Source organism: Macaca mulatta, chromosome 7, assembly GCF_049350105.2.
Source record: "Macaca mulatta isolate MMU2019108-1 chromosome 7, T2T-MMU8v2.0, whole genome shotgun sequence".
NCBI lineage: Eukaryota > Metazoa > Chordata > Mammalia > Primates > Cercopithecidae > Macaca > Macaca mulatta.
Window position 1 is genome coordinate 170,096,374 of NC_133412.1, and position 144,179 is coordinate 170,240,552.

The 144,179-nt window shown below is 39.6% G+C and overlaps 1 protein-coding gene across 6 annotated transcripts; it reads left to right on the top strand.

The window, feature by feature from the left end:
- The first annotated feature begins 9,518 nt into the window (after nt 1–9,518).
- Nucleotides 9,519–95,034, top strand: VRK1 (VRK serine/threonine kinase 1). Of its 6 annotated transcripts, none has more exons than XM_015144442.3 (13): nt 9,519–9,621; nt 45,861–46,025; nt 50,158–50,213; nt 58,891–58,960; nt 60,045–60,132; nt 65,557–65,665; nt 65,799–65,891; nt 67,949–68,081; nt 68,870–68,990; nt 69,273–69,331; nt 73,302–73,480; nt 89,456–89,543; nt 94,605–95,034. In XM_015144442.3, exons 2-13 carry the CDS (start codon nt 45,866–45,868, stop codon nt 94,634–94,636), a joined length of 1,188 nt encoding a protein of 395 aa, XP_014999928.1. In that variant the 5' UTR covers nt 9,519–9,621; nt 45,861–45,865; the 3' UTR covers nt 94,637–95,034.
- Nucleotides 95,035–144,179: the final 49,145 nt, after the last annotated feature.

Consider the following 144,179-nt stretch of genomic DNA (forward strand, 5'->3'; position numbering starts at 1 on the left):
ATTCAATGTGGAACATAGTTTCATTCCTGTCCCATTCTGCTATTTTCCTAGGAATTCTGTCAATCTATTTAACATTTAAAAGTAGTTGCATCAACATCTCTCTCTCTCTCTCTTTCTCTCTCTCTCTTTCTTTCTCTCTCTCTCTCTCTCTCTGTCTCTCTCTCTCGGTTCATGCTCTGGCCTCTTAGAAGTTTCCCTCTAATCTGAGTGACAGAAGAAGAAAGGACTCCTGATGGAACTCACACATAGGTGGCTGCAAGATGCTGGTGCAAGATAGAAATGGAGCACTGAGCCCGGAGCCACAGCCCAGACCTCAGGAGGGGCAGGGGGAGCCAACCTCTGGGGTGCGGGGATTGGCCCAGATCAGAGCCGCGCAGCTCTGCAGCTCTGTGGTCGTGTGTTAGTATGCTAGGGCAGTCATAGCAAAATACCAGACAATGAGTGACTTGAACAAGAGAAGCTTATTTTCTCACAGTTTACTCCTGTTCTCACAGTCCAACACCAAGGTGTTAGTAGAATTGGTTTCTCCTGAGGCCCCTCACAGAGTGTGGACGGCCGTCTTCTCCTTGCATCTTCAGAGTCTTCCCTCTTCATGTCTCTGGGTCTGAATTTCCTCTTTGTATAAGGACACCAGTGAGACTGCATGAAGGCCCACCCCAATGACCTCATTTTTGAGTGATCACCTTTTTATAGGCCCTGTCTCCAAATGCAGTCACATTCTGACGTTTTAGGGGTTAGGACTTCAGCACAGGAATGAGAGGGGATGGAGTTTAGCCTGTAACACCACCAAATCAGTGCCTGAGGGAGAGAGTCCAGGACACAGGTGAGACCTGATGCTCTGAGACCCATCAAATGCATCCCATGTGAGATTCTACCTCCTCCACTGTCTGGGATTTGGTCTTGGGGCAAGCTACAGAGAGGGCCCTTCTCAAAGACACCTTGGCAATGATACCCTTTCTCCCTTCCTTCTTCTCTCTGTTCCTCATTTTAGGAAGCATATCCACTGTTGCACTGGAAAAAGGTTTTCTGAAACTTCTGCTATGTTCTGGCCTTTCCTCCAAGGCCTTGACGTTTGATACTCCAAAGCACACATTTCTGAAACTCTGAAAATCTTCTCTGAAATACACTGCTTCTACCATGAGTTTCAAGACTGTATTTTAAAATTTGGAAGCCAAGAATTGCCATAATCTTTGTTCCCTTTCTTGTGGCATTCCTTGAGGCATGGGGCTGGAAAGCCCTTGTTGCCTGAGCAAGGAGGAAACCACGAGGTCAGAGAAATTGGTCGGGGAGCAGAGAAGGGGACATGATAATTCAAATAAATAGACTATAGCCTCTGAACTTTGTCTTCTCGAAGAACCCTGGCTCACTAAGATTTCTGTGACACCTCAACTGCTGGGACAGCTGCTAGTGTGCCAGTCACTTGACATTTATCTTGATAATCAGATTACAGATTTCTGAGGACCAGGGACATGTACCCGTCTTTGCTGTGCAATCCCATATTCCCTTTGACACAGAGGAGGAACATAATCATTGACATCATACAGCTGCATTCAAATCCTGACTCTACCTCTTTTTAGCTATATGACTTTGAGCAAGTTGCCTAAGTTCTCCAAGGCTTAATTTCCTCACCTGTCAAATGTGCTAATAATGATACCTATCTCTGGGAAGAGCTGCTGAGAAGACTGAATGAAATATGAGATATAAAATACTTAGGACCATGGTTGGCACATGGTAACTGCCAAAATATGTTAGTCATTATTATTTAAAATATTTGTAGATAGATTAATTGATAGGGTGTGGGTTTAGCTACAGCACAGTGGTGGCAATGGTGATGATGTGGGGAAAAAGGGGAAAAATGCATTTTCCATGCAGTAACTATATTTGGCAACAAGTCTTTCCAATTCTCTGTAATAAAAGGATTTTGTTTTGCTCAGAGCCCCCTTTGAGTCTCATAATAATGCTTATATATAGTGCCTTTTGTCCCAGGATCTTGGAGCAGCCCTGAAATCAAAACACGACAAGAGTTGGATGGTTGCAAAAATAAAAGCAACAATTCGCTTTTGTTTTTGATAAAACTCTCCTTCCTTTCCCAGTTTGCAAGTTGGCGACTGGATATGAACATGTATGTATATTTGACTTGAGTCTATGTCTAGCCACGGACAATAAATGATAACAGCTGCTTGCAGCTTGGCTCTGGCACATGGAGTGATACGAGAGGCAGACCTCATGATGTTCAGAAGGAGAGCAATAAGAGAAGGATGAGCAGAAGGAGGAGGGAAAGCCCTTACTGAGTGCCTACTAGGGCCAAGAATTGTATAGAGGCTATCTCATTTAATGCCAACAGCCACCGTCATTCATAGATGAAAAGGAGGCTCAGCAAGATTAATAATTTATACAAGGTCACACAGCAATTAAGTGGTAGAGGAAAGTTTCAGATTCAGGCCTCTCTCAATCATGAAACCCACGTCCTATTGCCTTAACACATTGCTTCTCTCTTTCTCTAACGGTATTTGTCTTCACTGTCAAAGAGTGTGAAGTGAAAGAAAGGAGGAAATCCACGCCCGTGGGTTTGGGGGCATTGGATCCAGTGTGCAATGTGAGAAGTAAAATGAAGAGCAGAATTGATCTGGAGAGACTTTCTGATGAAGCAAACACCAAGTATCCTAGAATTTCAACAAATCTAAGACTCCGTCAAGCGTTAGATACCCCATTATTTTATGTATTATTAATAAAGAAAAAAACACTGCCAATTATAATTGGCATTGATTGAAACATACATCCAGATTTCAGAGGTATTCAAATAGGAAAAGCATGCATCATAGAATTGATGATAGATTGCACTTATTGGTGTCTCTTTTCTCTCCTGTATTAGTCAATGTTTAACACAGGACATAGTTAACTTTATCCTGTTAACCTGCTAGATGTTTAAAGCACAAAGGGACTTAACATAGGGATTAAAATATTGAAGGGCCAGGCTGGTAGGCACTAGCTCAAGCACTGCAGAACTGCCTTGTCAGGGGGAGCCACCAGCTCTGTAACAATCTAAAGGGGAAGAATGAAGAGGCTGCCACTGGCGCTAGAGAGTTTAAGAACTCTGCAGGAGTTTTAGCCAACTGTACTGTTGGAGAGAATATAACGCATAAGACTTTCCTCACTTCTGAAATTAATTGCAAAATTTGAGGGGCTCCCTAAACCTTCTTCAGTTTGGATAATTTGCTAGAAAGATTCCTAGAACTCATTAAAAGCTGTTATACTGGCCGGGCGCGGTGGCTCAAGCCTGTAATCCCAGCACTTTGGGAGGCCGAGACGGGTGGATCACGAGGTCAGGAGATCGAGACCATCCTGGCTAACACGGTGAAACCCCGTCTCCACTAAAAATACAAAAAAAAAAAACTAGCCGGGCGAGGTGGCGGGCGCCTGTAGTCCCAGCTATTCGGGAGGCTGAGGCAGGAGAATGGCGTGAACCCGGGAGGCGGAGCTTGCAGTGAGCTGAGATCCGGCCACTGCACTTCAGCCTGGGCGACAGAGCGAGACTCCGTCTCAAAAAAAACAAAAAACAAACAAACAAACAAAAAGCTGTTATACTTATGGGTATGGTTTATTACAGGGAAAGGTTACAGGTTAAAATTAGCCAAGAGAAGCAGCAGAGGCTACAGAGGGTTCCAAATTCACAGTTGTGTGGTCTTCTTTTCATGGAGTTAGGATGGCGTTTCTTCCCACTATCACTTTGCGAAAATACACATGGAGTGCTGTGGACCAGGGAGGCACATCCAAGTCTTGGTGCCCAGAGTTTTTACTGGGGCTCTGTCACCAAGGTATGGTTGTCCATATGACTGATCTCAGTCTCTGGTCCCTATGGACCACACTGACACAGTGTGACCCAAAGCACTCACCCTAAATTGCATTGCTGGTGTTTCTGGCATGAGCAACCAGCATCCTAAGACCATCTGGTGTGACCAGCCCCCACCCTAAATTATATTCAGGCTATCTGATGACCCAAGGCCCCCAGGCAAACAAAGACACTTCTATCAAGCATGATATTCCAAGGGCTTCCAACTGCGGAGAATGAAGTCCAGACCTCTCTTTGGGCAAGGTCCATATCTCTACTACATAAACTCACAACTATATCAGGAAGCTGATACCGCTACCAACCCAACATATGAGCGTCTTCTGAGTCACTACATTAGGGACAAGGCAGTGGAACACGGCTGTGGAAGAATCCCAAGACAACACCATGACCATGTTGCCACCTCACCCTGCCCTCCAAATCTTCTTTGAGGACTCTAACTGGTGGAACTTTTTGCATCCAGAGCCCTAAGTACTAGGGTTTCTGGGAAGTGCAATTTTAGTTTTGCAGCCTGTGCAGTAGGAAGGTACAGAAGAAGGCAGTAGAAATAGATGCTGAGTGTTGACAGATCATATTGAGCACACCTCCCAACAAGAAGGCAGAAACCAACCCACCTGCAGGCAGCTTACATCATCCTCAGCTCAGAGAATTTCACCAGGGCACTGTGAAACAATTCAGTCATTCTTGGAGGCCCACACATTTTATTTCCCTCTATTATTAATTGCTCAAGATTTCAGGACGATAAAATAGTCATGGCATTTTGAAAACCATTTCAGAAGATATAAGCATATCAAATGGTGAGTGTTTGGTGAACCCCACGGTAGAATGGTTAAGCATTTGGTCTTCTGAGTCAGTAGAAACTTTGGCTTAAAGCCCAACTGCATCATTTACTAACTGTGTGACCTTCGGCAAGTGACTTACCTTGTCTGAGCTCCGATATCCTTATCTCTACACTGGGGGTAAAGTTACCAACCTCCTAAAATATTGTGAAGATTTCTGGAAATGGTGTTCATAAAGTATTAGTGTGGTTCCTGGCAAATGCTTCAAACTCAATAAATGGAAGCTGCCATCGTCAGTGTCATCATCATCATCGTTACCATCATCACCACCACTGATGTCATTATCAGGAGGAAGAAAAGAAGAAGGAAACATTTTGTAGGCTTTTAAAACTTCTTTCATCCATTTCTGACCTCAGAATAATTACAATAATCTATTACTGTGTCATAATATCTAAAAGAACCTATCTGTACCATTGTGGGAGGAACCATATTAATTCAGCAGAGTAACTGGGTTCATGCTGCCTTCTCTACCTTCTCAGGCTTCTCTGTGAGGCCTAGTAGAACACTTTCTTCTTCTTCCTGCATTCTCACTGTGTGGAGTCTGTGTACCTCCAGTTAGCTCTTTCCTCATTACCCTTTCCTGTGTCAATAGCTGTGACTGATATCAGGATGGATTCAAAGTCAGGCAGCTTTATTGGCCACCAGCAGTGTGACCTTGAGCAAATCAGTTAATTTCACTGGGGCTTTGTCTCTTCATCTGGACACTGGGGTCATATTACCCACCTCACAAGGTTACATGAGATGGTTTTCCCAGCATGTAATAGGTTCGCATAAACATCATAGTTACTAGAATTCATGGACATGTCTGGTTCTCCCACTGTATTATAAATGTGTTAAGGACTATATTAGTCTGCTCTTACGCTGCTGATAAAGACGTACCTGAGACTGGATAATTTATAAAGGAAGGAGATTTAATTGACTCACAATTCAGAATGGCTGGGGAGGCCTCAGGAAACTTACAGTCATGGCAGAAGGGGAAGCAAAGATGTCCTTCTTCACAGGGCGGCAACAAGGAGAAGTATGAGTGAGAGGGGGAAAAGCCCCTTATAAAACCATCAGATCTTATGAGAACTCACTCCTACCCATGACACGTGGGGATTATGGGAACTATAATTCAAGATGAGATTTGGGTGGGGACACAGCCAATCCATATCAGACACTCTGCCTGACACACAGTAGATCCTCAAAAGTCCTTGCTAAAAGGGAAATAAGGGTTCTGGGCACTTGGGATGAGATAAAGCATCAAGAGCCGGTGGGGGAGTACAAACCAGGGTCAGGGTACTCAGCAGACCCTGATCACATTCTGCCCCTCACTCCTCTCTCTTTTCCTTTCTCCCAGGAAGTGATATTTCCTTGGGCTTTTCCTAGGCCATTTACACTGAGTAAGGACACCCTAGTGACTTTGTTCTGGATAGATCAAAGCCCTTTTCAAACATTACCTCATCTGCCTCCCATCAGCCTGGGGTGGCAGAGAGCTGGTTGGCCCAGAATGATTGTTCCCATTCTACAGGTGAAAACAACAAGGACAAGGATGCATACACTGACTCACAAGTTGAGTCAGTGCCTGCTGGGCAGCCCGCCAGGACAGTGTTGCTTCCTAATGACTATGGCGTTTGTTTGAAGTTTATAGATTGAGTTTCTGCCACGGTGGAGCCAAGACCAACCTCCTCACACTTTCCCAGAGTGCCTGGATTATTTTTATTTCTCTATACCTTTGTGTTAGGGATCCCATAGATGAAAAAAAAAAGAAAAAAGGAACTCTGGGGTCTGACTATGTAGCAAATCAATACAGATCCCATGTATAAATTTTTAGTTGGTTTGCCTTTACTGGGAAGCTGGAAAATTTTTATTCATGAAGTCACCCTGCTTCATCCATGATGACGCCTTAACCAGGAATCTCAGTACTAGCCTATGACAGCATTCTGTACAAGTCTTCACTACTGTGCTACAGTTATTTCTTTATAAGAACTGTCCTCATGTATTGATGCTGGGCATAAAGGGGCAGTAAAAAGAACATTTGGAAGTAGATTCAGGGGACCAAGAATCATCGTCTAAATTCTTTGAGATTTTTTTCCCCTCTAAGAATTGGGGAAGTAATGTGTGTGAAAAATCACAGTGCCTGACAAATAGTAGGGACTCGTTAAACATTAGTTCAACCAGAATCCCTGGAATTTGGTTCAATCCCTGGCTCACAGTAAGTGCTCTGTAAACATTTGTTTGGACTGTATAGGTATTTGAATATATGGCAGGATTATTTTTATGAGCATTTTCTGCCTAGTTTAATTCTTAATTTTTTTTTTTTTTTTTAATGTGAGACAGAGTCTCACTCTGTCACCAGGCTGGAGTGCAGTGGCACGATCGCGGCTCACTGCAACCTCTGCCTCCTGGGTTCAAGAGGTTCTCCTGCCTCAGCCTCCTGAGTAGCTGGGATTACAGGTGCCACCATGCCCAGCTAATATTTTGTATCTTTAGTAGAGACAGGGTTTCACTAGGTTGACCAGGTTGGTCTCAAACTCCTGACCTCGTGATCTGCCAGCCTCAGCCTCCCCAAGTGCTGGGATTACAGGCATGAGCCATCAATTCTTAATTTCTAAAGCCCACCAATGGCAAGTCCTCACTGGTCAATCTTATATATGACCCTGATCTTGATACCAAGCTATCAACTCATAAAAATGTATCGAGGGTCTCCTAGCTTCGAGAGTTGTATCCCCATCTACAGCATTTCAGACGTGTTGTTTCTGTGACAGCAGCTTGGACTGGTGTCCTGCCACGCTCTGCACTGGGAAGACATCTCAGCATGTGTGGATGATGTTGTAGGTGCTGGCAACTGCCTTGGAACATGGTTGCACGTAAGGAGTGTTTAACAGTGAGCCGTCAGATGAAGGGTGCCAGGGCCAAGAGCTCCAGAATAAATACATTCCATTCTAACCTTACACTGTTGCTGATTTAACTGTGCTTTAAGGCCAGCCAATTGTCAACCCAGCGTGGAAGCAGGGACATTTCTTCACATGTCTATTGTGAGGTTAGGGGAATACGGTCACACTGTGACAGATAAGTCCTGTTCCAAGTTTTCTTAGCATGTATGTGTTTGTATGTGTGTGTGTGTGGGTGTGTGTGTCTTTCTCTCAGTGGATCCTGGCCACAGAGTCTTGCTGGGGGATTCCACACCCATGAGATGTGCAAATCTTGAGACTTTTTTGCCGACAAATTTTATCAAGTGTTCACCTTGCCCATGTGTTTCTGTTAGGGACTCAACAGGAAGCAGATGACATAATTCAAAATAGGATAATCTGAGGAAGGTTATTTGCAATGAGACTATTTACAATGGTGTTGGGGGTAGGAACCACGACAGAGGGAGCAGTAACTTGTGGGTCAGCAGCAGCCGTGATGTTATCACTTCCAGACCTGAGGCACAAAGGAAGGGCTATTACCGCAAACTGGAGGGAGGGCCAGGGAGCAGTGACCTTCAGCTGAGGGACCTGCCAACTGGAGGTGACCTTGCCAGTAAGGATCCAGGGGCCTAACCTACTCTAACCGACCTTTCTTTTTCCTCCAGTCTTCTGTGGGGTTCTCCACTGAGCACACCCTAAAGCCAGGGAGCCCAGGGAGCCCAGGGAGCCCTGGGAGCGTGAAGCAATTTGTAGAGGTCAGCCTCCCGGGGCAGAGGGCAGGCAGGAGAAGTATTTGGAGCATACGCAGATGAGGGTATCTGGAGGGGAAAATGTAAGACATCAGGCACTATACTGAACTGTCTAATGGACAGAGTGATTTCAGGTTTTGTAGGGACTGAAGTTCACGTAATTTTGGAGGATCTACTTTAAGAAAAATCAGCTGGGTGTGGCGGCTCATGCCTGTAACTCTAGTGCTTTGGGAGGCCGAGGTGGGGTGGATTGCTTGAGCTCAGGAGGGCAAGACCAGCCTGGGCAACATGGTCAAACCCTGTGTCTACAAAAAATACAAAAATTAGCCAGGAGTGGTGGCCTGTGCCTGTAATCCCAGCTACTTGGGGGGTTGAGGTGGGAGGATTGCTTGAGCCCAGGGGGTCGCGGCTGCAGTGAACGGAGATTGCGCCAAAGCACTGCAGCCTGGGTGACAAAGTGAGATTCTATCTTAAGAAAAAAAAAAAAAGAAAAGTAAAATTGACAAATAAAAAGCAAAAAGCTATGTAAACTCATTGAAGGACCTGCGCAAGTGAGGTCCTGAAGCTTACGCTTCATTGGCTTCATTGTTAATCTCCCTCTGCCTGTGACTTCAGTGATTTTGACCTAGAACAGTGACCCAGTGCCCAATAAGCTTTCAGTCTCATGGATGATGGAGACTTAGCTGAGTATAATAAACACAATGCAAACTGTGGCATACGTTGATTACAGGTGAAACACTGCAGAGGATTAGGTAGACATTGAGATAGGCTTTGAAATAGGCTTCGAAAAACAGTAGGATTTAGACACATGTCAATGATTGGGCAGAATAATACTAATACTATCTGCTATTTATTGAGCACCAACTAAGTTTAAAGTACTGTCTATAGATTATTTCATTTAATCCTAACAGAAACAGGAAACTTATTTTACATCCAACTCTCTGCCAACACAATAAATCAAGCTACTAAGAACAGGGCTGTAAACCATATTTCCTAGAATGCTAGGGAGCAGAAGGACGGGGATCTCCCTTTGCCGCTAAGAGACTCCAACTCCCAGGATGCCTTGGGAGCGCTGGACCACAGCTCCCGGCATTCCCGGGGAGGCGCGGGGCTAGCGTAGCCTCCGTCCCGCCCCGCCGCGTTCCCGCTCGTCCCGCCCCTCCCGTCGCCTCCGAGCCAATGGGAAGGCTCCATACTGCAGGGTGCCAAGGGGCCGGCGCCGCTGCCGAGTTGCGAGTCGGCGAAAGCGGCGGGAAGTTCGTACTGGGCGGAAGGTGACGGCTCTGCGACTTAGGGTAGGGAGGCCGCAGGCGACACTGCTCGAGGACTCGCGCGCCTAGCTGGGGGCGCGGAGGAGGGCGGCCGGGGGCTGGGCCGGCACTGGGCCTTCCGGGCGGTCTGTGGGTCCGCCGGGGTGCGGAAGGCGCCGTCAGCCCTGGCTGCCCCGCGGGACCGCGCTCCGCCGCGTGGCTTCCGCCTGCGCGGGCGTTCACTCTTTGCTTGTCTCGCTCAGGCCCCGCTGGCGATCCCGGGGATTCCTGGACTGGCCAGGCCGGCCCCCATCTGAGCTCCACGTTCTGGACGCGCGTGGTGTCGCGGCCGAGCTCGCAAACGCCGCCTCGGGCGTCGCCGGGAAGCTGGGTCTGTCAGGCGGGGCCCCTGCCCCGCGGAGCTCGCTGTCTACTAGGGAAACAACACACGCAGCTGCGATGCTTTGCGGATACGGACATGCTTTCTTAGAAACGGGACAGGCAGTTGCGGGCTAGAGGAATGGGCGCGAGGCTCTTTAGGTTAGGTGATCCGGAAGGTCATCTCAGAGGATGTGACCTTTGACTTGAAACCTGAGAGGGAAGAGAGAGGCTGACCCCTGAGGATAGCAGCCAGGCCTGGGGACCGCGAGGCCGCCCGTTATTTCCCTGTCACGTCGCGGGGAGGCCCCGTGGTCTTGTACTTGAGGGTCTGTCTGGTGCAAGGCAGTTAGAGCCGCTTGTGGGTTTTGCAAAGGACTTTCGTATCCCGTTTGACAGTTCCTCCTCTGTTCTGTCCCTACCTGGCAGGGTGGCATCCTTTACTGTTGCAGCTCCTTTCAAGGGCAACGCATAGTTTTTCCTGCCACCGAAATAGTATTTTGGTTCTCGTCTCAAAACTCTTAGGTGATTGAATTAAATTCGACAGACAGCAGCGGAGTCAGACACTACAGGTTCCTGTTGAGGCCACCCATTTTTCTGATGTCCTTTCTTTCAAGTCACCCATTTTTGTTTTCCTTTGTATAGGCTCTTGCCTTCCCTCTTCTGTGTCCCTTTCTTGGAACAACTTGGAAACACCAGTTTTGCTATTGGGAGGATGTTTTAGGGAACTGTTGAAGAACCTCATTAATTACTGTGTGTGTGTTTTTCTTTTCTTTTCTTTTCTTTTTTTTTTTTTAAATTGGAATTGCCCATCTGTTGAATCTGAAATTCAAAAGAGTAAAAAAAATGTAGGGCAGCATTTATTTTCAAGAGTTCGCAATAAAGGCACCTTTCTTTATGACATGCTGAGCATGATACTTTGGGGGAGAATTTAATCTAGAATTTTGAAGCATTTTCAGAAGGAAGCAAGGGTTCTTTATATAGTCTTTATGTAGGTTACGTTTATGTTCTTCAAAATGGCATGTAGTGATTGGAATTACATTTCTGGGTGGATATTATTATGTTCATCTGTTACCTATAGAAAGGAATATAACTTAGTCACTTAATAATAGCTTTCTCTGTTGATGCTACCACAGATGGTATTCTCTACATCTCAACATTGCTGATCAGATTCTGTGTTAATACAGTAACACAACTTGAATTTAATAACAATAAACTTGTGTTAGGCGTTACTGTCAATTTAGTTCTGGTATCTAGTACAAATACCAGCTTTATAGTGCAATGGCTTCTTGTTATGCTCAGTGCTGCAAAAATTATGAGAGGATATTTGTTAAACAAATGAGATAATGGAGTAATGTGTTAAGCATAGAGCCTGGCATATAGTAAGTTAGTAAGTGCCCAGGAAATGGTTATATGGAAAGCTTATGCTAAGTTTTATTCCAGTATGCAAGTGTATATTTTAAAAATAACAGTAATGCATTCAAAATGTTGACAGACCCTAAAATTAAATTTCTTAAAGGAAATAGGCCAGCTTTTTTTTTTTTTTTAACTTTGAGAACTAATGTGAAATAATAATAAATATATAAGTGAAATGTCCCAGATGTCTAGAAATGAAAAAACAAGATTTTAATTTTGACAGCTATATTTTTTTTTCTTAAAAGCATCCCTAATAAGATATAATGTACTATGATTAGGATTATGATTTGAAAAATAAAACTTTAAAAATATTTTTGATTTGAAAAATAAAACTTATTTGGAAATGAAGCGAAGCTTTAAGATTTACCTTATATCAAATGAAGGATGTCTCCTGAATTTATGCAAATGTGCAAATGCTTATATCTCCATAGATCAGGCAGTGAGCCTAATGGGAATTAAATGCTCCCTCTTTGTGCGTGTGAGTGAGGCTTTCATGAAAATTGCTCTTGATGGGTTCTGAGAATGGATTGGTAACTGAATAGGACTGGAGAATATTTTTCAGACTGGTAGGATATTTTACATGCTTGCCAGGGTTATTTTTCGGAGAAGAAATGGACTCATTTATTCACCAGAGATCACGTGCCCCCTATTTGCAAGGAATTGTGCTAGGTGCAAAGTCTGTTCTTGCTATTGTAGTGTTTTGCCAAAGCAAGTTTTCTTTGTTTTAAATTAATGTGTGTCTGTTTTGTTTTTTTTTTTTAAACTTTATCTAGCATCCAGCACAGAATAATCCAATAAATGTGTAGAGCACATTTGAAAAACTGTACTATTAATGTTAAAATGTAGAAAATGTTTAATAAAGGTGCAAGATTAATTTAAAAGGGTGATAGAACCCTAATAAAACATTTAGGTAGGTGTTGTAACCAAGATGTAATTTTACTGTAGGATAAGTTTGGCTCCTTTGATCAAAATTCCTGTGAATCTATTTCTCATTGCCATTATAAAGATGCAGAGGGCTGTGTCCTTTGAATTTTTTTCCCTTTGGTGCTTGAATGATATTTAAGCATCCAGCATTCCGAAGTTGCTATTTTGAAGTAATTTCATGCACTTTCCCAATTACTCCTGCTCCATCTCTCCCAATGTTGTCTTAAATCTTTGCACTCAAATTCAAGCACATCCTACTATTCTTGTTCTGAGTGACATATGGGCAACACTTTGAAAAAGAAAAGCTCTCTAGAAAATCTAGAGAGGTATAAGCAGGGGCCCTTCTCCCATATTAGGAGTTAGATTTTTAGTATTCATCAATAAATACTAATGAGAAGAAACTGCTCTACTTTTACCAACATTCTTCGGGAAATTTATTAAGAATTTTATTAGCTACAGCATCTTTGTCAGCTTGGAAAAATATATGTTTGTGAATCATGTTTATTTAGTCTTTAGGTAAGTACAGGATTTTGATGATTCTTTGCAGTTACTCCTCTCTCTCTATGGGTCTCTTGCCCATAGGATGGGAACCAGTGCTCTAGGATTTGAAAATTAAGGTAGATACTGTTCACACTGGCAAATATTGAAGATGAATATTAAACTTGTATACTAAAATGTTTATTGGTAAGTCTTATTCATTAAATGGGAAGATATACTAGACGAAGTAATAATTAAATTGCAAGGTAATTTGAGATTTGGGAATGTTCTGTCATACACTTTTAAAGCAAATACTATATTGATAATGGAAGGACACATGTCTTGTGGAGCTCAGTATCAGGAACAATATAGTTGGTCCTCTAGGGGACTAAACATGAGAACTGAAAGTCATTAGGAACACCAGCAGCCCCATTCTACTGTTTCGAGGACCTTATAATTTCTTTCTGTGTATTTTCTTTTCTTTTTGAGGACCGTCTGTCTGACTGTTTGTATGTCGGCAGATATGTCTGCTCTAGACTTCGATACTTGCTTTAAGAATGCAAAAGAGATTGCATTATCTAATTGTCATTTGTATCTAAAACAAACCATGACTTTAGACATAGCTGAGATAACCATAGCTTTATTTCAGGTTAATTGCTTTTCTTAAACTGTTTATCAAGTAACAGCTAAAGAAAAGTCATCATTTGATGACACTAAGTATTAATGCATTCTGATTGCATTTCACAATATTAAGTGTTAGAACTGTTAGACCTTAAGTCTTTATAGATTGTGTCTGGAAAACATAGGGAAAGAAATGTTTACTGTTTCTACTGTAGTCTTTAGAGTTGCTTTTTTCACACTTTATTGCAGTTTACTATATAATTTGGCAACAGCTATCAACATAGAGATTATATGTAATTACAGTGTACCCTTGAACAACTCAGGGCTTGGAAGTGCTGACCCCCACGCAGTTGAAAATCCAGGTATAAGCTTTGACTCCTCAAAAGCATAACCACTCAGCCTGTTGACCAGAAGCCCTATCAATAGCATAAACAATTGATTAACACATATTTGTATGTTATAGATACTATATGCTATATTCTTACAATACAATAAGCTAGAGAAAAGAAAATGTTATTAAGAAAACCCTAAGAAAGAGAAAATATATTTCTGGTTGATGAAGCGGAAGTGGGCCATCTTAAAGGTCTTCATCGTCATTGTCTTGGTGTTGAGTAAGTTCAGGAGGAAGAACAAGAGGAGAAGTTGGTCTTACTGTCTTGGAATGGCAGAGGCAGAAGAAAATCTGTATAAGTGGACCTGCACAGTTCACACTCATGTTTTTCAAGGGTCAGCTGTATACATTTTTTTCTTAGAGGTAATAAAACAAATCTGTTATTTGGGAATCAGGAAAAAAGTTCTAAGATTCATTTTTTAAAAATAAGTTCAGATTGTAACATTTAAGAAGTTTAATCTTGTTTTTTCAGACTTGCAGAAAATACTTTAGAAATGCTGATTGTAAAATTTATCTTTCATATGTTGCTGGTAGGAATCTAAAATGATTGCTGGAAATTAGTTTGGCAATTTCTCGAAAAGTTAAACATACACTTGACACACAATCCAGCAGTTGCACTCCTGAGCCTTTATCCTAGAGAAATGAAAACTTACATTCACAAAAAAACCTGTACATGAATGCTCGTAGCAGCCTTGTTTATAGTAGCCAAAAAGCAGAAACAACTCACATGTCCTTCAGTGGGTGAATGGTTAAGTAAAATGTGATAGTCTTGCAGTAGAACACCACCATCAAAAAAAGAAACAAACTGTTGGTACATGCGACAACTTGGATGGAGTTTAAGGGCATTGTATTGAGTGAAAAAAGCCAGTCTCAGAGGTTGTATGATTCCATTTATATAGCATGCTCAAAATGACAGAATTACAGAAATGGAGAACAGACCAGTTTTGCTGGGGTTAGGGCTGACTTTCTTTGAGATGATACAACAGTTCAGTGTCTTGTTTGTGGTGATGGTTACATGAATCTGTACACATGACACAATGTCCTAGAATTAGACACACAAAAGAATGTAAAAGTTGACATTTCAATAAGTAGTTCAATGATGAATATTGTATTAGTGTCACTTTCCTGCTTTTGATAATTGTACAGTGCTTGTCCATTTTTTTGACTGTATCACGTTTAACCATTTACCCATGGAAGGCCATGTGGGTTGTTTCTGGTTTTTGGTGATTACAGATAAAGCTGCTATGAACATTAATGTACAGGTTTGTGTGTGACTGTAAGTTTTAATTGTTCTAGAATAAATGCCGAGAAGTGCAACTGTTGGGTCATATAATGATGAAATCTTGAGCCCTCTTATTCTGTCCCAGGTGGGATGTGAATCATCCCTTTGTCCATCGTATCCACACTGTATACACCACCCACCAGCTAGTCAGTCACTCTTGGTTATCAGATTGACTGTCTGGTATCTTGGTGCTTGTGTTCAAGAATCTCTTATTTTACTTAGTAATGACCTGAAGTGCAAGACTAGTGATGCTGGCATTTTTTTTTTTTTTTTTTTTGAGACAAGTCTTGATCTTGTCCCCCAGGCTGGAGTGCAATGGTGTAATCTCAGCTCACTGCAACCTCCGCCTCCCAGGCTCAAGCGATTCTCTTGCCTCAGCCTTCCTAGTAACTGGGATCACAGGCGCCTGCTGCCATGCCCGGCTAATTTTTGTATTTTTAGGAGAGACAGGGTTTCACCATGTTGGCCAGGCTAGTCTCGAACTCCTGACCTTGGGTGATCCGCCTGCCTCGGCCTCCCAAAGTGCTAGGATTGCAGGAGTGAGCCACCGTGCCCGGCTGCTGGCCTATTGTTATAATTACTTTAAGTATTGTTGTCAATCTCTTAACTGCCTCTAGTTTGTAAATTAAACTTTATCGTATGTATATCTAATGTATATATAGGAAAAAGCATATTTATGTAGGATTTGATACTCTCCATACTCTCCATCGTTTAAGGTATCCACTGAGGGCTTTGGAATGTATCCCTCACAGATGAAGCGGGGGCTGCTGTATTTGAGAGAGAGTTTCTCCACATCCTAACTACCATTTGGTATTGGTGATATTTTTTGTGTGTACTGGTATCTCCTCATGGCTTTAATTTTCATCCTAATGGCTGATGATTTCATGTGCTTATTTGCCATTCATTTTTTTTTTTTTTTTTGGTGATTTGTCTGTTCAAATCTTTTACCTGTTTTGTGATTGGTTTGTTATTGATTTTAGAGCACTCTATATGTTGTGTATACAAATCCTTTGCCAAGTATATGATTTGTAAATATATTCTCTCGGTCTCTGGCTTGTCTTTTCATTTTCTTCTAGTGTCTTTAGCATCTAAAAAGTTTTAAATTTTGATAAAGTCCAACTTCTCAATATATGGATCGTGTTTTTAGTGCCTTTCTTAGAACTCTCTGCCTAACTCTAGGTCAGGAGGATGTTCTCATTTTTTCTTCTAAGTGTTTTACCCGTATATGTCTTACATTTAGATCCTTTTTGGTTTCATTTTTGCACAGGATGTGAGATTTAGATCTTGGTACATTTTTCTTTTCCTTTTTGTCTATGGATGTCCAGTTGTTCCAAAACCATTTGTTGAAAAGCCTACCCTTTCTCCATTGAATAAGTTTTAAAAATCAAAAATCACTTGGCCATATACTGTAAATTAGATATGAAAACAAAGACTGGAAGAAATGAATGAGCAATTAAGTATGAATAAATACAGGTTTATTGAAGGCATAACATGGCTGGAGTCTGGAAAAAGTGGGAAAACATTTTAGAGAATAACATGGGCAAAGATCTGTTCTAGAGAAAATAAGTAAGAACTGGCCGTTTTGGGGAGTTATGCAAGTGAAGGGAAGTAGAGAAGTAAAGGAAGAATCATTGGTTCATGAAAAAGAAAGAGTATATAAACTGGCTAGATTGAAGCATTTGTAGTCAGTTTCATTGGCCATTAGGAAGGTGCTGTATATTCTTAAGCAGGAAAATGGTATGATAGAAATTGTATTAAAGAGAAGTTGTTTTAGGACGATTTTTGGCAGTGGTACGTTGGTAGGAAGAACGGGATATAATCATGACCTTTGACTTACTACTTTGTAATACAAATATCTGCCAGAAAGCTAAAAAAGTGGTGTTATTTCAGAATGTTATAAATTCCTAGTATTTTGTAGAAGGCAGTGGTAGATTTCAAAGTTTGCTACTGTCCTCAGTGATGGAGTTGGAGAAGTCTGCAGGACTTCCAAACTGTTTCATATTTATGCTACTGTTATTAAGTTATACATGTGGGAAAAAGAGTAGTTTTCATTGGCTTATTGTTGATGTGGGTGACATTTCTTACCAGGCCTGAAAAGAGTCCAAGAGTTGAGCAACTGAAATGATAAAAACATAAAGAGTTCATAAATCGGTCCAATGAGGAAAAGTTATTGGGATCATATTTATTTATCATGGCAAAGAGGAGACTCAGGGGTTATTAGATCAGTATGTCCTGATGCTTGTATGTGAAGAACTATACAGAAAATGATGATGACCAGCTGTTCTTCAAAATCCTGAGGACTGTATAAGAACAAGTGGCTCAAATTGCAGCTTTAAGGTTTTGGTCTTAGGGAACAATTTCCAGACAGTAAGGACATTATGTATTTCATGTGAGATATCAAAGGATACACTAGAAACCTAGATGTAGTATAGGAACATTTTACTTATAGTCGGGGGGATGTGAAAGATATCTGTGTTTTGGCCCTTGAGTCCTGTTAAATTCATGAGCGAAAGTACTCACTTTCCATTTTGTTAGTGCCTACTTCAGTTCTTGGTTTCTCCAGGCAAATTATACCCTTCCCCTCCCCCACCATTTATCTGTGGGGATCTCATTTGGTTTCTGCTTTCTTTTGTGCATTTAAAAGATTATCATGGCTGTAGATTGGACTTAAGTCATTTAAAAAATAATCAGTCAACAAATAGAACCTGTATAGTGTCGAACTACTAGAAATCAATGCCTTTCTGTTCCTATTTAGAACATGGAAAAATGTATCATCCCATTAAGAAAAAAATCATTGCTGACTTGTTGGGCCAAGGATTTTACAGTATAAGAGGTTACCATTGACACATGTTAATGAAAGAAGGGCAATATTAAAAGCTTTCATGCAACAACTCAAATGTTTTTAAAGTACCTTTTGTGTTTGATTTAACTTCCTTAGTCTGATTCTTTTCTACTTGTCTAGATCTTTTTTTCCACTGAAATGTTGAGATTGACCAAGAATATTTCACTTGTGATTGCAGCCCTTCAGTATTATCACCGAGATTTTTTTTTTTTTCTGCAGAAGAGCAAGCTCTTACAGTGCTGTGCAAGCTGCCCATTTAAAACTATCATTGCTTGGCACCTATGCCCTAGTGACAGTTTGACCAACATGTGAGCAGGCATACTGCCATCCTGACAGATGGGCGTGAGTATAGGCAGCCAAGAAACCATGTATCTGCATCTAGTGTATTTGTTAAGGGCAGGATTCCCAGTCGGGGATGTTCAAACGTCTGTCCATCCTGAGCTTTCACGCCTGTGGATAAAGGGATGTCATCATTAATCCCAGCTTCCATGGGTATATAAGAGCTTCTTGGCTCTTACAGAAGTAGGCAATTGGGGACAATCAGGATAATTGTTCTCTTCTTCATCACAGGACTACTTCAAATAATCCTTTCCTCTTTCTCCTAGCCAGCTAGGTTTACAGTGAGTACAAACCTGTTCAGACATTATACTGATACTTGTGGAGTATGTGCTTGCTCATTTCTTTTCCAGAGTTTGAAAGCTTTGAAAGTCATTTGATGTTTATGCTTTGGACAGTGACATATAAAATTGGATCAGGTAGATCTAGTTCAAATATTGACTGCTGTGTGACATTCGAGCAATTCAATTTAGCATCAAATCAAGGTAAAGTAATACTTAGAGTTGTTGAGAGAATTAACTGCAAAATGTATACATGAGTCATTTGGTGTAATGTCTGGCCCACAGTAAGTGTTCAATAAATGTTTGTCATCATCATCATTTTCACTTTGATATACCTGAAGATGTTTTTCTCTGGAGAGGTATCTGAAACAAAACTTTTTTCAATTCACTCTCACTTCCCATCATTCTCCTTCCTTCCTTCCCTCCTTCCCTCCCTCCCTCCTTCCTTCCTTCCCTCCCTCCCTCCCTCCTTCCTTCCTTCCCTCCCTCCCTCCCTCCCTCCCTCCTTCCTTCCTTCCTTCCTTCCTTCCTCGCTCTGTCAACCAGGCTGGAGTGCAGTGGTGTGATCATAGCTCACTGCCACCTTGATTTCCTGGGTGCAAATGATCCTCCTCCTGAGTAGCTGGAATGACAAGCCACCATTTCTGGCCCACCATTCTTGTGACATCATCACATGGTCTGGTCTATGATGAAATGCTTCCAATGACAGAGAACTCACTACGTAGCTCTAGGGTAGAATTTCTCATCTATGGGACTATTGACATTTTACATGGGTCATTGTTTGTTCTCTGCACTGTGGGATGTTTAGTAGCATCTCTGGCTACAGAGACAGAATCATCTCTGGTTGAGAACCACTGCTCTAGAGACAGCCTATCCTATTTTTATTAAAGTACTGACCGTTAGAAGGTTCTTTCTTACACTGAGTGGAAGTCTACTTGTTTCTTCTACTCACTTCTGCCTTTTGGAGAAATGTAGAACAGGCTGAATCCCTCTTCCACGTCACATCCTTTCAAATATGTGAAAATAGTCATCAAGTATTCTCAGTCTTTTTGATTTGAAACATCTCCAGTTCATTAGCTATTCCTTACATGGCATGGTTTCATGTCAGTTTACCACATTGGTGGCTTTCCTCTTTTTAAAGAAATTTCATTTTAAACTGTAGTGCTTTGAATTGAGTTCTGTGCTCCAGACATGGCTTGATACATGAGAAATAGAGTTGTATCTCTTGTTCTAGATATAACACTTTTCTTCTGTGGGTTAAGGGAAGATATCACCTTCCTTCTACATACTATATTTTTATTAATATTGGCTATATCATTTTGTGACCACATCATACATTGAACATAAAGTTGAATAAAATCCCTGCATCTGTCTGAGCTATGTCTTTTCATCCTGTTTGTATGCATTAGTTTTGGGGTCCAACCATGGGAGCTTATGTTTGTCTCATTAAATTTTATTGAATTTAGCTAACTGCAACTTTTAAAGATATTTTGCAATCCTAATTCTTGGTTTAATTGGAAGCTTCTAGCCTAAAAGAACATGTATGTGATGATGCTATGCACTGAGACTGGAAATACAAGAGAAAGAAGTCATTTCTCTCTCTCTCTCTCTATCTCTCTCTCTCTCTCTCTCCCCCCCCCACCCTCCCCCTCTCTCCCTCCCGCTCTCTCTCCCTCCATCCATCTCTCTCTCTCTCTCTCTCTCCCCCTCCCCCCCACCCTCCCCCTCTCTCGCTCCCTCCCGCTCTCTCTCCCTCCATCCATCTCTCTCTCTCTCTCTCTCTCTCTGTGTGTGTGTGTGTGTGTGTGTGTGTGATTGAAAAGAGATTGAGTATGGAAACCTGGGTAATACCAATATTAAGAGGCAGCCGGGCAGAAAGGAAGTAAGAAAGGAGACCAAGAAGTGGTGTTCAAAAAGTTAGGATGAAAATAGTAGGAGTGTCTTGTAATGCTGGAGTGACTCTGTGTTAGGTACTGTGGTAGATACTTGAATAAAAAATAAATGGGACATGGTCCCTGCTTTCTGCCCTGTTTTTGTTTAATTGTTCAGTTTGCGTAACTGCCTGGTCAGTCATTCCTCGAGACTTGGAAGTCATCCTTTATTTCTCCCTCATACCCTTGCCTCTTTGGGTTACCAAGTTCCACTGATTAAAAAAATTTTTTTGAAGTGTAACAAAAAGGTGCACAAGCATGAAGCTCAATGATTTTTAAAGTTTTACAAAGTGAACACCCTGTAATCACCACTACCCAGATCAAGGTATTCATTTTCTAGCACCCCAGAAGCCCAGATTATGTGGGGATATCTTGCAGACAGTAGTTACTCCCACCCAAGGTAACCACGATTCTGACTTACATAACTATAGTTTTACCTGGTTTTGAAATCATATGTAAATGGAATAATGCCCTCTGGACTTTTTTTTTTTTTTTTGCCTGACTTCTTTTACTCAATGTTGTGTCTGAGATTCATTCATGTTGTTGCATATAGTTTGTTATATTTAAAAATAGCTCTATAGTTGTGGTTATCCATCCCTACATAATACACTAGTTTTGATTATTGGTTATTGCATAACACACCACTCCAAACTTAGTGGTATAAAATAACAACCATTTTATTATGCTCATGGATTCTGTGGATTGGGAATTTGGTGGTTATGGCTTATCACTGCCCTACAATGGTTGGGGTCTAGAATCATTTAGAGGCTTCTCCACTCACGTGTATGTACCTTGACTAGAAAGTCTAGAAGGCTAGGATCATCTGATACTATTGACCAAACCTACATGTGGGGTCAGGAGGTTTTGGATTTTCACAGCATGTTGGCTGTGTGTCCAGAGGAAGCTTCCTGAGAGTAGCTTATCTTCAGAAGTCATATAATCTCACCTCCACCATATTCTATTGGTTGACAAAGACACAGCCTGCCTGGATTGAAGGGGAGGGGACATAGACCTCATATCTTTATGAGAGGTGTGTCAAAGAATTTGTGGTCATTTTTTAAAACTACCACACATTACATAGCAAAATTCATTTATTCATTCTATTTTAGGTATTTGAGTAGTTTCTGTTTTGAGGCAATTATGAACGTTGCTATAATCATATACATATGTATATGTATGTATCCTTTGGCATACTTGTATATTCATTTTGGTTGGGTATATATGTAGGAGTAGAATTCCTGGTCAAAATGTATATGCATCTAGCTTTATTTCTTTTTCTTTTTCTGAAATGAAGTCTCACTTTGTCACCCAGGCTGGAGTGCAGTGGTGTGATCTTGGCTCACTGCAGCCTCTGCCTCCCAGGTTCAAGTGATTCTCCTGCCTCAGTCTCACGAATAGCTGGAATTACAGGTGCCTGCCACCAGGCCTGGCTCATTTTTGTACTTTTAGTAGAGATGGGGTTTCTCCATGTTGGCCAGACTGGTCTCCAACTCCTGACCTCAAGTGATCCACCTACTTTGGCCTCCCTAAGTGCTGGGGTTACAGGCCTAAACCACTGCACCCAACCACGTGTCTGATTTTAATAGACACTGCCAAACTGTTTTTCATCCTTGTCGTACCTATTTATACTTTTACCAACATATGAAAGTTCCAGTTACTCTGCAGCCTTGCTTCCCTTGATATTGTCAGTTAAATATTACAAAAAATTAATCACTAGTGGCTGTATAGAAGATCTCAGTGTGGTTTTCATGGGCATTTCTCTAATGACTGATAATTTGAGTACTTCTTCATATGCTTGTTGGCCATTTGGATACCCTCTGTTATAAAGTTCCTCTTCAAGTCTTTTGTCCATTTTAAACAGATTGGATTGTCTTTTTTCTTATTGAAATGTGGAGTTTATAAGGTATCTGGATTTGAATCCTTTGTCGAATATGTGAATTATAAAAATATCTTCCTGTCTTATGGCTTGTCATTTCACTCTCGTAATGTGTTTTTGATGAACTGGAATTCTAAATTTTAATCAATTCCAGTGTATCCGTCTTTTCCTTTATGGGTAGTGTTTTTTTGTGTTTAAGAAGTTTTTGCTACTCCAGGGCGATGAAGCTATTTTCTTGTGTTATCTTCTGGAAGCTTTAGTATTTTGCCTTTCAGATTTAGGTCAAAGTCCCCAGGAATTTGTTTGTGTGTTGTGAGGTAGGGATCAAGGCTTCTTTTTCTTTTTTCATATGGTAATCTATACAAGTAGTAGCCGGTGGCATTGGGTCTGGTGGGCACGAGCCTGGGAGTTAGGATTCCACTATTCTCCACCTTAGATTATCTTTAATGAGCCTTCTGCACTTGGGCATATTCTTAAATCCCTCTTGACTCAGCTTCATTTGTGAAATGAAGGATTTGAATGGAATGTTTTCTGATTTTCATTCTAACTATGGTTTGCTAGATCTCTGCCTACTGTTGTAGTTGTATTGAGGCTTGTTAGAATCTTTTTATATCTGGATTCTGTTATCTAAAATATTAATAACATCTCCCAGCTTTATGTTGTCCCCAGTTCGAATATGCCGTCTAGAGCTTAGCTGCTGATGAAAGATAGTTTTGTTGATCAGATAGGCAAGTCCAAGATAACCTGTTCTTCTGATTTTAGTTTTTATTTTTTTTGAGATGGAGTCTCACTCTGTTGCCCAGGCTGGAGTGCAGTGGCGCTATCTCAGCTCACTGCAACCTCTGCCTCCTGGGTTCAAGCAGTTCTCCCACCTCAGCCTCCCAAGTAGCTGGGATTACAGGCGCATGTCACCACGCCCAACTAATTTTTTGTATTTTTAGTAGAGATGGGGTCTCATCATGTTGGCCAGGCTGGTCTTGAACTCCTGACCTCATGTGATCCACACACCTTGGCCTCCCAAAGTGCTGGGATTACAGGCGTGAGCCACCGTGCCCAGCCTCTGATCTTACTAGTATAGTATACTCTGTCCCTTGCCAGGAGCTCATCATGCTTTCTTTAGTAAGTCATGGTACAGGGCACCAATTCCATTTAAAAAAAAATTAGCTATCTCCTACAGAAAGGATCAAATTCCATTTTTGAAAGTCATCTGCACATACTATTCATCTTACTTGTCCCTTCAGTTTCGTACTTGAACTTTTAAGAATCACATACACAGCATAGAGTTTCATGAATCAGCAGAAGTCATTCAAGATCAGTGAGTTGTAGTCTTGGCAAATTCTGTCTTCCATCTTGGAAAGTGGCATACATTCCAAATTACTATATCAGGTTTATGTAATATGTTTGTGTCTCTAAGAAAAGTGAGTCAGGAACTACCCTGGATGACAGAACAGAAAATCTATCATTTGCTGGTTTCTTTGTGTTCTTAGTGGCCTGCTTTGAGGTGTTTTTAACCCTTCTTTGAAAAGATCTAGTTTGGTTTCCACAGAATGCTATAATCAATTGTAGCTATTCTTTGTTATCCTTGCTATCACATTGTTCCTCTCATTAACCCCCTTTTTAAAAATCAAACAGCTTTAGTGAGATGTAATTTACGTACCATACAATTCATTCATTAAAAGGTATAATTCAGTAGTTTTTAGTGTATGCACAGGACTGTAACCATCACCATAATCTAATTTTAGAATGCTTTCATCAGTGCTAAAAGAACCCCCTACTCATTAACAGTCATTCTCCATTCCCTACTCGATTCCTAAGAAACCACGAATCGTTTTGTCTATAAATTGATCAATTCTGGAAATTTTACATAATTGGAATCATACAATATGTAGTCTTTTGTGACTGGTTTCTTAACATATGTTCAGGGTTCATCCCTGTTGTACGTGTGTTAATACTTTATTTCTTTTTATTGCTGGATAATATTCCGTTGTGTAGATGTACCAAATTTGATTTATCCATTCATCAGTTGAAGGACTTTGGGGTTGCTTTTACTCTTTGACTGTTATGAATAGTGCTGCTATGGACATTTATGTACAAGTTGTGTGAATATGTGTTTTCATTTATCTTAAGTTTGCCTAGGTAATTCTTTAAGTTTTTTAGGGACTACCAAACTTTCCCAAAGTGGCTGTACTGTTTTATGTTCTTAGTAACAATATGTAAGGATTCAGATCTCTAGATCCTACCAAAACTTGTTACTGTCTTTTTGTTTATATCGTCCTAGTGGGTAGGAAGTGGTATCTCGTTGTGGTCTTGACTTTCATTTCCCTAACAGCTAATGATGTTGCACATCTTTTTGTTTGCTTGTTGGCCATTTGTTTATCTGTTTTGGAGAAATGTCTGACCAAATCCTTTACCCATTTTTAAATTGACTTAGTTGTCTTTTTGAGTTCATTAACCTTTTAATGTTCACTGTGATTTACTTTTAACTCAAAATGTTTTTTCTTTTTCTTCCATTTTGTTCAGAGACTCTTCCTTCTGTATTAAGCAGGATGGTTAAGAGGGTTTTCAAGCCCTTTTACATTTTCTTGGCAACAGGTTCCATTAGCAGCATACATACATGTGGATTACCTTAGACTGGAAAATGTACATCTACTGGTTATTGGAATAGATCATTTGTGGTTCATACTGGTTATATTAATAAACTGAACTCTGCTCTTTTCCCTACAAACCAGGGGGTAAAATGCCTGGCTTTGACTTTAATCCAAGCCTTTCATTTTACAGGTAAGGGAAAAGAAAAACCTGGAGAAGTTAGGTCTCAAGGTCTTAAGTTCCCAACAGGTAGACCTGGACCATGACTTTAATTCAGCCCATTCTTAAGAACTATCAGTTGGTTTCACATCATGTGGCAGATATGTCAGAATGAAGGGATACCATGGTAAGACAGGGTCCCTGATTTGGAGATCCTCACAAACTGTGTCACAAGAGATTGACATATACACAACTAATGGTTATACAGTATCACAATTGCTGTGAGTTGTGTACAAGGATGTATAGTCAGTCCAGTGCTCTTAACAGTGCTCGGTGCTGACTGGGATTTTTACCTTACTTTCTTTTGCATATAGGCAGAATTAGATTCTTGAGTAGTTGATTTTGTTTGGGTCATTTAGTAAGAAATGATAACACAAATGCCATCATTCAAACCCTGAGATTACAGAAGAAACAGACTTTAGAATCTTCAGGGTTTTGGACTAGAATCTAGAAGATAGTCTCATTAAGTGCACCATTATTATATATGTATTATTTTCTTAGCTTTTTTCATATATTCTTCAGTGGCTTATACATCAAGTTTTTTTCAACTGAATTTGTGTTAGTATATTAAAAAAAACAAAACTTTTCTGAAGACGTTTTATTTACATCAGTGATTTATTTCATTACTTTTGTCCTTTGGATTTTTGGAAGTCATATTTCTTTTCACTTGACAGAGTTAGGCCATGGGATATGTATTTATAGTAAGATGTAAGTATGTTTCGGTTTGATCTTTTATACTATTTTCATGGCATTTGTATTTATGGCTATGTTATTAGTCATTAAAGCAAATGTTTTTCCCCCTTAAGACTTCTTGTTTTGCACATGAGTTATTCTGCAGTATGTGCTCTCTTTTAATTAGCAAAAAGGCATTTTTACAAAAATTACACTTTCCTTGCAACTTACTGGTTGTAAGGCCATGGACAAATTATTTAATTTCCCTTATCCTTGGTTTCCTTATGTAATGATACAGTCAATATCATTACACCTTTGTTTTATGGTTATCGTAAGAATTAGAGATGATGTGTTTAAATTACCCAGCATATAGCTTGCCACATAGATGCTTGAATATTGATGGTATTAATTGTAATATATTAGTTCATTTATACATAAGAGCTATAAATTCTAGTTAATGGTTAATTGATTCTTCGTGGTATGGATTACTCATTTAGGATTAATTGAGCAAAAATAAGTGATCATATTAATGTAAGAACTTGATGTCAATATTCATTTTCAGTTAGTTGTCTTTTAGAGACTGTAGTACGTTAAAGACTAGAGACTATTGCTGTTTAACCTATCTTTATCTTTAAAACATGAAGGTATGATCCTGTCTGCAGATTACGGTATTGAGAGTTATTTTTCTATGTAGTCAATTGCAGTGTTTTAACTTGTGGCAGTTGATAGGGCTGACTGTGTTGATCCTGATGCTTTAGAAGCACTGGTAAATTCCAGACTAATATTGGAAAGAATTACTTGGCATTTTATTTACTAAAGTTCTTTTTGTTATTCATGAAGAATTCTTAAAAAATACCTCAATTGAAAAATTAATACATGTACACAACAATAAATTTAAACGGTATAAAAGAGCCAAGAATGAAAATTAAGCTTCACACCCTTAAGGCATCCTCTGCTACTAATTGATTATATAGCCTTCTAGTAATGTGCTGTATGTACACGCTTGGGGATACATTGTTGCACAGCTCCCAGGGGTGTGGTCATACATATTCAAGCGTATATGCAGCATATATATAATGGTCCTTTTATATAAATAGGAATGTTCTAATACAAAGTTCTTTCCTTGTATTTTTCACTTAATGATATGTCTTGGTGAATATTCCATGCCAATGTATGTAGATCTACCTTATTTTTAAAACTACATAATATTCCATTCTGTGTGTATGCCATGCTTCATTTAATATTATGTTGGTGCAAAAGTAATTGCGGTCTAACCTAAAAGTCCCCTCTTGATGGTAATTAAGGATCTTTCTAGTCTTTTATTGTATATAATGCTGCAGTAACTGTCCATGTATATTTGACAGTATGTGAGTACACCTACATGATAAATTACTGGAAGTGCACTTTGTGAGCAAAAGGGAGTACGCATTTAAAATTTTGGTAATGCCAAATTGTTACGCCTTTTTCCTCATACTCTTACCAACCCAGTGCATTTTCTTGTTTTTTGAATTTGACTAATATGATAACTAAAAAGTCATTTTAATTGTAGATTAATTCTCATTGTAATTTTAATTTGCATTTTATTAATGAATGAAGCTGAGTCTATTTGTTATTGATTTCCAGGATATATTGTTAGTGAAAGAAATCATGGTGAAGAACGAGCTGTATAATATTCTCTCTCTCATCTGTCTCTTATCTGAAATGAGGGATGCAGATAAATGTATTTTATTTGTTATTTAAAAGGAGAAAACAGGAAGGATAACCCCAAAACGAATGAAACCAGTTATTTGAGGGGAAAAATAATAAAGAGGGAGGGATAGAATCTAGGATTCTCTGAAAATACCTTATATTGTTGGGCTTTGGAAATGTAAATGTTTTATACATTTAAAAAAGTTAAAGAGGAAAATATATCAGTTAAATATTTAGGTTGACATTGTTAGGAACCAAGGTTTTTAACAAATGAGAAAAACCAGGTGCAGTGGTTCGTGCCTTAATCCCAACGCTTTGGGAGGCTGAGGTGGGAGGATCACTTGAGCTCAGGAGTTTGAGACCAACCTGGGCAACATAGCCAGACCTCGCTATACCAGAAAAAAGAACAGAATAAAACAAATTAGTGGGCATGGTGGCACTGGTCTGTAGTCCCAGCTGCTTGGAAGGTTGAGGTGGGAGGATCGCTTAGGGCCGAAGCTGCAGTGAGCGGTGATTCTGCTATTGCACTCAGCCTGGGTGACAGAGTGAGACCCTGTCTGAAAAGAAAGAAAAAAAAAATCTTGTTGCTCTGTCCACTCAAAAAACCTAGAAATAATATCTTAGAGCCCAGATTTTGGTCTCTGAATACCATTTTCAACTAAAAGGGAATAATAGGGCCCCTTGTAGAAGTGGCTGATTATAGGCTTGGGACAGGAAAATGTACAGAAGGAACCTGGAACATTTTGTACTAGGAAAGCAAGGAAAAGCTCCACGACTGGTAGGGTTGTATCAGGAAACAGTGGCCAAATTGAAGGGGCGCCCATTGTCCAGTGGGAAAGAAAAAAATGAGCAGCCCCTGACGTTCAGAAGCCTCACGGCTAGGCCATGTTCTCCTACTAAACATGAGCGGTCTCACAGAATACTTTCAATAAAGTTTCTCCGAGATCATGATAAAATGAGGCAAAGCACAGACAAAAACCAAGGCCACTGTGCCACTTGTGAAATACTTAGCCAAAATGAATGACTGCTGCTTCTTTACCCATTACAGTTTTATCTTCATTCTCAGCTCCCCTCCCTTAGGTAAGATTTATTGAGATACATAACCACAGAATTACCCTACTTCCTCACAGCATCCAATGTAGAGAAACTCCTCCTTTCTCTACATTGGATGTAGAGGGGAATTTGGGGGAAGACCGTCCCCCAAATTACCAAACTGAGGGCCAAAGTGTGAAATAGATTTTAACAGTTTCTAACTGAGATGCCCCATGGTGCCCTGTGGTGTGTGTTCTCACTCACTGCAATGAGTAATACGCCTGTCTTGTTTAATTATAGGTATATTCATGGTGGTCTTGGCTGAAGGTCATTGATAATAGGTAGAGTAATTTGAGCAACAATATCAGTAACAAAAAATACAAGGGAACAGATTAAGTGACAGTATAGGGTCAATCAGTAAAATTCAAAATGGGAAATTTTACAGGACAGATGACAAGAGGAAGGACAAAAAAGAGGACAGTGGCACTCAAAGAGACTCAAAGACATATCAGCCAGATGCATTGACTAGTATTTGGGTCCTGAATCAAAGTAAACTGTAGGAAGACATCCTTTGAGACAATTGGATAAATTTGAACACTTCTTATTGGATGACATTAAGGAATTACGGTTAATTTTGTTAGGTGTGGCAATAATGTGTAGTGGCTTTATTTTTAAAAAGTACCTGTTAAAAGTATTTACATATGAAATGATGTGTTGTCTGAGGCTTGCTTTAAAATAATCTTGGAAGGGGTTAGTAGAAACAAACAAATTGGCCATGTGTTGTTGATAGTTGTTGAAAATAGCTGATGTTTCGGTGGGCACTCATTATATCGCTTCTCTACTTTGTATGTATTTGAAAATTCTTCTAAGGAGAAGTTTTTTTCTTTAAAGTCATATTTCTTTCTTTTTCTGTGAGTGTGCCTCTTCCTTTTCTTCCATTTTTCTGTTGGGCTTCAGTCTTATAATTTAAAGGGTTCTTTAAAGACTAAGAAGATTTGCCTTTAGTCATATGTTTTGCAGATAATTTTAATTTGTCTTTTGAACTTGTGTTTGGCTTTTTTTTTAACCTGTGGAGAATTTCTATTTTTATTTTGTTAAATTTATCGGTTTTCTTTATGGCTTGAGTGTTTTGTGTGTTGTTTGGAAAAATTTTCTTGCCTCTGAGATTCTGAAAAGCTCTTTCATGTTTCCATGAAGTTTTTAAATGACCACAGTACATTTCTGTTATACTTTATTTAGTCACCTTAATTTCCTCTTAGAGTATTTGGAAATATTCTCCCATAGAGCCCTGCCCCAAGACTATATAGGGAAAAATGTTGTTCAGTAGCTGTTCTATCAGATCTATTGATAGATTATTTATATAGTGAACATCCAGATAATTAATTGTAAAAGTTTGCTCATTAATTTTGTTCCCTAAATAGAATGAATGAGAAATCTATTTACCAAATTTTGAAAATATGCTAAGTGTTATGTAAAAGTATTAGCTATATAGTTCACAGTTTCTAATTTTAGAAGAGTTTCAGTGTTTGCTTTATATAAAGAAGCATTCATTTGAGCTCTTCTCATAGGCCATAGGGTCAAGAAGCCAGGTGTCACCCGTCTTTGAAGTTGACATCTTTTGGCTTGCTCCTCTCCTAGGTCTGACTCTTGGATAGGCAGAACAGTGATTCTGTTTTCTAATCTCTGTAGGAATGGATGTTACTGTAGTGTCTTCATCACTTTTGGTTCTGGGAGACCTGTTGAGACCCAGGAATGGATCCTTCCACCTACTGTCTCAAAAGTCAGAAACAGAAATACAGCTAAGGCTTCATGGAATCCTTCCCTTGTAGGGGAAAGTGGTAGCAGTGAGGTATCTTGGGCTTGTGTTTGCAAATGTACCACACTGTGCATTCTCAGTTGAAAACTAACTCTCCAGTTAGTGTTTCTCTTTTTTTAAGGAATAAAAGTTGAGAAAGTGCATTTGATACTATATTTTAAGCATTTTACTCACTATACCAAAACGTTTTATAACCTAACATTAATCGCTTTTCTAATACAAGTAAAAAAATTTCTGACTGGGAAGAAATTTTTTCTTCTCTGAAGATAGCCACTTTCTTTTTCAGAGTTAGAAACGTGAGTCTTCACCTAGTTCTTTCCAGCTTAGGTGTGAAAACATGACTAGTGTGACAATTGCTGCTAAAGATTGTATCACAGTTTGAGTTTAGCTTAACGTTTTTCAGGGATAAATCTATGAATTTATGGGATCATTATCTCTGGAGGTTCACTTCTATATTCTCATGGTTTGTTGTGTTATATTTTGACACTTACTTTTTTTTAATGTTATAAAGGCACCATATAGCCATGAATTTTTTTTATACTTTTATTGATATGCATAATTCTCCTCTGAGTGAAACCTGGGGACTGATTGGGTGTTCCTAACAGGAACCCGGGGCAGTGTCCATAGGTTTTTTATGTTTAGTGGTTTTGGTCATAAGTGAATTTTAATATCTAATGAATATCCTTACAGTTCTGTCTCAATCATAGGATTTGTGGGATCAAAATGAAGAAAATGTATGAGGACCCTCCGTGTCACTGGGAAGCGGCTTTATAAACTCAAGATTCTGTATTTTATTTTTCAGATGATTTCTTAGCACTAATCAAATGCATTAATCAACTTCTGATTAGCTGGCTCATTTATAAGAGGATTGTCTTTAGATGTATTGCTTTCAAATTGTTCCTGATGTAATTTAGCAAAGGAGGTGATGGAGTTCTTTGTTGACCGATTATCTTTCGTTTGATTTTACTCTGACTTACTGTAGTTTGGCAGGAGGCCAGTTATACCAAAATATGTAATTACTTCTTAATTCCAAATAAGTTTGAAATATAAAGAGTCATTTTGTCTCAGGGATATGATGAGATGGGAAAAAAGCGGTGTTTTTGGCTCCTCCTGAGTCACTCATGAATTTATTTTTTACCCAGCTTCTAAAATGACCTGGAAAGGTCTTTTATTAAAATCCTCAAATATAATAGACTTGTATGTAATAGAGCAATTAAAGTAAAAATGAATGACTTAAGAAGAAAGTAAGATGTACCAGAATATCTAGGTCAGTGGGTCAGTCTGTGCATCACAGTACCCCGTGTAGCATGAGAATATAAAGGTGCTGGGGCTGTTGCGGAGTAGGGCCTTTATTGTTCCGAAGTTCCACTGATAATTAGCTTGGTACAGAAATAATTGCAGTTTTGGACTATGAATTTTAAATCATTATAACTAGGCTCAAACACATCTTTATTTATCAAAAATAGGAACCATTACAATCAACACATTTTGCCAGTGAGAAATAAGTTAGTTTATTCCTGTAGTGTAAAAATCCATGTTTTGGGATTTGATGAACTCTTGGAAAGCATTTTCTGCATCCTGCTGGTTGTGCAAGTGTTTTCCCTGCAAAAAGTTGTTGATATGCTTGAAGAAGTGGTAGTTGGCTGGTGAGAGGTCAGGTGAATATAGCGAATGAGACAAAACTTTGTAGCCCAATTCATTCAACTTTTGGAGTGTTGGTTGTGTGACGTGGTCAGGCGTTGTCCTGGAGAAGAATTAGGCCCTTTCTGTTGACAAATGCTGGCTGCAGGTGTTGCAGTGTTTGGTGCATCTCATTGATTTGCTGAGCATACTTCTCCGATGTAATGGTTTCACCAGCATTCACAAAGCTGTACCAGATTAGACTGGCAGCAGACCATCAAACAGTGACCATGACTTTTTGGTGCAAGTTTGGCTTTGGGAAGTGCTTTGGACCGTCTTCTCAGTCCAGCCACTAAGCTTGTTGTCACTGATTGTTGTATAAAATTCACTCTTCATCACTCTGTGATCGAGAAATGGTTCATTGTTTGTAGAATAAGACAGGATGACACTTCAAAATGATGATTTTTTTATTGATTTTTGCTCAGCTTATGAGGCATCCACTTTTGGAGCTTTTTCACCTTTCCAATTTGCTTCAAATGCTGAATGACTGTAGAATGGTCAATGTTGAGTTCTTCCACAACTTCTCATGTAGTTGTAAGAGGATCAGCATCGATGATTGCTCTCAATTGATCATTGTCAACTTCCAATGGCCAGCCACTACACTCCTCATCTTCATGCCTCTCATTTCCTTTGAAAAACTTCTTGAACCACACTGCACTGTATGTTCGTTACCAGTTCCTGGGCCAAATGTGTTGTTGATGTTGTGAGGTCTCTCCGCTGCTTTACAACCCGTTTTGGACTCATTTGTCTAACATCATTTCCATTGTCTAAAATAAACAGCAAGCAATAAGTCATTAGCCAAAAAACATAAAGCGAGAAATGCCCATTAAAAGAGTGTATAACATAACTACGTTTGTTTAAGAATGTATTCCAATATCAAACAGCAAATTCCAACAATGCAAAAACCATAATTATTTTTGCACTAACCTAATAATTTTAATGTATAGTTAAGATAGATGTTACTGCCTTAGATGATGGAGCGTTATGCATTTGGCTTTATAATTTTGTTCTGAACTTCCTGGCATTCATTGCAAAAGAGGTAACGGGAGTTTCATAGCTCTTGATATCTTAAACACTTGCATCATTGGAAGAGACTTTTTTCCCTACCATGAACCTGAGAGGGTTTGATTTTGTAGATGTCTACAACTGTTCACTATCTTTAATAAATACTTTTATTAAAGGCTTCAGAAACATTCTTTCTCTGGGAAGTTTTTTATTGATCCTTGTTTGAAACTGATATATCATAACTGTGTGATGCTCTTTCTGCATATAGGTGAATGCAGCTTTTTGAGACTAAAGGTTTGAATTTCCAGCCCCTAGCACAGTTCCTGGCACATATTTTGGAGGTATTTTACAAATGTCTTTGGAAAAAAGGAGTTCAAGTGTTTAATTTCCTGGTAAACTAAATTGCTATAAAGAGAGAGCTTAGAAAGTCTAGAGTAAGAGATGATTAGCCTGCTTCCTAGACCATCTGTCACTAATACCAATTGTTTCTACTTGGCACTGCAGACGTGTTTTTTGAGGGGGAGGGCAGCTTGTGTAAAGTTAAAAACAAAACAAAACAAAGTACCAGAACCCTTAGGTTATTCTGTACCCCTCTGTTTAGTGGCTAAAAAGTCATTGCTGTCTTCTAAAACACATTGACATTCTTATTATTCAGTAAAGATAAATGCAATTATTGCTTTTTCCAATAGCAATACAATTGTAACTGGTAGCTGTTTCTGCCTTGCCCCCTTACAATCTATTCTTGATGCATCAACTGGAGTGATCCATTCAAAGTGCAAGTCAGAACATGTCACTCCTCTGCTCAAGACCTTCCAAGATTTCCCCACTCAGAGTTGAAGTCGAAGTCCTTACAATAGCCTGAGTGTTGGACATGTTCTTCACCTCTGTGCTGCTTTACATCTGACCCCAGCCATTGCTCTCCCCTGGCTAATTCTTCCTTAGCTGCACCAGTCCCCTTGCTGTTTCTAGAACAAGCTGGGCATGTTCTTGCCTTAACACCTTTGTAGTCGCTCCTCCCTCCATGTGGGATGCTCTTCCTATAGAGCATGTGTGTGGCTAGGTTCTCTCACTTTTTTTTTTTTTTTTTTTAAACAAGTTTTTGCTTAAATGTCACTTTCTTGTGAGGCTTTACCAGACCATCTTTTTAAATTTCATTCCCTTCCGCCCCCAACTCCCTGTCCCTGCTTTTTTTTTTTTTTTTGTCCTTAGCCCTTATACCATTGGACATATGACATGTTTTAATTTTTTAAAAATTATTTTTCTCTACTGAATAAAATATAAGCTCCATGAAGGCAGGAGTTTTTGTCTGCTTTGTTCACTCTTTATTCTTGTCTTGTAGAACAGTTCCTGCACAGAGTATGCAGTCAATAATTATTTGTTGAGTAAACAAATTAAGCAGGCAGTATATGTTGTAACAATGTAAATTCCAATGGTACTCAGTATTGTTTTTATTTTAAACTTTAAGAAGGGTGTAGCATGGTAAAAGTTTTTATATCATCAAAAATTTTTTTTTGCAAACCATTCACTCTAATAGCACTACTAAATTACTGATATTTACATTAAAGGGAGAGTAGGGTCTAGTCCTATTCTCTACTTTTTAGAAACAGAATTTGATTCATTGCAAAACCATTCCTATCTTGAGGTGACTTGTGACAGAGGCACTACAGAAGCACTTAACATTTTGGATTTGTATCAAGCTTATATAGTTTATAGATGGAATGTATTTTAAGAATGGACTTAGCAAAAGTATATTAGCAAAAAATATAACAAATGTAAAAACTTTGGTGAGAATTAAGTCAGCAGGAGAATTTTTCTTGACTCAGGTATTCAGCGTATGATTTTTAATTTGGTTGAAGTGTTGTGAATTACAATGCAAATATACAGCAAGTTCCAAATGTTGTAGAAATACGTTTACCCTGTGGTGAAATTCAGAGTCCTGACAGTGGCCTTCAGGACCCTACTTGATCTCTTGCTCCTGTGCTAACTTTTGGGACTTGATCTCCTGCTTCCCCCTTACTCACGCCACACCAGCCACACTGGCATTCTTACTCTTTGGTTGCCAGGTATGCTCTTACCTGAGGGTCTTTGCACAACTCATCCCTCCGCTTATACTCTCTGCCCAGATACTCACATGGTCCTCTCCCTCAACTCCTTCAAGTCCTTGTTCCCATGAGCAAAGTCCTTTCAGAGGAGGCTGAACATGACCACTCTGTTTAACACTGCAAGCTTTCCCCTTCCACCTTCTACTCGCTATCCTCTATCTCCCTTTACCTGCTTTATGTTTTTAAAACATGACTGCATTTTCTGAAATATTAGGTAACATGCATTATTTGTTCTTTTTATCTGTCTCTTCCTGAAATAATGTGTCAAAAGAGCAGGACTTTTGTTTTGTTCCTTGAGGTATAGCAAGTGCCTAGAACAGTGCTTGGCACATTGTAGATTATCAGTGACTATTTGTAGAGTGAATGAATGAACAGACTATGTCATTACCCTTCTTCATGAATTTACATGATCCACAGTTAACATTTATTGCTGTGATAACTAGTACATTTATGTAATTAGCATCTATAAGAATAACCTCTGAAAAAAATACCAATTGTAATGCTTTTCCAATTGTGTGTGTATGGGAGGAGGAATGACTCTGTAGTCACCAGGAACATGTTGGTATTATCTTGATTCAACTTAATTTCTGCCTTTTTTATCTGCTGCATCTAGAAACTGTGTTTTAAAAAATTGTGATAAGAAACAGAAGATTTCCCATCTTAACCATTTTTAAGTAAGTGTATACAGTTCAGTAGTGTTAAGTGTATTCATATTGTTGTGAAGCAGATCTCCAGAACTTAATTTTGCAAGTTCGAAACTCTATATACCACTAAACAACAACTCTCATTTCTCCCTCCCTCCAGCCTCTGGCACCCATTCTACCTTCTGTTTCTGTGAATTGCACTACTTTAGGTACTTTGTATAAATGGAATCATACAGTATTTCTCTTTTTGTGCCTGGCTTATTTCACTTAGCATAACTGTCCTCAAGATTCATCTGCGGTGTAGTGCGTGTCAGAATTTACTTCTGTTTTTCAAGACTGAATAATGTTCCATTGTATATACATGCCACATTTATTCATTCATCTGTTAATGGACACTCAGGTTGCTTCCACCTCTTGCTATTATTGTGAATAGTGCTGCTGTGCACATGGGTGTACAGATACCTCTTTGAGACTACAGACTTTTTCCTAGAGATCTGTTAACTTAAAGGAATAAACATCAATTATTTTTTCAAATAAATGTCCTGAATTTCCAAAGATCTGAATTTTATTTAGTAGCACATTTTTAAATATATAATTTATTTTCACATCATACAATTTGTATTTTGGTGTAAGCTGTGGAAATGTAGGTGGTCTGCTTTTGTAACATGATAAAACCCTGGAAAACTGTATATGATAAAGTGGAACAAGCTGCCTGAACGAAAAAGCTCATTTCATCTTGAAAGAAGAATTTACTGTATTCCTCAAATTGCCTAGGACTGTGAGTAACCTAAATGGTAGGCTGGAATCCAGGATACTACTATATTTTGAAAGCAAAGGGAAGAGAACGTTTCAAGAAAGAAAGAATGAACAGTGTTGAGTACTTCTGGGCAGGCAAATGAGATGATTCAGTGTCAGCTAGATTTCATAACATGGAGATCACTGGTGACCTTAGCAAGGGTTAGAGAGGAATCATGAAGGCGGATCTCAGATGGAGTGAGTTGGATGAGTAGGAGAAGGGAGGTATTGGCACGTACAGACGATTATTGAAACATTTAGCATTGAAAGGGAAAAGAAAGGATGATAGCAGAGGGGGATTAAAAACATTAATTTTTTAAAATGACAGAGCCATAAGCATTTTTAAAAGCTGATGGGAAAGATCTAGTTGACGGAGACATTGAATATATGAGAGAAGGATTAATGAATAGCGTAAGTCTTGACAAGGTTTTAGGGGATGGGATCCAAAGCAAAGGTGAAGGGCTTGATGTTTGATGGGAGGAGGATAATTTCTTTCAATGTGATGGGAGATAAGGAAGCTAGGATTGGCTTGAAGTGGGTGCAGGTGGTTTGTAGGAGTGACTCTTAGAAAGATAGGGAATTCCCATCTGAAGTTTCTGTTTTCTGTCTAAACTGGAGTAGGTCATCTGTTGATAATTATGGCTGAGGATGGGGAATTAGAGTTTTGAGGAAGAATAGAGTTCGACATAGTCATTGTAGAGGGTGGTTGCTGGACTTTTGAGGAATGACATTGTCCTTTGCAGTTGGGTGATGTGTATTAAGCATAAAGTTAGACATCCAGTAGTAGGGGAAAAAATACTAACTTAACTTTTTTGCTGTTTAATTTTATGAATTTAGTGAATTCCTAACTACAGTGTATTGTGACTAAGACATTTCTCATATACCAGGAGCTGATAAGCTTATAGGGAACAGTTATTTATCACATTCAATAAGAGGTACAAACAGTACTAAAACTTCAGAGGTCATATTTGACTTCAGAAGAGATAGGTCTTTAGGTATGGGGAAACTGTCAATCAGTGTATAAGGAGAGGTTATATGAGAGAAAAGGCTTTGTGCTGGGAAGAATAGAGATAAAAATATGTTGGTTCTATATTAATGGAATGGTGAGGTCCAGTTTGTCCAGAATTATCCTTGAATCAGAATGTCTCTATACAATATAAAATATATTAAAGAAGTTTATGACTTTAAAGAAAATTTCATAAAAATATATGACCCCCTAAAGGAGTTTACATGCATAACTATTTTAGGGAAAATTTATGAGTAGTCATTCAGTGTATAACGAGCTTTATTCAGCATTGTAATTTTCCAGTTTGGGTATGATAAATTCATAGAGCTCATTAAGTGTAAGTGTCATTGTTGTGATTCATTCAAGCCTTTTTCCTCTCTTCAGCAGAAGGGTAAAAAAAAAATTCCAAATTTGAATCCAGGACTTGAAGAATGCCAGTTGTCTAAATACAGTACCATATTGTGATAAATATAGCTATTGAAATTTTAAAAAATCTATTCACAAAACTTTGTTTTAATATTCATAGCAGAACTTTTTTTGGAATGTTATCTGAAAAACAGAGGACCATTTTATCATCAGAGCTGACTATTAATTAGGGTATTGTTGCAGATATAAAAGTTGATCTGCCACTGAAATTCTATTTGAATATGTATAGTTCCAAGCTTGCTTTGTGTATTTAATAACTTTAGTACCATAATTACTCTGTTTACAATTAAATTTTGGTGAATATGCTAATATGGAATATACCAATGAGTGATTTCAGCAAAGGGCAGTATTGATTTGCATCTTGATGTGCTTTTCAGTTGCATCTGCATTTCATTTAATATCAAAGGAAAAGAAGTGGTCAGATTATGTAATGCTAAACTTTTTTTTTCTTTGAAACCTCTCTGTTGCATTGGCTACTATAAAAGTAGATTTGCATAGAGTCAGAGGGGCTGAAATTATGTGGGAAGATTTAATTTTGTTAAAGTTTGTGCCTTTCAATGTATTCATTAATAGAAACCTTAATGCAAGCATTGGTTTCATTATTAGAAGAAACCTATAATGTACTAAAGCAATTGTTTAATTCGAATTAGTATTTTAAGTTCTTCAGAAAACTCACTAACTTACTGAAGCAAATACTTGTGATTATGTTATTATCTTTGAGCAGGGACTTCTGGTTTTAAATAATTCCTCTTCTTTTAAGAAATTGCCCGAAAGCAACAGGGAGATTGAAACACAGTGATTTCATATTCTCAGAAACTGAGAAGCTTCTGTAGCCCTTAACCAGAAAATAAGGAGCTGCCAAATGCAGTGAAGGTCAAATAGGGTATGGGAGGATGCTGAAAGGGAACCTGAGACACAGATGTCAGAAAAGCTGGCAGAATTGTGTTCTCGAAAGAAAGTGGCACACCCTGAGAGGCACGTTAATAAGCCTTTGTCTGGGAGAACAGGAATAGGTGTTGGCAGGCAGGGGCACTAGGGAACTTTATGGTGTGATGAAAATGTTCTCTGTCTGGTGGTCGCACAAGTGTATGTACATTTGTAAAATTTTATCATTTTACACTTGTGCAAGTTAGTAATTTATTGCCTCTCACCTCCAAATTCACCCCTTTTTTTCTCTGTTTATATACTTGAGCTAGATCTTTTAAATATTTTTTCTTTTCCTGGACAGTGTTAGATTTTGTCAGTAGAAGGTGAGGAAGGGATACTGCAACACTTAGCAGAGGAAGGGCTTCTCTTGTTGCAGTGTGCTTGTTTTTTTGTTCATTTGTTTGTTTTTCTTACTCTCTTAAGGTGTGGCTGTCAGCTCTGCTTACTCTCCTGTAAGCTTCATTAGCACCCTGGTAGGCAGCTTGTTGCTCCTAACAGTATCTCGTGGGCAGCAGATTCCTGTGGATCAGCTCTAGCCCACTGGCCCTGCAGAGAACTACCCTACCACGCAGTGGGTCACTGCCACTGTCTGTCCAGGAAGTTTTCCTTTCTTGGGGACTCTCCCTTAACCTTGGAGACAGTAACTGCTCCCTACATTTGCTAGTTCCATATTCCTTCAAGTTTTCTTTTACGTCTGTTAGCACTTGACAACTTTTTACAGATTAATAATTTTTTATGTTACATTTTCTTATTTTAATTGATTGTGTGTTTTCTAGCTCCTGAATGGACACTATTATAACACACTTGTGATTTGTGTACCTTACTGTTTTAATTTTACATAAATAAACAGGATGAAATAATAAGTATACTTCTTGATTACTTTCTATAACATGAACCAATTGTTTAAAACACCAAGATTGGGATATAGAATGCTACCAGATCCCTAGGAACCTTCTACCTCCAGCCATTTCTTCTGACTCTTAGTCCCCAAAGTGATATCTGCTGTTTGACTTTTATCACTATTGATTTGTTTTATTATTGAAATTCATATAAATGGAATATAGTATGTACTCTTCTGTCTGGTGCTGCTTTTTCTTAACACAGTGTTTGGTATGTTCATCCGTCTTACTATATTCATTTTCCTGTTGATGGACATACAGGTTTCCAGTTTGTGGCTGTTGTGAATAAAGCTGTTACTATCATTCTTGTACCTGTCTTTGGGTGGACATGTACATGCATAGAAGTTGAATTGCTGGATCAGTTAGCAGGTACTGCCAAACGAATTTTCAAAATGATTGAAACAGTATACAGTGTAGAATTCTGCTTATTCCACCTCCTTACCAGCACTTTGTAGTGTCAGACTTTCACAGTTGAAGTCTTCAAAACCTTAAGGAATAGATCAAATGCTGGTTAAACTCCTTAGATTGTGGTAAAGGAAGAAAAGCTTCCAAAATCTTGTTATGAAGTGAGCATAATATTGATACTAAAACAGATAAATGTAGCAGAAAAAGTAAACTACACACCAGTCTTATTAATATCAGTCTTGTCTACAGCTATACCACCCTGAATGTGCCCAATCTCATCTGAATATGAGTCTTGTTCCTAAATAAAATATCAAATAGAATTCAGCAGCACACTAAAAAAATTATAACTGCCACCAAGTATAATTTTTTTTTTCTAGGAAGGTTGCGTTAAATAGCTCTATATGAGTATGTGGTATACCAGCTGTATTTAAGTCTTTTGTGTTTCTCAAGATGTTAAAAGATAAGTGTTGAACAAATATTTATTAATACACTACCATTGGCCCTGCTTATACCTGACTGAAGCAGCCCCCGAGGACTGACAGGGCCATTGGTTGCCTGAGGCCACCTGAGATTATAGGGGCCAGCAAGAGCAAGAGGGAATCCTTCACATCTTTTTCCATTAGAAGTCACAGGAGGGAGTTTCATTTAGATACATTTTGAAGAAGTATTTCTGTCATAGTGGCATCGTGCAGAGCAACTGAATATATTTTAGTGACTTCTTAACGTTTATGCGGAGATTTAGATGTGAGGGAAGTTTTAAGCTAAGCACAAAGTTAGTTTCAAATGCTAGTTCATAAATCTGATTTTTTTTCTATTTTTCTTTTTTGCAAAGAAACTGGTAATCTAGAATGTACGTGTGAACAACTTTATATGAATATTTTTTGTACTTGGTTTAGTTGAGTTGGTATGATGTATTATATTTAAGTTCTTTAAACACTGGATTTCTTTAATGTATATTGACTGAGGAAAAGAAAGAAAACAAAGCTGGATATCCATTTGGAAAAAGCTGGACTTCTCCTTCATATCTTATACCAAAATAGTTGTAAACAGATCAAAATGTTAACCAGCAAAATATGAACCGTAAAATAACCCAAAGAAAACATGGGATATTAAAAAAATAGAATTTGACTGGAGGAGGTCTTTCTAAGGGTAACATGAAATCCAAAGCAAAAAATAAACAGTGCCCCAAAATAAATAGTTACTAATATATATATTGGGAAGACTCTTTGCAAGACACAGAGGTACTCTATTTAATATGCAACATATAAGATGTGCCTGGAAATAAAAAGCAAGACTAATAATTCGAGAGAAAAATGGGCAGAGGTTACTAATAGTTTACAGGAAATGAAATACAGATTTTGCTTAGGAGTGTTTTCTTTTGATTTTTTTTTTTGAGAGGTAGGTGGGAATGCCCTGGGCAGGCTCGTTGAGTATGAGAAAATTTCCAGTTTTGATCCCTTGGTGATTATTAATTATAGGAGCAATAATCATTTTGTTAAGGAACCTGGTTTCTTTTCATGGGAAGTGGTATTTCAAGATTACAATTTGTGTGCTAGGGATGCTCTTTGCTGCTGGGTTGATTATTGTTTCTAAGCTTTTTAGTGAATGGGGCTAGGAAATACAAAGATGTGTTTCTGTGTATGTGATTATTTTAAAGATACTTTCTGAACTAAAAATATTTCCAAGTACAGCATTTTGAACTTTACCTCTTCTGTCTTTTGTCTCCATCTTTTTCTTCCATATCTGAATCCTGATTTTTAGGGACACAAGGGAATGATAGAATAATAATATCACATACTTAGTCATTTGCATCATTCCACATGTATGCACACAACAGTCTTAGTTAACAAAACCAAGTATCACAATATGAGTTCTGGAAAGTTGCCTTTTGTGCATATGTTATCCCATTTTTTGATAGTTGTACTATATCTACAGTGTCAGTACATTTGCCCATTATATACTCTTTTCTCTCTTTTATAACCCTCGTTGAGTTTCAGTTCTACAAGTATATATTTTCTGCTCACTGTTACTGACATTTCTTTAGTCATTTTGGATATTGCTGTGGGAGTGGCCGACCCCTTCTACTGGACTTCTTCTCTAGTAGATTCTTATTGCTATTTTCTATATTGATAACACTTAGCAGTCTTTATACTCGAAATTTAGCTGGGTATAAAATCTTTGGTTCATGTTTTCTTTCCTTGAGTCTTAAATGTGTTATTTTTTTCCCCCCTGGCGTAAAATGTTGCTGTTAAAGTGATGACAATTTGATTTTATTTTCCTTATAAAATATCTGCAGATGCTCAAAAAATATTTTCATTTACTATTAACTAAATTGTATCTTGGTGATGGTCATTCTGGGTTGATCTTTCAAATGTATGTGATATGACCTTTCAAAGTGTAGTTTTATGTTTTTTTAAATTAAGTTCAGGAAAGTTTTCTTGAATTAAAGGATTTTTAATATTCTGTTCCCTTGCTTTGATTTTCTTTGTTGTATGTATGTTGGTTTTTTTGTGTATATTTTCTTAAATTTTTTTTTGTCTTCTTTGATTTTTTGTTTCTTTCCTTTTCACTATTTCTCTTGTCGTTGAAAAGTTTTATTTACTCTTATGTTCCTTCTAATTTAGTTTTTATTTCTGAACTGATTTTTGTCTTTCATTTTCAATTATTCTGTCATCTGATTTCTGAATTTTTCTAATTCTGATTGATGTTAGTCTGTATATAAAGTGTTTTTTAGCTTGTTTTGAAATACTAATTTATAGCTATCCACCTTTTGGGAGGCATGTTTTCTTATGTACTTTTCTAAAGGGATTTTTTTTTTCTCTTTAAAAATACGAACTTAGTGTGGGACTGAGCTTTGATCTCTTTTTGTTGCTGAGTTTTGTATGCAGCCAGTTTTCCCTTATTTGCAATTAGTTTTAGATGGTATGGTTCAGGGAGAGTGTATGTCATTCTCTAGATCCCACTCTTCACTTGTTTTTGTGTAGTATTCCAAAATACTGAGGCTAACTTATAGATCCACTTTCATTTGAGCTTTCTTTTTCCTTTCTTTGTGTTATCCTTGTGATGCTCACTTTGGCTTCATCCCTAGCAGTTTCTCCTCAGCCTGAGGCTTTGACCTAGAAGGGGCCTTGACTGGTTAGTTTTGAGAGTTTGTAGAGGCAACAGGCTTCACCTTCTTGAGACCTCACCAAGGACCACTTGCACTTCCTGGCTGTAGGAGTGGCAGAGCCCTTCTTGTTTCAGTTGCTTTTCTCACAGGGTCTTGTGTGCTTCTAAAACAAGTAGCTCCTGATAGATAATTTTGGGATTCTCAGATTTATCAGAGGCACCACCCTTTCTTCTGTTTCCTTCTTTACAGTTGCTGATACCACACACAACTTGTTGCTGTTTGTCATGGTCTGTCTTCACCTGCTCACATTTTGGGATTTGTAGAGATAAGGGGATATTGTTCCTCTGGTTGGTTGGAGAGGTTATCCATGGGTTTTGAGTTTCGCTCTCCAGTTGTCCTGTCCAGGTTTATGGGGGAATTCAGGGAGATGAAACAGCTGTGCTGCTGCCTCCACCACGTGCAGCGTTAACCTTCAGGAGCTGTGATTTAGAAGCGTATTGAAGAGACTGACAGTGATGACGCTGTTCTGTGGGACTATTTTTAGGAAAGAAAGTCATTCCAAGCCTTAATTAATTATTACAATTAGTTTCAATTAGTTGGCCACAGAAATAAAACTAAAAATAAAAGCAAACAGCTTTATTTGGAGGAAAATCACTTTTTATTGACCACAATTTACATTGAGTAGATGCTGAGCCAGAATATTTCATTTAAAATATGATATTTTTGTCACTTCTGGAAAGGAATTTCAGAAAAACACAAAAGATTGTGCAGTCACTATTTTGAGATATATAAAGATAAAAAACATGTTGTCCACTCATTTTAAACTATTTTGATTACTATAAGGAACCAGTCAAATAAGAGATTGATGATTTGATAAAGTTGGTTAAAATTCAGAAGGGCATCTGTTTTAATATTTGGAAGTACTATGTGTTTTAGTTGTTTCTCTTATTTGGTTTACTACCATAGGTGTAAAAATAACCTTTTTTTGTGTTTGAGTCTAGGCTAGCTTGGTTGGCACTGAAATTCCATTTTGCAAGATTTTACCATGACTGAAAACACATTCATTAAGAGAACTAATTGATACGAAGAAATAACAGAGATACATTTATTTATTTTGAAGATGTTTTTGCTTAGAGAAGATTTAGACAGCAAAGATGCATTAGTATTCTATGGGAAAAATTCAATTTAAAAATCCCCACTAAATTAATAAGGAACATTTGCAGATAAGGAGTTTGTATATTTGAAGAGATACTGGGTGAGTTGCTGAAAAATTCCAGTTAAATGTACTGTGTATGTATGTAGCGTATCTAGGCTCAAAACTGAGCTACAGACTTCTTTCATGTGAATAACCATTTCAAGTATTGCATACTGTCTTAATGATTCTTATTAACCTTCTTTCTTTTCTGTATCTCCAGTATGTTTTTAGGGAACTATGGAACCTAACAAATACTTGTCTTAAATCTTTTTTGATTAGTATTTGTAGAACCGAGAGTTTGAAATCACACAACACATACATGTACACATGCATACTAGTACAAATTGAGTTCCTTCAATCAACGAAGTGAGTTACACTTGAGGGCACTTGAAGCCCAGCGTGGAGTGACTTGATCAAGATTACCCAACCAGCCGGTGTCTTACCTGCAATCCAGGCCTTTTGATTTCAGTCAGTGCTCTTTTCACAATAAAACACTGCTTTCTCTGAATGTTATGATAAACTCATGTGTTACTGAGAAAAGTGAGTCATGATCCATCTCCTAAAGGACAGTTAATGAGAAAGGAAACTTAGGAATGCTGGGTGTCACCAGCTTTGCCCAGATGACTAAGCCACAGTTTCTCCTGTCAGTCTTGAAAGTTGTGCTCCTTCGTTACAGTGACTTCCATAATTGTGGAGCATGTTGGTGAGGTCTTGGAGCCAGGTAGTCATCAGTGCAAATTTCTGTTATTCCACCACTTACCAGCTTGCTGAGCCTTAATTTCCTCGAAATGGGGATGATGATGTAATCTTCACAGAGTCACGAGGATGGATGGGAACCTGTGTAAAGCATTTACTAGCATGTTCCAGGAACCTTTGCCCTTTCCCCTTGTGCTCAATTGCCTTATGTTTTCAATCTCTGTACTATGTTTTGTCATATCGGTATTGACCTTAATAAACTCTTCATTTTGTTCCTATAAAATATGCATTCTGATTGCATGCACCTTTCCTTCTCAACTTCATAGAGCAATTCTTTGTTGTTAAATAGCATTTTTAGTTGTAGTTGATCATTATGCCATTGGAACTTAAACCTAATTATTTCCTTGAAAATAATTGCATGTATGATTTTATTGTCTCTTCTCCAAAGTTAAGAGATAATCAAATAGGATTTGAGCCATTATAAGTCAGAATTAACAGATATCCTTTACGTTTTGGAGTAAGTAGGAATTTGAACAGCATCTCCATATAGAAGTTTTCCTTAGGGAAAAATGTTTTGAACACTTCTAAGATTACAGTTCTGACCGTGTCCTTGTTTCATGTTACAGTGAAAATGCCTCGTGTAAAAGCAGCTCAAGCTGGAAGACAGGGCCCCGCAAAGAGACATCTTGCAGAACAGTTTGCAGTTGGGGAGATAATAACTGACATGGCAAAAAAGGAATGGAAAGTAGGATTACCTATTGGCCAAGGAGGCTTTGGCTGTATATATCTTGGTAAGTGTGTGACTGCTGCTGATGGTCAATCCAAAGATGTATATGCTTATGAAAATGGTTTCTCAATTATGAGCTATTATAGGATGTTCCTAATAATCTGCAGTCAACTTAATAGTTTCTGATTAAGCAAAAATGCATCTCTGACGTAGGAGTGGAAATTGCTAATGCAGTCACAACAGAAAAAGAGGGTAAAATAGCTGTAATACTATCATTAGTGAGCACTAGGACTTTAGATTTTTAAGATACTTTATGTAATCTTAATCTCTTTTGAGACCCAAAGAAACCCATGTACATATCTTTCCCCTCCCACCTCCACCTATGTGGGATTTATTCCCTCTGTCTAATTTGGAGATTTGCAAATCTTTTACAAGTGTGGGTTTCGTGTTTCTTTCTGTGCAACGCTCTTAGCCATCATACTGGAACTAGGAGAATTACCCAGAAACTGCATATTAGGCCTGATTAAATGTGCAGATAACTAACATACTTATTCTGAAATTTTTGGGGACCCCTTGTGGAATCCTGAAATTCTGTTATATTAACTAAATTATGGACTTAAAAAATATTTTACCTGATTGCTTCTAAAGCTGTTTCCCCAATAAATATTAGTAGTGATACAATGCAATTCATATTTGCTTCTGATTTTTCTAACTTTTCCATTCTATATTCTCACTCTACTTCTAATCTCAGATTAATTTCTGGAATGGAGGTTTATAAAATTTTATTTTTAGCAATATCTTACTGAGAATACTAATAATATGACAGATTAGTGTCACCTGGGAACTTGTTAGACCTGCAGATTTTTGAGCCTTACCTCAGACTACCAATCAGAGCCGTAGGGGGAGGGCCCAGCAGTGTTTGATCAAGGTGATTCTGATGCATGCTAAAGTTTGAGAACCACTGACGTAGGTGAATGACCATTGCCCTTACTCAAGAGGAGTAAACACTTCACCTGCTCCAGGACCAGTGGGCTGCCGTTGGTCAGTTGCAGTTTCTGTAGCTATCTTTATGAAACATAGCTTGAAATCTAGTGCTTTATCATATTTTATACATATGATTCCTGTCGGTCAGTAGCACCCTTTTTGTGAAATATGTGTTGATTCTCTCGTTTTGTTGAGAGCCAAACCCATTCCAGTGAACTAGGCTGTACCTCTGATTTATGGCAAAAATCCTTATAAATCATGAAAGAGTAGTGGCTATATTAGCCAGGTATATATTTTTGATCTTGTGATTTAGGGGAGATGGTAGATTATATAAGCTGTCTTTATACAGGATATGTGGACTTATGCCATCCTATAATAATAGAAACCTGTCTCTAAAAAAATAGTTCTTCATTTTATATTAATTTACTTTTGTAACCGTTTGCAAATTTAAAACTTGCCTTGTATGTGTCTCTGTTTTATCTGTATTTATCATCAAAAGATGCCATCTAATAGTATTTTTAATAGGCAATGATTTGACCTCTGTAATAAAACTTTACTTTTATAAGGTTGGGATGACTAATCTGTAAAAGGAAGCACTTGCTTGAGTATTGTCGCCTCCAGTCTCTCTCTCTGTGATACACTGAAACAGCCAGATTCAAGATCATCAGCAGTTGCTGTTAATGAATTAAAAAGATTGCTTTTGAATTTTCTTTGCATTTTTTTCTATAGCATTTGATACTATTTATCTTTGTTTCTCATAACAATTGCTTCCATTATCGTTTATGATAACATACCTTTCCCCTAGTTTTCTTTCTGCTTTTCTGGCTGTGCTTCGTCATCTTTATAGGCACTTCTGTGTGTTCCAGCTTTTCTTCTTCTGTTCACTTTTTATTCTATATATTCTATCTGAGTGATGTCAAGCTTCTCTTACTGTCTCTTTACTGTTGATTTCTGTTTTTTTCTGTAGCCTAGGACACGATTTCCTGAGTCCAGGTCCGTAGCCACTGGCCTGTAAGGAATCTCTACTTAGATATTCTACAGGCATTTCTAAAACTCGTATCATCATCTTTTATCTCCTGATCCTGTCATGAGGATTGTCTCAATGAATGACAGCCTTGAAGCCAGAAACTGGGAAGGCATTCTTGAGCATTCCTTCACTAATATCCTTCACTAATAATTCCTTTTCTAGTCCTGTTGTTTTACCTGGGTGACTTCTCAGATCCATTCATTTCTCTCCACCTTTGCAGCCACTGTCCTGGTCAGGTCATTATTATGTCTTGTCTGGACTCTGACTATAGCACCGAATCTTCTCTGTCCCAGTCTTGCTGCCTTGCACACCATTGTTATCAGTATGGCTTTTATGACCAAGTACACTGATCAGATAATATGATCATCCTGTTTAAACCTCTCTGATGGCTCCCCAGTGCCCTTCAAATAAGGTGCCAGACTTTTAAAGAGTGACATACAAGACCCTTCATATACAACATTTATCTTCATCCGTTTTATCTCCTCAAAGTCTGTGCTTCAGCCATCTTGCTGCCCTTTGGACTCTTGATCTTTGTATATGATGCTTTAAAATTTTTTAAATATATTTTATTTTACATTATTTTTGTACCAAACCTGTGAAAAATTTTTAGTAGCTTTCCTGAGGTATAATCCATATACTTAGACTATTGGTTTAGCCTCTTGACTGATCTACCTGCCTCTGCCCCTTGCCTCTATACTCCATTCTCCACAAAGCAGCCGAAAGAAGTCTTTGTTACCACAGTCTGATTTTGCTGATCCTCTGCCAGTGGCTCCCCATCTCATTCATAGTGACAGCCAAAACCTATATGTTACCTGTTAAACCCATCGTGTTTGTTCCCTGCTGCTTTCGCTTTCTGATCTCTCTTCTTCTGCCTCACTTAGTTCTCCCCAGCTACTTTTGTCTGCTTGTTTTCCAAACATGTCAAGCATACTCCTGCATCAGGGTCTTATTTATTTATTTGTTTATTTAGAGATGGAGTCTCACTCTTTTGCCCAGACTGGAGTGGAGTGGCATGATCTTGGCTCACTGCAACCTCTGTCTTTCAGGTTCAAGTGATTCTCCCACCTTAGCCTCCCAAGTAGCTGGGATTACAGGTGCGTGCCACCACCATGCCTGGCTAATTTTTGTATTTTTAGTAGAGACAGGGTTTTGCCATGTTGGCCAGGCTGCTCTCGAACTCTTGACCTTGGTAATCCACCTACTTTGGCCTCCCAAAGTGCTGGGATTGCAGGTGTGAGCCACTGTGCCCGCCCACATCAGGGTCTTGGTGCTGCTTTCCCTGGGGTGCTCTTCACTTAAATGCGTACATGGCTTATTCCCTCCCTGCTCTCAGGCCACTGCTTGGGTAACACCAGGTCAGTGTTACTTGTGGCCACACTGCTTACCTCTCTTTCCTGCTTAATTTGTCCTCTACAGCACTTCACACTGTCAGATGTACTTCATATTTTATTTCTGGTCTGCATCCTACCACTGAAATGATGGCTTTGTAAGAGTAAGGATTTTCTTTTTTTTTTTTCGTAAGTGAGGATTTTTTCCTGTTCATTGCTAAATCTCTATTTCCTAGAAACTGACATTTAGTATGTACTTGGTAAATATTTGTTTAATGAATATGGGCAACCTTATTTTTCTAACTCAGTATTCTGGGGCAACTGTACTTCTTTATTTGCTTGAAATAAAATGACAGCCACATTAAAATTATTCTGATGGCAGTTGAAAGTTCTAGTGCCAACATCCTGAACTATTGGTCCAGATAAGTTTTTCCTAAACTAGTGCTTTTTAGAACTTTAGCTTCCTCATTTTTTACTCTTCAGATGCTCCTCTTAAAAGAATTTCATACTTTATTAAAGAAATGTATCACCCTCTGAGGAATTCACAATATCCTTTAGCATATCAAAGGCCATTAGTACTTTTGAATAAAGAAATCTTTAACTTATTTAACTCAGTTTCCCATATGTAATTGATAATCATATGGAAGAAACCAGAAATTGTAAGATGTATTCTAAATTCAGATATGGTAAAACATGAACAAAAGTCTTAAAATATGTGAAATGTACTGTAATATTCTGAGAAACATATTTGGGAACTGAAGTGTATTCTATCAAGGGTTACAGATACACAAACCTAAATATTAATATTTTTATAACATTACTTGTTCTGATGTTAAATATTTTACTTTTTTAAACAGCTGATATGAATTCTTCAGAGTCAGTTGGCAGTGATGCACCTTGTGTTGTAAAAGTGGTAAGAAATATTTTAGCTAATTTGTTTCTTTTCTGTTGATTTGGTGTAGTATTTGTTTTGTAAAATGCCTTTTTTGATGAGCTAGAATTGATTAAACCATAAGATACCAAATTTTTAATAATTTAAAAAATATGTAATAAGACACAAAAGTAGCTTTATAGTTTTTAAATCACTTGAGTGTGAAAATTTCCTCTCTTGAAATAAAGTGGTCCTGGTATTTGGGGGTAAATGAATGAAAGCATAGAGGCATGCAGATGTGGAATAAAAATATTCAGCTCATTTAAGAAATTTCAGCTACTTTTACAGATACTTTTTATATTTATATCCTATAAGTATACTAATTTAATATAATTTTATTGTATTTTATTTTGCATTTGCTTCTGGACTTCCACTTGGTCAGTTTTTTTCTGTTTATTCCCAGTTTTCTTCCCCTTCCATTTTTGTAAATTAAATTATTTATTTAGTTGTGATTGTTGGGCCTTTTTTGCTATAATAATGTTGAAATTAGTTTGTAATGAGTAAAGATTGGTGACATCCTGTCTGACATAAGCATACTTCTAACAGCCAGATCAATTTATATGTTGGCAAACTAGAAGACGTTTTAACTATTTTTTAAGTCAATTATGTACCTTTTTGCTTACCAACATTTGTTACTCCCCTTCTTCAAAGTTATTTGATACATATGAAGAATATATTTTGGTTAAATAGAAGAACCAACAGGATGTATTATCTGGGCAAATTAACATATAACTCCTCCCTTACTTTTTCTCCTACAGGATACATGTATTAGGGTTCTCTAAGGGGACAGAACTAATGGGATAGATGTACATATGAAGGGAACACCCCCACGATTTAATTACCTCCCACCAGATCCCTCCCACAACCTCATGGGGATTATGGGAGCTACAATCCAAGATGAGATTTGGGTGGGGACACAGCCAAACCATATCAGCCAGAACTCAGAAATTAGGATTACTCTGAAGGTTTTCATTTTGTTTCGTTTTACTCCCTTTTATATTTTATCTCTTAGGAGTTAGGAGTCAGCTTTTTTGGACCTTTTTAGTGATTTTTAAACTTTTTTTAAAAAATTGAGGCATAATTTTTACAGGGAAGTACGTAGATATAAAATGAACAATTTGAAGGCTTTTGACAAGCACATATACCTGTGTATCCCTCACTTCTTAAAATGTAGAACATTTCCATCACACTAAAAAGATTCCTTATGTTCTTTATCAGTCAAAACCCTACTCCCTTGCACCGTTGGAGGCAACCACTTGTCTTGAGTTGTTTTTTTTTTTCCTTTTTTTTGCCATGAATGAGTTATTCCTGTTCCAGAAGGTTGTGTAAATGGTATTAAACGGTATATATTGTTTTGTAACTTCTTATGCTCAGCATAATGTTTTAATGGTTCATCCATATTGTTGGTGTATCAATCATTTGATTTTATTGCTCTCTTGATAGACATTGGGGTTGTTTCCAGTTTTTGGTATTATGAGTAAAGCTTCCATAAACATTCTTGTACAAGTGTTTTTATGGACATAGGTTTTTTTCTTGGATAAATACTTAGAGTTGCTGGTTTATAGGGAAGATGTCTATTTAAACTTATAAGAAAGTACTAGGCAGATTTCCAAAATGGCTGTGCTCTTTTACACATTGGCCAATAATACATGACAGTTCTGTTTGTTTCCTCTTCAACATTTGGCATTGTCAGGTGTGTGTATTTGTTTTTTAGCCATTACAGTTAGCGTGTAGATGTGAGTTATAGTTTCAGTTTGCATTTACTTGATGTCTAATGATTTTGGGCAGTTTTTTGTTGTGCTTATTGGCCATTCATGTATTTTCCTTTGTGGAGTGCCTCTTCCATCGTTTTTGCCCCTTTCCTCTTATTTTTATCTTTTAAAAATAACTGGGTTGTTTTGCTTTTTATAATTGAGTAGTAAGAGAGTTTTTTTCTGGATGCAGTTCCTTTTTCAGATATGTGTTTTAAACATTTTCTACTGTAGTTTGCCTATTCATTTTCTGAATGCTTTTTCTACATCTGAGATGAATCACAGGATTTTTCTCCTTTATTCTGTTAATGTGGCAGTTACATTGATTGATATTTGAGTATTAACCAAACTTTGTATTCTTAACATACACTCCACTTAGTCATGGTGTATTACACTTTTTACATACTGCTAGAACTGATTTGTGAATACTTCGTTAAGCATTCTTCTGTCTTTGCTCATGAAGGATAGTGGTCTTTTGTTTTTTTCCGCACTGTTTCTTAATTTAAAGTTTCCAATCTCATTGTTGATTTTGGTAGCAGAGTTCCCTACCTGGCACTCTGTTTGGTCTTCCCCGTTTTGCCCTGTAGGTCTCTTAAGTCTCCTCCTTTTTACTCCTAGGGCCTCTAGGAGAAAAAACCAGGGCTGCCGTGGACTCACTTTGTTTTCTGTCTTTTAGGGGTCACAGTCCTCCTGTCCTGCCCATTATCTAATTTCTGAAAACAGAAATTTTGTTTTTTTAAAGTCTGTTTTTATCTTTGTTTGCAGCGGGAGGGCTGGGTCCCAGTTATTCCCTCGTGCAGGGAAGCGGAAGCAACGTGATGCCTTTCAAGTTGTGTCAGTGCTTTATTTCTCCTGCCCCTTTTCATGATGGCCTTTCATTGTAGATTTTTCTTCTTTTTCATTTATGGAATAACATTCTTTTGGGAATATTCAGCCTGCTGCTAAATCAGAGGAACTAAGTTCTTACTATTAAATTGGGTCATTTGTATTTAATTGCAGAATATTGTGTCCATTTGTTTTTGATAATACAAATTAAAATATTAAAATCTATGGGTAAGATGAGTTTCTTCTTAGGTTCATTAAGAGTTCTGTTGTGAGAAGAAAGCAAGTCTCCTTATGACGTCTCATAATGTTGAGGTTCAAATGATGTGGTTACCTCTGACCCCTTGCAGTTAGTTGGCATAGCCGTTTCTGTGTCTTGGAAGGAAAGTGTGCCAGTGTCATATCTTGTAGGTGGAATGGTGTATAATCATGTCTTTTTTGTTCTGTATAGCCTGAACCTTTTTTTTTTTTTGAAAAAGGGTCTCACCCTGTTGCCTGGGCTGAAGTGCATTGGTGCAATTATAGCTCATTGCAGCCTTGATCTCCTGGTTTCAAGTGATCCTCTTGCCTCAGCCTCTCTAGTAGCTGGGACTACCAGCATGCACCACCATGCCTGGCTAATCTTTTTGATTTTTTAGTGGAGATGAGGTCTTGCTTTGTTGCCCAGGCTGGTGTCAAACTCAAGCTCAAGTGATCCTTCCCTCTCAGCCTCCTAAAGTGCTGGGGTTACAGGCGTGAGCCATGGCACATGGCCTCTGAACTTAAGTTGTATTTTATCTTAGAATGATGTGCTTTCTTATTGTACTTAGAAATATTTCTGTTGTTCTTTATTGTGAGTGATTAGAAGTATTTCTGTTGTTAGTCAATGTAACTTGACTTTTACTGCCTTTTTAAGTTACACGGTTAAGAAAAAACATGGCCAGGAACAGGTATTTTCTATATGCTTAAGGTAATGAATTATATTTTTAAGTTTAAGAACAAGTACCTAGTTTAGGACTGTGTATCTCCTGTCTCCTGATGTAGTTCTGTTTTCATTATCCTTTATTATTTCTTCTCTTTGTAATTAGGACAGCGATAAATACTCAGTTGATTTTTCTTTTGCATTTAATATTTTAGTAACTTTTTGGATATTGTAGTTATCCTAGAAGAATGTCATACACAAAACAATATTACTGACCAGGCGCAGTGGCTCACGCTTGTAAACCCAACACTTTGAGAGGCTGAGGCGGGTGAATCACTTGAGGTCAGGAGTTCAAGACCAGCCTGGCCAACATGGTGAAACCCCATCTCTACTAAAAATACAAAAATTAGCCGGACATGGTGGTGCATGCCTGTAATCCCAACTACTCGGGAGGCTGAGGCAGGAGAATCACTTGAAACTGGGAGGTGGAGGTTGCAGTGAGCTGAGATGGTGCCACTGCACTCCAGCCTAAGCTACAGAGTGAGACTCTTATCTCAAAAAAAAAAAAAAAAAAAAAAAACCCAAAAATAAAACAAAAAATAATATTATTGACTTTCTCTTTCCTTTGAAGGGGAAATTTGTAACTTCTATTTGCTTCTTTTCCCCTAACACTCTCTCCTCAATAAACACCTATAGCACTCATTGTATTAACATTTATTTTAGAATTTTATTCTTCTTATGCCACTAGTTGTTTTTAGTTTTTTTGAATGTGTTTATTCTGTCTCTCTAACTAAATTTTAAATTATCTGATAAGGACCTTGTCAATGAAGTTTGTTTTCCCTATGCGGTCTTTAGATGCTTGTTTTATTTATTCTTTTGAATACTTTTTAGCCATTAATTGCCCATTGCCTTTTTACTACTCTCTTCATTTACTCTCAACTTCCTGATGTCCTTCACTTTCCTGTCTTATCTGTACCATAGAGAGTAGGCCCACTCATAATTTGCCTTCTCACACTTTATAATATTAATAGTTGAAATGTCTCACCAAATAACAAACATGTAAAATGAGTATCAGTTCTTCCTGGTATTAAAATCAGAACTGTTTATGAACATTTGTCATTTAAAACATTATGGGCTATTAAAGATCATGTTTTCAAAGAACATGTACTACTCTTTGGGGAAGTTTTATAATTATTTCTAAAAAAGCAGGATACAAAGTTCTATATGTAGTATGAAGGTTTTATAAAATGGCTATTTATGAAGAAAATATATCAGAATTTCCATATTTTCTAAAATGAGCATGTATTTTATCATTAGAGAAAAAACTTGCAAATGTTACTTAAGAAATAAAGGTAAATTGATTTTCTAATGTGAAATTTTACTTAATAATGGACTAGCATATCAAACAGTGATTCTCAATCTTGGTTGTAGAGTATAATCAGAATCTCTGGGTGCAGGGCCTGGTTATTGGTATTTTTAGTAAAGCTTCCAGGTGATTCTTTTGTGCATCAAGATTGAGAGCCACTGGTAGAATCTGGCACACAGAGCACCTTAATTATTTTAAATGGAATCATGTGTGCAGGCACATTTTTATCCTTGTTTTCAGTAGGGGTTTGTAGGTACCCTGTGCTGCTGGTAAGGGTTTCTAACTTAATGTGGACGCTTTGTCAAGAAATTGGTTATTGCTGGTAATACATGTATCTGCCTTATGAAACAGCTCCAGATAGTTAACCCACAACTTTCTTATTTGGCATTGGAGTGAAGTTAAGACATACCCATCCAAGGTAGATGTTAGGCACATATTAAAAATGTTCTCCTATGTACCAAATGATGGTCTCTGGTTTTGTTTGGGGCCTTAATTCTTGACCAGCAGGAGAAACATTATTTTATTTCTGAAAGTAACTGTGCAGAGAGAAATGTTAAATTGATAATAAGTTGGATAATGCAAGGAGAAAGAAATTTTCTTTTGTGTTCTCTTGCTGACAGGCTTAATATGAAATTAGTAGTTCTTTGGTTTTTTTTTTTTGTTTTTTTTTTTGAGACGGAGTCTCGCTCTGTCGCCCAGGCTGGAGTGAGTGGCATGATCTCAGCTCACTGCAAGCTCCGCCTCCCGGGTTCCCGCCATTCTCCTGCCTCAGCCTCCCGAGTAGCTGGGACTACAGGCGCCCGCCACCTCGCCCGGCTAGTTTTTTTTGGTATTTTTTAGTAGAGACGGGGTTTCACCGTGTTAGCCAGGATGGTCTCGATCTCCTGACCTCGTGATCTGCCCGCCTCGGCCTCCCAAAGTGCTGGGATTACAGGCTTGAGCCACCGCGCCTGGCGAAATTAGTAGTTCTTTGAATTGCACTTACCCTTAGTCATTTCAGTAGCAGAACTAGAGGCAGAGGTCAGGCTTTTGGTTGGTATCCTAACAGGTCATTGTATCGTCGTCTTTTTCTGTTGTGAACTGATACGAATCTGTATTTCACAGGTCCTTGGAAAGAAGTTTGCAGACTGATGTTTCATTTTCCTCACTGATGTTATGAGAAGTGACCTGAATTTTTAATTCATATATCATAATTTTTTGGTAGGAAGGAGAAATTTTGTACAGCTTCATTTTTAAATGGCAGCCAGTTGCTTTTAGCTGGTGCCATTGAAATGTATCACATTTTAATTTTTTTTCTGTTGTCATCTTCATTTTGACACTTAGAAGTCTTAAAGAAACGTTTAGTGATATTCTAGTTAAAATGTCAGTCCCAATTTCTTTTCTAAATCTTGGCTATTATAGAGTTGGCAGAGTATTTTAGATTTGAAATATGTTAATAAAATTTTAGTTATGAGTTAAGGTATTTTCTTCAACAGGAATAGCTAGCTTTGGCTAGAGTGCAATGCCAAGGAAGTAGCTCCTTTATTTTGTGATAATGGAAGTTTATTGGATTAGAAGAAGTATGAAATGAGCCCGGAGAGCCTTCTTGTAGTGGGCTTTCATTATAATAGCCTGATTTATATGGTTGATTCTCATTATTATAAGTTTAATAAATTATTGCCTGAAGGAAAACTTGAAAGTTAAAGTTGATATGACGTAGGCTGAAACTGAATAAATCAGAATTTTATATTGATTTGTCTTAGGAAAACCTCTTTCAAACCTGAATTATATAAATGAGCTATTCCAAAGGTAAGCTTTGGAGAGGAACTTTACCAGAATTCCTCTTTTTGAATTTCTGTTTCTTACACTGATTCTGTGATTCCTACCGAAGACCTGTTCTTAGCCATTGGCTGGAAACATTGCAAGTTTCTCTTGCAGATGCTTGCAAGTGTCAAACTATTGTTGCTGCTAGGAAAGGAGCCACAGGTTATAGAGAAACTTGGGTGCTGAGTCCATAAATTAAGGAATCAGCACTCATACTTTTTCAGTGTGTTGGTTAGTTCCTACTTCTTAAGGAGTTGATGTATGCCAAGCCATGATACTACTGTCTTCCAAGGTTAGGGTGAAAAGTGTACTTACCTGTAACAAATAAGGCAAGCTTATTTTCAGGTTGTGATCCAAGTGTTAACGTGTGTTGCCCATTTGCTGTTAAATGCTCATTCATAACTGCCTGACTCTGCAGATTGGCTAATCAGTTTTCCTTTAAGTACTTTATTTTTGAGACGGAGTCTTGGTTTGTCTCCTAGGGTGGAGTGCAGTGGCACAGTCTCAGCTTACTGCAACCTCTACCTCTTGGGTTCAAGTGATTCTCCTCCCTCAGCCTCCTAAGTAGCTGGGATTACAGGTGCCTGCCACCACAGCCAGCTAAGTTTTGTATTTTTAGTAGAGATGGGATTTCAGCATGTTGGCCAGGCTTGTCTTGAACTCCTGACCTCAAGTAATTCACCCGCCTTGGCCTCCCAAACACTGGGATGACAGGCATGAGCCACCATGCCCACCTTCCTCTAAGTACTTTAATTGGGGATTCCTATTTTCTGAATTATAAGAAATCTGAGATAATTAGAGCAGAGAGTGTGGAGTGGTTTTCTACAGTTGAGGATGTCTTCAGTGAAGAAAAGGTGAACATATTTTAAGTGCTTGCAAAAGTCATCTCTAGTAACCCAAAACTATAAATTATCTCTCATTTAAGATAGTAGGCCTCATTACTCACTTCCCCCAATGCTCTATTTAACTTTGAACTCCAGCTACACAAGATATTCTGCCCAAAATAATTTTTTCTCATACCTCCTAAAAAGAAAAGCAACCCCAAAATTAGTTTAAAAATGTTAGTTTCCTCATTTGAAGTTTTCACTGCTTTAAATACTTTTTTCTGATTCCCAATAAATAATGACCAACACAAAATACCAAACATTAAATAAATACTAATTTTAATCAGATGAAATTTACTATTTAAAAAGTCCACAGAATTATAAGATCTTTTCCACTCATATATTTACTTAACAAGACAAAACTGCTGACAGGCTGTCATTTCTTGTTTGTGCAAATACCTTTTTGTGAATGTATGTTTCTTTAGTAATAATTTTAATTGTTAATATCTCTAAAAATATAAAATGAATGTAGTCCATAACGTTGGTAGAAGACAATTGTTAATGAGCCCCATGTTTTTCTTGACTTTAAATCATATGGGAAATAAGTTGAATGGCTCTTTGGTTTGACAAACGTAGGAATCCGTGGCAGAAAGGAAAGGTGCAGGTTAGTGGACAGTGCATGCTTGTTAAGGAGATGCAGAATATGCACTCTTCTTTGTGGTAAGGTCTGTTTTTGCCAGTCCTGATAAAGTAGATATAACTGTAATGAAAACAGGAAAGGAATGGGATTTTGGCATTAATTGGTTAAATCAGGTATTGAAATTTTATTAAATCTGAGAAATATCTTGTAGCCCCTTGGTGATACAGTTAAGATGGTTGCTCATCTTTGCTTAAGGGAAAGCTTAATAAAGATGAAAATTAGTTTAAACATTTTTCTTAAACTTCTGCAGGCTGAGCTATATATCTGGTTTTGTATAATATATCACTTATAGAAATGGAACTTGAGCAATGTAAGAAATATAGACTAATATTTCTCTGAACATTTCTAAGGAGTTTGACTTAACACAGTTATAAACTTAAGTATCAAAATTACATTGGACAGAAAAATAGATTTGTTGGTCTTTGAAGGTTCATTGAAAATATCTCAGTAATTTTAACTACTGCTAGTACTAATTAACTCTTATATTTTAAGGAACCCAGTGACAATGGACCTCTTTTTACTGAATTAAAGTTCTACCAACGAGCTGCAAAACCGGAGCAAAGTAAGAAGTACAGTACACATACGTTTACACTTTTAAAATGACCAACTTTTTTTTAAGCCAAGACCTAGAGCATTATATCTTATTTTTTATGACTCTTTGTTATTTTTTTGCTTTACAAATTCCACTTACATGAGATTTGTATGAAAGAATTCTGATCTTTTAATGGGTTTGTTGCATCAAGATTTTATCTGTATTGATACGTAGAATAAAGTTAATAATAAATGACCTATGATTTAGGAAATATTGTTAAACATTGAGAATTATTGTTGAACTAGAACAGGATATCAAGGTAGAGAGCCAGAACCTCTCCTAGTTACTTTAGTCCCTTCTGTCCTTTTTCCATCTCTCCTAGATCTTGATTTCCTGGTTGAGGACTTTTATATTGAGAAAGAAAAACCTCTTAGATTGGTATGAAAAATAGGTCTTCCTATAGAAGCAAGTAAACATTATGTAATTAGAGAGATAAACGGCAACTTCAGGATAGTCCACCCCTGTGTTCTCAGATTCCACATCCTCAGACTCAACCAACCAGCATCAAAAATATTCCAGAAAAAAAAAACACACACACAATAAAAAATAACAATAGTAAAAAATAATACAAATAAAAAACTAGTACAGTGTAACAACTATTGATACAGCATTTTCATTGTATTACATATTATTAGTAACCTAGAGATGAGATAAAGTATATAGGAGGATGTGTGGAGGTTATATGCAGCTATTACACCATTTTATATGAGGGACTTGAGCATCTGGATTTTGGTATCTTGAGGGGTGGCGGTTCCTGGAACCAAGCCCCTAGAACAAAGGAATGACTGTACTGTGGTTGTGATTTTTTAAAAAAATGCTTTTTATAGATTTTTCATTTTAAAGACAATTTTAAGGGCAGGATAACAGTTTTGTAGGTTAATAAAAATGTTTTCATTGTAAAATGCTTTTCATTACTGTATTCTTCATTTTCTTTTTTATGAATACAGGCGAATTCTTATTGCATGTTTAAATACATTTTGCTCGTAATGATTTTTAAAAAAATTATCATTTGTGTATAACAATTGAAATCACAAAGATCTGTTTGAATTTGTAGTTCAGAAATGGATTCGTACCCATAAGCTGAAGTACCTGGGTGTTCCTAAGTATTGGGGGTCTGGTCTACATGACAAAAATGGAAAAAGGTAAAAATATGTGTGATTTGTCTTTCTCCTTCCCTTTTGCAACATCCGCTATTTAGTTGGTTTAGTCAGTAATTATTTTCTGATCACTTACAATATTACTAGGCCTCCCTCTAGACTATGTGGAATGTGTGTGACAGAGAGGAATAAGATGTTATCTCTGTCCTCTGCTTTCCATAGCAGCAGGCTATAATGCCCTATAGGGATGCCTCTCTAGTAAGGGGACTTCTACAGAGCAATATCAACGGACAGGGAGGAACAAAGCCAAACAGACCCTGCATTTTTTCCTTTGCCCTTAAAAATAAACAAACTATGTTCTTTATGCAAAAGGGAACCCCTTCAGGATTCCATTTGGTATTTCATGTTGGGTACGTAATCTGCCCACACCAGATCAGGCTCACCCTTTATGAGGGATTTAGTGTAGCTGGTGAGTGAAAGCAAATATGTATGAAACAATTAGAGAACAATTAAGTGCAAAATTGTATGATACTGATTTGTGTGTCTTAGGAGTTCAGAGAATGGAGAGAACGATTTCTTTGGGATAGTTTATTTGGAGAAAACCTCTAATGCTTTGGTGCATAAGCAGCACTTGATACATATTTGAATGAATCAATGGAACTTCATGGAGTAAGGCTTTGGTAGCTGAGACGTGAAGGGTAGATTTAGTTTGGAACTGGGGATACATTGCTTAGGATGATTTCAGCTGCAAGTAAAGGAAAACTTTGACTCAGGCAGTCATCAAGGGCCCAGGTTCCTTATCTTGCACCTTTGCCCTCCTCATCTTAGTTTTGTTCTCTGTTAGTTCTCCATTGTGTGGTCGCCAGGTGGCTGCTCCATTTCTAGGCTTCACATGCAGGCACAGTACCCAAGGGCAGAAAATGGTATCTATCGTGTGTTGTGAGTTTCACTTTCCTGGCAAAGAAAGCTTTCCCAGGAGCCCTGTGGCAGACTTCCTCTCATGTTTTCTTGGTCAGAATTTTATCAATACTTATTCTTAAACTATTCACTGGCAAGGACAAAGTGATCACAGTGATCCATGTGGAAAAGGATGGAATGCCAGAACCAAATTGGTGCTCCGTTAGAAAGGATTAAGAGGAGGGGTAGTAGTTGGGTAGGCAGCCAGTGTTGTTTACTTGGGAACCATGCCTCTCTTAGGGAGTGTGGGGATTCCTGAAGTCACGTTGAACATTTTATTTTATATGATTTTGCTGGGATAGCAAAATATGTTATAGTTTTTATAATATTTTCTTGAGAAATACTATAGAGCAAGGATTAGTTAAGAGCAAGGATTCTAGAGCTAGACTGCCTAGTTTTAAAACCTTGTTTTGCCCTTTAAAATGTGTGTGACTTTGGGCAATTTTTTGCTTTAATTTCCTTATCTGTGAAATGGAGTAACAGCTAACCACTTAATGATGATTAAGTATAATGCTACAAGAGTATATGTAGAACATAGATGTTAGCTTTCGCTCTCAAAGGGGTCTTTAATCGCTTAAATGTTAAAACCTACTGGTTTAGAAAATCATTGAGGAGGCGGAATAGCATCCTTAGCGGGAGATTAACGTGAGCACAAGGATAGACTTCTGTTCTACTGTATGACTCAATGGCCGTCTTCCTCTAGCAGAGGAAGAGGGCATGCGTGTAAGAGAAAAGGAAGTAAACTTGGAGAAAAAGTCGGTGGCAGATAATGAAGACCCATAGAGGAAGGAACAGTTTGGAACCAATGTCTAGTAGGTAGTCAGAAGCTATCACTTGCTCTTGAGCAAGGGATGAGGTGACACGGTGGTGAAGGTGGCATTTGGGAAATGGTTTACATGGTGAATTAAAGACTGTCTAAAGGGGAGTAAGACAAGAAAAACCCTTAGTGATGACTTGCTAGGAAGCAAATCTGTTTGACTGTGTGCTCCAGTATACAATAGTTATATTTCTAAGGAACAGTGCGTTATGGAAACCACATTTCATAGAGATGATTGGAAGAAAAGTGTGCCTGGGGCTAGAGCATTTTTCCACTTGGAATAACAGCCTTTTCCTCTTTCCATAATTTCAATATAAACGTCTAAAAAAAAAAAAAACAAAAACCAAGTACAGTATATTGCAGCAAAACCTAAACACCAGACAAATCTAGCACTAGATTGATTGTACTTGACTGCATCAGGTGTGGTCATGGGCTAGTTAACTTTCTGTCTCTCTCGTTTCCCTGTCTGTGAGATGAGGATAATAGTACTTTATGAATTACTGTGAAGATGAAATGAAAACATGTAAATTATAAGGGGCACATAGTAAGTGCCCAGGAAATATTTCTTGCAGTCATCATCACTGTGATTATCATAATTGGTTTCATTTGTTTGTCTATGATTTTTGTTTGTCAGTGGTGATATTTTGCTTAAGAATGATGGTCTTTTTAAAAGTAACCCAAACTGTCATATCACATTTTACCATATACATTCTTATCACCCATTTTATGATAAAGTTTGGAACCAGTTAAACAGGGTTTTGTTTGTATAACTCCTGTGAGGTGACCGGGGGCTAACTGGGTCCAAGGTTGACACTGTAAGCTGACTGACGAGGGTACTGCTGGAAAGAACTTCCCTGGTGTGGATCAGAAGTGCCTTAGAATGTGGTGACAAACGAGAACACAGTCTAAGTCTTAACTCACCACTTATTAGTGATGACTTTACCTCTTAGCCCATTTCTTCTATAAAATGAGGTTGCTAGAAATGTCTCCTTTAAAAGATGGCGTTAGTCATGTATCAGGCATTGATTTGCTTTTTAGGTTGAAGCTCTTAAAAAGAATCATCGTAGGTCTTAGAAAGTAAAGAAATAGAAAGTAGATTATTCTTCCAGCCCCCTCCTGTACCAGACATCCTTAGTTTTTCTTGTAACTCATTTGAATTAATATGTATGTAGGGCTTAGAACAATGTTAGCTGCTACCATTATTAAATTATTTATACTGATGTATATTTTTCTTTTACTTGCACATTTTTATTCAAGTCTCCAGAAAAGTCTACATCAAAGGTTTTACTTTAGAGAAGTTACTTAGAAATAACTTCCATTTTACTACTCAATGGTAGAGCTGTCTTTCCAGAAGAATGTGGTAATGGTTTCTGTGAAATTTGTGGAATCATGTTTCAGTTGATGTTTATGATTTACGTATGGTGACAAGATTAAGGGCTTAATAAGAATGGTGGTAGGGTGATTTGTGAATAAAAACAAAGACCTATGTAATAGAATTTATTGATAGACCCCATGTTGAATTAAGCAGTTGTGTTTTAGCCATCTTTCAGGCTGTTACAGAGATTGTATTTTTGTTACCTGTGTATTACAGGCCTTAAGTATCCCTTATCTGAAATGTTGGCACCAGAAGTATTTTAGATTTGGGATTTCTTAAGGATTTTGGAATATTTGCATTAATACCTACTGGTTGAGCATCCCAAATCCGAAAATGGGAAATACAAAATGCTCCAATGAGCATTTCCTTTGAGCATCATGTTGGCACTAAAAAAAACTTTCTAATTTTGGAGCACTTCTGATTTCAGATTTTCAGATTTGAGATGCTCATCCTATATTATAATCATTACACACATCACCTATTTAGTAAAAGCCAACATGTATATGTGCCCTGGTTTCATCTCTCAACCTTTCAAAACCTGTTATACAGAGGAAACCAGGAAGTCAAAGTTACCATTTTCACTTTATTATCTTACAAGCCAAGGTGCTAGGAAATCCTACATGAATACATTTTGTCACTTTTTTTTCCCCCCCGAGATGGAGTTTCACTCTTGTTGCCCAGCTGGAGTGCAGTGGCTCAGTCTCGGCTCACTGCAATCTCTGCTTCCCAGGTTCAAGCAATTCTCCTGCCTTAGCCTCCTGAGTTGCTGGGATTACAGGCACCTGCCACCATGCCCGGCTAATTCTTGTATTTTTAGTAGAGACGGGGTTTCACCATGTTGGCCAGGCTGGTCTTGAATTGCTGACCTCAGGTGATCCACCAGCCTTGGCCTCCCAGAGTGCTAGGATTACAGGCGTGAACTACTGCGCCCGACCACCACTGACTAATTTTATAACCTTGGACAAATCGCTTTACCTCTGAAGACCTTAGTTATTTTATTTATTAAAAGATGTTTAGACAAGATGATTTTCTAATTTTCTTCCAATTCAAAAATGAATAGAATTCTGAGTTACTTGTTCAGCATCTTGTCTTTTAATGTTAGTCAACTCTTCCTTCCCTATTGAACTTGTCATATTGTTATCATAGAAGCCTACAACATATAAATGGGGTTTTTGTATCCTACTGACATTTATTTCAGTATATGTAGTGCAGTGGTTAAAAGCATGATTTTGCCACATACTAGAGTACAAATTATCAGTTTTCTTCTGCTGTAAAATGGGGATGATAGGAATTACCTACCTTATAGAGTGATGTGAGGTTTAAATGCATTAATAACATTTTAAGTACTTACATTAGTGCTGTGCTTATACCAGGTGTTCAGTAAATGCTAGATGTTAGAGTGTTGATGAGTCATAATCTTCCTTGTTGGAGATGTCCTGAAACATTCTGAGTGTGGTTTTGGTTTTTATTGATTTACTGAATGATTTCACCAGACAAATTAGAATCTGGAAAACTGTTGAAGGTAAAAGTGGTCCTCAGAGCAGAAGCTGAGCAGTGTTATTGCAAATAGGTGATGCTTTTCTGTACATACTGAAATACAACATGATTATTGAATCTGAGTTTTGGGTGCTGAAAGTGACCTTAAAAAGGGTGAGTCCCTACTCTCTCATTTTACTTCTGTGGAAATTGAGGCCCAAGGAAGTAATGTGACTCAGCCAAGGTGACATAGCTGCTTTACGGCCAAACCAATTATCTTCACGTTTTTCCGGGATATTTGTTTTTCCCCAAATCTTGGCCATTGAGTGTTTAATGTACAATCCTTCTGTGCCATTTAAACAATGGTATTGAATCTGGCTCTTGTTAAAGCATCTGACAAGAATCTTGATTTTAGCAGAATGTTGTTACTGCTGAATATACCTTAAAAATACAGAGAAACAGTCACAGGAAGGAAGCTGATATCCAGAAACATTAATTAATTTTAACTATGAGAAAAATCAATGCTGTCATTTTTATTTAGCTTGTTTTATTTTTACTGTGAATAAACCTGTTGGGTTCTCTCTGTGAGCATTATCTTAAATTGAATAGTCTCCTAAAACTAGCTGAGACCAGGAAGAGGCCCTCCAGGTTAGCAGGACCTGAAAGCACTCTGAACTCTTGAGATTTCTAGTTGGGAGAAATTGTTGCAAATGTTTGTATTTCTTTTTTTAAAAAAACGTATTTACTAAACATTGTCTTGAAAAGATTACTTTGAGAGTACTCATTGCAAAGTTGGTTTTCTTGAATTGTATTTTGTTCATTGGCTTTTCATATTTGTCTTCAGTTATAGGTTTATGATAATGGATCGCTTTGGGAGTGACCTTCAGAAAATATATGAAGCAAATGCCAAAAGGTTTTCTCGGAAAACTGTCTTGCAGCTAAGCTTAAGAATTGTATGTGAGCTATATTCTTCTTGTTTTTAAAAAATTGTTTTTAGTACAGTAAAGGCTAGTTTATGTTGAAGCTTGGTCCTCTGCTGGCTGGTGTTAGGTACTGCATTAACTTATTCTGTATGTATTTTCATAGCTGGATATTCTGGAATATATTCACGAGCATGAGTATGTGCATGGAGATATCAAGGCCTCAAATCTTCTTCTGAACTACAAGAATCCTGACCAGGTAGTTTTGTAACTTTAATTTCTACTATTTAAAACGTGTTGTTTGAAAATAAATATGGTTGCTTTGAACTTTTGAACCTATGTAGAAGTTTTACTTTTTGAAGTAGATTTGGTAATAATATTTCTTCTTGACACTTTGATCTAGTTAACATTCTACATTTTTGATGTGATTTGTTGGCACTTTATCAAGTTGGCTATTTTGCCCTAAATAAGATTCAGAAGAAGTGCTTGTGATACAAAATGAATTTCAAATAGCTATTTGGGGGTGGAAGCTTAAAATTATATAGTACACCAATGAATTATGTTTGCCTGTCTGCTTTGTCACTTTTTTTATTCCTTTGTTCAAGAAATCCATCAAATGTAAGTGTTCTATTACTTGGAAAATTTGGTCTTTAACATGTTGATTATTCAAATCAATTGGTTTACAGAAATATCTTAGCTGTCTAAATTTGTATACCCTTAGTGTTTGGAATTCAAATGTGCATTTTTTTTTTTTTTGCTTATTACATTCCCTTGTAATTTTTACTTCTAATGAAAGGAGAAAAGCTAATGTTATTATACCTTTATTTAGGTGAGTTTAGTTGAAGTAGAGGGATCTATACTATTTTCCTGTATAGCTGTTTCTGTGATTTCGGTGAAAGTAAGGTTTAGTTGACATTCATACTTAATGTATGTTCTCACTTCTTTCTTGATCTTAAATAAAAAGGAAGATTTAAACATTTTAAGTGTGTTTGGGTGCTTTGATTATTATAATTATTTGTCAGTACTCTGTACTTCATTCTTTCTCTCAAATGTACCTTTACCTTTGCTTAGTTTTTCCTTTTTCCTTTGGGTCCCTTTTCTTTTTCTGTTGTCTCACGTTTGCTTCCCGTCCTCCAATGTCAGTTATGGTGGATATAAGGGAATCTATATAAGTATAAAAGAAGAAAGTTACTATACTGTTAATACAGTGTGCTAATGGAGAAGTCTTAAAAAGGCAATCATCAAATTCATCTCTGCTGTTTCTAGCCATTTCTTTTTAGATGTTTCTAGGCCAAGAACAAAGAAAACGCAGCTAACAACCTGAACAATAAGGGTTCCATTAATTGAAATAGGCTGGACTTGTATAGTATAATAAAATACAACTTATATCACTTTGCAGGTGACTAAAACATGCTGCCTTTGTTTATATGGAAATATTTTTGCAGCTCTGTTATCCTTCAGACATATGCTTTGGATGGGATTATTTTTCCAGTGTTAGATGTATGTGCTAGATCTAGCTACATATTTTTGCTTCAGTTTCCTCTTGTGCCCAGATGCATGCATTTGTGACATTTACTCAGAATTAGAGATGTAATGTGTGGCTATGAAATAGAAGAAAGCCAAGTTTATTAGCTTTGTATGCTAATCAGACCCACATGTATATGCCTATGAATAAGTATGTATATAATATTAAAATTTACTTTTAATCATGAAGACTTGGCTTTAGAATATAGTATTTAAATATAGATAAGAGCCTGATCTAACAGTTCTTTAGATCATTATTATGATGTATGAAATATTTTTATAAAGTAAATTGAGATTTGATTATTTTACAAGTGAAGAAACAGAGGAATAGAAGGTAACTAACATATCCTGTGTCAACATCATTAGCAGTCTTCTACTGGGTGTGCTTTTCTGTGTGGGAAGTAGCAGTTGTATCGCAACAAGTATTGATGGTTTGCTCTGTGCTCAATTTTAGAGTCTGTAAGATAAAGTATAAAATGTATAATTTTCATTCAAATTGAAGAGACAAGATTAATTACAAGTATAACATATACTTATCTTAAAAAAGTATATAAAGTCAAGTGGTTACACTGTAGTTGTGTGGTCATTTAGCATTTTTATTAAAAATAAAAAGCCTTTCAGAATTAAGTATTTGCTGCTGTTTGCATTTTGGATCTAAATTGTTTGGAGTGTTATGGAATGACCTTGTAGATGAACCCACCTTCAGATGACAGTATTTTGTTTCTATGCTTTAAAGGGGTATATGTGCAGTGATTTTGACTTTAGTTTGTATTGGTGCTTGGAAATTTATAGGTGTACTTGGTAGATTATGGCCTTGCTTATCGGTACTGCCCAGAAGGAGTTCATAAAGAATACAAAGAAGACCCCAAAAGATGTCATGATGGCACTATTGAATTCACGAGCATCGATGCACACAATGGTGTGGGTATGTCAGTAGTACTTGAGTGAGAAATAGACTGCTAATGTTTTCACCCAGATTCCTACATAGTTCTTAATTATGCATAAATAAATAAATAGATACATAAATAAGAATTGAAGAGGCACAGGGGCATGAGGAAAGAAGGCAGAGGTGAGACTCCTACAATTGTATTCCAGGGCCATTTGTGTTCTTCTCTCTTGCCTTTTCCTTGCAACCTTCAAAGATAACCAAGAAGGTGGTAGTGGTTCATTCAACTGCAATGAGGATTTCTTTTTGGTTTTATTTAGTTTAATTGGAATGTTTGTTTGTTTTTGTATTTTTTCTCAAGTTTCTTATGTATCTACAACTTTTTAACAGCTCACTTTTATTTTACTACCTGTTAAGTTAGTTTATTTCCTCAGCAGTCATTTCTTCTGTGCTCAAAGCTGTGGAAGAACTCAAACACCCAGTTCTCTGGGCCTCTTAATAGCATATAAAAATTGTAAGAATATCTTCAAGTTTTCCAAAGGCAGTATTGAGTCTATCATTGTTTTATTTCTAGAGTAACAGTCTCTGCTTGAAACCCTAAAATTTACCAGTTTGAGTTTTAAAGTAGAAATTATTAATTGGAAGTAAATTGGGAGGTAAGCTATTTCTTTTATACTGTCCAATACCTAGGTGAAATGCAGTCAAAATTTTATGATGAAAAACAGACTGTGGAGTTGACTTGTTTTACCTTATTACTTTATATATACTTTAAATTATATATTAAAAATTATTTCAGTCTACCTAATGTTCTTCTCTTGCATTTGTAGCCCCATCAAGACGTGGTGATTTGGAAATACTTGGTTATTGCATGATCCAATGGCTTACTGGCCATCTTCCTTGGGAGGATAATTTGAAAGATCCTAAATATGTTAGAGATTCCAAAATTAGGTAAAGGAAAACTTAAGTTATTTCTAGCAAAATCATGATAAGCCAAATGTTTTTAGTCACAGTTTCTTGACAGGAACTATAGTTTCAACTGATACTGATATAGAAATAAGAAAGTACTTGTTAAACAGTAAGGTTCCTTGGTCTTTTGTTTAATTTAGAAAAATGTCTGTAAGCATATTTAGGATGTAGCACAATATTGCTTAATGTGCTATGTATTTTTATTTCATATTAATAACATGACGTCAAGCTTCAAACAGTGACTCATTCTTTAATTTTTAACAGATATAGAGAAAATATTGCAAGTTTGATGGACAAATGTTTTCCTGAGAAAAACAAACCAGGTAGGAAAACACTTCTTCAGTGTTAATAGGGATTTTGTTTTCTGGGGATAAAAAGGCATGGTATCCATGGAATAGCCCTTAATGTAAGATGTTAGGTGGTGACCAGGCATGGTGGCTCACTCCTGTAATCCCAGCACTTTGGGATGCTGAGGTGGGTGGATCACGAGGCCAGGAGATCGAGACCATCCTGGCTAACAGGTGAAACCTCATCTCTGCTAAAAATACAAAAATTAGCCACGCGTGGTGGCATGCACCTGTAGTCCCAGCTGCTCAGGAGGCTGAGGCAGGAGAATCACTTGAACCCAGGAGGCAGAGGTTGCAGTGAGCTGAGATCGCACCATTGCACTCCAGCCTGGGTGACGGAGCGAGACTCTGTCTCAAAAAAAAAAAAAGGATATTAGATGGTTTGTTAAATGAATACTTGAGCCTTATTCAATTTTATTCAGTGCTTTTAGCAAAGGAAGCAAATTTCATTCATCCATTAAGCTAGTAAGTATTGAGGCTTTATTGTGCACCAGGGACTGGGGGTACATCAGGGAACAAAACAAATATCCCTGCCCTCATGAAGCTAACATTCTAGTTGGAGGAGTTAGATAGTAAACACATGAGCAAAATTTGTATGTTCCCCTAGTTAGTACTGTGGAACTAGAAGAAAACAGGGCATAGAATTAGGGGGATGGAGTTGGGGTGGGTAGTAAAGTAGCGAGGGGGACTGTAATTTTAAGTAGGCTGTCCAGGGACAGCCTCACTTAGGAGGTGATATTTGAGCAGTTGTAGGAAGGAGGTGAGGGAGGGAGTGAGCTCTGTAGAAGTCTGGGGAAGAGAATTCTAGGCAGAAGGGACACTAGTGCCCAGGAGATGCGAGGACTGTTTTTATAGGTAATCATGAGGGCTTTGGCTTTTACTTCAAGGAAGAGTGTAAGGTTTGGATTAGAAGAGTGATATGAACTGTTTATCCTGAGGGGAAAGGTCTCCTGCTTCTGGTGTAGGGATGGACTGCCAAAGGAGCAAGGATGGGCCTAGGCAGAAAGCAGGTTAAGAGGCCACTGCAATAACCCGTGCAAGAGAAGTAGCAGCCAAAGAGTGAGAATTGGTCAGTTTGCATATATTCAGAAGTCTTTCTAAGCCTTTGCTCAGTTGTCTCCTTTTCAGGAAGGTCTATCTACCCTGACCTTATGCTATTTAAAATTGCAGCCTGCTCCCCATATCAATAAATACAATGTGGATTTCTCAGAATTATGCCTTGGACCTCATAGCGATCAGTAGCCTCTCCCTCGTGGCCTAATGAGTCACTTACCTTAATTTCCAGTACCAAATATTTGTGTTTAAAATTTATAGAAATGGAATAATACAGTGAATGAAATAGGTAAAAATCCCTGTCCTCATGAAATTATGGTTTACTTCTGTTAGTGTCCTTTTCTTTCACTCAGTAATGTATTTGTGAAATTCATCCCCATTATCGCATGGTTTTTTTTGTTATTGTTGTTGTTATGTTTTTTTGAGATGGAGTCTCACTCTGTTGCCCAGGCTAGAGCGCAGTGGCACAGTCACAGCTCACTGCAGCCTTGACCTCCTGAGCTTAAGAGATCTTCCCACCTCAGTCTCTGAAGTAGCTGGGACTAGATCTTCCCACCTCAGTCTCTGAAGTAGCTGGGACTACAGGCACACGCCACCACACCTGGCCAATTAAAAAAATTTTTTTTGTAGAGATGTGATCTCACTATGTTGCCCAGGCTAGTCTTGAATTCCTGGGCTCAACCAGTCCTCCTACCTCAGACTCCCAGTATTGGAATTGTAGGCATGAGCCACTGCACTTGGCCCTATTATTGTATATGTTTAACAGTAGTTTCTTCATTATCATTTCTATAAGGTATTCTACTGTAGTTACATACCATTATTTATTCGCTCTTAGTTCATCTCTAATTTTTGGCAGTTGCAGCTTGCCAATTATACATACAGATGTATAGTCTACCTGCAGTTGATTTTTGGGTATTATTTGAGGAGGGGTCATGTATCTTTCCTATCCCCATATTTATATCGACCCAGCAACCTTCCATGAAAAGACCATTCTTTTCCTTTGTTGTCATATTTGTCATCAATCAAGTGTGGATTTGTGGATCTGTGCATCTGTTTCTGGACTCTCTTTTTTCAATTGTTCTTTTTGCCTATTCTTGGACCACGCTGTCTTAGTTACTGTAGCTTTATTTTAAGCTTGGTATCTGGTAGTTGAAATTCTTTAGCACTGCTTTTCTTTAACTAGACTTTGCTACTTTGCTATTCTTTGCCCTTTGCATTTCTATTTAAATTTTAGAATCACCTTGTCAGTTACACACACACTCACCCACCCCCAAGTTTGCTGGAACCTGGGGATTGAATTTGACTCTGTAGACCAATTTGGGGAGCATTGACATCTTTATACTGTTGAGTTTTCCAGTCCACTTGTACGGTATATCTTTTATTAAATTTGGTCTGTCTCAATTTCTCTCAACTGTGTTTTATAGTCTTCTTTAGGAAAATCTTGCTCATCTTTCATTGTATTTGTTGCGAAGTATTTGATGCTATTTTAAGTCTTTTCTAAATAGTTTATTTTCCAATTGCTTTTTGCTAGTCTATAGAAATAGGATAGATTTTTATATATTTACCTTGCATCTTATGACCTTGCTACATTTATGTACTAGTTCTAGTAGTTATTTGTAGATTCTGTAGGATTTTCCACATGTAGTATTATGTTGTTTGTGACTAAAGTCTGATTTGCATCTTTTGTTCCACTCTTTATGCCTTCTATTTATTTTCTTATTGTATTAGCTAAAAGTACACATAACTATTCTATTATACTGAAGGGACATGGCAAAAATGGACATTGTTCTCTCCCAGGGGGAGCATTTTCAATGTTTTATCATACATGGTGATAATTGTTTTAGTTTTTTTTGTACATCTCCTTTATCAGATGAAGAAATTGGAAGTTACGTACTGTTGTCTGTTTTTTTCTCGGTATATTCCAAGTATTTAGGAATAGTGCCTGGCACATAGGAAGTGCTTAATAAATATTTGAGTTAATGAATGTGTGTGTGCACGTGCGTGTGTGTGTGTGTGTGTGTGTGTGTGTGTGTATAGAACTGATAAGATCTCTTGAAGGACTGGTGTGAGAGGAAATGATTCAAGGATGACTAACTCAGATTTTAGCTTGAGGAGCTAGAAGGATGAAATTCTCAGTAACTGAGACAGAGAAAACCTCAAGTTTTAGGGATAGGTCAAGAGTTTAGATGTGGGTTTGTTGGAATTAATGGTGATATTTACACATCCAAGGACCAATATATGAATGGTAGATATACAAGTCTGGAGGTTGGGGGAAAGGTCTGTGTGTGAGTCATTAGCTCAAAAATGGATTTTTAATGTTGAGAAGTGTTGATCTTGACTAGTAGGATTTCTTTTTTATGGTGTGGTTCTGTCTAAGTGTACGGTAAACCTTTATCATTTGGAAGCTGATTTTTCTCTTTTATGGGAAAGCCAGACCTTATTTCTTTCTTTTTTGACCTCTTTTTGGTGTGTTTTATTTCTCTATCTGCTATAGAGCTAATGGCTTTGATGGCAAAAACAAATTGGCTGTGATATTCATTGTATTTAAGGACATTTTACTTTCATAATCTTTAGATCCCTTTGTATTATAACTTTAATACTAAAATAGTTATTTTTATGAATATTTAAATCTTAAGTTCTGTCTTGTTTCTTACAATTACAAAAGTGTGTTTTATATTATATCTCAAAATACTTTTTTAATTTCAGTTATCTGACAATTCCTGAATTCAAAAGCATACTTTTCATTGAAGTGATTGAAAAAAATAGGTATCTTAACAAGATGTGTGTTTGCATTCTAACTTTACTATAACCATGAATTGTTTTTTTAGAGGTAAGAGCGAAATATATTAGATTTGTGATTGAAAGTTATAAAATGATTGTGTTATTCTTTTAGGTGAAATTGCCAAATATATGGAAACAGTGAAATTACTAGACTACACTGAAAAACCTCTTTATCAAAATTTACGTGATATTCTTTTGCAAGGACTAAAAGCTATAGGAAGTAAGGATGATGGAAAATTGGACCTCAGTGTTGTGGAGAATGGAGGTTTGAAAGCAAAAACAATAACAAAGGTGAATTTTGTTATCAAATTATTCTTTGGTTTTGTGTTTATAATTGCAACAAATACTATAAGAAAGTATAGCAGTAGTTCAATGAAGAAAAAGAACAGATTGCATGGCAATTAAGGCAAACTTTTTATAATACAGAACAATGTGTAGAGGGTTGTAGAAAAATAGTTATTTATATATTTCTTATGTTTGGTAGCAAGTTACTAAATTTCTGAAATGATTTTAACTTGAAATACTGATACCTGACAGAGAAATTTTGATGGTGCACTGAATTCATAATTTATATGTTCTTTTCTCCCAAGTCACCCCTTAGGGTTCATACTGTCTCGGTTGTTTCTTATTTGTGGATATGGTCATAGTTTTACCAGTTGAAAACGGGTATTTGAAAAATTACTATTTGAAAATTTCCTTGTTTGTTGGTGTGGTACATTTTACCATTTGAACATTATTTTGCTCTGTGAGGAAATATCATTATATAAAGCTTGTATCAGCATATAACGGCATTAATTGTTTGGAGAGAAATGTTAAATAATGGCCGGGCGCGGTGGCTCAAGCCTGTAATCCCAGCACTTTGGGAGGCCGAGACGGGCGGATCACGAGGTCAGGAGATCGAGACCATCCTGGCTAACACGGTGAAACCCCTTCTCTACTAAAAAAATACAAAAAAACTAGCCGGGCGAGGTGGCGGGCGCCTGTAGTCCCAGCTACTGAGGAGGCTGAGGCAGGAGAATGGCATAAACCCGGGAGGCGGAGCTTGCAGTGAGCTGAGATCCGGCCACTGCACTCCAGCCTGGGCGACAGAGCGAGACTCCGTCTCAAAAAAAAAAAAAAGAAATGTTAAATAATGAACTTTATGATAGAAGTATTATACAAGCATGTAAAGAACTTCTGGCATCACTTTAGATTTTACAGGTAGGCATTAACTTACTGATTTGCTATTGGTTATTTTTCATAATTAACTTATTGATAAACTTACTGATTTCCCTTATAATCTGAAATTATTTAATACAATGTGTTAGCTATTTTTATATGAGGAAGGAAAACAACTTTTAGAAGAAAAATTTTTTTTACATTATTAACTATTTTTACTGTCATTAACTTTACAAATTCTAATAGATTTCTTTGGAAATCTCATATTCCGAACTGAGAAAAAGGGTTAAAACAGAATTTTCTCTCTTTAAAATCAGAAGCAGCATATTTAAAAGTTTTTATCTTTTCAATTAACAAAGGAGATAGGAATTTTGAAATTGTACCAAAAATTTGACTTTCTGTGCCAAATAGCAGGTCTCTGTAATTTCATCATAGAATCTGAAATTATATACCTGCATCTACATACACTTTTTTTTCTTTGATAAATTTTGTCTTAATTACATCTGCTCCAGTTTTGTGGTCAACAAGTATGCTGAATGCTGCATCCATGTTTGAAATGAAGAGGGTAAAATGGAAGCCTGAGTGGAATTTTTTAGTAAGGTATTGTAGTAAACTTACTTTTCGCATACATGCATAAACAAGCAGAGTGTTTCTTATTGCTCAGGATAGATTTCTCTGCGTTAATATTTATAGCGAGCTTGTATAGTGTTTTTCTCTAAAATTTTGTTTTGTTGATTGAGAAGTAAAGATCTCTGCTGTTATGTGAGAACTTGTCCAGAGCAACCACCTCCCCTGTCCCAACCCCCGTCCCCCTGCCCCCGCCCCTACCTTCCTTTGCAAATCCCTGTTGTTTGGACCTACGTGCTGGAGAAAATTTAGTTTCTGCAGGTTGGCTGACTTTACAGCTGAGTAGGTCAGTCTGCTGCAGAGCTAACATCTGTGACCTTATAATTCTGTTGTGTCCTTGGATAGTTCAGAAGGCTGGAAATTTCCTGTTGGATCATCCCTGACATGTATAAAGCTTCATTTAGGGGAAAAAAATGAATACTAAGTTGAACAAGTTGAACTATTAGGAGGTTTACTTCATTAGTTTACTGCTTTTTGTACACTCATTGCTGACACAGGATTGTTGTCTGTATTACAGGGAAATTAATAAAAGTTAAGATGAAGTTAGGTAAGATCATGAGCTGCTCGATAGCCATGTTTTAACTGAAGTGAGTTATTAATTTTGTTGGCTTTTTTTTTTTTTTTGTAAAGTGAAAGGATTGAACCAGACCAGTTTTTTTCAAGCTTTGCTTTTCTTTTAAACTGCAGAACATTTTCTTCATATAAATTGTAAATGCTTTCATTGAAAACAGATAAAAGCAGAGTTCTGCTGGATGAGAAGTTGGGGGCTCCCTACAATGAAAAGCTTTCTCCTTTGAGAAACTAGCTTGCTGCTTCTGTTTTGCAGCAAGATCTATAACCCAGATGTCTTTTTTTGCTCTGGATGTCAGGAGGCTCAAAACTAAATATAATGCCTAATTCTACTACTTTGTTGATTTTTATAATTAGTACATTTGTTTCCTCTCTTTTCCTTTGTCATAATTTTTAAAAGTGTAAAGTGTATTTTCTGTGTAAGTATCAGACTCAGATCTGTTTTGGAAAGGGGTAGGTTTAATCAGTTTAATATATGTTTGTCTTTAGGTTCCTAAGAGATACTCTTTTCGGTAAAAACCTACAGGAATTGATGAACAGTGGAATGAAGCAAGGTTTCTTGTCTATTTTTCTTGCGGCCATGCTTGATTATGGTGCAGTATATTTGGAAACTAGAGTGAAACACGAATTTACCCACTTGGAAATGTTTTCTGCTTAATAATCAAGGAGCTTTATTTAAAGCGTAGAATTTTGGGATGACATAATCCTGAAGGAGAACAGAGAGATCAAGTATATATCTGCCCTTAAAAAGTACAAAGTCAATTATTTTTATTGTTGATTAGAACTAAACATTTTCAGTTTTTAGAATCTGGCAGTACAGTGCAACAGTTACTGGATTCAGTGTATACTCATAAATTAACATTCAACAATTATGTAAAAGGTCTAATTTATGTACCTGATCTAGGCTAGGTCTCTAGGGCTACGAAGATCAATGACATGTGATCCCATCCTTAAAGAATTCTTCTTGTTCCATCTGGGTTAAGAACAGCTTAATTTACTGGAAAGAGCTCAGCAAGTTAAAAGGACATTAACACCTCCATGAACTATTTTAGAGTTTTAAGTTGCCTGCCTAAGTCAACAAAAAGGGTTGTTGACTGGAATCTCATCCCTGGAAAGTCGTTGAGTAAGGTCTAGATCATGGCCTTGCAATTGGTATTTTATTTTTTCATTTTCAGACAGCCTATATTGTTGCTCCCTATGAATGATATTCACATACCTTTCTTTCCTTCTCTATTTTACCTCCTAATTTTTTAATTTTTTAATTTTATTTTTCTGGCTGCATTATGCTAATTGGTCTTTCTAGAGTTTCTCTTATTTAACCATTGTTAAATAAACCCTTGCTGGCACTTAGCCTGGAGCAGGGTACAAAGAGTTGAATAAGAGCAAAGCCCTTCCATTGCAAATCAGTAGCCTGCAGCTGCTCTGGTGGACAGCTTTCTTCCTTTCTTTCCGAGGGGATTGACCTCATACAGCCTTTACACCATGTAGTCTGTAGTTTCAGTCAGGGTGCCCTGAACGTACTCTCTAAATTTGGTGAAAATCTATCTAGCTGTTTTAGCCTGATACAGTAATAAAGATAAAGTGTATTGTAATTATATAAATTTAGATTGTTGAAGTTGGTACATTCCTGTTTTCTAATGGTTTGATCATAGTACTCTAGTTAAGTAGAGTCAGCATTTGCTAACAATTTTTTTCTTTAGGTCATTTTCAACTTCTCATTTAGCTGAATTTTGTCAAGTGGACTTTTTCGCCCTAAATTGTTAAGTGAAGTTGTTACATATGTATAGAAAAGTGCATGAATAAGTACACTTTTACACAATATTCACTTAAATGTCACCCAGATCAAGATATGAATCATTGCCAGAATTAGTTTTGCCATATTTGGGGAAATTATAGTAATGGTGTCATATATTACATACTCTTTTGTTTCTTTCATTTAATTGTATCTCTGAATTTCCATGCTGTTGCATGTAACAAAAATTTGTTTTTCATTGCTATGTAGTATGCCATATGACTATACCATAATTTATTGACGGACTTTCAGATTGTTCCAGTTTTTGGCAGTTGTGATAATGCTGTTAAGAACGTTATTTTAATTTTTGGGGGGAAGCATATACATTTATTTCAGATTGGGTCTGTTCATACTGGGGTTGCTGCAGCATAAGGCTTACTTATGTTGAGGGTTTGTAGATATGGCCAGTCAATTTTCCAAAGCTGCTCTCTCAGTTTAATTCTTATCAGTAGCATAGGGGAGTTCCAGTAGCTCACTGACACTAGCTATTGCATTATATTTAATTTCACCTATTTTGGTGGATGTGCACTGATTTGTTTATGGTTTTAACTTAATCTCCTTGAAAAATACTGATTTGAAACATTTTTGTATGCCTGCCAGCCTTGATAATCCTGTTTTTGGTGAAGTACATTTCAAATCTTTTGCCTATTTAAAAAAAAAAAAAAAAAAGGTTGGAGTTGTCAGCTTTCTTTTGATTTGCCAGAGTTGAATACTTTGTATGTATGCAATGTATGTGTTACACATATTATCTTCCAGTTGGTGTTTAATCTTTTTACTCTTAATATGGTATCTTTTGATGAATGGAATCTCTTCATTTTAATGAAACTCAGTTTATCAGTCTTTTTGTTTATGGTTAGTGCTTTTTATATTCTATTAAGGAATATTTTGTCTACTTAGGATCATGAAGATACGTTATTTTCAAGAAATTTTATCTTATCCATCACATTTAAGTCTGCAGTTTAACAGAAATTGATCTTGTGCATGGTGTGAGTCAGTATTTGTTTTTCTTCTTTTGATATCTAGTTGATGTAAACCATTTGTTGAAAAGACGATCCTGCTGGGCGCGGTGGCTCAAGCCTGTAATCCCAGCACTTTGGGAGGCCGAGACGGGTGGATCACGAGGTCAGGAGATTGAGACCATCCTGGCTAACATGGTGAAACCCCATCTCTACTAAAAAATACAAAAAAACTAGCCAGGCGAGGTGGCGGGCCCCTGTAGTCCCAGCTACTCAGGAGGCTGAGGCAGGAGAATGGCGTGAACCCGGGAGGCGGAGCTTGCAGTGAGCTGAGATCCGGCCACAGCACTCTGGCCTGGGCGACAGAGCCAGACTCCGTCTCAAAAAAAAAAAAAAAAAAAAAGACGATCCTGTCCTCACAGCATTGCAGTGGTAACCATAGGTATTTGAGTCTTTTTCTAGATACCCTATTCTGTACCATTGGCCTGCTTGTCCATCTTTGTGCCAATGCCACATTGTTTGAACTATTGGCTTCATAATGCTGTCTGATAGCATATATTCTCCAACTTCTATTTCTTTAGCATTGTCTTTGCTTTTCTTGGCTCTTTGAATTTACATATAAATTTTAGAATTGGCTTATTAGTTTCCTTAAAAATACTTCCGGGATTTTGACTAAAATTGCGTTTACTCTATAGAGCAATTTGGAAGGAACTGACATCTTCTCTTCCATAGACATAGTAGGCATCTATAGTTACTCACATGTTCTTCCATTTATCTCAGTCGTGTTTGTAGTTTTCTGTGTCTGTAGAGATAATACACAACGTCCATGTCTATTTTCTTCTAACTGCTTAATTCTTATTCTATTTTTTTATTGGATTATCTGTGATTATACAAAGTCCTTCCTTTATGTCATCTGGTTGTCAGCAATGTTTGGTCTGTTTTTTACTATTCCTAATATATATACGTTCTATAATGATTGTTTTGTTTAGCTGTGCGGTTTCCTTGCTATCTTTTTGTCTTTTAAAAAATCATTTCCTCTATTTTTTTAAAAAAGTGAGTATTTTTTAATCTATTTTTTAAGCCTTTTTTTAAGCCTCTGATGCATTTTATAAAATTTTCTTCCTTGGGGGAGGACTGTTTTCTTTCAGAGGTGGAGTCTTCAGCTATCTTTTGCATGTTATGAGCTTCTTTTTCAGTTTCTTTTCTTGTCTCTTGGTATTCTTTGTTGGCATGCTTATTCTATCTTTTTCATATTGGATAAGGATAGCTTTATTTGAATTTACTAGATTATTGTATTTGTGAATCTTTGACTTTCCCATCTTTGAGAATGTTCTTTATAGTTTGGATTTTAGGGCTTGATACATTGTCAATTCATTTTCTTTGCCTATGAATACATGTTTGGGGGTGGGGTCTGGTGAGCCATAGGCCAAATTTATCGGTCATTTTCCAGTATTTGCTTCTGTTCTCTGCCTACCCAGAAGAAGCAAAAATGTGAGTTTATTAATTTGGGATGTTCTTAGTGAATCCACAGTGAAAGAAAGACTATATTGGCGATCTCTTCTCCATGGCTTTAGTTCTCTATGTTTCTTATTTATGTTCTCTTTTCTCTCTGGTTGTGGTAGTCCCCTGTTTACAGTTGAAGATAATTAGTGATTTTTATTTTTCTACCCTCTTTCTCCAGGTTTCTTCCCAGCCAGGGAAGAAACAAAATTGCAGGTCCTGCTTTTGGGGAGTCACTGTGGGAGTAGGGAGGGTTTCCTCTTTTCAACGGGCTGAAGTCTTTTCTCCCCCAAGCTGCCTGACTTACATCTTCTAAATTGGGGACTACTGGTGAAGAATTTCAGAATGATGTTTGCTCACATTCTTGAAGTGTCTGACAGACTTCACGGTCGTCACTTTTCAAAGGCTATGCTGCGAAGCTATGCTGCTTCTGTTTGCTGCTGAAATACTTCTTAATTGTTATTTTGGGTTCATTACTTCAGATTTTAGGTGGAGGGAAGTTGTGAAATCTTAACCTCCAAAATGTCTCCACTCATTTTTTAACACATTTTAATTTGTTTATGTGTGTGAACATTTAGAGTTAATTAGAATTTATATCCTTTTCTTACAAGAGTAAACAGAGCTTGTTTTTACTTTTACCCTCTGAGCCCTCCACAAACCATCTCTCACACTACAATCATCTGGAATTTTTAGTTGTAGTTTTTTGTGTCATTTGTATAGTATGTATTATTATTTAGAGTTCATCATGAGTCTAACATATTTTGTGTTTTTTGTTTGTTATCCATGTCCTTTCTCTTGGCTTTATGTTTCAGAGTATATGCTAAATTTTTTTTTAAAGAAAGCTTCTGAATGATAAACTTGTAAACCTTGAGAAGTCCAAAAATATCTCTCTTTCCCTAGTTGAAAACTAATGTGGCTATATAGTTTTTAATAGAAGACATTGCTTTTTTGCCTTCTAACATCTGATTTTCCTGATGTTTGTTTTTTACTAGATTTCTGTTTTTTCCACTCTTGCTTTAAAGCTTCTTGCCTTTCTCTTTGTCCTGGCATTCTGCAGGTATCTGTGCGCAAGTGTGTGTGTGTTCTGGTTCGTTCTTACACTTTGTTTGGTTTTCTTTCTTGGTATTTGGTGGACCTTTTTCATCTAAAGGCTTAATGCCTGTATTAAACACTTGGAAAATTTATTTTCTGTGTATGTGAGGATTTCCTTTGTTTCCTTCTCTATTCTGTCCCTCTGGGACTCCTACCACATGAATCTGGGAACTCTGGAAGCTGGCTTCTTTTCTCCATGTCTCCTAACTTTTCGATCACATGTTCATTTTCTGTCCTTAACACTGTTCTGTATAGATCTGTGGGCTTCTTGTTGCTCATTTGTTACATCTGTTTTGTTTTTTGGTCATATTTTAGGGGTACTAGTTCTTTTTTTAATATGCCAGCATATTCTTGTTTTATTGGTAAGATAGCCTCTTAAATCCTTTGAGAATAGTAATTATGAGACTTTTTTATATTAACTGTTTTGGCAGAGGGATTGTTCTTTTTGAGTTTAATGTCTTTCTGTTTTGGTTCTGTGATATTGCTTAGATTTTTTTCAATGTTTATTGTCTAGTCATTTTTTTTGTTGTTGTTTGACTGATTTTAATAGTGTATACCTCAGTCCAAGTTGTAATACCTGTTTTCCTGTTAGTTTAATAGAATTTTCATTACAGACATCTACTTCCAGTGATTTCAGAAATGAGTGAAATTTGTGACCAGATAGCTTGTTTTTTGGGTGCCAGGACTCCCTGCTTCTCCAGTTTCTTTTTCTGGTCTGGGAGGGTCCATTAACACACAAGTACCTCAGATCATTTTAATGGAGGTGCTTGTGAGGCTGTGGGTGGCATCCTTAGTTGCATATTATAATAGATTCACCTGGGAGCTTTTAAGTATCCCACTATCTGGGCTGTACCCTAGACCAAGTAAATGAAAAGCTATAAGGGTGGGACCGTCAGGATTTTTAAAAAATTTCTTAGGTGATTTCATTGTGCAGACATAGTTAAGAACCACTGCATATTAAAATTTGCGTGTCTGAATAGCCTCTATGCAGAAAACAGCCCTTTTGCAAATAGGCATAGCAAATATTGGGCATTTTAGACTTTGCATTGTAGCATCTATCAACCCCATGACCAGCTTTTGCATGTGGGCAGTGATGCACACTTACTATTTTTTGATCTCTGTATATGTAAGTACCTTACTATAAGTGATACAGAAGGAAATTTGGTATCATATAAATGTCTTGAATGGTGCCCAGAAGAATTTCTTGAAGTAATGAAAGGACATGCTTATAAGAAGTACCCAAAATTGAGATCTCAAAGGATACTATTAGATTTATTTTTCTTATATAATGACCAGTTCTTTGGAAATGTTAAACATTTCTGTGCATGTTTTTTTGTTTTGTTTTTTGTTTTGTTTTGTTTTGTTTGTTCGTTTGTTTTTGAGATACAGAGTTTTGCTCTTGTTGCCCAGGCTGAAGTGCAATGGGACCATCTTGACTCACTGCAACCTCCGAGTTCAAGCAATTCTCCAGCCTCAGCCTCCCAAGTAGCTGGGATTACAGGCATGCACCACAACGCCTGGCTAATTTTGTATTTTTAGTAGAGACAGGGTTTCTCCATGTTGGTCAGGCTGATCTCAAACTCCTGACCTCAGGTGATCGTCCGCCTCAGCCTCCCTAAGTGCTGGGATTACAGGCATGAACCACCATGCCGGGCCTGTGTGCATTTCTTTTTAATAATGGATGAATTTTAAAAAAAAATTCTCTCTGTTGAAATAAGAATGTTACCTGTCTTGCTTATAAGATTGTTGTGAGGATTAAAAGATATAAAGTGCTTAGAACAGTGGCAGGCACATAGCAAGTGACCAGTAAATGTTAACTACAATATTATTGTTAATGCTGTTATTTCATCCGCTATTTAACTTTTCCCATCTTTCTAGTTTATTGATGATAAGAAAATAACATGGAACATTTTCATTTGAACCTTCTAATAAACTAAGATCTTATATCTTTAAAAGTTCAGTTTATTAAACAGGTTATTAGGCACGTGTGAATGAAGACTCGGTTATATTTCACTTAGTATGTGTGTTAAAATAGATTGTTTGGAATAGTGAACGAGTATGAATTGGTAAAAGTTGATTTTGCAGTGAAAGACAAGATGTTAATTACTGTGAAATGAAGACTAAAATGTAACTCCATCTTGTTAAGGCAGAATATAAACAAATTTTTAAAATAAGTAAAATGTAGCTCCATAACTTTTATTAAGAACATATAAGTCAAATTAATCAGTTTGTAGTTAACCTTTTTTTTCTTAAGCTAAATAATTGATACTAAAGGATAATAGGTAGTTGACGTAAAGCAGAGGATTCCTTACCACCAGAGAATTCTGTGTCTGCTATTTTCTGCCTGTGTGTTTAGGAATTAGGTGTTTTGTGGACATAAGTTTATTAAGGGAAGATCAGGTAGTATGTTTTTAATAGTAACTCTAATGTAGCCCAGTTTGTTCTGTAATACACTTGTTCATGTGTTGCCTTGAGATTAGTTAACTCCCCACCAGTATATATATATAGGTTTTGGTTTTCATTGATGTATTTATAAAGATTAGCCTCCTTAGTTTTTAGTATTATATTAAGTAGTTTTTAAAATCTTACATTTTTAATTATTGAGAATTCCTCAGAAGACTTGGTTGTGCTCAGTACAGGTAATAGGATATTGACCCTTTAAACTTTAGGTTATCACTCAGCATTTATGTAGTTTCTATATTCTTTCAGGACTTTTAAATTATTTTTTATAACTTTTGCAGCATGCCTGTGAAATTCATTTGTTCATAAATGATGGGACTAAAACTCAGAAGAGGCTAGGTGACTTGTTCAGGGCCATGAAATCATTATTATTGTGCATTTATACAGAAAGTTCAAGGCATCCTAGTGATTTTAGGCATAGGCATAAAATGTTAAAGACAAAGCATGACCTGGCCACTCATTTGCCTTTACCCATAAATTGTACTTTTGAAACATCTTAACTTTGCCAAAAGTTTTCGACCTTAATGGTGCATGTCATGGAACCGTCAAAGGAAAGCATGAGTGAAGTGGTGTCGCGTTGACTTTAACCCAGAATAGAATACACTGACATATTAGTCTTCTAGACTGTAGTTCATTGAATCTCTGGAAACAGCTTTCATCTTGTTAAGTGACTATACGTTTGATCATATTAAAGTTTCATGATCTCCTTGTAATATGAATGATGTTAGGATCATGAAAAGCCATTGCTGCCAACAAGTTGGAAGTTGAATTTACTGTTTTCAAAAGTGTCATGGGGAGATTTTTCTAGGTTGTGCTTGCTGTTATTGTGCGACATTTTGATGAAAGTTCTGAAGCATGTAGTCCTCTTGTAGATCATGTAATCAAGGGTTAGCTTGTTCCACAGCTTGTCTGCTGAGTGTTTTTTCTAGGAGAAAGGGTGACAGTAGAGCTTGAAGGCAGCTTTCCCTAGTTCTGTAGTAAGCCAAGCTGAAGGGACATACATGTGCTCTAAAATAAGTGAATAGACAAATTATGCTGACTTTATGAAAGCAGTGCTTTTGCTGAAAAAAATGTGTTGCGCATGGAGCAATCAACCCTGATAGCCAACCAGATAGTTTTTTTTCCCCCATTTATTCTGACAAAGTCTACGATTGTATCAGTATTTTCTGGCACATTCATGTAAATTACCTGCAATTTTTGGTGTGCTATTTTTGGATAGTTACAGTAAATTCTTAATTTTTCATGGTTTTGTAAGTAAGGGTGGGATAGCTTGAACTAGTGAAGAACATAGATATTCCAAACTTTGTCTGCCATATATTTAATCATATTATTTTGCTAACCTCGTTCCTTCAGACCTGTTAATAATAATTAGCAAAATTGCTTGAGTTGTACTTCCTGTCTCCAGAATAGATGACTAAAAATGTTGACAGGAGAGAGATCTAAATTTAAACAAGTAGACAACAACAACAAAATCCAGGGTGGACTGTGAGGTAATGTGTGTGTTACATGTACATATGGATTGATATTTCATAGAATGAATTTCCATGTTAGTGGGATTACACTGGACACTTATATAAGAACACTCATTTATGGAACCCTAAAAGGATTTCTTACAGTGCTTACATCAAAACAAATAGTTGCAGAAATTAAACGTGTGTGTATTTAATGTTTTTATAAAAGATGATGGTTCTTTTTTGCTTTAACTATTTTATAGTGTCTATTTTTCAGCTTGAAAATGACAGTGCCAGGCACACAGTAGATGCTTAGTAAGTATGTGGTGGTGATCTTCACCTCTGTTCAGATGGAGGTCAATGCTGTTGTGGAAGGAAATTGCAATAGTCATTATTTTTATTACAGTCTTCATCTCTGAAACTCATTGAAAATAGTAAATCACTTTAATAAATTCTAGCAAATTTTTATTTTTATTTTTATTCTTTTTTTGAGACTGAGTCTCGCTGTGTCACCCAGGCTGGAGTGCATTGGTGTGATCTTGGCTCACTGCAACCTCGACCTCCTGGGTTCAAGCAATTCTTCTGCCTCAGTTGGGACTGGTGTCTGCCACCACACCTGGCTAATTTTTGTATTTTTAGTAGAGACAGGGTTTCACCATGTGGCCAACCTAGTCTCAAACTCCTGACCTCAAGTGATCTGCCCACCTAGGCCTCCCAAAGTGCTGGGATTGTAGGTGTGAGCTACTGCGCCAGGCCTCTAGCAGGATATTTTTAGATTATTCCTCAGATTTGTCTGTCTCTTTTCAAGTCATTTGTTCATTTCCTAACTCTCCATCTTTTTATTTCTTCTCCCTGTAATTATGTTTGACCTTTTCTTGCATTTTCTTGAAACATATCTGTAATTAATGTCCATTCAAATATTACAGTTTTTGAGAGACTTAGAGGAAGATATGAAATTATTGCTTTATTACAAGAATAGTTTAATAGTTCCTCTACAGGTGCACATCTGTATATGTGCAAAACACTGTGCCAAGCTCATTAAGAGTTAGAAAAATGAGGAAAACCATAGTCCTTGCCCTCAGGGGGCATACATAGTAGGAGAGAAATAGAGGAGGTTATGGAAATAGTTTACATGAAATACACAAATTTGTGTACTATAACTCTAGAAAAAATACATTAAGAACACAGCAACTAGAAACTACTGCTTCCTACTGAAAGCTCGCATAGGGAGACAGCGTAGTGCTGTGGAAAGGAAATTGCAATAAGGATAAAGAACTCTGAGTTCTAGTCTTTTCATCACCATCAGCTGAGAAATACTGAGCACATTCTCTGGCTTTTTTCCATCCCTAGCTTCAGTTTTTTCTGTGTATATAGTAGATTTTAACTAACTCTATTAGTTTCAGAAATATTGTGGTATAGTGACATGTTAGCTTTACCTTCATAGAAGATATGTCATATCTTTTTAGTTACTACTAATATTCTGTTTTCAACCACTGTTAGGGAATGTAATAATTTAATCAAATAAATAAAATAAGGTTAACTGATTAGTGCAGTCACATGGACTGATTCATGCAGTGTTTAAAGTTCTTTGTTCTGTGACATGTGTGCTGTATGAAGCATTTTAAAACTTTTAGGCTGTATAATTTAAGTTTTTAAAGTAAACATGTAGACTTCTGTCATAAGGGATGGGCAAAACCCAAATAACACTGCCTGAGGAGATAGCCATGAATCTGATTGGCTTTTCTTAGAAGCTGTTGAAAGCATCTAGAGGTGATCTTTTGATGCTTGACTTGGGAAGCAAAGAATTGGTCTTTGGTTTTTGCTTCTGAAGATTTTTTTTCTCTTTTCTATTAAAACAACTTTAAGTCAATAGCAGGTCTCCAGTCGGTGTTTAGACTAGACTATTAGTAAATTATCAGTTCAAATGCATGTAGCCTATTTGTCTTCCTGTTTCTAAATTGGAAGTGAGAAGCTGCTAATTAACTAAACTTTAGCATATCTGAACACTTCAAAAATATAATGTGTAATATATATTCTAGTGCCCTTTGAAATCTAATTTCTGAAGATATTTTAGCTGTGCTGAATTAAAAGAATACTCAAGTTTATTTTGTAAGTTAGTATATCATACAATATTTTGGTTTCATATTAAACACAAAGGCACCTGTGAGACCTCATACAGAATGTGGCAAAAATCAGGGATTAGCATAGTCACTTTGTGAAGCCATTTTTCTCTTCAAAAGGAACCAAAGTATGCACTATCTGAAGCCTAAGGATGTTGACAAATAACAAAATGAAGCATTTGGAAATATTCAGAAGGAAGAAGCTGGCAGCAGATTGCTTAGAATTTTACTCATTGCCTTATAAAATTAATAACATACTTAGATACTACTAAACTTGAAGGGTTTTATTTTGGTTTTTTAATTCATCTGTAGACCACTGGCCCTTTGTATCCAGACTACGTACATTGTTAGAAAAGTTGGGCAGGAGTTACCTGGCTGAAGTGTGGATTAATGCAGTAGAGTGCTTTACCTAATGCATACTGCTTAAAGCACAGGTGTTGTTTTTTGTTGGTTGAATACTGTCTGATTTTCCTTCCTATGTAATTTACCTGCATGGAGATTAAGAAAGCCCCCTTTTATTAAATAAGCTTGAAAACTAGATGAATGCACTTAGGTTCTTGGGTAGAATGTATTGGATAGCTAGCTGCCTTTATAATGAGCATTTAAAAATCTGCTCTCCAAAAACTGGAAAATGTATTCTCTGCTGTATGGAAAGCAATATAGTACTGAAATATTCCTCCTTAATTTTGGTCTGAACGAACAAAAGTGTCTGTGTTTATTCCTGCCTAATGCATCACAAATCTGCTGACATGCTAACCTTGGAGTCTTGGCTGGCGTTAATCAGGCCTGTGCACAGGCAGGAAAGATGTACCTAATGCACTCCATCAGTGCAGTTTGCATATGGAAGTTCTCACAGGGGAGCTGCCCTGTGCCAGCTGAGGGTTACCTGCCCACTGCAGTTATTGTATGTAATTATCGAACCAATCTGTTCAGCCCAGCAGGGTTTAGATGGTAATCATGAAGCAACACTTTGGAAAAGAAAGATGTAAGGCATTCTCCCCTTTTCTCATCAGTTATATGAAGTTATAGCCACTCTTACAGCTATTTTTGAGAGGCAATACCTCCATATACAAATCTGCTAAATGAATGCCTTTGAAAGTTTCTCAAGGTTCAGTCAAGTTGTTACTTTTGTATATGTGAAGCATTTTCTTTAGGAACATGGTGGGTACCTCTGAGTTCTAATTTTCCACAGCCACCTTAAGAATGTTTTGAAACAGTGGGATTAATTGTAATACATAGATAATAACAGTTCTGACCATTTGGAGGTTTTAAGATAATGTGGCTTGAATAGAGTTCGGCTTTCCCGTGTAGTTCTCTTTGGAACAGAACCCATGGTTGCCATTAGGAAAAGGAACAATGTGCTGTCAGCAGGCATTATCCTCTTTTCTAGCTGTACACAAAATGGCCTGCAGCAAGGAACATTCTCAGATGAAGTTTAACTTATTGTTAATTGTTAGAAAATATAAATGAGGACATTCTGTTGCATTGTGAACCTGTGAGATTTGGGGCATATCAGATGGTTTTCTAAATGATACAGACTTATTTTAGGCAACCAAAAGAAGCTTTGGATTAAAATTTGGATTTTAACCAGTTTAAATTTGAAACTACACAAGATAAAGTTATATACTAAATTCAAAGTTTCATATTTATCACTCATGTCCCTCTATAATTTTACCTATGTATAGAGATGTTAAAGAATTTAGAAACTTAACGCAGGACTGGACCTGTTAAAAAATGTTGTAGTGGTAGAAAGTAATAAAATGAAATTGAAGGAACATTTGGGAAGAATGGATAGTGACAGAATATAAGCACTGACTTCTAAATAACACTTCACTAGAAAAATAGGACAGGCCCAAGAGAATGTGGGAAATCCAGATGGTTTTTGAGATTTTAGGAGAGCTTTGTACTTTTAAGACTATTCATTTACAGTAAGGTTTATGGCCCTCTTAAACTTTTAATAAAAAGTATGCTAAAAGAGAAACGTTTATTACAAGTTTTCCATTATTGATTCATAAATAGAATTTTACCACCAGTGTTATGTGGTATAAACACTGATGTAATATATGGGACAAGACATACATTTTTTCCATTTATCAAATAAATTATCCTCTCTCCATCCTACCTGCATTGTACTATGTGGAGAGTATCATTGGCCTGAGTGGTGATCGTGAGTTTGTAAAACATTTTATTTTAAAAGAGTTTCTGTATGATCAATCCTGATGGTTAAACCATAGCTTTCAATAATGAAGTATATAAAACATGAAAAGTTAGAGGTGGATATAACAAATATACCTACCATCTGGGTTAACTGTCTAGTTGAAAGTTCTCGTACTCCCCCTTTCTTCCATCCCTCATCCATTCCTTTAGGTAACCAGTATCCTGAAGTTGAGAATATTCTTCCTGTGTGTTTTGACACACCCACACCTATATACAGTTACAGACAGACACACACACACAAATACGTGATGAGTTTGTAGTTTACTTGACTGTCAGACATCTCTCTTTCTCTCTCTCTCTCTTTAATTTTTATCTGTAAGAAGCGAAAGAAAGAAATGGAAGAAAGCAAGGAACCTGGTGTTGAAGATATGGAATGGTCAGACACACAGACAGAGGAGGCCATACAGACCCGTAAGTTGAACAGGTTTGCCTAGCTGCTTCCATACGTAAACACAAATTTCATTTCCTCCCATTACATGAGGGGTCAACTATTTGGGTCATGAGCTTTTGATTTTATAATAAAATGCCACAAGATTTTTGTATAGTATTTATCGTGGTATCTTTTGTACATACGTTAGATTATTTACTCTCCACAATAATTATAAAGTTGAGACTGGGAAGCTCCCTTCATTTTGCAGATTTGGAGCCCAAGACACTGAATGATTAAATGGCAGAGCTGCCAGGCGTGGTGACTGACGTGTGCCTGTAGTCTCAGCTACTCAGAAGGCTGAGGCAGGAGGATCACTTGAGCCCAGGAGTTTGAGTCCAGTCTGGGCAACATAGAAACCCCATCTCTAAAATAAATAAAATAAATGACTGAGCTGTTGTGAAAGGGTGATAGAGACCAGAACTCTTAACTGTCAGGCCAATATCTTTCCACTTCCTCACACTGATCCCACATAACTCTGGGTATGATAGTGAGTGTCAGGGGTCAGACATGGGTCTGTTGACTAAGCTGTCTAATTGTTTCTTATAAAGTTTGTCAACCTCTTCTTTTTTTCTGAACAAGTTAAGAGGAAAAGAATTAAAGCTTTATGGCTGATCACTTTTCACAGTTCTTGAACCAAAAAAAAAAAACAAAAAAAAACAAAAAACAAGATATGAAGTCATTTCTGAGATGGCTTATAAACTGGCACTGAAGGCACTTCTAATAGTTCCAGAAATGGCATGAGCAAAGGCAGCATCTGCAAATGGCAGAACTAGGTTGGATTTTGGTCTGATATGTTTAATAAACTGCCAGCCAATATGTTCCAGGATTCATATGATAAGATGATGTACTTGACTCAATAAAGAGAGCTATTCAGTGTGGCCCACAATACATTTTTTAAAAAAGATTTTTCCTGTCTGCCTTTTTAAAAAAAATTATTTTGTTTGTCCTGAAATATTTCTTGGTTTCTAACAGAAAAGGCTTATTTTTGGTTAAAAAAATTTTTTTTAAAGCATAGGTGCCATATTGAGTAATACCACCAATTTATTTTTCCTTCCTTTTGCTAGTGGCATCAGTGCATGTTTGTGGAAAGCAAAGTATTCAACTTTCAAAGAGAATCATTTTTGCCCTGATTTTATTACTATGTTCTTCATTACTATGTTGTTCATAATATGAACAAATACTATGTTCATATTATGGTTAGAACATCCTTTGGTTTAATCTGCTTTAACCCAAAGAATACTTGAGATACCTAAAGAGGGAATATAAAACTTCATACTGAAGGTGAAAGGTTTTGAAGTAGTCCCTCTCTTTTATCCGCTGCTGTCTTCCATTCGCTACTGTCTTTTTTTCCCTTTTCCCGTGTCTTGTTCATTTTGTTATTAGGAAGTGAGGAGTCCCAAGGAGCAATACATCGAACCATGTCTCAGCCAGAGGCTAGCAGCAGCAGCTATGACAGTGAGTGGGAACAAAATTAAGGAGTATTTATAAAGATACAGCAGTATTCCTTAAAAACAATCCCTTAAATTTTAAAACTGGCAATTTTAGTTTCAGAAAGATCCTGCATTGTTCTAGTGAGATTGACACTCATTAAGTCTAAGGCAGAGTCTCAGCTGTGTGTTGGGAAGACTCATCCCTCTCTTGACTGCCTGGACATCATTTGTTACCTGAACTTTGCTTAATGAGCATCAAGGGTTTTTGTCTTGATAAATAAATGCCTTTAAATTCTAGTATAATTATGAAAGTTTTTAACCTAAATTTTTAGTGTAAGGTCTTCTACTGATGGTTTTTCCCATGAGAAAATATATTAGTATTTTTGTTATTAATGACAAAAGAGTAAAGTAGTCATAAATAATTTAAGGAGAACAATTCAGTTTTTTTGACATAACTTTTTAAGAAGATAAAGAATAATCAGATTCACCCTTATTCATATAAACTCAGAATTGCTTTTCTTAAAATGCTGTTTATTTCCCCCATTACAGTTCACTTTTTCCCCCTAAAGTACAAGGCGAGTTAAGGTATTTTACTATCAAAATAATCATAAGTGAGAGGAAATATTATCTGATGGTAAAATGTTATTGCTTCCAGCAAAAAGAAAAAGCCAAGAGTTTGTGTAAATGTATATTTTTAAATTTATCAGTGTAAAAGTAACTTGAAGGAAAGGACACATTATTACGTTTGTTTTTTTGATTTTTAAGATATATAGTGCAATTCAGTGAATACTGTGTTTTAGGGCTTTAAGATTTTGTGTCAAACATGTTTCAAGAATGGTTACCTCTAACAGCAGCTTTAGAAATGTCAGTTTCTTCATTAACAATTTTATTTTCAAACACAATTTATGATTTACAGTATGGTAAGAGATTTTTCTCACTGTGTGATCTTTCAGAATGCTGTGTCTAGCAAAATGGGAGCAACTTTCCTTTAATATCTATTTAGACCATTTTAAAAACGTGTATAATTTTCTTGATACACCTAAACTCATTTTGAATAGTTGGGGGTCTATTGTGTAAGAACACATTCTGAAAGCTTTCAAAATGTGTATTGTGTAGGTTTTCTCAGATAAAGAGAGGAGGTGATGGGATGGTTTTCAAGAAGAACAGAGGCCTCTAATCCTTTTATTTTTATGCAAGGCATAATTTTTACCAGTTGAGAAAATTTGGTTATTTGCTGCAAGTAATTTTTCCCCTCACAAAATAAGCCTTTAAAAATCATGCATATTCTGGCATTTCAAAATTATGCCAGTATTTCAGAATTGTGCTAAAAATTAGCTAATATAGTAATGATATTTATGGCTGGTGTACTTTCCCCCCTCCTTTTCATAAAATGGAGGCTACTTTTGTTGGTATTATTTTTAAGAACCTTGGATTTTGGACCATTCCTGAGGAATCTTTGGAGAAAGCATGACTAGTCAAAAAGTAGATATTTTTAAGGGAACCCTACAAAGAAATGTCCTACTTTTTTTCCTACTGCATTATAAAATCATAGAAAAGCATCCCAAACTTGTATGTTATTTTCCAAATATCAAATTACATACATTAGACTTATGATTGGACCCTTTGCCAGTAGTGTATATTATGAAAATGGTTATATTTTAAATTAAAGAGATAAGAAGATAGATTTTTTTTGTAACAATTAGAATTGATTATTAGGGAAAATATTGAATTGATTTATGCAGCAAAGTCAACAAGGTGCGTAGGACTGATTATATAATAAGTTCCAGGCAGTAGTAGCCCTTTTAGTTGCAGTGAGAAACTTTGGATTGAAGGAGATAAGCAGCAATGATATTTAATTTCAGAGTAAAATGGCAAATTAAGACATTAATGAGAAGAATGCTATTTGAATATAGCTTTGTAGTTAGTTTAGTGTTCTTTGTAGTGTGGTTAAAGATTTAAAATGTATTGAAAGGGAGATACAGTATTGATTATTGACCTTGATTTTGTAATACCCTTTATCCAAATCTCACTATCACAACATTTTCAGTTTTCTGTGCAGAATTAATTTCAAATTTCTTGAAATAGGCCGGGCGCAGTGACTCATGCCTGTAATCCCAGCAGTTTGGGAGGCCGAGGCGGGTGCATCATTTGAGGTCAGGAGTTCGACACCAGCCTGACCAACGTGGTGAAAGTCTAAGTCCTACTAAAATACAAAAATTAGCCGGGCGTGGTGACAGGCACCTGTAATCTCATCTACTCTGGAGGCTGAGGCAGGAGAATCACTCGAACCCAGGAGGCGGAGGTTGCAGTGAGCCAAGATCGTGTCACTGCACTCTAGCCTGGCAACAAAGCGAGACTCCCTCTCAAAAAATAATAAAAATAAAATTTCTTGAAATAAAAACCTAAAAATCTACTGTGGGATATTTTTAATAGGTGGCTGTGTTACAGAAATTTAAGAAAAAACTCAAATTTTAGAATCAGTCATAGTACAGTATATAAGGTATGTATTATGAGTGGCAGAAAAAAGGATATTCATATAAACTTGAAATTTGCATTCATTGAACTGTATCGTGATTGAACAGAAACTATAACTTGGAAACATTAAAAATGCTAGTTTTGAAACTAACTTTCATGTTAAGTAACTAAATAACCCATGATGAGAAAACCTGTAGATGCATATGGTGGAATTTTGTTCACATTCAAAGAATATTTTGTACTTTTCAGAAAAGAAGTATTGATCTTTTGTGTTTTTTTTTGGTGCAGTCATTGATTAATTATGAGCACCATACTGTCCCTCACTCTGGTGCCCCTGCTCTTTCCTGGCAAAGCATAGCATGCGGCAGTGGGAAAGAAATGGCCCTGCTTCTTTTGCCAGCACTAGGCAGCCGTAATCAGGCTGACTGCTGCGCCCAGAGGTGGAGTAGGAGCAGTAGGTGGGGTGAAATGTCTCCGTGGTGAGGCAGAATTCCCATGCCCCCAGCAGAGAGTCACTGATTTATTCCAAACCAAGAATAGTTAGATAGGAGCTGTCATAAGGGACTAAGACCAGTATCACATATGATCCTTTTGTAGGAGGCTACTCATCTGGGACCTGTATAATTCCTAGCAGAAAAGACTTTCCATTTCAGTATCCCAGTGCTCTCCTGCCTAAAGGGTGTAGGTAATAGGCTTTAAAAAGCAACTCATTCCTTTGCTTTTCATAACATGCATGACCTCATCGCTTCCCCCTAAGGAATGAATGCTTATCTATATTGCTAAGGTTTATATTTGGAGATAATGTTTTAAATTTTACAATAAATTTAAATTTTGGAGATAAATATTTCAGTATTAGTAAAAATTAGATACGTTTTATCAGTCAAAGCATTTTTACATGGCTTAAGATTAGAAGGTACGTTTTGTCAGCATATTTTTTGACATATTAAAAAATGACCCAATTTTTTAAGATTTTCAGAGTTTTAGCAGTCATACTTTTGTATGTCAGTTTTATCTTTGCAAATCACCAGAGTCCATTCGATTTTAAAATGTACTATATTTAGAGATATTTATATTTCTGTTCTTTTGCTTTTGTCAATTATTGATTAATGATTTCAGTTTCTTTGATTTATCTTCAAGGTTCAAGAACCAGAAAGAGAGTCCAGAAGTAATTCAGATGCTGTGAACCAGCTTTCCTTCTCTTTTTTTCTTTTGACTTTTTTCTCCTTTTCTATTTGAAGTGTTTTATTTTCATGTGAGTCTTGCGAGGTGGAAGTAATAATTAAATACCCATGTGTTCAGAAAACCAAATTTTTTATAAAAATAAATATTTTGTACAATTCATTAAAGGCTAATTTATGAAATTTCAAAATCTTCAGATTATACCCCTTACGTTATTCCAAAGCCGTGTGTTTGTGATGTTTTGGAGTACATATATATGAAAATTATTATGATATGCACTTTTCTAATCATTGTACATTTTTCAGAGTGGATAAAAATGTTTGACAGAGTCCTCACTTTTTAGGAAATGCAAAGCTTAAAATAAAAATCTCTTTTGTTTACAAACGCACGGTATGTTGTGGCTGTAAGGTTTGGTTTGATTTGTATTGATTTTGTTCTGTTCCAAAATCTTATTAAGCACCTGCTGTATGAGACAGGAGGTACAAAGATGGGAAAGGAATATGAAATAAAAAGTGGAGGAAGTGTATCCATGCGAGAGAAAATCTACATAAATGAAAGATTACATAAGAATTATGTCAGTGTGCAAGCTGTATGACAAGAAAACAAGTGGCAAATGATGAAGTGGTGGTGTAATTAAAGATTGCATAAAGACTAGCTTTGTCTACGAAAGACCTATGAACTAGATATTAATAGATCCTATTCATTCACAGTTTATTTTTCTTAAAAGTTTCACTTTCATAGCATGTAATATTTATACAGAAAACCAGGCACTTCAGAGTTTCAGTAATCAGAAAGTTTAAGATCTGAAATTTTTTTAGTTGCCTTGGGAACAAAAGCTTGTAATTTTAACACATTTATGAACAATTTCGTGATTCATTCCTCAGAGTTTTCTTGGTCAGAGAAATCGGGATTGGACTCTATTTTCTGACGGATGGTATGCTTTACCACTTAATAACATGCACAGTGTGTTTAGAAGGTATATGGACATAGTTTCACTTAAATATTTAAGTATTTTAATATGTATTCAAAATACAGTTATCACATTAAACTGGTGATTTGTCTACTACTTAGGACAAACCTAAAGTAGGTATTTCAATTTTTAAAAGCAAGTCGGTTTGAGGAAAGAAGTAAATGTACAGGTGGGATATGGACATACCAGAAATTGTCAAGGTTGTACCAAGTTTGAGAAACTATGAACCAGTACAAAGACTATAACTTGTGGCTTTCTTATGTGGATATTTAGTGATCATGTGAAGCATTTATCACTGCAATGGTTAGATACTGAAAAATGCAAAACATCTACAGACTTTCCTTTGAAGATTAACCTTTTAATGCCTCCTGAAGTTCTAGAGCAACATATCTTTACAGATTAGAAAATTTGACTTTGGGCAGAGGCTCCTCCTGCTTTCTGTAGAATGTTAGGTTTTAGTACTTATCTGTGTTAATGCCCCCAAGTTTATTTGTAACACCTAAATCAACTCTCAAGTTCTGTTTTAAACACATTAATGCTTAAAATAGAGTAAACTGTGTGCAATGTGTTTTTCTGTATATGCCTTAGCCTCCTTATTTTTCACAATATAGAAACATGGAAAACTTGGTTAAATAATAAGAAAACAAATATTTCCTCACATATTGTTTTAAGTAAGTGCTGGCATTTTCTTAAATGTTACTGTATTGGCAAGGCTACAGAAATTAATGACAAACTACTGGCCATAGTATCCAGTTTGATCCGTGTGCTGCATCCCTCGTTCTATTTTATTCCCTATCTTGTACTGTTTTTTTCTACTCCCCTTTTAAGAAATGATTAAGCAACCTCGTCATTCAGAGTAATTTTTTTTCTTGTCCTTTTCAGTTCTATATTTAGTATTTTTATCTTGCATTGTTTTTATTTTCTTTCCAGTGCCCGAATGGAGTAGATTTGCCATTTTTGGTTCTCCTTTCACAATCCAGCTTCCATATTTTAACATGTTCTTGGTTCCATTTTCTCTTGCCTTCTCTGCCATTTTCCTTAGGTCCTCATTGAGCTGAGGTTTTCTAGTCTGTTGAGGATAAACACCACTGCCAGGCTCTTGTCCTTCACACAAGAGGATGTATATGTGCTCTACATTTTTTAGAAAGCAACTGATAAGTCTTTAGTAACTAAGCCCTGAAGTTAAATAGCTTCTAGGTGTTCTTCAGTAGTGATCTAAGACAAATCAAACACTAATAAGCCAGTTATAAAACCCTGATTATTGCTTTGAATTACTAAAGTATGCATATAAAGACCCAAGTTGCATAGCAATAAAGTAGTGGTGGAAATATAAACAATTTATTTGTATTTGTGTGGGGAGATATATATGTCCACAGTTGAACATTATATTTTTGTTAATTCTTTAAATTTCTGTTTTAATGTGCTTTATATTCTTTGGATTATAAGGGTGTATTAATAATACATGGCCATTTTATATAATTTAGAACATACAGAAAAGTGTCAACAGACAAACCAGCCATAATACTACTACCCACAGGCAACCACTGTTAATGTTTTGACACATTTTCTTCAGTCATTTCTATGCGCTTTTATTTTTAAACAGTTACACTTCATATACAGCTTTACATTCTTCTTTTTAAAGTTAACATTAAATACTTTTTACATTATTATAAATCCTTCATGAATATAACTTCTATGTTTTCTTAACTTTTTAAAATGAATTTATGATACTTTCATGACCATTTTTGTATTATTGGGCATTTAAGTTGTTTTCAGTATTGGGATATTATAAACAATGTTTTTGAACAAAATTGGGCAGTAATCTTCATTGACATGTGAATATTCTTAGATTTTCAAAAGGGAGCCACTGGGTCAAAGACTATGAAATGAAAAGTTGTGGATACTTACCAAATTGCTTTGCAAAAATCTATCAGTTAACACTTTGCCCAGTAGATCTGAGTGCCCAACCTGCATTTTTGTCATCCTTGAGGGTTATAGACTGAAAGTTGGTGTGGCCCGCATTGTTCCTGTGTTTAACCCCTAAGATGATGGTCTTTGGAGGGGGACCTTTGGGAGGTGATTAGGTCATGAGGGTGAAGGCTTCATGAATGGGATTAATGGCTTTATAAGGGAAAGGGGAGAGATGATGTTTGTCTCTGTCATGTGACCATCTGCTAACCAGCCTCCAGAACTGTGGGAAATAAATGTTTGCTATTTAGGCCACCCAGACTAACACATTAAATTTTATTTTTATAATTTGATTAGGTAATTTTTTTTTGTTTTTAATCGCTAGTGCACCCAAACCTTTATTTGTAAACTAATCACTCTTTTCTTTTTGGTGTGTTGGTAAGTACTGTTTATACAGTAATGACCTTAACTCTTTGCCATTTTTGTTGCTGACTTTTTCCTGTTTATTTTTTGTGTATGATATGTTTTTAATTTTTATGAAGTTTAGCTTTTATCGCTTTAATCTGTTGATCTTTCATTGTAATTTCTGTCACTGTTTTAAAATGTTTTTCATCCAAAAATTAGAAATATTTACCATGACTTTTTCTAGGCTTTTTTGTTTTAATGCTTCTAAATTTTCAATCCGTATGGGATTTATTTTGGTAAATGTATGCCATGAGGTGAGGAACACAAAGATTTTTTTCCTAAGCAACTAGCCAGTAACTTCAGTAGCATTTGTTAAATAAATGATCTCCTCCACCTTTCCTCCACCCTGGTTTGGGATGCTTGCTTGATTACATGCTCTTGTTTCTAGACTATGTTCGATTTCATTGATGTGTCTGTTCTTATGCCAGCACCACACTGACTTAGTTAATGCCGTTTTACTTATTTATTCTAATTTAGTGCCCACACCGCATTCATAGAAATCAGAATTCACTTACGATTCCACCGCCGCTACAGAAATCCAACTCTTGTCCTTTAGCTGTGTTACTCTTAGTCCTATTTCATGCCTGCTTAATTTTTTAGTTATAACAGTTGCATGGATAAAATTTTTTAGTTTTTTTAAAAGTTCCACAGGTTATTCTGTAATCTTGTAACTTACTTAGTTCTACGGATAGAGAAAGTACAAGTCACATTAAAGGATTAATATTATAAAAGGGTCTTGACATGCAGATAGCCTTATACACTATATTAGTAATTGTATGCAGTCTACTGCTGACCAGATAGTTTAGACAACTGTTTGTTTTGTTTTGTTTTGTTGTGTTTTTGAGACGTAGTCTCGCTCTGTCCTCCAGGCTGGAGCACAGTGGCCAGATCTCAGCTCACTGCAAGCTCCGCCTCCCGGGTTTACGCCATTCTCCTGCCTCAGCCTCCCAAGTAGCTGGGACTACAGGCGCCCGCCATCTCACCTGGCTAGTTTTTTGTATTTTTTAGTAGAGATGGGGTTTCACCGTGTTAGCCAGGATGGTCTCGATCTCCTGACCTCGTGATCCGCCCGTCTCGGCCTCCCAAAGTACTGGGATTACAGGCTTGAGCCACTGCGCCCGGCGTTAGAGGACTTTTTGTGTTACACAAATAAAATGCTTACCATTTCCACTGTATTGAGGATGCGTTTGTACATACAATGGTGAGTTTATGATGGCATAGCATTTTGCAACTTAAGAATAGCATTCTTGAATTTTTGTAGTTTGGCTTGTCATGAAGTTCCTTGTAAAACTTCTGCATGGAGAAAATTCAGTTTCATTTGTAAACCACTGCAGATGATCTTCAAAAAACCGTGTTTTTACACTAAGTTAAGTCCAATGTTAGAACGTTGTTCTGAGATGGCAGCCATGTGAATGGAGATGATAATATAATATTTGTGCCTGGGGTGCAGCAGGGAGGAGTGAATCCAGAGTTTGGGGAGAGGGTGGAACAGTCGTCTGAATGCTATTTCCACTTTCCTGTGTGTTGGCTGTCTGCTTCTGATATCCTATAGAAACCAGTGAAAACCCATCACAGTTATTTAAAATGAACACTGTATAATACCTGGGCAACAGTTTCTTTAAAAGTGGAAAAATTGCTGTATTCAATATTCTCTCTGGCCTTGACACAAAAATCATAGTTCAGAAGTTCATGGTGATGGTTGTTGGTAAAATTCTCAGATGTGAGAAGGGTCCCTACACACTTGTATAGACTTTCCCCATAAGGAACCAATATGTGTTAGTACTTAAAAGTCAAAGTAGAGCCACTGAAGGGTCTGCTAAACCTGAAGAGTGGAAAGTTCTAGGACAGTATATTGCAGGGAAAGTTACAATTGGGAAGTGATTCTATTAGATTGCCTGGTGAAGAGAAAAGAGTACATTTACTTCTTGAACTTTTCTAAGTCGAGAAATATGCCTTTAAGGTTCTTAGGAAGACTTTTGATGTGGACATTTTAGTTCTTCCCTACTCCTTCCCCCGCCCCAACACAGACATCCTAGTTGTTCTCATGTCTTCATTTATTTCATTAACTATTATAGAACATTTTGGTGCAAACATGTGAGTCAGTTTAACTGTAAGTAATATGTACATTCCAATCTGCTTGACATTGTAATTGCAGAAGTATATATCTAGTCCCTGTGTACCTCCCTACCCCAAGTTTCTAGTCCAGAAATCCTTGACAGATAACTAAACAGTTATGGCGAAGTATTAGGTTGGTGCAAAAGTAGTTGTAGTTTTTGCCATTTTTTTTTTAATACAGTGTGCCCTAGCATTCATAATTTTAAGTAGGGCTATTTAGACATTTCTTAAGATATGCATACAGTTGCAATGGGGTTTTTTCCTTTTTTTTTTGTTTCTAATTAGACTTTTGAAAGAGAAGCCGTCTGTATTCCAGGTGCTGCAGCTCCAAAATAAGTCTTTGATATGTCCTGCAAAGTGTTCAGAAAGCAAAGGTGGTTGAAATGACATCAGAATGGTTTCCAAGGCCCTGTCTGTTCCTGTAGAGGTCAGAGAAACCACAGCCTGCAAAAACACAATTTGAGGTCAAGAATCTAAAACACCTGCTGTTCCCAATGAACTGTGTGATGCACACAGAACGTGTTTGGAAGGGAGGGTCAAGCTAAGTGAACAGTCATGATAATACCTGGTTGGTCTTGTAGCAACAAAATTGAGGGGAAATATGAAAGTTAAAAAAAAATTTTTTTTGATGTTATTGTTGATATCCCTATTTGAATGTAAAGTCCCTAACACAAAGAAGCAAGCTTCCTTTAGACTGCATTTACTGCTCTTGATGACTCCAGTTGTGTGTAAATATTAGAAAACAGCAGGGTCCTGCATTCCAAGAATCACTTGAGCAGTGCCACGAAGACAAGTGTCCTTACTGGTATTGTAGTCATACTCCCAAGCTCTCCTGCTGTTTCTAATCTGTGCGCACAGCCGTGAAAAAACTGGACTGACATTTACAGGCACAGCAGGGAGACACTTGACTAGGGAATGTTAAAGACTACAGTACCTCCAATTCAAAGTGGCCACCACACATGATAAATCTTCACAGGAGAGCCAGTCTGCACTTCAGCTGATGCCATAATGAGGGTATCTGTAATGAAGCAAAAAGCAGAACATTTTTCTCCTCTATACTCAACTTTTTAGCAGTCAGATATTTATTGTTGCCTTTTTAAAGACCTAAATATCTAAAGGAAAAATCTAATTCTGCATAGGTGACGGATCTATTTCTTTGAAACTGTGTTTTTTGGAAGGTCTGTTTCCTTACTGCTCAGTCCTCACTAGGGTTTTATAGGAATGTTCCTTAGTAAAAGAGCATTTACTCATCAACTCTGAATAGAAATAACATTTCCTGGAATCTTCTCTAACTGGCATGTAAAAGAGGGTCAGTCGCTTTCTGCCTCGAGTTCGGCAGATTTTATTCCCTGTTTTGTCCCAGGGAGCTGCCAGATTCGTATGCCATAATACCAGGAATGCAATTAGGTTTGCTGCACATTGTCTGGTTGACTTCTCAGTTAAGAGTTTCTTTCCCTATGGGAATAAGACTAGACAGACTGTCATTTGCTATTACTAATTCTGCTTAGCATTATCACTGGAGCTTTTTTGTAATTAGCTATCTTAGTTGGCTCTTAAATTTTAATAGCCAATTGAAGCTACGTTTTAGCCAAGTTCCATATCTAAATTGCATTCAGTCCATTAACAAAGTTGGTTAAAAGGCTATTAAAACAAAAGCCAATATATGGTGGTTCGCACTTACATCTTCGCGGCAGTAGCAATGCTGGCTTCCCCCGAGTTCTCTAAAGGAACTTACTCTCCTCGAACAAAGTTACACGTAAACTGGACACAAGTTCTGAGTGGCAAGAAATTAATGACAAGATTTTTAGCATGCTAACATATTCAAAAATGTCACTACCTACCCCCTTCAACTTTTGGTGAGGGTTTTTCCAGGGTTTGGTTTCATTTGGTTGATGGCGATGAAGAGAGGAAGAAAGAGACGTTTAATATTGTAACTTAAAATTGATGGTTTTTGAAAAGTGAATAATTGAAATGATGTTTTTCTCCATTTTAGCTTATCAAAATTATTAGCAAAACCATCTGAGGCACCTTCTGGTAGAATTGTAGTCTCGCTGGGTTTAGTTTGTAAAACACGCTGCCAGACATTAAAAAAAAAAATTGTAGTGGAGCCAGCACATAGGCTCAGAGCACTCTTTGCCTAATTGATAGTCCTTGTTGTTATTATGGTTAAAGTCAGAAGACCATTTCTAACACTCCCCCACCCTTGGCAAATTAGTTTACCATGATTTTAATTTCTACATTGAGTCCCCCTTCCTCCAAATTGGAACATTAGTTCAGTTTTCCATTTTCAAAGATACTTAATTTAAAAAATTTTAATAATTTGTAATGCAGGCTGTCAAAAGAAATTAGACTGGTACAGGGTGCATTCAGTATACATTCATCTCTGAATCGTGAGTACCCTGGGAATGAAGACATGGAGAGAAACTAGTGGGCAAATACATCCTGTCACCTTTACTCAGTCGAGTGCAACTGAAACTGCTCCCCACCCCCATTTTGCCAATGTCCTATTTTGAAAAGAATAATTTTTCTATTTCAAAAATCTACAGATTTTTTAAGACACCAAGTGATGGCTTTTTCTATTGCCTCATTCAGAAGCTATTAGAAATTGTATTTAATCTTACATTTTTTAAAGTCACAAGAGGGGTCAAATACTTTCCATCTCCCTCTATTTGACTGTTCTTCCAGATAGCTTTCTCTATCACCCCCAGGACTGTGATCAAGCTTTGTCTTTGATGATGCTATCTTCCTTACTGAAAGCCACGTGGCAGACAAAATCTGGGTAGAGGTGATTCTACTAAAATTACATTTCCATTTTAGTAGCCCACATTCACATGGGATTTTTCAACCAGGTTTACTTTTTCAGTCTCTGGCTAGATGGCTGAGGCAACGTCAGTGAAAGTATGGCCTCACTGACTAGGTGAAAGCTTCACATGTCTTAGCAAAGCAACAGCAATGCTGGATGGTCTCTGGTGATTTTTGTTCTATACCAGAAGCTGATAGAAAAGGACAAGAGAGGTCATTTTATCCATGTTAAGATTATAATGCAGTAAAATTAATATGCTATTGTATATGTAACTAATTGGGCTTTAATAAAAATAAAACTGGCTTTGAAAATCATGTCAGAAACTCTCTAAGAAATGAGTTTGATGGCTTCTCCTATGGAAGACAAAGCAGGAACAGCCCTGTTGTGATTTTATTTTATTTTTATTTTATTTTATTTTTGAGATGGAGTCTCTGTCGCCCAGGCTGGAGTACAGTGGTGCAATCTCAGCTCACTGCAACCTCTGCCTCCTGTGTGATTTGTAAGAGGACCCTCTAGCTAGCTGTCTGTATATGAGTCAGCCATTAAACAGGTGATTGGGAGTTGCAAGAGTGTGCACATGTGGTGGGGTGGGGCTTTGGAGCTGTCTTTTTTTTTTTTTTTTTTTTTTTTTTTTTTTTAACTTCTCAGGTGGGCCATTTTTAGAAGGACTTTTCTTTTCACCTGGGATCTTCAGAGAGCTGAGCCTGAGACAAAGGCTTACGTGCAGTTAGTTTATTTGTGAATGTGATCCTGGGGAGGAGAAATGAAGGACAAAGGAGTAAGAAGGGAGAGCCAGCATGGGGAGGCATCATTAAGTCAGCCGAACGACTGAAATCCTGCAGGACCTTCCAAGGAGCCCATGAAATGCATCTCACAACCTGCTTTTGGGTGCTAACTTTCCCATGCTCCTGAATTGCACATGTGGAATGCAATGTTCCTGGCAGGCATCGCATACAAGCCCTAGAGAAGGAAAGGAGGGGGGCCTTCAGGAACCTGGTAGAAGCCTGGGCAGAGTTGGCTGACGTCACTTGGTCTGGAATGAGTGAGGATTTGACACCACACACAGTACAGGAGGCACCTTGTGTGCCACCGTATGATTCCCTTAAGGTCTTTTCTCTCGGACTGGTCTATTTCCCTAGAGAAGGTCCTGTGTATTGCCCAGAGGGCTGAATTTTGAAGACCATAGTTAAGAGAGCACCATCCAGTTCATCAGCTTTGCCTTTTCGGGATTATGCTTTTGGTGTCTGGTCTAAGAACTTGGCCTAGCCCTAGATTCTGAAGATTTTTCAGTTTTCCCTAAAAGTTCTATAGTTTTATGTTCTACATCTAAGGCTTTGATCTATTTTGAGGGTTTTTTTTTTTTTTAAATAAGCTGTAAGTTTTGAGTCAAGATTCTGCTTTTTGTCTATGGATATCCAATTGTTTCAGAACAATTATTATTATTTTTTCTGAGACCAAGTCTCACTCTGTCACCCAGGCTGGGTTGCAATGGCACGATCTCAGCTCACTGCAACCTCTGCCTTCCGGGTTCAAGCAATTCTCCTGCCTCAGCCTTCCAAGTAGCTAGGATTACAGGCATGCACCACTAGACCCAGCTAATTTTTGTATTTTTAGTAGAGATGGGATTTCACCATGTTGGCCAGGCTGGTCTCAAACTCCTGACCTCGTGATCTACCCACCTTGGCCTCCCAAAGTGCTGGGATTACATGTGTGAGCCACCGAGCCTTTCAGGTATTATTTTTAATTTCAGTTTCCACAGATTCATTGTTAGTGTAAAGAAATATAATTTTTGAGTGTTGTGTTTTTGAACTTGCATGCTGTCACACTGATGAATTTACTGTTTATCAATTTTAAAACTTAAGTATTGAGTTTTTATTATGGTAGATGAGATCTTGGCTCTCTTGAACTCTTGCCCCTCCCCTATCCTTCCGTACAATTAGGTATTTTTAGATAAATTGGTAGTCAGTGTTTACATTGTTTCGATTAGGTAGATATGACTTCAGTGTATTGTGATACTGTTTCCTTTTTTGGTAAAACTTTTTCCTTCTCTTGGAATTAAAAATTGCCTCAATTTTTTTCTAAGTTTTCTACATATTTTTTGATTATTTACAGTTATTCCATCAGATCTATTATAACACCCGCCAGTAGCTTTTTTATTTCACATGTTCAGTCATATCAGAACATTTATCAATTTCTTTTTAAATTGGATGCCTCCCTTCTGGAGTATTTCTTTTTGCTCCATGTGATACCAAGTTGTCTTGGGGATCCTGTGCAGAGCTTCACCTAAAGCTTCTCCTCACCATGATTTTGGACTTCTCTTTACCACTTTGCTGTATTGTATCTCCCGTTCCTGATTTCTGTAGCTTCTTTCCTGATTTTGTCTCTTGCTTTGCACTAGTACATCCTGCAGAAGCTTCTTTAAAAAGATGTATGGGAGGCTATTATTTTTAATCCTTGCATGTCGGAAAATATCTGAGTTACCTTCACATCTGTTAGATAGTTTGGCTAGGTATAGCAACCTGGTTTGAAAATTGTTTTCCTTCAGATTTTTGAAAGATGTTGCACCACTCATTGTGTTTTAGCATTTGATGTTGCCTAGGGGGAAGCTTAGTGCATTCTGATGCCCTTTCCACTTTGAAACTCTTAGGATCTTCTCTTTGTCCTTCTGTTACAACATTTCATGGCCATGCACCTTCATGAGGCTTCCTGTCATTTGTTGTGTTGGTAACTCAATTATTTGTCAAATATTGAATGTTTACTTTGGCACTATTCTGAACTCCAGAGATATTGCAGTGAATAAGACAAGGTTTTCACCTTATGGAGCTTATAATCTGGTAGGGGAAAAAAGAGAAGAAATATATAATCATTTCAGTCAGTGACAAACACGATGAATATAAAACAGAAAAGGGAAGTTGAGGAATGTTTTTTGGACCGTAGGTGCTATGTTAGGGTGACCAGGGAAGATCTGTCTGAGGAGGCGATGTGAGTGCTGAGGCCTAGAGGCGAGAAAGAAGAAGCTCCTGGGGAAGATAGAGGATGGAGGCAGAAGCAGGTGGAAAGGACTGGTTGGCGTGCAGGAGGAACAGAGAGCACCGTGTGCCTGGAGTGGGTAAGGAAGGAGTGCCAGGCAGGAAGTCTGAGAGTCCAGCAGAAGCCGTATCACACAGGGCTACTGAAAGGAATTTGGATTTTATCCTATTTGAAATGAAAAACCCTTGGAAAGTGACACTCACAGGGGTGAGAGGCTCTGCTTGACACGGCTCTGGGAGGACAGACTGGAGAGGAATATGCGTTGTAGGAGGGTGACCGCAGAGGAGGCTGTTTCAGACTTTCCTATGGTGGGTTTTGACTCAGTGGCCCTTTCAGACCAGCGTACTGTGCTTTTCAGTTCTGGGAAATATTCTTGTATTACTTCTTTGATGATTTCCTTCCCTCCAGCTTCTCTGTTCTATGTTCCTAGAACTCTCAGCAATTATTTGTTGCACTTCTCTCCTGTTTTTTTCTCTTTATTTTTTCATTCTATTTTTTTGAGACATTTTCGTTTTATCCTTCGACATTTTTAGAGATGTTTTAATAAGATTTTGGAGGGTTAGGTCTTGCTGAGTGGGGAAGGAAGGCTAGGGTCCAAGTGAGCCCCCTTATGTTCAACCCCGTGCCCTGTCCCCAGCTCCCAGAGGAACCTGGAGGGCCGTGTCACTCAGGAGAGCCCTGCAAGGGCTGCTTCTGCTGTGTTAGGTCCGTTACTCCTCTTCCATCCTCTCCTCAAATATGTATTTATTTAACATATTTACTTATCGATCACAATGCACTTATCTAACATTTACTGGGTTTTCAAACTCTGCCAGGCACTGTGTAAACGTTGATAGATGAAAAGACCAGCAGAACTATTTGCCTGCTAATTTGTTTCCGTTTTCTTAAAAGGAAAATACTTCCTTAAGGGATGCTGAAAGCTCAAAAGGAAAATACTTCCTTAAGGGATGCTGAAAGCTCAAGAGAAGTATGATGTCAGGAGGATAGTTATGCAGTTGAAAAGAACCCAAGTGTCCAAGCATTGGCCTGTTGCACACCAGGTACAGCTAGAGTGTGCTGGTATGTGATGGCCGAAACACTGTTAGGGATTTCTGAGTAATCACAGAAAATGTAAACAGTGTCAGAGACCTGAAATGGGAAAATATTCTACTCGTTTTCAAGCGTCAATACCCTATAATATTCTGGGTTTACGTATTTAAATATATGATGGTAACCTAAATCTTTTCTTCTTCTCTGTTCTTTTAAGTTTTCTTTCTTTCTTCCTCCTTCCTTCTCTCCCTTAGGAGAGAATAAAAAGAGTGAAAGTTTATTTACTTTGCTAGTACTTAGGAGGAATGAAAGGAGTGAAAGTTTATTTTTAATGAGACCAAGGGGCCTGGAAAAAGTGCAAAATCTTGGCGTGGTAGCTTCAGGCGGAGTTGTAGCTAGGACACAGTCATCCAGAGGAGTTGCTGTTCTGCTGTGGGCGCTCAGTCCTTATTTTCACACTTTCATCACATTTCTATGTGAAGACACCTGCATTAGTCTGTTCTCACGCTGCTGATAAAGACATACCCAAGACTGGACTGGGTAATTAATACAGAAAAAGAGGTTTAATGGACTCACAGTTCCACGTGGCTGGGGAGGCCTCACAATCATGGGGGAAGGCAAAAGACACATCTTACATGGCTTGGAAAACAGGGAATGAGAAAGTGAAAGGGGTTTCCCCTTGTAAAACCGTCAGATCTCATGGGACTTATTCACTACCACGAGAGCAGTACTGGGGAAACCACCCCCATGATTCAGTTATCTCCCACTGGGTCCGTCCCACAACACGTGGGGATTATGGGAGCTACAATTCCAGATGAGATTTGGGTGGGGACACAGCCAAACCATATCAGCACTGAAGTCAGGCTCGTGCTTGCCGATGAAACGGTCTGTACTTTGCATGATATCAAGAGTCAGAAGATTCTGGAGGATGTTTCTGTTTCCAAATCAGTTTCCCTCAGCAACCTGTGAACCTCTTGTTTCTTGATCTTTTTAGCCTCTGTACCAAGCACAGTGTCTGGCTCCTACATGTGACTGTGCAGGAGAAATATTTGTTGAATAAATGAATGAATGGTTGGGAGATGAGGAAAACTAGAAAATGAAATCAATCTGCCAAACATTTATATTAAGAAAAAAGAATAGCAATTACCCAAGAATAGGCTGAAGGAGGTGTGGCCTAACAGCAGATGGTGTGGGAAAGAGCAGGAGGCTTGTGTTGATCGCGGCCTCCTAGGCTGGGTGGAGGCTGTTTAGCCCATGCGCTCTCTCTGTACCCAGTGGACCACATCTTGGTGTCCTGATTTGCATGGACCTGGAAGAATTGAGGTGGCTCCAAATGAGGGCAGGCAGCATGGAGAATGGTTAAGAAACCCGTTACACAAGGAAATGGAAAAACTGAGACCTCGAGAGAGGCACACAGAGGTGGTCATGGGGAATGTGGTGGAGAAGGCCATTGTCTACAGATATTCAAAAGTCTGTTACGGGAGAGAAGAGTACGACTCTTCAGAGTCACTGGAGAAGGCAGAACTAGGCCCAGTGAGGTGCAAGGTAAAGGGAGATGTCTCAGTACAGAAGTGTCACTGATAGGTAGTTAAGTTCTAGTGGAACCAGAAGACCTAAGATGCTGTGAACACACCCTTGGAAACTTCAAGCAGAGATTGCTGTATGTATTGCTGTGGGGGTTATTATATTAGAACCTCCATCTTTTAATAATCAAATTATGAAGCATTAATATTAACTAACTTTTATGGGGAGCTTGCTATGTTCCAGGCACTGTGCTATTTTATATACATTATGTCATTTAATCTCCATTAGCAACCCTGTGACAGGAGTGCTAAGATTTTCTAGGAATCTGATGCTTAAAGAGGTCAAGTGACTTGCCTGAAGTCATAGCTAATAAGTTGTACAGTAGCATCTGAGCCCAAACTCATATGGCTCCAGAGCCACCCTCTTCACAGCTATCCCTGTGGCCATAATCTCCGACTTGATACCATGTACAGCCATTGCAGTGTGGCCCTTGTAACCCCCAAATATTTTCGACCCTGATTGTATTAGTCAGTGTGAGCTAAGTCCTACTGCAATAACAAACAATTCCAAAACCTGTGGCTTAAAAATCACAAGGCTGGCCAGGCGCAGTGGCTCACACCTATAATCCCAGCACTTTGGGAGGCCGAGGTGGGTGGATCATGAGGTCAGGATATTGAGACCATCCTGGCAAACACGGTGAAACCCCATCTCTACTAAAAAATACAAAAAATTGGCCAGGCATGGTGGTGGCCACCTGTAGTCCCAGCTACTTGGGAGGCTGAGGCAGGAGAATGGCGTGAACCTGGGAGGCGGAGCTTGCAGTGAGTGGAGATCGCACCACCGCACTCCAGCGTGGGTGACAGAGCGAGACTCCGTCTCAAAAAAAAAAAAAAAAAAAAAAAAACAACACAAGACTGATACTATAATGAACAATACATGTCATTATACACTTGTCCAAACCCATCGAAATATACAATGCTGACAGTGAACCCTAATGTACGCTGTGGACCTCGAGTGATAATGATGTGTCAGTGAGATTCGTCAATTGTAATGAATGCACCACTCTGATGGCGAAGTGGATAACAGCGGGGGAGGGGGAGGCTAGCACATATGGGGGCAGGAGGTGAGGGGCAGGCACCTCTCTCTTAATTTTGCTGTGAACCTAAAACTACCCTAAAAGGAAAAATAACATCTTTGGGGGTAAAAGTCACAAGGATTTGTCTCTTTCCATGTCCCATGACCTAGGCTGCTCTGTTCCCAGAGCAGATATACGTGATGACCAACGAGTGGCTTTCACACCTATGAAATAGGAAGGTAAAGTAATAAATTATTGGTGTCAGATCATGGCCTAAATGGCATGCATGTTAAGTAATAAGATTTGAATTCCCTTGTGGCTTATGGAACGATGTCTTCTTGTTTTATAATTACCCATGGACTTTCTCATTTTGTAGCTCCCTTGAGTATAATAAGCCTTGGTGGTAGAAGGGTGGGCTATGCTATCACTGCTGCCATAGTCAACTGAGATGTAGGAACTTTGGGGTCCTCTCCATGCCTCTCTTCTGGCGTCTGGCATTTGATATGGGAACATAGGCGGGCATCCATCAAGCATTTTCTGTCTATAGCAGAGGGGATAAGTCCTGTGTCTACACAGTTTCAGATCCTCTCTCTCCCTTCCTCCACTCTTACTCATAAAATAATTCTCCATCCTCGTTTGGAAAGTTAGGCACCAAATCCAGAAATAAACCAATGTGTAAAAGGGCAGAGGTTCTTACCTTGACTGATAGATCCCTGCCATTTTCAGAACATAGATATGGTGGATAAAGTGGCAGGAACTACTGATGGGGCAGTAATTGATGTCAGTTAGAAGACATTCCAGATGGCAGAAGTTGTGTTCTGTGTATGTGAAGCTTAGGGGGACTTTTTTCTCCACTTTCTTTCCTACTACAGGATATAGGAATACCTCTAAAATTCATGATGTTTCAAAGGTAAGATGTTGTAATTTCAAGTCATTAAAATGTTGCCATTGTTCATCTGCTCTTGTATATGCCCCTCCCCACCAGCCAGAAGGGTTGGCAAGGGTGCATGATTGACAGTGATGCCCATCCCTCTGAACCCAAAATAAGGAACATGGCCAGAGCTGCTTCAAGTGGAACCTCACAAATTTCTCTTACTCTTTTTGATTTCTCGAATTTTGCTACAGTTAGGGTTGCCAGATAAAATACAGAACACTGTCTTAGTTGATTTCTGCTGCAAAATACCTCACACTGGGTAGTTTATAAATAATAGAAATTTATTTCTCACAATGATGGAGAGTGGGAAGCTCAAGACCAAGGTGCCAGCAGATTTGGTGTCTGGTGAGGACTCATCCTCTGCTTCCAAGATGGTGCCTCCTCCCTGGTGTGCTCACATGGCAGGGGGCACCTGTGTTGTCCTCACGTGGCAGGAGGGCAAGAGGGCCAGAGAGCTCTCTGAAGCCTCTTTATAAGGGCGTGTAATTCCATTCACAAGAGCTCTGCCCTCTTGTCTCAATCACGTCCCAAAAGGCCCCTCCTCTTCATACCGCCACAATGGGGGTTAAGTTTCAACATGAATTTTGGAGGGGACACAAACATTCAAACCATAGCAGATGCCTGGCTAAATCTGAATTTCAGATAAACAACGAAGAATTTTTTAGTATAAATATGTCCCCAATATTGCCTAGGACATCCTTATACTAAGACCAGTGTTCATTATTCATCCGAAATTTGGATTTAACTGGGCGTCCTATATTTCTGCTTGCCAAGCCCCACCTAAAATGCAACTGCTTCTAATTTTCGAATGATAGGAGACAGAGCTCAGGAAAGTGCACGCCAAACAGTGACACGGTTGCAATGTCTCAGATTGTATTCCCGAACACGTAATTTGGGAATCAGTAAGGTGCACAACAGAATACTAAAGACCAATGCCTTTCATCTGCTTCCAAGAAAGGCATGATTCTGCGTCTTGGGTTACTAGAAATCCTCTTCATTACCCTCCACAAGGAGAGAACCGCAGCAGCAAACACACTGCAAGGTAACAATTAGCCCTCAACTGTAGCTGGACGAAGGTAGATAGGGGTAAGACTAATCTGCTCCATGAAGCAAGAGAATGATGCCAAAACCCAAGGCAGAGCCTTTTCTGTACACGAGCCAGTAACCTAACGGTGGGAGGCAAAACAGAATGCTTCTAAAGAGGTGGTTTCATTCAACTCTTTGCGCATTAAAACCTGTCCTTGTGTTTCTGGGGGCAACAGATTAAAAATGGGAGTGAAAAATCTTACGTTTGAATTGGTTGGTCATCATTTCTCTCCGCGCTGTGTTCTGCTATGCAAAGAGACAGACCTGAGCTGTTTCATCGAATCATTTGACATATTTTTGAGGCATTAGGTTCTGGGTGAGTAATGAATCCTCCTCTCTTGGGACCACAGTCCAGGAGCATTTGATGTATCACAGTATTTTGCATTCATTTGTGGGGAGGGTTTACTGGGCTAGGCACTGAAGTAGGAGCTTTCTGTTCCCGGGTCTCATTTACTCCTCAGAGCCACCTGAGAGGTTTATCCCTGTTTGATAGATGTGGCCTCTAATGCTTTCTTCTCAGGCCACATGGAGATTCGTTATCCTTTCCATAAACTTCGAGATGCCCTGAACACTCAACATCCACTTAGCATAGCCCCTAAACACATAGATCCAGGCCCCGTCTCTCACTTTGAGATGAGAAAACTGAGGCTCATCGAGATGAGGTGAAATGTCCAAAGTCACAGTGGTTGTGACGACATTGATTTGCAGATACACCTCACCTAAGGTCATCTGGTGTCTTAAGTTGGGTCCCCAAGAAATAGACCCTGAGATGGGAAGGAGTCTCGCGTTGGAGTTGGCTGAGGAGCCTTGGGATTCACAGTGTGGACAGCCGTGTGCTGCTGAATGATTAACAATCCTCTGGCATGGGGATTGGGGGTCTTGATTTGTGGAGTTCGTCAATTTTAGTGTAAATTCTCCCACCATGGCCTATTTCTAAGCTACCAACTCGACGTCACTGAATGGGTGTTGGGAAGAGGCGCACGGAATCGGCTGTCACCAGCTGGTGCCATCAGTACCAGCACACCACTGCCTGTGGGGTGGGTGAGGGAAGCCGGACTGTGCAGAGGGAGAAATTAAATCATAGGGCAGTCACAAGAAAGGCCTTGGTCAATCCCAGGAAGCTTGAACTGGGATGGTCCTTCAGCGAAGTCCTAAATTGAGGCAAAGGATAGAACCTTTATGCCCCCTTTCCCCATATGGACTGTGATTAAGATATGGGCTGCCCCAAGGTAAAGCAGCTCTCTTCCACCATGGGCAGTTCTTGAGCAACTCTCAGCAGTCAGTGCCCACATTCCCAACAGCTGGAGGAAGACACGTCAGTCCTGCAGGGGCATTGGGGTGATACATCACTGCGTCTTGGCCTCCTGGCAAGCCAGCAGTAGGTCTGGAATCCAACCAGGTCCTCCTGAGCAAGTCCAAGACTGCTCTTCTCACTACAGATCCCGTAGATGTTCGAGTCATTGCCAAGCATGTCATGGACGTCTCCAGTGTGAAACTGCCATAGGACCATGTATGCCTAGATCAGGGACTGGTAAGATTCCAGGATTTGTCGTAAGAATCAGGGGTCTCTGCAGTTCCTCCCTATCTTTCAAGGTCTGGAAGGAATACTTCACCCACATAACATCTACCCTGTTTAAGGTGAGAGTGAGTGGTGCTCTCCTTCCTCTAAATTCCCATAGCACTGTACGTGCAGCCCTCTGAAGTGCCACTCTAACATTGCAGTCATGTCTCCACTTCTTGCTCTTCCTAAGCAAGAAACACTTTGCTTCTCTTTCACCTTTGTATTCCCCATGTTTTTTGGAACCTAGAAGGCACTTGGTAAACACTGGCAGGGAGCGAGATGGATGAACCAGTGATTAAATAAATGCTCAATAAAGATCTGGTGACTAGATCTCTAGTTCAATTCGTACATTTCAGGCTTTTGGCTATATTCTGTTGTGTGGTCTTATTTCCTTTGTGAAATCTCATTTTCCCACCTGGGACCAAGAGTTCATTTGCACAGGGCCCATGCCTTCCATTTCTTCTGTGATCACAAAGCAGCTAGCCTAGCTCACTCATTTTTAAGAGAGACTGGTTGACTGCGGAACTAGTGCGTTGGCATAATCAATAAATTTGATAAGGAATTTCCTTGGGTAATTGACTTTGTGGAAGAGTTTGGAAGCGTTCCAGTTGTTGTATTTCCCTTTTCTTTGGGGAAGTGGAAATACTGGAAATCAAGAAATCAAGAAAACAACGTAGTTACTACAGATTTAGAAATTCCAGGGCCAGGCACGGTGGCTCACTCCTGTAATCCCAGCACTTTGGGAGGCTGAGGCAGGCGGATTGCCTGTGCTCAGGAGTTCGAGACCAGCCTGGGCAACATGGTAAAACCCTGTCTCTACTAAAATACAACAAATTAGCTGGGCGAGGCAGCATGTGCCTATAGTCCCAGCTACTCAGGATGCTGAGACAGGAGAATTGCTTGAACCCTGGAGGTGGAGGTTGCAGTGAGCCGAGATTGTGCCACTGTGCTCCAGCCTGGGCAACAGAGTGAGACTCTGTCTCAAAAAAAAAAAAAAAAAAAGACAAGAAAAAAGAAAAAAAAATTCCAGTGAATGGAAAGTGCTAGATGATAGTTGCATTACACATTATGTGGGTGGGCACCACAAAGAAGCAACACCTCTGGAAGACCTCAAGAGGGCAAAGTCAGTCCCCTCCCCTATAGTTACAGACACTTCCTCTCCTGAGGGGGCAGGTGGAATCGGGGGGATGCCCTTGCTTCTGTGACCAGCATCCTGGCAATGCTTGTGATGTAGACAACTCAGCCTCCAGTCTGCAATTACTTGTTTTTGATGAAGTGGCCCTTATTCCTGGGCTTTCTTCCCAGGCCATGCAACAACTGTCACTGGTCTAGTGAGCCCTCTGCCTGCGTAAATGACCCAAGAGCCTCCCCCAGTGTCCCCTAGTTGTGTGTGTTTGCACACATACAAACACGCGTTCAGGGAGATGGGACTGTAGAATTCAAGCCCTCTGATGGATTTGGCATCTACTGTTTTCTCTGTGATAGTCAGAGTCACTTCCTAAGGCCTTTGATCCTTCTTTTGCCAGGTTCTTCCAGGAGCTTCTCTGCTCCCATAAGTCCTTTAACTCCCATTCATCTCTCTAGAAGCCTCTGTTACCCTGGCATATGTGTTCTTTCTAATATTGCCTATCTTCCAAAACAAAGATACAATAAACTTAGGGACATTGGTTTACACACATAACTTAAGGGGAAAAAGGAGGAAGATTTCAAGGAAGTCCTCTATTTATTGCACAGAAAACCAACTAGAAATAAGGGACTTGCCACTGATAGTTCATATCGATGTGATGCATCTTAAAGATACGAATTACGGTTTTCAAATGAGCTGCTCTCTCTATCAAGCCTCCGAGTCCTTGCACGTGGCACAATCTTTGTCCCCAAATCCCTTTCTCCTCTTTTCCATTTAACTAATTCCTACTAATTCCTTAAGAGTCTGGTATCACTTCCTCTGGGAAGCCTTACCCAATCCTATCACTCTGGGTGAGGAGTCTCTCCTACCTGCTCCCTCTTTTACAACTGTTTTTATAATGATATATGTTATTTTGCCCCAACAAACTCATGGAAATACTGGGACAATAATTGTCTGCTGACTTAGTCTTCGATGCTCAATGGCTAGAACATAGTGGACACTCAACAAATGGTTTTTTTTGGAGGGCGGTACAAATGAATAATCAAATGATTTTAAAAGAACTGTATCACTTCAAAATGGGTTTGATCTTTGAATGACAAAGCACCCCATATTTGCAGAGTCGGGGCGGAGGCATAGATTAGATACCAAGCAAAAGAGCAAGAACAAGAGACAATGGAGGAAGTGATTTTCACTCACCTTATTTCAAAATCTGACTGAACAGACAGAAGTCAACAAAATTTAATTCATTCAAATAGCATACTATGTATGCTTCCAAACCCAATGGATGAAATTTATATCTTTTCAATCTCTGTAATGAAAATTCAAGGACCAAGGGTGAAAAAACAATGATTAGTCACATTCTTTAAGTATGAAATGAATACAAAGATTCAAGTTGATATGACGTTTTCATGCTGTTTTCACAGATTGCTTCATATGTAGTCATGTGGCAGGGGTGGGGGCATAAAAAATTTTGGTATTTTCTCTGCAACTAGAGGAGGTCTGAGGTCTGATGTATTTGAGCTGCTCCGAGAGGTGCCCCGCTTCCTATTCCTTCCCCGAGGGTTAGCCGATCTGAGGAGTAATATATGCTTTTTCATATCTCTCCAGTAATTAGGCAATTTTTATGTACGAGATGGTTTATAGCACGCACACCTACATCATTCTGACCTTTCTTCCGTTTACCTGCAGCGTGTGGTATTTTGGGAAGTGACTTTTCTTGGTGAGTGACAGTGTCACACTGCTCGCCGGCTCCTGTGGAAAGCAGGGCAGCCAGCCGCCCTGGTTGCCCTCGGGAGCAGGAACTGTAGACCTCACCAAGGCGCCTCGATCTGCAGTCCCCAGTGTGGAAATGCCAGTCTTTTTCTGTGATGCCCTGTGTGATTCTGGGGTTTTGTTTTCAATAGTTCACAGCATGTAATTTTGAGAGCTGAAGTGGACATTGTAGAGCCATCATTTCCTCGTTGAGGTGACGGTTCTGGACTGGGGCTTACAGACCAGTATCAGAGAGGTAGCATGGGGGTAGGGGAGGCTTCTCTGTACATGAAGGCAGGTGCTCAGTGCATTGAAGGAGGAGAAGCTTGTGACTAGTATGCTGGTTTAGAAATGGGCTCTTGGTCCCCATTGTCTATCTGGGTTCAGAATCTTGCTCCCTTCTTAAAAAGGATTTTGCACACATTTTTAATGGAAAGTGCTTTGTTCCTCTCCCTGGTACTGACCATATACAAGGTGTGGCTTTTAATGAATGATCAGACTTTTCAAAACAAACATTCCACATTGCTTGCATCTTAATCAGTATGTGGTCTGTCAAAGTAAACAGAGTCTTCTATTGCTCCCTAACTCCCAATCCAAACTGTGGGATTTTAGGCTCCTCTGGCAGGCCTTACGCTACAAGAATCTGAAGTGAAAATGAGCATGTTGAGATGAGAGTGAATAACTTGGCTGAGTCCTCAAGGCAGAGGTGGTGACAGGATCAGCTTAATAATCCCACTGAATGGAGGTCAAATGTCACCCACAGACATAGTCCTTATCCTTCCAGCACCAGGCACCCTGCCCAGAGTAGCTGAAGATGGAGATTCCTTTCCCCTGGGCAGGGGTGAGAAAGATGGCAGACTGAGATGTACCCTTTTCCTACAAGAGCACATTTCTTCGAATACGCTCAGTGCAGTGGCCATCATCAACCTTTGAGGGTACGTTTAATGTTTGGAAATGTTTCCAAATTCTTTAGAGCCAAATTTAGCAACAAAATGGATAGTTGTGCCAAGGAATATAGCACCTGGGATCAAAAACAATGTATTGCTGTAAAAACAGAAGCATTATATGGCTTACAAATGGACTCCAGTGGCAATTCTAAAATAAGAATCCAAGTGAGGTTGGAGCAATGACAGCCCCAGTGAAATGAGTATGTGGTTTCCCAAGAAGAGGTCATGAAAGCTTCCGTGGAAGCATGGAAGTGGACATATTTGCCAAACAATTGGACAACACACAAGCATGAAAACTATGGATGCTGAGTCAAGGCTGGGAACCCGAGGTTAGGCCACACTCTGCTATATACCCTTGGCACATGGGTCCTGGAAAACCTCTTCCTTTCCTGCAATAGGCAGCATTTGTTTACTGCTCTAACTGGGATGTCTTAGCCTCCTCCTCACCAGGTTGACTTCTAGGCATCCTTCAGGACTCAACTTGACTTTGAGTTTCTCAGTCCTCAGAGAGTTACTGTCATCTGTGATCCATCTTGCATGTGTATACATCTCTATAATGTTGACTTTCCTGCTCCATTATTGTAATTTGTTTGCTTTTTGATTTTCCCCATCCATACCCCCATGTTATGAACATCTTGAAGGCAGGTGTTGCCATATTCATGTCTGCATTTCCAATGCTTGGCATATAGTAGATGTGTAGTAACATGCTTTGTGATCCAATTTTGATGAATGTCAGGGTCCTCATTTGTTCCTTGTTCTTTTAAACTCACAGGGTCTTGAAAAATGAGAGAAAAGATGTGAGAATTCTGTGATCATCTGCGTGGTTGCTGCATGCACACTCAAATTATGCTGCGATTTCTGTACACTGATAACTGCGTGGACGTATCTCATGGACCATGTTTCTTGAACATTAGTGTGTGGCTGGCACTGTGGGAGTGCCTCAGATCTGTAGAGCTGGTTCCTTTAATGAAATCCACTTCTAGATCCATTGTATAGCTCAACCCTGCCAGAAATACTCCTGTTTAAATGTGATATGTAACAAGTATTATTTGAAAGTCAATTACCAAAAGGGTACCACTGCAGAATAAAAAGGAACTAACTGTGGAAAATTAGACAGCTACTCAGAGCAGTCTTTAGTCTCAATTAGCCACATTTTCCTGTCTTCTAGCAGCTGAACTCAGAGTGTCATTTGAGTAGGAGCTTGGGCCTGGCAGCTCACGGCACTCTGTTGCTTCCGAGGTCCCCAATTATGCAATAATGGTAATCACTGGTGGAGGGCTTGGTTGAGAAATGCCTGTTTCCTCATGTCTAGAGCTCAGTAATCATAGGGGAGGAGTATGTCAGCACAGGATTCGTTGATTTCAAATTATTGTTTGAGAAGGAGCTAAGTGAGATCAGGCTTTTACAGACTGGATTGCGGAGGCTGAGGCTTGGGGATGCCACCCTCAGACGGTGCTACAGGCGGACAGCTCTGACCACTCTCTGAAAGAAGATCTGCCCTAAGCCTGCACTCCATCCTTCATCCCCAAGAGTTCAAGGGCCATTTGAGACACAGCAGAAACTACTTCTGGCATAGCCCACTTGCCACTCAAAATAATTAGTTCTTACCACAGAGGGCTGGCAAGTAGGGATATGGGATGGGACAGGCTGGTTTCCTATTTCTCACACCCAGTAGGGCTTCCAGTCTTTTGTCAAATCTGGTCTTTAGCAGAGGCCTCCTGAGTTCTCTTTAGATGCCTTTGCCATTTCTGAAGTAGCAAGGGCAGTCAAAAATGGCAAAAATGGTCACAAATTCTTCCCCTCCTATTAAGGGGTGGAGCCTGTTTCTCTACTCCTTGAAGTTGGGTTGGCCATGTGATATGTTTTGGCCAATGTGACGTATTTACAAAATGATGCAAGCAGAAGCTTGTATAGTGCTTGTACACTGGGATTTGCTTTATCTTTCTGCACTTGGAAACACTGCAACTGTCACCACATGAACAAGCTTGAAATGGTCTGCTGGACATTAAGAGAGACATATGGCCCAGGTACCCTGTAACCCCAGCTACAGCCAGATAACCATACAACATGCGAGTGAGGTCATTGATTGCCAACTTGAGCAGGAGTGAGCCCGGCCAAGACCAGCAGAAGAACCTCATAGTTGATCAAGATGAACCCAAATTGCCAGACTACTGAGTCATGAGTTAAATAAAAGATTGCTGTTTTAAGTCACTAATTTTGGTGGGCTTGTTATGCAGCAAAAACTGATACATGACTGTTATGTTACTATCGTACCACGTACTGCCCTAAACACCACACGCATGAACTCATTTCATCTTCTCAAAACCTTATGAAGGAGGTATTTTTTCATCCCCATTTTGCAGATGAGGAAGCTGAGATTGAGGGACTTGCAAAAGGTTACAAGGCTTGTGTGGGGACAGGGGTCGCACCTGGCAGCCTGGCTATGAAGTCTACACTCCTAACCATTGTACCCACTGCTGCTGTCAGGCAGGTCTGGAATGTCACAGCTCTGCCCAGACCCTCCAGTGGCCAGCCAGTGCCTCAGGAAGCAAGCTTGGCATGGGATATATCCTTGGTATGGGATATAAGGCCTTTCATGATTTCATTCATTCAACAAAGCTTTTACTGAGGTCTACTATGTGCAGGCACTGGGAACGTGGCAAAGGAGAAAGCACACAAAAATCCCTGCCCTCATAGATTCTACGGTCTTTGGTGGCAGAAAGAGACAACAAGTAAATAAGCAAAATAATCAGTTTGTTAGGAGAGTGGCTGGAAGGAAGGGCAGATGGACAGTGGCTCGGGGACAGAAGCTCTGTGCCTTACCTAGAGGTCAGACAGAATGAGGGTGTGGCAGAGATGCCTGTGATGGTCTTTCCAGCAAGCCTGCCCCTATGCTGAGCTCTCCTCAGCCATGCCTGCTCATCCACACATTTACCCCCAGCCAGTGAGGCCACGTGACTGCCAGGTAGCTTCACGGCATGAGATGGGATTTCCCCTGTCCCCACTGGTTGCTGCACCCCCTCCCATGTTCTCCCAATATACAGAGCCTCTCTACTTCTTGTAGGCATGGCCTTGGGTTCCAGTTCCTTGGTATTTCTTCTGCTGCCCTTTTCTGTCCTGAACTTTTGATGGGTACATGGAGAAAAAGGCTCATCGTGGAAAGACCATAAGTTTTGTAGCCTCACACCTGGGCTCACAGTTCAGCTGGTTCTTATGAGCTGTGGGTCCCCAGGCTAGAGAGTTCACCTTTCTGAACCTTAGTGTCTGCCCTTGTAAAGTGAGGGCAATCTCTCTGCCTTGGCAGAATGTTGTGAGGCTAAGCGTATCATGAGGTTAATCCCGTACACAGTAGGTGCTCATAAATGGTAGGTCTCCCTCTCCTGGACTCAGTTCCTTATTCCACTCTCTCAGATCCTTGGTTTCCTCATCTTTGCACTGCAGATGTAGGAGTTGTGAGTATTAAGAGTGTAACATGTGATCTCTCAACTTTTGCAAGACCCCTTTCTTGTTTTTGTCATTGTCGTTCTTGTTAATTACTCATGTAGTTACTCCACTTTCTCTCCACTCTCTTCTCCTTTTATCCTCCCTCCATATAAGCGACTGGTCTAGTAAGTTTTGTGGAAATTACTGTTTTGATTTACATGAACAGTTGTGTGTGTGTGTGCCCTCTGTCCAGTGCTTCTAGCTGCTACACAGAGCTCCATGGCGTGTCTCCACTTCATTTTCCTCATCTATATTAGTCTGTTCTCACCCTACTGTAAAGAAATACCGGAGGCTGGGTAATTTATAAATAAAAGGGGTTTAATTTCTTTCATAGTTCTGCAGGCTGTACAGGAATTATGGGGGCTGGGGAAGCCTCAGGAAACTTACAACCATGGTGGGAGGTAAAGGGGAAGGAGGCATGTCTTCACATGGCTGGAGCAGGAGGAAGACAAAGAGCAAGGGGGAGGTGCCACACACTTTTAAACAACCAAATCTCATGAGAACTCTATCACCAGAGCAACACAAAAGGGAGAAAACCACCCCTGTATTAGTCCATTCTCACACTGTTATAAGGTCATACCCGAGACTGGGTAATTTATAAAGGAAAGAGTTTCAATTGACTCACAGTTCCACAGGGCTGGGGAGGCCTCAGGAAACTTACAATTATGGCGTGAGGGGAAGCAAATATGTCCTTTATCACATGGCGTCAGGCAACAGAACACATGCAGGGGAACTGCCCTTTATAAAACAATCAGATCTCGTGAGACTTATTCACTCTCATGAGAACAGTTTGGGAAAACCTGCCCACATGGTTCAATTACTTCCTACCAAGTACCTCCAATGACACATGGATATTATGGCAGCTACAATTCAAGATGAGATTTGGGTAGGGACACAGCCAAACCATATCAGCCCTCATGATCCAGTCATTCCCCACAAGGCCCCACTTCCGACATTGCATTACAATTCAACATGAGATTTGGGTGGGGACACAAATCAAAACTATATCACTGTCATTCCCAGATGGCTGCCAAATCCACAAACACCATGTCTTAGAGATTCGAAGATGCACATTGTTGGTTATTTTAACATTTCACACTGGGTGGCTTCTTGTGCTCGCTATCTTCAGTTGTGACAGTTGCCACTATCTGCCCTGCACAAACATTATCAGTATTAATGTTGGAACTGGCTTAAGGGGCAACTGTAACCTGGAAGCATATCAGGAGGTGATAGTGCAGCATGCTGAAGAAATGCTTCATGATCACACTCTTGAAGGCAGCACTGTGTGGGTAAAGATGGACACTGACAACTCTGGGTCAGAAGGTGGTTTAGAGAGCTGGGCTTGGGATGTGAGGGAGAGCTAAGAAGACTCAATTTGTTTTACTTCTATTTTTCTTTCTATATATGCCTAAGGGTGAAAAATGATTTGAAAAAAAAGATCAATAAGGTTAAAAGATTCAAAATAAGCATTTTGAATTCCAATTGTATAAAAAGTCTCTGACAAGAGAGTATTTTTTCATTGTTTTTCCTTTCTTAGTGTTACATAATATACTGGTGTGTCTCACAATGGAATGAGCCTTGGTTTGAAGGGAATGCAGTCACCTGCAGAATGGCCTTCTAAGTCACCATGTAGCCCACTGTGGGAATTCCTGTGGACTGTAAACCTTGACGTGGAATTGTTTGTGGCACAAGGTATCTGGTTTGGCTAAGTTGTGCCAGGGTGTATCTTCACCAGCACTTGGCACAACTCATCTTTCTAATTTTTGTGAGTCTAATATGTGTACAGTGATCTTTGTTTTAAATAGCATTTCTCTAATTGCTAATACATTTGAGTGTCTCTTCATGTACTTGCTGGTTCCTTTGTTTTCTTCCTCTGTAAGTTGCCTGTTCTTTTCTTTTGCCCATTTTCCCATTAGGCCTGCTTTTTCTTATCTATTTGCAAGAGTTTCTTGCACATTCTAGATCTATTCCACTGCTGACTTAGATGTTTCAAATATGTTTTTCTTTTCTATCCCCCAGAGCTCTTTGTAAACTGCCACGTGCCTTCTGGGCACTGGTTAATTACAGGTTCTCAGTGTGATGTGGATATGGGAAGATTTAGCTTTGCCAAAAGAGCACCCTGCCATGACCTGGCCCCTTAGTGTGCTGTGCCTTCCCCTAAAGCAGTTCCTGAAGGAGCTGCATTTTGAAAGAGTGCTCATGCCACTCAGGAGACCCACTTTCAGCTCTGCAGTTTCCATGCACCAGGCTGGCATGTTTAACTTTGCATTCTTGTTTAGTAACAGCTCCCTGTGTCTGTGCCCCAGGTGTCTCCATCAAGCCAGCTAGTATTTTCTGAGCACAGAGTTGCTTTTAGGCTCTGGGCTTCCAGAGACGATTGGGGGAAGCTCAGACATGGCAGAGGCACTCAGACTAGCACCAAGTGTAATGTGAAAGGGGCAACAGGGAGCAACTTGCCAGGTGCTGCCCAGGCACAGAACAGGTATGGAGGGACAAAGAAGGCTTCCTGGAGGAGGCAGCATGAGACCCAGGTGCTGCCTGAGTACAGAGCAGGTGTGGAGGGACAAGGAAGGCTTCCTGGAGGAGACAGCATGAGACCAGGGCCTTGTGGATGAGAAGGATTTCTGGCCTTCCTTCCCAAACTGTAAGGTCCTGAGAGCAGTGATCAAGTTGGGGGACTCTGCTTCTGTTGAAGAACAACCACAGCTCCTATGTAGAGAGCCTTCAGAGTTGGGTAAGCACACTGAAAAGGAGAGACTGCAGCTCTCACCCAAGCCTGCAGGGTGATTTCACTCTGCAGAGATAGGCACTAGGGCTCACCCAGGATCTCTGAGGCTCTGTGACTTTTCCAAGGTCACCCATTCTAAAAATGTAAGCCTGCATCTAGAGCCTGACCCCATGTGTTCCTCATGCTTGTAACCAGTCTCATGGCAGGAGCAGGGGTGATACTTGGTGCTGTTGTCCACAGTTACAGACTCTTTTCCATCCCAGACCCCAGCCACCCAAAGCTTGGGATGCCCACAAAGATCCACCCTGCCCTGTTGAGCCTGTGGAATTTCATTCTCATTAGGCAGGTGAGGGTGGGAAAGAGTGGAGAAGGTCGGGCTTCTGCAAGTCTTAGGGAAGGGCCCAGGGAAAAGAGAGTTAATTCAATTCTCTTTTTCTTTTTCTTTCCCAAGAAGTCAAAGACACTTGAGTTTAGCATGCCTGTTGTCTACTCACATAATATTGTGGTAGAGAGAAATTCATTCATGTTAAAAAAAAAAAAAGTTATCAAAGATACACATTGATAGAAAACATATTGCTGGAAATAAAAAAAAGTAATGAATAACATTCCACATAATAGTGACTAAAAGCAAAATAGTCTTCGGCTGTGGTTACAAGTTGAGTTCAAATTGAAGGTGCTTTGTAATACTGATAAAACAGCTGTCTTTTCCAGGAAAAAATATTGTACTATATTTTATCATGTGGCAAAAGGAGGGGAAATGAACTAGGGAGAAAATCACTCCGGGTGGATATTGTGGGTGGGTGATTGGCACCGCAGCCTTCCTCCCTCAGTCAATGTGCTGCTGACTTCAGAGAGGACCACAAGCATTTGAAAACATGCAGGGCTTGATCAAAGGCGCGATTGTTATTCACAGCCAAGTGTTCTATCTCTGTCTTTGCACTTCTGTTGCACTTCTGTTGAAGGAGGAGCAGCTGTGACCTATGATGTTTGCCTCATGGCCTGTTTCCAGAACTTCCCCACTTACTTCTCATGGAGTAGGACTTATGGGAACTGGATTGAGGTTGCTAGACTGGGCCATGAGAGACTTTAGTATGGGCTGCCTCTCCCTTAGTTAATTAGGGAAACTTGGGCAGACCATGCCAACTCTGGCCTTGCCTGGCCCCCCTCACAGGCTGGCCTGGGTGCCTCCACTGTGCAGGCTCTGCAGTGCTCTACTTCTGAGACTGCTTAAGCAAGGCTGTTGGCAAATCTTACTAGTTGCCTAGGTAGCATCCCTTCAAAACTCACCTCAACCTCACCTACCTTCTACTCTAGAGGCCCAAAGACTCTAACATGCCCTTTCCCAGGCTCCCTTGAAACTAAGGGTGGTTGTGTGTGCTGTGTTTGGATGATGAAACTCATAGAAAAGCTTCTGGGAAGGATTTCCTTCTCTGATGAGAATAAAGAGGTAGATATGGGGAGTGCCCCTTCTTGTCTCTTGCTTTGGGGGCTGCAGTGTGATGTTATTCTTGGGGTCATGGCAGCCATCTTGCAACCATGGGGAGAATCATGAAAACAAGAGCAACCTCACTGAGGATGGTGGCTTTTAGTTTTGTGGTAGACATGCTTCCCAAATGGGCCCAGATTCAAGAGCTGGAAAAGGAGGGTCTATATTTCATGGCCAAAGGAATATTTCTAAAAACTCCCTGATATGGTTTGGCTGTGTCCCCACCAAAATCTCATCTTGAATTCCCACGTGTTGTGGGAGGGACCCAGTGGGAGGTATTTGAATCATGAGGGCAGGTCTTTCCTATGTCGTTCTCATGATAGTGAATATGTCTCATGAGACTTGATGGTTTTCCAAGGAGTTACCCCACATAAGCTCTCTCTTTGCCTGCCGCCATCTATGTAAGATGTGACTTTGCTCCTCCTTGCCTTCCACCATGATTGTGAGGCCTCCCCAGCCACGTGGAACTGTAAGTCCATTAAACCTCTTTCTTTTGTAAATTGCCCACTCTCAGGTATGTCTTTATGAGAAGCATGAAAATGGACTAATACACCCCCTCTCTCTGCCCTGTGGGCATGAGTCAGGAGGCATACAGCCTCAATTGCCCTTGCAGCCTTTTTGTTCCTTCATCCAACCAAGACTTCACTGAGAGTCCACGATGTTTGTGACATTGGCAATACATCAAGGAAGAAAATAGACAGAACTTTCTGCCCTTATGAGTTTACATTCTTGTAGGGGAAGCAGAAAGTAAGTGAGATTGTAGTTTGCTGGCTGGTGATAAGTGTTGAGGAGAAAAGTTAAATCAGTGAAGGGACACTGAAGTTTCAGATGGTGTTGCTAGGATGGGCCTTGCTGAGGAAATGAGAGGGATGTAGCTGTGTGCTGGAGGGAGAGGGAACAGCTCATGGAAAGGCTGAGGCAGGACTGCGCCTGTCATGCTGGAGGGATGGTGAGGGGGCCGGTGGGGCTGGGGCAGAGTGAAAGGGGAAGGGGGTTGGAGAGGAGATGAGGTCTAAGAGACCATGGGTTGTGCAGGGACCCCTAGGTCACTTCGAAGATGCTGGCCTGAGTGAGATGTGTTGCTAAGGGGCAGTTTTGGCGTAGACCAGATCTCCAATTTCGTTTTGAAAGGATTATTCAAGCTGCTGTGATGAGAAAGGGCTGGAGGAGGAGCAGGTAGCAGCTGCAGTCCCAGTGAGGAGGCAACCGGGATTACCTGGGTCAGAGATGATGGTGACATGGACCAGAGTGATGGAGAGGAGGCCAGGGTCTGGAGATGCCAAGGCAGAACCAGAGGGATTTGCTAATGGATTTGCTATAGGGTATAAAGCTTGAAGGGTTCAGGGTGAGTCCAGGGGTGGACTGGACCACTGGCAGTGTGGTCTCTGTGGGCAGAAAGGGAGAGAGAGCCCAGGCACTCGAGGACATAATGAGCCGCTGAGCCTCTGACATTCCTTCCTATGGGCAGATGCTGGCTAGCTCCTCACCAAGCCCCTTTCCCTTTCTCCTGGGTGTGCCATCAGACTGCTTTCCAGCCTCTTTTTGTGGTTAGGTGCAGACCTGTGAATGGGTTCTAGACAATAAATTGTAGGTGGAGGTGATGGACACTTTTTCCTCATCTGCAGCCCCCAGCCCATCCTCTGTGCTTTTTCCCTTTCTGCATATTTGATGCAGTTTCCATGGTGACATTGGGAGCCACATGTTGAAGATAGGGGAGCCATAAGAGGGAAGCAGCCTAGACCTCTCAATCACCCCTTGGAGACGGGACACCTGCTAATCAGAACCCTGCATTAGGCTTCACATGAGTAAGAAATAAATCTCGGTTGTGTTTGGAGCTCAGTATTTAATCATCTGTGAGTTTGCTTTTGCTTGCTGCTAGGAATCCTCGAACTAATACAATGTGCCTGGAGTTTACCCCAATTCTAGTCTTGCATTTTTAGCAAGGAAAACATTTCCTTTGAGAGAAAGGCAGCTTAAGGCAGAGCTTTGGTGTATGGAAGCCCTGCTACGGTCTCAATGTTTGTGCCCCCCCCACATTAATATGTGAAATCTAATCCCCCATGTAATGACAATTGGACGTGGGGCCTTTGGGAGACGATTGGGTCATGATGGTGATTAGGTGCCATGAGGCCTCGTGAATGAGATTAATGCCCTTATAAAAGAGTCCCAAGGGAGCTTGTTTGTCCCTTCTGTCGTGTGAGGTTACAGTAGAGAGACGGCTGTCAACGAACAAGGAAGCAGGCCCTCACCAGGCACCAAATCGCTGGCACCCTTATCCTGGACCTCCCAGCCTCCAGAACTGTGAGAGATAAATTTCTGTTGTTTATAAGCCACCAAGTTTATGGTATTTTGTTACAACAGGCTGAAAAGACTAAGACAGCAAGAGTGGGCTTTGGCTAGGCAGCCTGGAACAGCTGTCCCTGGTGGGCAGAGCACATCTAGAATCAGGGGACAAACAGCAGGTCCCCTCCCTTCAAGCCCCAGCCACACTGGAGGGATGAGACTTCCTTAATGTGTGGACAGGTTCTTAGAATTACCTGTTAAATATCCCTGTTAAGGCTTCAAGGGCAGTGGTTGTGGGTTTGCTTCGTGCTGGTTTAGGAGTCCTGCCCCATGGCTGGGGTGAGCCAGGAGACATACCCATTCCTCCAGCTTCTCTGGCCACACGATCCAGCTTCTATTCCTTTCCCAGGTCCAACCACATCAGAAATCCCTTAGGAGCTTTCTAGGTTGGGGATGGTCAACCTCAGAAAGCTTAGATTGTCTTGGAAGGACCTGGAGGCCTGTGATTTACATGAGTGAGAAATAAACCTCTGTTGTGCTTGGAGCCCTAAACATACAGTCAACACTTCTGCCCCACTCTTCGTATACACTCCAGAGTTTGTGGCAGATTGTGCTTTGCCAAGATGGGTGGTACAGTAGCTCCTGTCCCATGTGCTCTGCTGGAACCCTGCCACTTTCCATCAAGAGGTGGAAATTCCCTTCCCCTTGAATGTGGGTGGGCTTGTACATTAGTTTCCTAGGGCTCTGTAACAAATTAGCACAAACTGGGTGACAAAACAACAAAAATGTATTCTCTCACAGTTCTGGAGGCAGACATCCAAAATCAAGGTGTTGGTTGGGCCAAACTCCCTTTGAAGGCTCTAGGGGAGAGTCCTTTCTAGCCTCTTCCTAGTTCCTGGTGGCTGGCAGCCATCCCTGGCGTTCCTTGTAGCTGCATGGATTCAATCTGTCTTCCTCTTCACATGGCCTTTGATATGGTTTGGCTCTGTGTCCCCGCCCAAATCCCCAGTGTTGGAAGAGGGGCTAGTGGGAGGCGACTGGATCCTGGAAGGGCATTTCCCACTTGGTGCCATTCTCGTGACAGTGAGTGAGGTCTCATGAGATCTGGTTGTTTTAAAAGTGTGCAGCACCTCCCCAGTCTCTCTCTTGGTTCTGCTCCAGCCATGAAGACTCCTGCTTCTGCTTTGCCTTCTGCCAGGAACAAAAGCTCCCTGAGGCCTCCCCAGAAGCAGATGCTGCCATGCTTCCTGTACAGTCTGCAGAACCACGAGCCAGTTAAACCTTTCTTTATACATTACCCAGTCTCAGGTATTTTTTTTATAGCAATGCAAGAACATAGGAATGCAACCTTTGTTCCTGCCTCCTCTGTGATGCCTTTGTGTCTGAACCTCCCTCTCCTTATAAGGACACCAGCCATATTGGATTTAGAGTCCACTCTTGATATGGTTTGTCTCTGTGTCCTCACCCAAATCTCATCTCGAATGGTAATCCCCATGCGTCAGGGGAGGAGCCTGGTGGGAGGTGATTGGATCATGGGGACGGTTTCCCTCATGCTGTTCTTGTGATAGTGAGTGAGTTCTCATGGGAGCTGATGGTTTGAAAGTGTTTGGCAGTTCCTCCATTGCTCGCACTCTCTCTCCTGCTGCCATGTAAGATGTGTCTTCCTTCCCCTTTGCCTTCTGCCATGATTGTAAGTTTCCTGAGTCTTCCCCAGCCATGTGGAACTGTGAGTCAATTACATCTCTTTTGTGTATAAATTACCCAGTCTCAGGTAGCATCTTTATAGCAGTGCAAGAATGGACTAATACAGCCCTTCTCCAGTGAGACCTCACCTTAACTAAGCACATCTATAATGGTGCTGTTTCCAAAGAAGGTGGCATTCTGAGGTTCTGGGTGGACATGAATTTTGGGGACAGTACTCAGCCGAGCATGGTGTGACTGTAACCAATTGAGGAGGTGGAAGTGGTGCCACAGCATGGCTCTGTACACCTGCCATCTTGCTCGCTGGACCCCCTGGGTCACACCTTGTACTGCTGTACATGCCTGAGGGCCACCATGTCATGAGGAAGCCCACACTAAACCACATGGAGAGACCACCTGGAGAAACCTTGAGACTATGTGAAGAGAGAAATGCTGGGCCAGTCTCTGGGTGCTCCAGCCCCCACTGTTCCATCTCCATTCCCCCATCTGAAAAACCAATGGCATTAAAGCGATGCTGAGCTTGAACTGTCTAGGTAAGCCTTCTGGAATTCTTGACCCACAGAAACAGTGAGAGGTCATGCTATGGACTGAATTGTGTCTCCCTCCACAACCAACCCACTGCCCAAATTCACATGTTGAGGTTCTAAACCCAGTGCCTTAGAATATGGGTGTATTTGGAAACAGGGCCTTTAAGGAGGTAATTAAGGTCAAATGAGGCCATAAGTGTGGGCCCTAATCCAACAGGATTGATTTTCTTACAAGAAGAGGAAGAGGCACTAGGAGTGTGCATGAGCAGGGAAGAAGCCACCAAGGACACAGCAAGAAGTCAGCGTCTGCAGCCAAGGAGAGAGGCCTCAGGAAAAACCAACCTGCCGGCACCTTGATTGTGGACTTTCAGCCTCCAGAACCATAAGAAGATAAATGGCTGCCTTAACAAACTAATACTGATAATAGAATGACTGTTACTATTTTAAGCCATTATGTTTTGGGGATATTTGCTATGCAGCAATAGTAATAGATGCAAATGAACAGAGAGAGGGGCGTTATGAGGGGAAGCTTAGGGGTCTGGGCTTCACCTCCTCTCTCTGCCACTGACTTGCTGGGTGGCCTTGGCCTACTCGTCTCCCTTTCTCTGGGCCTTGTTGTCCTCATCTGTAAAATGGACAGATCAAATGACTTCCAACAACCCTCATAGCTCCATGTTGTGCTAATTTTCTCTATGAGTTTTGAGAAGAGGTTAGTTCAACAACAGTAATTTCAACCATGTTCCTGGAGACTTCTTGGATTTAAGAGACGTTTGCTGAGAATCTATGTAATCTAATAATAATAATACCTGCTGCTTAAGAAGCTCGTTCCCAATGTCAGATCCAAAGTGATTTACATACATTATCCCCATTAAATTAAATCTTCACAGAACTCCACAGGGAAGGAGTTATTTTTATAGCTAAGACGCTGAGCAGAAAAAGTCCAATGACTGGCTCAAGGTCACGGAGCTAGTGATGAGAAAGCCAGGATCCAAAACACAATGCAGTTGACTCCCAAGTCCACATCCTTTCCACGTGGCCCTATAAGACAACACTTAGAGCAAAGCGGGGTGGGTGACACCTGTCCCACCCCAATTGAAATACTCTGCCTGCGAGGGCTTGTATCAGCTCCATCCTGACTGTAAAGTGCCCGCCCCTTCCCCTAACTCTCTCAGGTGGTGTGGTAGATAAGGCAACAGGCCACTGTCCAGCCATCTGTGAGAGGAGCCAGAGAATAAATTGTTTCTTATGTAAGAATGGATGGGGTATGTATGTCAAGGCCAAGTGAAGGGAGATTGGATCTGCCCTTTGAGGTCCTCGGAGGATCAGACCCAGAACAGATGGCAAACTGTTGTCACTCGATATGGAATTAGGCCAAGTCGAAGTTCAGGTTGAGAGGCTGCAGTTCGGGTTTCCATTCAGCTGTCAGGCAAATGAGCCCCCTTAATGAATGGCCTCCCTTGGCCACTGGGATCCCCTTTTCCTTTCTGAGGACAGCTTTTGTGTCTGTTGCTCCTTTCTGATTACAGTGAGACAGTCCAGTTGGGTGATTTATGGTGATCTGGCTGCCCATTCAAAATGCCCCTTTGATCTGAGTGCCTGATGTTTGATGCAGAAGACAGTCCAGAGAGTGGAAGGGGCTGCGGCCTGGGCGCGAACCTTGTCTCTACAACTTTGTACTGGTGTGATCTTGGGCAAATAAATCATTTAGTGTTTCCGAGCCTCAATGTCCTCATCTGTGCATTAGGGGTAAAATACTGAACCCCAAGAGGGCTTGTGATGATTAAATGAGATCATGCAACTGCATCCATATGGCAAGTGCCCATTTAATGATAATTCCTTTTCCATTTACTCCTTCCCTTCAGGGAGTGATATGGTTTGACTGTGTCCCCACCCAAATCTCATCTTGAATTGTAGCTCCCATAATTTCCATGTGTCATGGGAGGGACCTGGTGGAAGGTAATTGAATCATGGGAGCAGGTCTTTACCATGCTGTTCTCATGATAGTGAATAAGTCTCACAAGGTCTGATGGTTTTACAAATGGGAGTTCCCCTGCACATGCTCTCTTACCTGCCACCATGTAAGATGTGACTTTGCTCCTCATTCACCTTCCGCCATGATCGTGAGGCCTCCCCAACCATGTGGAACTGGGAGTCCATTAAACCTCTATTCTTTAGAAATTACCCAGTCTTGGGTATGTCTTTATTAGCATCATGAGAACAGACTAATACAGGGAGTGACCTATTATTCCTGTATTTACTTGCTTCTTTGACTCATTTATTGAATGCCTGCTGTGTGCTGGGCCCTCATCTGGATGCCATGGCTACAGAGACACACTGGTGAATGAGACCACCAATTCTCCCTTTCTAGTGGGGAAGGCAGGCCATGGACAGGTGAACAAGTAAAGATAATTCCGTAAATGTTAAGTGTGGTACAGAAATGTAAATGCGGGATGTTAGAGAGTGACTTGGTATGGAGGACAGCTTCACTGAAGCTCTTGATCTCTATGCACAGCCGTGTTTGATGCTCTGCTGTGCAGGATACTCCCACAACAGAACCCTTCCTGGGTCTTCCTAGAACAGCTCTCCTGTTTTCATAAAAAGGGTTATTGCAGTTTCCTTAACCTCAGTCAGAAAGGCTCTTTATTCCTTTCTACACCTGTTCCAAATTTCAATTACACAAAATATCTTTAGCACAGAGTTCAACCAGATTCCTTAGGAGGAGGAAAAAAAAATGGTGCTTTAAGTATTCATAATGTGTTTGCATTACGGAATAATTATACATAATTGCTCTGCCTCGTAAATAGTATAAAACATTTACCAGTCGACAGTGGGAGCAACCGTGAACTTACCTTCTCCCACGGAGGATTCGCTGGTGGGAACAGGCCGTGACATCAGCAATCTTTTCAACTCGTCATGTACCTTTGTCTGTTTCCACAGACAAGTACAACTAGTGGTCATTTCTCAGCCTGTGAAAATTACGCCAGCTTATTGGTTTATATTTAATTCCCTCATTCTCTTTCTTACTTGCCACCCATGAATTAAACACTCCCGAGGTGCCAGAGACTGAAGATACAGAACCTGTTAATACAGTTACCCTCTGCTGATGGCTCACTGTGTGCCGGCACTGTCCTGGGCATTTCACGTGCGTCTTCCCATTTAATTCTCAGAGTCACCCTAGGGGATACGTACTATGATTTTATTCTCATTTTACAGAAGAAGGAACTGAGGCTTGTCGGGTTTTTAAAAAATTGCATAAGGCCACAGAGCTAGCAAAGAAGACAGCTGGAGATTCGAACCCAGGCAGCATGGCCAAGGGCTGGCCCCCTTCCTGAGACAACCCAACAAATGTCACCCCCAATTTCTCTTTATTCCCCTCTCCAGCTCCCCAAGCCGCAGATGGTTGACTGACTGGAAAGATCTGTGCCCTCTAGTCACTTAGATGTGAGAAAGAGCAGAATCAACATTTGTTGGTGGTTGTTCGAGTTTTATGAATTGAATTATGTCCCCCAAATACCTCAGAATGTGCCTTTATTTGGAGATTGGCTTTTTACAGAGGAAATCATGTTAAAATGAAGTTATTAGAGGGGCCTCTAATCTAATATGGCTGGTGTCCTGGTAAAAAGGGGAAATTTGGGCATGGACACACAGAGGGAGGAGGATGTGAAGATAAGAAGAGAATTTAGTCATTTATAAGCCAAGGAACACCTGAGACTACCGGAAGCTAGGAGAGCAGAGTGCAAGATTCTTCCTCAAATTGCTCAAAAGGAACCAACCCTGCCGACACCTTGATTTTAGACATCTGGGCTCCAGAACTGGGAGGCAATGCATTTTGGTTGCTTAAGCTGCTCAGCATGTGGTGCTGTGTGCTGGCAGCCCTGGCAGACTAATACGTACAGGAGAGTGCCCTTTCTCAATCTCACCCAGGGTAGACGTGTCTTCCCCATGGTGGCTCCGCTCTGAGCAGTCTAAGGTCACCAGACACCCACCACGGCCCTCTGCAGATGGCTGTGCAGGGTCCAACTACCAACTCAGTGGTAACACGCCCAGCTCACTTTCCTCTGTGGCCCATGTAAAACACACTCCTCCCTTTGCCTGAATAACTACCTACTCTCCCTGCATCCAAGCCCTTCTTCTCCTCCTTACCTTCTGCCCTCAGTTACCTCCCCTCAGAGGCTCAGGCTCTGTCCACACTGGTCCCCTCCCCGCAGGGGCTCAGGCTGTGTCCACACCGGTGCCCTCCCCACAGGGGCTCAGGCTGTGTCCACACCGGTGCCCTCCCCGCAGGGGCTCAGGCTGTGTCCACACCGGTGCCCTCCCCGCAGGGGCTCAGGCTGTGTCCACACCGGTCCCCTCCCCGCAGGGGCTCAGGCTGTGTCCACACCGGTCCCCTCCCCGCAGGGGCTCAGGCTGTGTCCACACCGGTCCCCTCCCCGCAGGGGCTCAGGCTGTGTCCACACCGGTCCCCTCCCCGCAGGGCTCAGGCTGTGTCCATACCGGTCCCCTCCCCGCAGGGCTCAGGCTGTCTCCACACTGGTCCCCTCCCCCCAGGGGCTCAGGCTGTGTTCACACTAGTCCCCTCCCCCAGGGGCTCAGACTGTGTCCATACCGGTCCTCTTCCCTCAGAGGCTCAGGCTGGGTCACACCGGTCCCCTTCCCTCAGGGGCGCAGGCTCTGTCCAAGCTCTCCCCGGCCAGCTCTGGTCATCTGTACTCTAGGGTGTTATGTATCCTGGTTTGTAACCATTTTCTTTATCCTTCTTACTCTACGTGCGTGTCTTCAACAGGAACTGCAGGACAGAGCGACTTTATCAGGCTCACTGCTCTTTCCCAGTGCCCAGGACATAGTCAGCATTAGCCTCCTGCCCCTGAAATCTCTGGATTGGGACCTCTGTGATCACTTTGGGGTCTCAGCGGCCAGACCAAGGACTCAGTCCCTACCGTAATACAATTGAAGTCTGTAACCAGGCCGGGAGTGGTGGCTCTCGCCTGTAATCCCAGCATTTTGGGAGACTGAGGAGGGTGGATCACCTGATGTCAGGAGTTTGAGACCAGCCTGGCCAACATGGTGAAACCCCATCTCTACTAAAAATATATCGTGGCGGGCGTCTGTAATCCCAGCTGCTTGGGAGGCTGAGGCAGGAGAATCGCTTGAACTCAGGAGTCGGAGGTGGCAGTGCGCCGAAATCACGCCATTGCACTCCAACCTGAGCAACAAGAGCAAGACTCCATCTTAAAAAATAATAATAAATAAAAGAAATCTGTGACCTCTGAAGGCTCACTTGTTGCCGAGGTGAGGAACGGCAGCCGGGGGCCACCATGATTTTAATGTCTGAAGCCTCCCTGGAGCTGCCGGATGACCTCCTGGGGACGGCTGGTGCGGGAGGGGGCCTGACAAAAGGAGCTGGGCTGGCTGGGGACACATTTGCATGAGAACTAGACTTCAGTGGAGAGGAGCAGGGGGAGCAGTTGGTCAATTGGAGGTCTGGGATTTGTCTTTAGCAAATTTTCTGTGATTTCCCCAAACACTTGAAATTAATTAGTGGACTGGAGCCTCCATGAACCGCTCTCTCTGCTGGAATCTCACCCCTGCCAGGGCTGAGCTTGGCGCAGGATTCCGCACACTGCCCTGGATGTTCTGCTCATCGGCTTCCTCCCCACTGCACCACTGCTTGGGTGCGAGAGCCTCACATGCAAGTCTTCATGCATTTGCGCACCTGCCCAAGTATCGAGGCTGGGCCCGTGGATTCTGGGGCTCTTGTCCTACGGGGGTCAGAGGGCACGGCCATGCCTCCTTGGGAGCAGCTAGTCTCACTGTCATTTGTCCCACAGAGAGGCCCACCCTTGGACAGGAAATTCAGGCTGGGAGGGGACTTTCTGTCTCTGGGTCTCATGGGATGTGGGACCTGGACTTGGAGGTGGCTCCCATGGTGTGGCTTGCGTGGCCCCTGGGCTGGAGAGTGGGAGCAGCGTTCAGCAGGGTCTGTGGCCTCTGGGTCCCCCTGTCCAGAAGCAGAAAGTCCTGTCTGCTTTGTCAGGCTTGAGGTTTCCCTGATGAATGGAAAGATATGCAAGCCTGGTCTTGGCTGTGTCAGAGAGAATCAGGGCAGGGGCTCCTCCCTGAGGCCAGAGGGCAGTGTTAGCAGCCACTACCATGGGGGAAAGGCTCTTCCCGGACAAAAGTGGCTTCCTTAGGGGTGGCGGCCCACAGGGGTGGCGGCCACCCCTGTGACAAAGTGGCTTTATAGGAGGCCCAGAGAGGCAGGAGACTGGGACTTCTCAGTAACACCAGCACACTCATGGGGTGTGTGTGTGTAAGTTTCTCCATGGGTGTGCGTGGGGCTCAAAGTCAGTATTAGTAAAGATTTTTACAAAATCATTTTATATTTTTTTTGAATAGGTTATGCATTTATTTTTAAAAATAGGTCAAAGTTCAACATTTAAAAAATAGAAAAGGCCTGAGTGATGTCTCACATATGTAATCCTAGCACTTTGGGAGGTAGAGGGGGAGGATCACTTGAGCCCAGGAGTTTGAAACCGGCCTGGGCAAGATGGTGAGATGCCATCTCTATAAAAAAATTAAAAAAAAAAAATTACCCCATTAAAAAAAAAAAATTAGCCAAGCGCAGTGGTGCCTGCCTGTAGTCTCAGCTACTCAGGAGGCTGAGGTGGGAGGATTGCTCGAGCATAGGAGGTCGAGGCTGCAATGAGCCATGTCCATACCACTGCACTTCAGCCTGGGTAACAAAGTGAGACCGTGTCTCAAAAAAAGTAAATAAATAGGTCGGGCATGGTGGCTCATGCTTGTAATCCCAGTGCTTTGGGAGGGTGAGGTGGGTGGATCACCTGAGGTCAGGAGTTTGAGACCAGCCTGGCCAACACAGTGAAACCCCGTCTCTACTAAAAATACAAAAAAATTAGTCGGGCGTGGTGGTGGGCACCTGTAATCCCAGCAACTCGGGAGACTGAGGCAGGTGAATTGCTTGAACCTGGGAGGCAGAGGTGGCAGTGAGCTAAGATCACACCACTGCACTCCAGCCTGGACAACAGAGCAAGACTCTGTCTCAAAAAAACAAAAACAAACAAAAAAAACACAAAACCATTTACAACTGCTTCAGAAAAAAGTGAAATACTTAGGTATACACTTAACAAACTAAATACAGGATTGGTATATTGAAACTCAAAGACCTAAACAACAACAACAACAATTGATGGCCGGGCGCGGTGGCTCACGCCTGTAATCCCAGCACTTTGGGAGGCCGAGGCGGGCGGATCACAAGGTCAGGAGATCGAGACCACGGTGAAACCCCGTCTCTACTAAAAATACAAAAAATTAGCCGGGCGCGGTTGTGGGCGCCTGTAGTCCCAGCTACTCGGGAGGCTGAGGCAGGAGAATGGCGTGAACCCGGGAGGCGGAGCTTGCAGTGAGCCGAGATCGCGCCACTGCACTCCAGCCTGGGCGACAGAGCGAGACTCTGTCTCAAAAAAAAAAAACAATTGTGCCACTGCACTCCAGCCTGAGAGACAGCAAGACTCCGTCTCAAAAAAAAAAAAGGAAAAAAGAAAATTAGCCAGGCGTGGTGGCACGTACCTGTTATCTCAGCTACTTGGGAGGCTGAGGCAGGAGAATTGAGCCCGGGAGGTGGAGGTTGCAATGAGCCAAGATTGTGCCATTGCACTTCAACCTGGGTAACAGAGCGAGACTCCATCTCAAATAAATAAATAAATAAATAAATAAATAAGCAAAATAAATAAATAGAAATAATAGCAGTGAAAATTGTCCTATCTACTCCCGTGCCTCAGCCATTCCTCCTCTGCCTAAAGACAACCAATGTCACCAGCTGCCTCTGTGTCCTATCAGAGACATTTCACAAATATTCAAAATTTAGTATTCACAAATATTCAATCACAAATATATCCCCTTCTGCCCAATGGTAGTATTCTGTGCATTCTGTTCTGTGTAGTAATTTCTTCATTTCATATTTTGAAATTGTTTCATATTGATACATTCTCTTTTGAAATATATCAATGCCTTCTCTTTGTGATTAAAATATATTCTATGATAGATGTGATATAATTAATAAGTTCCCTTTGATAGACATTTAGGCTATTTGTAATCTTTTGCCATTGTACAGTGGGCATTTAATGGAAGAGTGACCTTATTTTGTTGTCCCAGGTTGAGGCAGCTTGGATATGCTATTTATATCTAAGACAGAGACAGGAAAACTCACTCAATATTCCATTCATCTTCCCACATTTCTCAGCTTCCTTGCAGGTAGGTTGGATCCTGTGGTCAGTTCTAGCCCATGGACTGTGAGAAGAAATGATGTCTGAGACTTCTGGGCAAGGGTAGTGGAAAGTCCATGTGAGATTCTCTAATCTCTCTTCCTCTACCATGGCAACTAAAGAGGCAGAATCTTCCAGATGGTGAAACTGTTCAGTGGTGCAGCATCTGTCAGCCTGGATCCCTGAGGGACGCTATGGAGCAGAGTCTCCTGCAGATTCACAATGGACATTGTGATGTTTAGCAGGAGCAAAAGTAAACTCCATTGTGTTAAGTCACTAGATATTTAGGTTGCTTACTTCAACTGGTCTATCTAGGCCAGTCAGAAGCAATACATAGATATTTGTGACTTGAATTTAATAAGTGACTTTTAAATGAATAGTTTATTAAGAAATTTCCTGGAGAGGCTTCATGAAACTTGTTGAGGTGCAGAGGCAGACAGGAATTCTTAGAAGAGCCACCTTGGATATCTTCATCTTTCCTCTCACCCCAGATGGTGTGTGATCCCTGAATTACCTCTCATCATTGGACCTCTTGTTCCCAGCATGTTCACTGAGAGCACCTTGGCTCTCTGCATCTCACGTCTCCTCTTCACCCTCCTTTTGATCACAGTTAAGCTCTTGGGAGCCCTTGCAAAGATCAGTTATTTAAAACCAAAATCACAGGAAGATGCATATGATAGGGAAAACCTAGAAATAATGTAAATGCCTGACCATAAGAGATAGATTCAGTAATTTATGACATATTCATAAATTGAAACAGCCTTTAAATGATGTGGAAAAAAAAGGATAAATGAAAATGTCCATGCTATTTTATTGAGAAAAGAAGCAGATTACAAACTAGTGTTTAAAACTTCAAAGATGTAGATTTGCACATAAAAAACATGTGCTATAGAAATGTGTAAATGTTGCCCCTTGAGTCTGCTCCAATTTTGCTAAAATAAAGTCTTTGATTTCAGAGTTCTCTCTTCTACCCTTGCAGCTTGAATTCCTATCAATGTGCTGAGGGCTCCCAAATCTAGATTCCTTCCCAAGATTTCAGCATTTTCCAAATGGTCAGTTTATCACTGCCTTCTAAAACCTGCTCTTTGTGTTGCTGTTGTAGTCAGTAGTTCTACTATTCTACCAGAAACCTGGGAAGCACTTAGGATTTCTCTCTCCACTTTACAAATCCAGCTAGTTAACACATTTCTGTTGATTATTGCTTTCTAACATCCCTTAAACCTGTTTACTTCTCCTGATCTCTTTCAGCACTTTCTCTTGGGCTGTATTATTTCAAAGGTGGGAGTTTGCAGCAGACGCCTCTCTCATCACCTTGCTTCCATTATCTCATTACCTTGCTTCCTCTTTGCTTGCACACACTGAAGCCAGAGCAGTCTTTCTACCATGGAGACCTGGCTATGTCGTTCCCAACTTCTCATTCCATCCATCCAACTCCCCCAAACATCCCCCTATCCATCCACCCATAACATCCAACTATTTATCCACCTACACATGCATCTATTCATCCCCCAATCTATCTACCCACCCATTCCCTATCCATCTACATAGCCATCCATCCATCCATCCATCCATCCATCCATCCATCCATCCATCCATCCATCCATTACCCTTACCATCCACCTATCCTTCTAACTATCCCTCCATCTGTCCATCCACCTATCCAACCAACTATCCCTCCACCTATCCATCCATCTACCCATCCTCCCATTCATGTATCCATCCATCCATCCATCCATCCATCCATCCATCCATCCATCCCCCTATCCATCCACCCATCCATCCAACTATCCCTTCACCTATTCATCTATCATTCCCCCATCCATTGACCTATCCATTCCCAATCCATCCATCTACCTAACCATCCTTCATCCCTCTACCTTTCTATTCCCCATCCATCTACCTATCCATTCACCCATCCATCCAGCTATCCATTCCTCCATCCGTCTACCTATCCATCCATTCATCCATCCAGCTATCCATCTATCCAATAAAATCCAACAGCACTCCATTATGCATCCATGTGACTTGGGTATAAAAATATTTTTCTTCATTGGGACAAGCAACGATTCCAGAGGTCCTACACAGGAAATTAAAGACAACAAAATGAAACAAAGCAAAGCACAGCAAAACAGAACAATAGGTGATTCTATCTTCCTTTCTGAATGCTTCCTATTTTGTGGCCTTGAGTTAATTTTTCATGATGGTATATCTCACCTGCCTCTACACTCTCCTCCCAGTTGCTGGCTCTTTGCTTGGGGTGAAAATGCCATTATTTTCACTGGAGACCAATGAGAAATTCACTCTTGGGGTACCTTTGTGAAATGTCTCTGTGACAGCCTCCGCTTAGCAAATGGGACCATCTCTCAAAGTGCTCATGGAAATATTTGTACAAACACACAGAGAAAGAATTATTTCATTCTGGAGTTTGTGTTTCCTTGATCTTGATGAAGTTAAAGGAAGAAAGGATGAAACAAATCATGAAGATGGAAGATGAGGTCAGGAAGAAAAGCTTTATTTTATTTTAAGCCCGCAAGAAGAAATTTACAAACATTTGGATTTCTTTTTTTCTTTTCTGTTTTTTTTCTTTACCAGAATAGGCCTTTGTCCATGTGTTGTTCACTTAGGAGCTTATTTATTATTTATTTATTTTAATGATGGAAACTCCCATCCAAGGAGGCGCGGAGCCCTAATGAGAACTCGCAGCATCCGGAGCGCTTCCAGCATTCCGCCCTCAGCCCCGCGCGTCCTGAGGCTTACTGGCATGCATATGCCTCATTACGGACACATGCCCTGTCATGTGTTATTCCTCACTTAGTGACAATTTGTCACTGTCACCCTTGACATGTCATTCCTCGGCAGACGGATTTGACTCTGGTGCCAAGTCTGACACTTGGATGAGAGACAGTTGTAATCTGAATTGAAATAACGGGTCGAGAGTGGCTAATTTCACTCTGACATAATTCTAATACCACGTAAAGAGAGAGAAGTGCAGTATTTAAAGGGGAGTTTTTTTTTTTTTTTTTTTAAAGAAAGCTTTGGCCGCCCCCTCCCCTTGCTCTGAGTCTGAGTATTCAATTATTCTTTAGGATAATGCTTTTATTTTTGAAGGATTAAGTCTTGGATTTTAATACCATGCATTTTCAATTAAGTGCACTAAGATCCATGGATATAACTATTACTTAAACTGTAAGTAATGGTTGCATGTAAAAATTAGGAAACATTGTGCTTTAGATAAATTACATTCAAATTAGTTATTATTATAAATGGGCTAGAAAATGGATTTTTTAGCCCTGGCTGGCCAAAGAGCCAACATTTGTATCTACTTCATTTGTTTAAATATATTTCAAGCCAGATTGAAATCCATACGGCCTGACATTAATTGAGTGCTGCCACATCAACGTATTCAAGTTTCATAAACCACTGAAGAGTGAGTTTTTACTGGCTTGAATTAGAAATATTCAAACCCTCTTATGCTAAAATGGTATTGTTTATGTAGCAATTCTTTAAGCCATCATTAAGTAGTATAACTCTTAATAAAATGCATTTAAACAGACCATATGCAGAGTACGGCTGTGTTTTTAAGAAACTGCATTTTTTTTTTTTTTTTTTTTTTTTACTAAATAGATGATTACATCTTTTTTCTTGTGGGGAGAGATTCTTTTGTACAATATTTTTCAGTAAATACTGCTTTCCTTTTACAAAGAGATGAGACAGATGCAAGATTACTGTCGATTCTTCCTCTCTTCTCTCCACCCCCCTTCTTTTTTGGGAGGTGGGAGGAGACAAAGGGGGGACCATTTCAATATTTGTCCTGGGAGAGAGGGTGGTAGTGGGCAAATGTGTGGGCAATTCCTTGCAAGGAGTCACCATGGTACTTGGTTTTATTTTAATGAAGCCAGAATCAATGTGCTCAATTCCAGTGAGAATTATAAACAGTGTGTCATTCAGAATTCCTGAGTTATGACCGAGATGTTCTCTCCTGTGGGTGGGCCTCATGAGAGATGTGGAGTCCTCATCACGGGGTTGCCTGGTGATTATGGAATAAGCAGGGGACTTACAGAGACTCAGCGTTCAGGGGAACCAGGCCACCACATCCCAGACGTGAGTACCTGTGCAAAATGCATTCATTCCTCCATCTTGGACGAGTTTACTGAGCACCTGTGATGTGCCAGGCACTAGGGGTGCTGCAGCGGAAGAGCTAAGCATTGACGGGTGTTTGTTTGTTTGTTTGTTTGTCTTTTGAGACGGAGTTTCTCTCTTGTTGCCCAGGCTGGAGTGCAATGGCGCGATCTCAGCTCACTGCAACCTCTGCCTCCCAGGTACAAGCGATTCTCCTGTCTCAGCCTCCTAAGTAGCTCGGATTGCAAGCATGCGCCACCATGCCTGGCTAATGTTTTTGTACTTAGTAGAGACGGGGTTTCACCATGTTAGTCAGGCTGATCGCGAACTCCTGACCTCAGGTGATCCACCCGCTTCAGCCTCCCAAAGTGTTGGGATAACGGGAGTGCGCCACAGCCTGGGTGGTGGGTGCGCCCAGATAGGTTTGACGGTTTTTGACAGGGATGCAACTGGAGAAGGGTGCTGGGGAAATGCAGGCACGATGGGGGCTTGTCCAAGCGGGAGGGAAGGATGGCCTTCCCAGAACACCACATCTAGGCAGAGGCTGAAACCACAGGGAGGAGCAGACAAGTGGTTTGAAAGCAGCGGTCAGGGCCCAGCATTGTCTGGGGGACGCTGGAACAGTAGGAGAGCTGGTGTTCAGAGTGCACAGGGAAGTGGAGGAACTTGACAAGTCAGGGGCCCAAACATTCAGGTGAAGTCCCTCCACATCCACTGACCGCTAGGCTGTGACGGCTTTGCCTCAGCCTCTGCTTGACCATGCATCACTGAGCTTGAGCCACCTTCTACAAAAATGCAGCTTTGGCCGGGCGCAGTGGCTCAAGCCTGTAATCCCAGCACTTTGGGAGGCCGAGGCGGGTGGATCACGAGGTCAGGAGATCGAGACTATCCTGGCTAACACGGTGAAACCCCTTCTCTACTAAAAATACAAAAAATTAGCTGGGCGTGGTGGCGGGCGCCTGTAGTCCCAGCTACTTGGGAGGCTGAGGCGGGAGAATGGCGTGAACCCGGGAGGCGGAGCTTGCAGTGAGCCGAGATCATGCCACTGCACTCCAGCCTGAGAGACACAGCGAGAATCCATCTCAAAAAAAAAAAAAAAAAAGCAGCTTTGAGTGTCACTGCTATATAATCATCCCTGTTTAATGTTGTGTGTTGGGCTTCTGTAAGGAGGCAGTGTCTCTGGAAGAGGTTGGAATCACCTGCATAGAAAAGACCTTCTGACAGCCGAGGAAACTCTCTCTGGCATGCTGAGTGCGATGGTCCTGGTTAGAGTTCAGTCCCGTTAGCTTACCTTTCTTTATTCATTCCTCACTCATTCATGCATTCAATACATGGTTTGTGTCAGTGCTGCGCCATGCTCTGGACAAACTGGCAAAACTCATCTCTATCTCAGCCCTCCTGGAGGTTATGGCTTAGCAGGGATGGGGGACAGGATCATGAGAAATGCAGGTGCCATGAGCACAGACTCCTGCAGGAACTGGCATGAAGACATCGCCTGAGGATGTACAGGAGCCACCAGACAAGGTGGGATGAGAGCTGGGCATAAGAGGGAGGGCATCTGCCAGGTTCTGGAAAGGAAAGAGACCCCAGCAGTCTAGGATCTGGAAGATGGGGTTCCAACCTGAGCTTCAACAGGTGACGACTTAGGTCTCGGGTGAGTCAGCTGATGCCGGGGCATCAGTTTCCTTACCTGTAAATGTTGACAGTAATCATGGTGAGCACTGAATGGGATGACACTGATGAAAGTCTGGGACATGGCAGGGCTCAACAAGGGTCAGGTGAATCTGAATCTAGCACTGTTTCCTGCGTATATAAAGTAACACATCTGTAATCCCAGCACTTTGGGGTGGCCAAGGCAGGCGGATTACTTGAGGTCAGAATTCGAGACCAGACTGGCCAACATGGCAAAACCCTGTCTCTACTAAAAATACAAAAATTAGCTGGGCATGGTGGTGCACATCTGTAATCCTAGCTACTGGGGAAGCTGAGGCAAGAGAATTACTTGAACCCAGGAGGTGGAGGTTGCAGTGAGCCAAGATCATGCCACTATACTCCAGCCTGGGTAACAGAGCAAGACTCTGTCTCAAAAGCAAAAAAAAAAAAAAAAAAAAAAAAAAAGTAAGACGTGCAGTTGCATGATAGAGCAATGCCTATTGACTGTCAGCATTACCCGTGGCTGCTACTCTCAGCAGCCCTAAGCCACACGTCATTATCCCCATTCGATGGGTGAGGAAACTGAGGTTCAGGGAGGGGAGGCACCTTGCTCCTGGACACCTCAGCTGGGGAGGAGGGCAGTGAGGATCATTCTCAGGAATCTCTGACCTCCATGGGCTCTTGCTCTGTGTATCCTCAGGAGCTATGGTCTGCCCCAGACGTGCTTAACTGGGGGTCATTCTGCTGGCAATGTCTGGAGAAATGTTTAGTTGTTACAATGCACAGAAAGTCTCTTCACAACAAACAACTAACAGACCCGGAACATCGGTAGTACCAAGGTTGGAAAACCCTGGTCTAGCCGGGAAACACACCCAAACAAATAATTTCAGGTCTCTGCAATGAATGCTGTGTTTGTGGTCATCATAGGCTGTTATGGGAACAGAGT

What these genes read in the sequence shown, in the direction of transcription:
- VRK1 (XM_077938008.1), top strand. Translation starts at nt 45,866, where the DNA reads ATGCCTCGTGTAAAAGCAGCTCAAGCTGGAAGACAGGGCCCCGCAAAG. An exon ending in AGCTGCAAAACCGGAGCAAA is followed by an intron (nt 58,961 to 60,044) that starts GTAAGAAGTACA and finishes TTGAATTTGTAG; the next exon opens with TTCAGAAATGGATTCGTACC. An exon ending in GTTAGAGATTCCAAAATTAG is followed by an intron (nt 68,991 to 69,272) that starts GTAAAGGAAAAC and finishes AATTTTTAACAG; the next exon opens with ATATAGAGAAAATATTGCAA.